Here is a 144,179-nt window from a genome sequence, read left to right on the forward strand (position 1 = left end):
ACCCAAGCTAGGATCCGCCATGTGGAGGACATGGGGTAGGTGGGTTGCAAGGGAGGAGAGGAGGAGGCTGCACACGTGTGCACGTCTATAGGGATGCTCGGTCCCTTTCTAAGAAGACCCCTAGGAACGTGCATTTTAATAAAAAAAAATATTAACCATTTCTTCCACCCAAGGATGGAAGAGGATTTACTCATTCCCTAATAATTTTTGCAGCATTCTGTACAATAATCAGGAAAAGTTTATAAAGAAAAATACCCTTTTGAACACACACACACAAATTCTAAGAAAGGCTTGGACCTGGAAATAGGAGGGAAAATTACAAACAAGGAGCCATCGTGGGAGCTTCTTATTAATGCTCAACTTCTCTGGTGCCTTTTTTGGACTTCGGGAAGAGTTATTTTGGATGTATCTTACACAAGTCAGTATGGATTGTCTCAGAGCAACAATCCTGTAAGGTAGAGACCATTAGGATCACATTCCAGATAGAGAAACCAAGGTGCAGAGAGTTGAAGTCACTTGCCTGAGGTAGCAGAGCTAGTAAGTGATGGAACCTTCACCCGAACCTCGGGTCCCTAAAGTCCAAAGCTCTGTGCACTTGGTTGTCCCTTGGAGTTTCACTGAATGACCATGGAAGATGGGTGATTCAGGTATATTGAACCAGAGCTGTTTTATTCCCCCAAAATTGTTTCTTCTGGAGCCTGGGTGTTTTTGCAGTGGTAACCAGTGCACAGCCCCATCCTGCCCCAGCTCTCACAGCCAGGCAGAGGAACAAGGGAAACAGAAAGTTAAATGAACTCCCCAAAGGGCACTCCCTGGGAGTCAATGGGTATTTGCTTTATTCTAGTTGTTTGATTTAGAACAAAACAAAACAACAAATGTTCCCTGCCTCTGGGTCCAAGGACTTAGCTGGGGATTTAACAACAGCAGTTCCCATGAATAATGAAAACAGTTTCTGGGTTGTCTGCAAACAACCAGGACATTAAAGGGACACACCAAAACGAAACTCAGGTGTTTGCTTCTTCTTGCCAGTGTGGCAAGTCTCAGCAGCCTCTTGGGCATCACCCGGGCACTGGGCATCACCTGGAGATGCAGGACCCCAGCTGGAGCAGAATTTGTGCTTTGATAAGGCCCCCCAGCGACCTAAGAGTGGGAGCGGACTCTCTAAGGAATGCTGGAAAAGAGGAGGACTTTCCTCCCAGCCAGGACCAGGGCCAATATAAGGTGAGTGAGTCATTCCGGGTCCAAAATTTAAGAGCGCCCAATAAGGCAGTCATCAGCATAATCGGTATTTAATGCAATATTTTAAAAATAAATTTTGAGGGTTTGTTTGTTCTTTTGTTTTGCTTTGTTTTGTTTTTTAAGGTACTTGGAGATCTGCGGTCTTCTCCTTTCTGGTTCCTTGATGGGGAGAGGGCAGGAGAAACTACTGGAGGAGGTCTGGGAGCTTTGGTGTTCCCTTTTCTCTCAATAGTCTAAATGTTCAGCAAGTGAAATTGCATGGAGTTGTTTCCATTTCGATCTGCATCCCTCTATTTCTATTATTGGATTTTCAACAACTGTGATTGTACACAAGGCATGTTGCTTTATAACCTGAACGTTTCAGCTCCAAGTTCAGTTCAGCCGCCGAACATACCTCATGCTAATGGTGATGTTAATGATCAAAGCAGGTAGCATTTATCGAGGGCTTGCTAGATGCTAAGTGTGTTACAGGCATTAACTTCTTTAATTTTTACAAGAACCGTATGAGGGAGGTACTGTTTTAATCTCCCATTTTAGTAATGAGGAGATGGAAGTGTACCCAGAAGTGGGATAACTTGTCTAAGGGTAGAAGGAGGTAGACGTCAGATCCAGACAACTTGCCGCCAGAGTCTACCCTCCTTACAATCTGCAGTAGAATAGTGTAAAATGAATTTACATGATATTCGAAGTTCTGAAGCAAATTTATGCACACTTTTTTCTTCAATGGGTATTAGGTTGCCAAGTTTTTTAATTCCGAAAATCTGCCCCTTTTACATTTTTTATGTTAAAATGCTCTTTAAAACAATGAAATGAGAGTTGATCCATGATGGTAGCTGCCTTTGAGAAATATCCATGAAATTTCCGCTGCAGTTTTCTTTTTAACTGGGCCAGGAGGGGAGGGGAGAGGAGGCTGCCAGTTCTAGGGAAAACACGCATCCCAGGATCCTTGCTGCTGGGCGGGGAACACCTGGGAGCGCAGGTGGGTGACTTTGGTCCCCCCCTGTCCCTGTCTTCACTTCTGATCTGCGAGCTGTGCGGCAGTCCCTGCATGGGCCTCTCGGGCTGCGGTCCGTGTGGGACTCATTAGCAGTGGGTGTGTGTCTCACCACAGTGGCTCATTCACAGGCCTGTCAGCCGTGCTAGGGAGCGGGCCGCCCCTCTGGCTGTCCTGGGAGGCCGCTGCTCTGGGCTGTCCGGGACAAAGCAGGGCTGTACCCTCTCACGGCCCCACAGCATCTGCTGTTCTCCCAGGAGATGCTCTAAGATCAAAGAAGAAAGCAGGCTTTTGGGTATGGCCTATTGTCACCCTGGATCCTGCCTCTCAAGGAAGACCGGAGGCGGCAACAGCTGCTCGGTGACCTTCGTGACGGTGGAGTGAGTAGGCACTGGATTTAACAAGCCTGGCTTCTCCATCTGCCAGCCTAAGGCTGGTGCCAGAGACACCGCCTAGCCCAGACAAGGCCGGGGGATGGTGACAGAGAGATCCCAGCAACATGCACTGGCTCTTGGGGACACAGCGTTCGGTCCGGCGGTGTGGTTTTATTTCTGTCTTGCCTGGGTTTTAGCCCTCCGTTCCCGGGTGCGCATTTGCCGTTCCTGCACTCGCACTCGGGTCCATCTCCATCCCATTCAGGGGTTGCTTTTCATTCCGGCTTGGTCGCTGCTTCCAGAACCGTGGCTCAGCAGCTTGGCATGGACCGTTGAGCCTATCTTAGGAGTTTCTGAGAGTTTGTTCTGGTCCATCTGAGAGAAATAGCGTGGACTGGGCCCCGCTGCCAGATCGTGGAGGCTGGGGACACGTGCTTGGGGCACTATTTCCATCTTCTGTCTTTGTCTCATCTCCTCCTCATTAAATCTTTTAGGTCTGTGGAGTTGACTACCAATTGATGCCTGACCTAGTTCCAGAGAACCACGGCATCACCCCCTTGCTCATCATAATAAAGAGATTATAACAGTTCACTGTGATTCAAAGTGGGCTCTGTTATTTTAGAGTCATTTCTACCTTCTTGGACTAAGTGTATGGGCATGTAGATGTGTGTGTGTGTGTGTGTGTGTTGTGGCAGTTGCCTAAATGAAGGCTGACATTTTCTGTTGCTATATTGGGACTCTGCTTTTGGACAACAGTCCTGTGGTCTTGCATGGAATAGTTAATGGGTTTGCTGGTTTCCCTGAATTGATCCTCTTTCATTTTCTCCTTGGAGCACTTTCTCCGGAGCAGGGTTCTCACGTCTTCTGCTCTCGGTGTCAGCTCTGTTTGCCTCTTTTCTGCCAAAGGCACCACGGAGTTACTCAAAGGACCTTTTGAACTGTTTGTTCAATGAATGAAGAGCTCAGTTGGGACAGTTACTGAGACAGTGCATGCTTCCAACTGGTCCCCGCTGCCGCATGGCTGGGCCATGACTCAGGCATCTGGCTTTTGCCTCTGCTGATCTCAGAAGCCACGTGGGAGGTTGGTTTTGTTGGCGTGTCCCAGAGTCCGTGACCTTTTCATCATCATTTTACTTTGCATTTTGAAAGATACTCCCCCCAAACAAGCTGTATTTATAAAGTAATAACCAATCTGTGTTCTCACTTTTAATTAATCATATGTACATAATTGCCAATCAGAGCTTCTAATCAGTATGAGTTAATCAGTGTTAACATTTATTTATTTTACTAAGCACCTTCTATGTGACTGACCTATGCCAGGTGCTGGGAACAGAAAACTGAACAAGATTCAGGCTTGGCAGGGGCTTCCAGTAGGTACTATTCTTGTTAACTTATCATTTTAGTTTGGTTAAAATATATGAGCCCCTCTGGGTGTTTGGAGTGGTACGGAGTGCCTCGCAAATATCATCTTGACTAACCTGTGAGTTAAGTTTCACAGATGCCACTTTTCAGATGGGGAAACTGATCCTTGTAGAGTTGAGTCCCTTGCTCAAAGACATGCATTTAATATATATGTATGTTTAAGTAGGCTTCCCCCCAATGTGGAGCCCCATGCAGGGCTTAAACTCATGACCCTGAGATTAAGACCTGACCTGAGATCAACAGTCAGACACTTAACCAACTGAGCCACCCAGGTGCCCCAACATACATTTAATTAAAAAAAATCAGAGGTAGGATTTGAACTCAGGATTGTGAGACCCCAAAACCTTCCCATAGAGATTATAGTCACAACTCCTTGCTTCCTTTCACCTCTTTCCTTCTGGACGGGTGTTAGCTTTTGTGAGCAGGAGAGCGCCCTACGTCCTTCCCATGCTTTCTGGTTTCTGGCTTAGTGCCCCCCCTCTCCTGCCCCCAATTTTGCTGAGATATCATTCACATATAGTGTAATGACTTGATATACATGTATTTTGTGAAATCATCACCGCCATCCGTTTGGTTAACATCCATCACCTCCCGTAGTTTCACATTTTTTCTCTTGTGATGAGAATCTCTGGTAAGGTTTACTCTCTAAGCACCTTTTAAGTATACAATACATTACTGGTTGAAGTCTCTGTTTATAGCTTAGTTTGAAGCCTATGAAATGCGGAGTACAAAGGAGTGTGTGCCCCCTAGAATAATGGAACTTTGAGCTTTCTAAGACATTCAGCTGACTCACTTCCTGATTGTTTCAGTTGGAGAACTGAGGCTCTGAGGGGCTGGTAGATTTGGTCCTGGCATAAGAGCCTGGGCTTGAGCTCAGCACCCCTGACATGCAGGCCAGTTGTGTTCTTTACAGCCCTTTCTTTGGTTCCTGGCTAATTTATTGTGGGCTAGGTGGCAAATCTCAAGGGATGTTCCGTGTAACTGTATCCAGGCTTGAGGTAAGAGCAGCCAGAATTAGGTGATGATGTAAGCTCATTAGGGCAAGGGTCTAGCTCATCACTGGGCTTCGAATCCCCAGCACGCCCCCAGGTACACTGCAGGTGGTCAGTGGGTATGCCTTGGATGAAGGAACTGGGAGAGATGAAGGGGCCTCCAGGGTAACCATCTCATGTGACCCATTTGGTAGCTGCTGACCTTCCTTCTTGGATTCTCCTGCACCAGAGGAGATTTTAGAATCAAATTGATGGTATCCGTATTTCAGTTGGCACTTCAATGATTCAGTCACTTTGTATGGTAAACTGTTTTCCTCTTCCAATTTTGGAATAAATTAACTGCTTCTTTTGCATCTTGAAGCAGCGTAGTTTTCTAGTGTTTGCTTTTTTTGTTTCGTTTTGGGGGTTTTTTGATTTTCGACGTGGGGAGTGGTTTGGCTGTAGAGGAACTCAGTTACCACAGCACGGGTTCACATGGCAGGTGGCTGGGTCAGGGATTTAGCCTGCAAAAGAGATGCTTCTGGTTGCATGATGAGAATTTATAAAAGTAAAAATTTGTGTCCAGGGCTGATAATTCTTTTTTTAAAAAATTATGTAAGCAATGAGGAAGAAGTAAGGAGAAAAATCACCCACGGTTCATTCACTCTGACTCACTGTCCTTATTTTCCCCCCTCCCTTCCAGTACTTAACTTGGGAATATTTTTATGTTATTGTCACTGGAATAAAGATTTTCTTTCCTAATGAACGACATTGAAATGGTCCAACATATTTTTCCACATTGCTTTACAATTTCCGTAATTGTGACTTCGTGAAAGAACTGCTGTCCCATGCAGGGCGTGTCCTGTCTTACACACTTTCCTATTACAACAGGGCACTTTTGATTTTACAGGAATAGCGGGATATGATTTTTGCAGGGAATATGGGTGAAAAGCAGAGTGGGATTGTAAGATTGGCCATAGCTCGAAGGCCCTGTGCTTCTATCATAAAGTTATTCCGTAAGAGTCCGTTCCCCCCAGCTCTAGCACCCTATTTCCCTAATGAAAAAAGGACGCTTGAGATATGCACATAGAGAAACCTGGAATTAATCAATATCATGACTTTTTTTTTTTTTTGGAATTTAAATAATTAGGATGAATTTAGGAAGCAAGCTTCTTCCCTAATTGGGAGAAGCGTTTTCCTCATTTCTGAAACTAGGTGGCGTTGAACCGGAAGGCAGAGCAACAAAAACCATACAAATGTGACACTTTAAGGAAAGCGAACCTAGTCTTTCAAGTTTCTTCCGGGGGTGGGGGAGGGGGACCAGGAAAGGCAGAAAACTGTTGAAGGGAATCTCTGTGCTCACTTGCAGGTCAAATCTGTTAGGATTAGTCCTTTAATGAGGTCACCGTGTTTGAGGGGTGACCTCAGCAGAAAGGTGCTGGTAATGAGCCGACTTGGAAGAGGAGGCTGAGAGAGCTTTCATTAACTCTGCTTGCATCATAATTTGGCAAGGTCACTGGAGAGAATCTTCTTGAGGCCACTAAAAATAGACAGTCTCATAGATCCAACTGGGTTGTCATCTCTCTTTGTCTGCTCTTTAGTCACATCTTATTTGGGGAGATCTCTTCATTCTCCATACCCACCTACCTCCTTTGTAACTCTACATTTGCTTTAGATCAGCTGCCAGACCCCATGTGCCGGGGAGGACAGGGGAGGCAGGAAGTTTCGGGACCTCCTGCTCACCTGGCTGCTTTACCACTTATATCCATCCTCCTTCCTTCCCTCCTTCTCTCCCTCCCTCCCTCCCCCACCCTCCTTCCCCCCTTCCTTCCTCCCTTCTTCCTTCTCCCTCCCTCCCTTCCTCTGTTTTACCCTAACATGGCCCTCAATCCCATACATTTCTCTCTGCAAGGAGACTGCACTTAGAAATATTCTACATGTCGCAACTAAATAAGTGAGAGGAAGGATAAATGAATGAAGGGTCGGATTTCCAAGAAGGCAGAGTTCCAGTGAGAGATCAGTGGGGCTGGGAAGGCTTCTGCCTCCCTTGACAACATATTCCACTACTGCTCTACTATCCTCTTCCCACACTCTGGTACCCCAGCCCCTTGTATGTCATCCCTTCACTTCACCTGTGTGTTCTGTCACTGTCTAGTCGTCTGTCTGTAGTTGTATACATCTATCTGTCCATATCTTAACATGCACATCGGTTCACATGAGGTTCCATAAGAATTCAAAGGAGCCGTTTAGCTCTTAGATTGACTAGTTCTATTTTTTCCCGTCTTGATTCCATGGATTTCATTTAGCTTTTTGTAAATAAAATCTGACCCCAAGCCCTAATATGTATAAAGTGGATAAAACATAGCCGTGGACTGAGAAGAAACTAGGAAGACAGTGGGGATCCCCAAACCTCCCCATCCTGGCCTCACCTACCGCAGCTCCTGCCGTAGCCTCTGGGGTCCCTGGGAAGACTCGGTCTTGGGATCTGTGATGTCCCTCCCTCGTTAAGACTGGGTCTCTGTGGCTAAGGTTTGTTGTAAATGCAGACGATTGTACAGTAAGTGCTCTAGGAGCTGTAACCAATGTGAAGACAGACTTTCTGCTTTTCGCCAGCTCACGGGGATTGGGGTGGCAGACAAATGGCTGGGAAAGCGATTCCCTAGAACAACAAGGTGTCGGAGGCCTTGAGGCCTGAGGGACTGATGATGATCTTAGGCTGCCGTGTTGCCTCTCATCCTATCAAACTCTGAGCATCCACTCTGAGCTGGCCCGCGTGCACTGACTGAGGAAAAAGTCATGATCCATCTCTGTTTTATTAACCTTTTTAAATTTTCTGTGTCCTGTATCACTAATTGTTGGCTGTTGATTCTTCTGTTCATTTTCTAACGCTACCACTGGATGAACGCTCAGCAGGGAAAGCAACCCTGTCTGTCTCCTACTCTAGTCACTTGACCCATATCTGGCACACAGTAGATGTGCAAGAAACATTGATTGACAGGATGAGTGGTTGATAGAGATGACGCCATGATGAACTGAGAGAGAGAGAGAGGGAGTGTGTGTATGTGTATGTGTGTGTGTGTGTGTGTGATGTCGGAAAAAGAAGGTGAGTTATTGGGAGGAAATAACTTGGCCAGGGCCTTAAAGGACAAGGAACATTCATGAAGAAGAGAAGGAGAATGTGCATTCTGTGCAAAGACAAAAGTAGGAGCAAAAAGTTGGGAGGCGTGAGGCAATATGGCAAGTTGAGCCAAAGTCATTCTGGGAAGGAGCTGCTCCGGGTGAGCCTGAAGGCCTGCTGGCCCCCTCCTGAAGGTCCAGCCCTGGGGGAAACGAGGGTGATGATAAGGGACAGAAGTCAGAGTGCAGTCGGATGTACCTGGGTTTTCACCCTGACAAGTGGGGTAACGGGGGTGTTACCCATCCTCTGTGTCTCAGGTTTCTCCACTTTCCAATAGAGGTGATGGATGTGACCATTTGAGCAGAGGACCCAGAACAAAGCAAGTCTTGGTTATTATCAAAAGCAGAGGAGGCCAGACCCAGGAGCCCTTCAGTGTTTTGAAATCTGGGGCAGGCCAAGCAGACCCGTGGTTCAGAGAAAGCACGCAGCAGCGTGTGGAGGATGGGCTGGTCTCCATGTCCTCCTGGGAGGAAGATGTTTCTTGCCGCCCCCCCCCCCACCTCCTTCCCTCACCTGCCGGAGACTCAGGATCCTCGCTGTGCTGGTGCTGCTGGAAGCTGCCAACTCTTCTAGTTCTACGATGCGTACACTAAGGGTGTGGGTCAGCTGCCGGGGGCAGGGGCAGGGTGTCTGGTGCGGAACCGTGGGCTGAAGAGCTGTCTGGCATCGGTCTCTGGAATGGCTGCGATGGAGCTGAACACCAGTTTTGTCTTTGTGGGCTCTGAATTCTTGTGTCTGGTTGCACGTCCTTGTCCCATTGTGTGACACAGCCCTGAGAGGGATATGACTTCTCTGCCCGAGCTCCTGCGTATGAACCTTCATTCAGATCACGATTTCGTGCCGTCATTTCTCCTTTTCTCACTTTTACTACGGAAGGCGGTGCTTCATGTTTCCGTAGTGTCTACATCTTGGCAGGCAGCCCCTTAAACTTCCTTTGGAATAAAACTGGGTATTTGTGAAATGAGTGCAGTGAATGATAGGGAGAGGTCCAGAGGAGAGTCTGTGCCCTGTGGGTTTTCAACCTAGTTTCTTTTCCATGAAGACCTAGATTCCTGGAGAGCTACTAGACTCTGCTCCCGCCTCCGTCACCAGGTCTGGACTGACCTTAGTCACTTTCTTTGAATTTCATTTCTGCCTTTGGGAGAGGACCATAGTCCTTCCTCACAGTTTTGACCACACCTGCCCAGCACGAGGTATGGGGGAGGATGCTGCAGAGACATGGACGGCCAGGGGCAGGGTCTACTGGGCTCTCCTCTTCACCCACTTTCCACTCGGGGCCTCAGCATCTCCATCTGTAAAATAATCATTGAGTCATTCATGGTTGTCTTCAAAATATTGAGGAACCACCCACACAGTTATTTACTTAATATTTTCTTTTGACTCTGTTTTTCTTAAATATTTTTGAAGCAAACTATCATTGATGATAGACTAGCACTGCTTGTGATAAATGGAGAGTAGCCCCCAAAGTTGATATAACTGAAAGAAACAGTATAATTGAATCTTCTCTGAACCTGAGATTACCTTTTTTAAAAAGAGAGATTTGTTCAGAAATTACTATAAACGGAGACTCTCTTTGTGGAGATCTGGATTGAAAGAGAATTGCCTACATCCTGACTCATAGTCATTTAATGCCAAAAATAATTGTAGTAATTTGTGGGAATCCTATCATGTCAGGCACTGCACTCATTTCTTTATTATTTCTTTACATCAAGTCCTTATAGCTGAAAACTGATAAATTGTTGATCATGGTGATGCTGACTAATAATATTTAGTGAAAAGTAAATTTGTACCAGCAACAACAGCATAATTTGTGCACATTATCTCATGGGTCCAAAGAATGTCTATTTTATAGATAAGAGTCCTGTGATAAAACTGATTCCCAAGTGGGAATGCGCCTGCCGGACCTGAATTCCACCCCGCAGCAGAGGCTATGCTTACTTCCGTCTGTCTAACTCCCTTCCTTGGCTCTCCCTCCCTCTGTTTGCTTGCTGATGTAACCACTTGGCTTGGCCCCTGGGCAGGGTGTTCTGTCTTTCTTCGAGGTGACCAGATCATCTGGTCAAGGATTATGAAACCTAGCTGTATTGCTTATAGCCATCCCAACAGCCAAAGGAAGACCCCTCGTATCCTGACGGTCTTCTGCACATGAAGTGTCCTCATAGAGATGGTCTTCATCGTGGCACCAGGTTGGGCCCATAAAAGACCATTAGAGAGGGAATAGTTCCTAGAGATCCCTCTAGTTCAGGGATCCCCTGGGTGTGCTCTGAGTTCTGTAGGAGGATGGCAGGCTGCTTCCAGTGAGGGAACTGATTATTCCAATTATAGAATTCTGTGGACTCAGAAAAGGAAAGAAACTTAGTGACCATCAAATCCAACCCAGTAGCTGATGTCAAACTTCATTTTATAAGTTGCCAGGTAAGAAACGTGTTTAAAGTATTTCCAGAGATGAGCAACCAAGAAGTGAATTATATGTGTGTGTGTGTGTGTAGCTTTACACATTTACAGTATCAGACAATTACAGATATCAAAGCCAAGAAGGTATTAAAAAAAAAAAAAAAAAACCTGCTTCAAAATCCAGCCTGGTTTTCTTGGATGAAGTCATAAGATAGACATTTTTTTTTAAAGATTTTATTTATTTATTTGACAGACAGAGATCACAAGTAGGCAGAGAGGCAGGCAGAGAGAGAGAGGAAGGGAAGCAGGCTCCCTGCTAAGCAGAGAGCCTGATGTGGGGCTCGATCCCAGGACCCTGGGATCATGATCTGAGCTAAAGGCAGAGGCTTTAACCCATGGAGCCACCCAGATGCCCTAAGATAGACAATTAATAAGTGAACATTTCAATGGAAGATGTCCCAGAGCCTCTGATTTGAGTACTATTAATAGGACATTTGCCTGTAACTTCCCTACCATGGACCCAAACCCAGTCTGGAAAGATGACCCAACTCTACACAGCTGTTGATAATGCTATTTTTGTCTTTATTCTTGGTTCTTATCAATGGAATTAGTAAAAGTAGACTTTATTTGTAATTATTTGAGTAGTAAAAAAAAAAAAAAGATGAAAACAAAAGAAGGGAAGACATGAAACCTTGAGGGTGCATGTGCATCTAGGAGTCTGGAAGGTGAGTTCAGGGGGAACAGCCTAGATAAAGCTTTCTACGGGGATGCTGAATTCTTGATATTGGCAGGTGAATTTTCCCCAGATCTTCAGGAATGTCCAAATTTGTGCATGCAAGTGAAGAATCTTATTCCACCAATAAAGAGCAGCAGGCTATAACTGAGACATTTTAATGGCCTGCTTCCCCTGCCGCCCCGAATGAATCTGCTGAACTTAATGAGGTACAGTGAGGAAGCAGAGTGCCTGCGAGACTCGCTCGCTGGCTCGTGTCAGCCCCTCTGTAGCCAAATTCGCATTTGTGCCTGAAGAAAATTCTAAGTCATCACCCACTGTGGGCCTTCCGAAACGCCCGTACATAGGTAAGACCTCGGGATCTGGGACACAGTTCTTCATTTCCCAGCTCAACTGTTGCAAAGCTAACTGGGCGCCCTTAGTGTGCACCTTGTAGCAATAGATATGCAATGGGCAAGAAAACACACAGGCGTTTTCCTTTGTGATGCTTAGGAACGTTATCAGTGTGTCCACTTTCTATCTTAAGGATCAGGGTCTCCGAAGAGGAAAATAACAAAATGGTATTCTTTTTCCCTAGCTTAATTGTACATTGCAAAAGGGCAATCTGGCTTGATTTGGAGAAAACTTGTTTTTGTTTCTTGCCAAGCAAAATGGCCCCAGAGAGAATGCTCTCCTATTATATTGTAACTCATTCACATGGCTGTGGACAGTGGGGCTTGCTTTCTTCCTTTGAGAGGTAATAGCAGATTGTGACTCCGTCCATCACTCAGCAAAAACTGCTGTGTGTGTGTGTGTGTGTGTGTGTGTGTGTGTGTGGTGTGTGGTGTGTGTGTGTGTGTGAATACTTCTTTGACTCTATGATTATGGCATTTTGCAAATGCGTTGATTTCTTGGCTGTATGGAAGTTCCCCAATGTTGATAAACCATGAGTTATTAATTCTTAGACCTTCAGTTACATACTGTTCATCATTTCTTTGGAGGGGTCTCGTCTGTGGTTGGCCTCTCTCTCTCGCTCTCTCTCTCCCTGGATAATTCAGTAGTCTGGTGAAGTGATATAGTCACTGGTCACTTAAAAAAAAAATCACTCGAGGGGCACCTGGGTGGCTCAGTGGGTTAAGCCTCTGCCTTCAGCTCAGGTCATGATCCCAGGGTCTTGGGATCGAGCCCCGCATCGGGCTCTCTGCTCGGCAGGGAGCCTGCTTTCCCCCCTCTCTCTGCCTGCCTCTCTGCCTACTTGTGACCTCTCTCTGCCAAATAAATAAAATCCTTTAAAAAAAAAAAAAAATCACTCGACTACTTCTCTAAATTAGTGCCCTAATTTACGTCTGCAGAGAGCAGCTGAGTATGGCTCTTAGATGAATTGCTTTGGTTTAAACTCTTATGTTCAAATCCTGGCTTCAGCGCTTTATAGCTCTGTGAATGAGGGCAAATTTACTCCACCTTTCTTATCAATTTCCTAGTTATGAAATAAAGAAAATAATCGTACCTGATGTATAAGATTGTTTCATATATGTATATATATATATTCATATATTTCGTGTGTGTGTGTGTGTGTGTGTGTGTGTGTATATATATATACACATATATATATATATATATACTTAGCCCAGGACCTAGCACATGACAAACTCTCAGTAAACGTTAGAAATCATCTTTGCCGGCTTGGATTAACTTATGTCTACAGAACACCTGGCTCCCGGGGGTATAAAAGAGCTGAAATAGTTCGCATCGTGTGTACATGACTATAACCGTGCCCTTAAATCCTCAAAGATGATTAAATGCTTCACTTGGCATCTGAAGTATTTGGGAAATATTGATCACATTTTTCAAACTCAGTTCTTACACAAACACATGGATTTACCGTCAGTCAGTCAGGAAGAACCTATTGGTTACCCAGTCTTGTTAATAGCCAATTGTTTGCAAAATGATAACCTATTTTTAGGTATAGATTTTAACGGCTTTAGAAAACTAACGAAAACAGCTCAAGGCTGCGTCATTTGGGCCAAGTGAGGACATCATTATAGTCCTTAAAAAAAAATGACAAATTATACGTGTACTTTGACACCAAGTAGATAAAAAAAGGTAGATTTTCATTTTAAAAATTTTAAAAAATACAGTTTTATGGTGGTTCTCCATTTAACCAGTACCATTCATCTATTTGTCCAATAAGCCAGGCTCTGTAGAGGGTTGGCCTGGTACTGACTCAGGCCAGACAAAAATGAGTGTAAGATATTACATCTCATCTTTCTGTCTTCGAGAAGTTCAACGTTTCCTTGGATGCAACACTGGAGGGGGCAGACAGACGTAATAAAAAGGAGCTCCCCCTGGGGGAAGAAATTGAGAGGAACAGAGGTGCATGGCCTGCTGGGATCAGGGAATTGCAAGCCTGACCTGGGCAGGAGGTGAGGCTGGGAGCAGACCAGGGAGAAAAGCAGAAGCTGTGTTAACCAGCATAGACCTCCCCTGCCCCAACAAGGAATCATTTAGAGTTTTCATATTGTCAGGGTTTTTTGTTTTTTTTTTTTTTTTTTAACGTAAAGATTGTTGTCCTTCTAGGAAGTGTTTCCATCAAGAAAAGAGTTTCTGTTTTGTCGTGTGCATTGCTGTCAAAGGCTGAGTTATTTGTTCATTCACAACCAGGAGACAGATAAGCAAAATAAAATAAACTGCAGGAAGAGACATAAAGGTTCTGGGCATTTGTGAATGCAGGCACTCTGCTTGCTTTGTCTATCCCAGCGATTCTTTCTAGAACTTTACCTGCTGGCCGTAATGGACATCCCTGAAACCTTCCCGGAGCTGGGTTGTGTTTATTTTTGCTCGTTTGACACCTCTTCTTCCCCTCAAAAGGTTAAAATGTAAAATTGCTGGCATTCTAGGGCAAAATAAAATATACTCTCTTGAAGAAAGCCTCTTTATTTTCCTTCTATTGTCAGTGTTCTCAGGTTCTATAACAGTATATAAACAGACCCCATGTATATTTGTGACTTTTATGGTAGATGTGCTTAGATTTCCCCCTTATTCTGATGTTTTATTCCTTTTTTATTCAGGAGAGAAACCACCAAGGCATAGCGGGAAGGCAGAGCCTTAGGATCTGGGGAAACCTAAGTTTGAATTCTTATTTTACTATTAGTGAGCTTTGGTGCGTTGGGTAAGCTTTGGTTCCTTCTCTTCTAGGAGGTAGGAACCAAGTAAAACGAGCCCCCGCTGGGCTGTTGGCAAGACTAATGAAAAGGAAATTGCATGTAGAAGCACCAAGGCCATGTATATGGGGGGTATGTAGTAGGTGGCCAATAAAACCGGAGCTTCCAATGTCACGACTGTTGCTATGTTAACGGAGAGAAATCGAAAGGACCGATGACATCATTTGGGCAAGAAATAGGGATAAAATGTAGAGTAGCAGGAGGCTTGCTCATATGCTAGATGACAGTTTGTTTATTCATTTCCCAACGATATTACAAAGGCTGTGAATATTTATTTAGTTCTGCTCCCAATAGTCCTTCTAATAGGGAATTATTTGGGTACAACGAAAGACATTTGTAAATGCGGCTGATAAGACTGGCATTGGACAAGGAGTGTTTTGTTGGACACAAGAATTCTATTGTCCCCGGCTTCAGTTGTCAAGTGCCCGGAGAACCCAGAATTTATGGTGGTAGCACAATGGTCCTTTCAGGGCCCAGCGAAAGAGCTGTGAGATCCCGCTCCCCGGCTTTTCAGGGCTTCTAATCTTTTTATCGGGCCCGGACAATGCCGGATTCAGCCGCTGCCTGAGCCTCCTAACTGTCCATTGGCCGCCAGGTATTGTGCGGTAATTACCATGGTGACAATGGACTCTCTCTACGCCCGTCCATCGGCGCTTTGGAAAAACGGTGAAGGTTGTCACTTTGTATTAGGGGCCTCCAAAGGCATGGCTTACTTAGAAAAACTGCTAAAGAGAAATAAAGATAATCGTGTTAAGAGTTTGATTTAAAGGGCCACTGTGTCAAATCCATTTGGAGCCGAGGACGTCTTTTCGGATGTTTTCTTGGACTTACGGTCAGACGTGGGGCGTCATCCCTGTGCAGGCGGTGCAAAGTCGGCCCGCGGAGATTTTGCAGGAAGGCATGAGCTGTGGGCAGCTGACAGCCCTTCACATTCAGCGGGAGCAGAAGTCCAAGCGGAGCCCGTGAACTTTGAGGGATCCCCGAATTTCTTTGAGGCATAGCTTCTTCATCTGAAAAAGACTGGTATGGGAAATGCTTACAGATTAATACTCAGTATGTGTGATATATGATATATACCGAATACATCAATACAAGCTCTGTATAGATGCTTGTCCTTCTCCCAGAGGGCGTTGTGCATCGCAAATATACCATAGCAAGTAAAACTAAATTTTAAATCAGGCACGATTTGTATCTTCGTTATCACAGCTACTGATTATTGAGTGCCGACCCCAAGGGGGGGTAGTGCGTTTATTATCACTGTTCTTCACAGTCATCCTGCAAAGTAGTTGTTCTTATCCCCATCTTCTAGTGAGGAAACGGAGACTCGGAGAATTCGTGCTTGCCCAAATTCAGACTAGCTCGGAAGATGCAAAGCACGGATTTTAAATCGAATGTTTCCTCACGTTCGATAGCTTACTGCTCCCCACCCACCCCCAGTTTCTTTCCAAAAAAAATTCAAAATCTATAAACCTGTGTTACAAGATGTGTTTCACCATATGGTTTTGAAACTTGGGCAATAACAGGAGAGAGAAACACCCTTGATGACTACAATGTCAGGAACACGTGACACGTACCATAGGAAGAAGCCCCTGTTCCAGGGTGCCCGGAGTCAGCGACCAGCTGCTGCCCCTTCTCCCGGCCACAGAGCAAGAAAGAGACACAGCAACATCACCAAAACGACTTGGTTTTTCCAGTACAACGGAAAAGCATATGGCCTTTGCTTGACTTCTTTGCCAAAACATGGCAATCTCAGAAACCTGGTATTTCACTCGTTTATTTAAGAGTGATCTATTTAGTCATAGTTTGTTTCTGTCAGCTCCCTACCAAAGTACTGGAAATTCCCTGTTGTATTGTTTAAGCAAAACGTAAAATATTTCTGGAGCACTTGGGTAGCTCCGTTGGTTAAGCAACTGCCTTCGGCTCAGGTCATGATCCTGGAGCTCCCCCTGCACTGGGCTCCCTGCTCAGCGGGGCAGACTTCTCCCTCTGACCTGTCGCGCTCATGCGCTCTCTCTCTCTCTCTCCCTCTCTCATTCTGTCTCTCATATAAATAAATAAAATATATTTTTTTAAAAAAGTAAAATATTTCTGGGCTTATGTACTAGAGAGATAGGCATGATTTACCCCAGGAAGCAGGTCTCACTGTGAGCTCTTAAATCTGGCAGGAGAAGAGTGGCTTGCTGGTGATCCAGTCCGGTCAGGCTGCTTCTTTGCTCTAGGCACTGGGCACTTACTGCTTAGCCGGCTTCTTCATCTGTAAAATGGAGCTGTCGCTGTGTCCTTGGGCTTCCCTGCTCCCCAGTGACAGCTCTTTCCCTTTTCACCTGCCACCCCCCCACCCCCCACCCTGTGCTCTACCTACCCCAGCATTGCACGCACAGGAAGTGTCCCAGGATCCTGTTGATGGCGTCAGTGAGGTGGGGACTGTTCTCATCGAATGCACGTAAACTTTCAGCCCTTACCCTCCCCCAACTCGAGAACCACATGTGGTTGTTGTTGTCCTTGTACTCGGAACGATGATCCTAGCCCATGCTTGGCCTGGCTGAGTCCACATTCTTGAAGAGGACCTGTCCATGTACATCGACTAGCCAAGGCACTTGATTTGGAGCAGAGATCCTCAGAGAAGGGACAGCAGTGTGACTCGGGAGCCAAAGGGAAGCCTGTGGACTTGTGTGTACTAAGCACTCAGAGCTCAACAAGAGGTCCCTGCCACAATCATGCCCCCATCCTTCCCTGGCTTTTCTCCTTGCTCTTCACAGGCTCATTGAGGATTTCTCCATCCTGCTTGATACCTTGGGCTTCACAGTGTTCTTTCCCGTGATTTCTTGATCTCACTGCAGTTATCGATGGCATGATGCATCTGTACCCCTGGGAGGCTCAGTGCTCTGGGTGACTGAGTGCAGCACTAGACAGAGCCGGTAGAAGGCAGTGACCTGTACCGGGAGCGGGCCAGTCATGGCACACAGGCCTTGAGAAAGGAAGGGGAGACTCTGAGAGTAGGTAGGGGTAGATGCCATGGGGCTAGGTTGGATTTCCATGGCTCAGAAGGGAACACAGGATTCCAGGTCTTGGGGAGCCATGAGAGAAGAGGGAAGATGAACATTCCAAGCAGGAACTCCAGTGCAGAAAGAGAAGACGGGCAGCATACCCGCACAGGGCTCTCAGACCCAACAAGCTCTCTTCCCATCCACTCTGCTGAAAGCAAAGAAACAGCTAAGATTCCTTATGTCATTGTTTTCTTTTCTAAGAAGCACGGTGCAGTTGTATACCAACATTTTCCACAGAACCTACCTCGAATGTTTGCAGTCATCGGAATTCATAGACAATTCACCCAGCTCTTTTTGCTTTCCTTCCAAAGCTCTTAATTGTCTGTGCGGGCTTTTGGTGAAAGGAGTTTTATAGGGGATATTTTGCGGGACGTAAACAATTCGAGGCAAAGTGGGAGTTCAATTAATTTGTATGGATTTGAGAACTTTGAAAAACACACTGGCTACAACAGCTACGGCTGTGTCATTAACTGACTGGATACCGGGGAATGCAAAGAGAAGGAGCACAGGCCTGCACTGCTGAATTTAGGTCTCACCTTGGCTGTTATTGGCTGCACACCTTGGGCAGAAGTCTTAGCCTTTGAATAGTGGGGTGAGATACCCAGGTGGGCTCATGACAACCAGAGTGGTGATAGACATTGGTGAGGCCTGTGGCAGATGTCTGTTCCATTTACGGCATACTAGTTATCCCCTGCTGAGTAACATACTGTCCCCAATTTAGCAGGTTATCACAATTCACTATTACCTTTTATAGTTGAGTTTAGTGAAATCATCTGGGTGGTTTTAACGTGGGGTCTCTCACGCCGTGTAGTCAGATGGCTGATCGCAGGAAGGTTTGACTGAGTTGGATGTCCAAGATGGCATCTTTGCTCACCATCTGGCACCTCAGCTTGGGTGCCTGGAAGAGAGAGGTATGGTGGGGCATCTCTCTTTCTATCCATGCAGCTTCTCCACATGGCTGCATGGAGCTGTCTCACAGCATGCTGGTCTAGAGTGTTCAGACTTGACATGACAGCTGACTTCTCCCAGATAAAGCTTTCCAAGAGCACAAGACAGGCTACAAGGTTTCTTACGACTCAGCTTCTGAAATCATAGAGTGTCCCTTTGCTTTGTTTCATTGGTGTCCCAAGGACAGCTCAGATCCACATAGAAAGAGTCCCAGGGCGTGGATATCTGGGGGGTATGGTTCATTTGGGAGGGGGTCATTTTTGGAGACTAATTCAACATGTAATGTGGTTGCAAAGTAGGGTTCTTCATCAATTATGTGTTCTATGACTTGTCCATGTGGATTTTTCTCTGACTCCAAGTTCATCTGGGAATAGCCCCATAGCTATTCTGCCCTCAACATCCTGGGAATAGCACATAGTAGGACATTTTCTTGTTTTTACTAGTCACCAAATCAAGATGTTATGGGCACATTTGAGATTTATAATTTATTTCAGTCCTTCACCAAGAAGGGTTTTTGCTTCCTGCTGTGGTTGGTGTTGTTTGTAGAAGGCATGGTGTGTGAGGAGGAGCTGTCGGACGGAACCAAGATGAGATGAGGAAAAATGTATTTGGAAACAAAAAGGAAGCATAATAAATAAAGTCAAATAAGAAGCTATTTCAGTTCTTTGTTTTAAATATTTTATTTATTTGAGAGAGAGAGAGAAAGCAAGCAGGGAAAGGAACAGAGAGAGGGGGAGGGGGGAGGGGAAAGAATTCCAAGCAGACACCCCATGAGTGCAGAGCCTGACACGGGGCTCGATCTCACAACCCTGAGGTCATGACTTGAGCTGAAACCAAGAGTCGGACGCTTAACTGACTGAGTGACTCAGGTGCCCCAGAAGCTATTTCATTTCTTAATGCATGCTGGGTTGATCCTAGAAGGTAGAAGCCCTGGAGATGAAGGACATTCAAGAAATCCTTTACGCCGTTGTGTTAGAGCTGTGCCAACCACCACGTTCCCTGGTTCAGTGCCTCAGTTTTTGAAGGCGACAGCTGTTCAGACCCTCCGTATTCCTCTCTTCATTCACTGAACAGATCTACATTGAACAGCTGCTCTGGGCTAGGAAATGTGTTAGACACTTCGGGAGATATGAAGATGAATCAGACCAGGATCCAGGCAGAACACAGCCCCCACGCAGAAATCCAGAGTGTGCTGTGGTGCGGGAGGGGGCGGAGAGAAATGTAGTCTTGATGAAGAATTGAGGCTCTGTCAGCCCAGGGCTCAGCTCTGCTGGTGTAGGGATGACATCTCCTATCACCGCCACTGCCCCTGTCACTCTTTGCCCTTGAGACTGTCATCCCACGAGGCTCTGGCAGCCGCAGAACAGTGTTCTTCCTTGCGAAGGGAAGGTACCTACTTTGGACTTAGAATGAGCGTTTTCTCAGAAACTGGCTCCAAGAGTTGACATCCCCCCTACGGGTTTGAATGTGACATCCGTAGCATGGTGCAAGAAGTTGGATGGATGGCTGCTTTATCTTTTTGTCAAAATACCAAAAACACATATAGTGAGTCACATCACCTTTTGGTAGCTCTAAACCCATGGCAAGTTTTTCCCACTTTTCACACAAGTGTGATAAATTTGTTTACATCTCTTTCTCCACGCCTGGAAACTATTCTCCTCTAAGGGAGATGTCTATCTACACAACTGTGTGTCCCCAGTATCTAGGAGTGTGTCATTTCATTGATTCATGTCACCTCTAGGTTAATAACGATCCTTTTTCTTTTTTGCAGAAATCCCTGTATTTTCGGCTCAGCGACCCCGGGGCGCTCGTTCCAGTTGTCATTTGTTGAGTGACCAATCAGATGGGTGGAGTGTGTTATAGAAATTGGCAGCAGGTGTCCAATGGGTGAAGAAGGTAAGGTGGAGCTACTTGACTATACTAGGACTGTGGTCTTGGAAGTGACCGCTAGCTGGCCCCTCCCTCCAACCTGCCTTTGTTTAAATCTGCACCAAATGGAAAGCGGCGTCTGAGAAGGAAGTTGGCCTACTTACTTAGGCTTTGAGGAATGTGATTATTCACTGTTGTTCCTGGGTTCTCTTTACTCAACACCTGTTACGTACTAGTACAAGGATGATCATTTTTGTTGTTGTTTGGGTTTTGTGGGGGAGGGATGACTCTACAAAACTCAGAGGAGAAAGAAGGAACGGAAAGGCATTCTTTAGCAAAGACTCAGCTGGGAGGACTAAGATAATTGACATGTTGCCTTTTCCTCCTTTTCTTCTTTTGAAGAGAATTCTATAAATAAGAACAAGGTGACTTATATCCCATGGCCAGGAGGCTGAACCTTTCAGACCTCAAAAGGCAGACTGCAAGATCATAAGCCAAAAGGCTGATTTCAGCTGTGAGGCCCAGCTCTGCCACTCACTGTCCCTGTGCCCTTCGATTAATGAGCTCTTTTCTGGGCCACAGGGTAGTTGGACCTAGGGTCATTAACAGTTCTAAAGTTTTAGGATTTTATGACTCCATTGATCTCCTCTATCTTCTCAGTGGTAACTAGAGCTATTTTTATAGGACACCCAAATATCCAGATAGAAATGCAAGAATTAATTTTAGGGGCATGACTCCCTACATTTTAGGGTTCTAGATCCACCTGTCCATAGATCTATGGCTCCTCTCCATGTGGTAGTCCACCAGGAGCCGTAAATGCAGAGGCCAAATACAACTCATGGTTTTCTCCTCTCAACCCTCACTTTGTCCTGTGTGTCGAATTTCAGGGTAGCATCAAAACTCAGGCGGATCAGAAACATGGGAGGGGTACCATATGCCTCTCAATCAGTCCCTTACTGCCAACGACAGTTTATTTCTGTTGATTCCTACTGGTGCTACTCTGATGATCTCTGAAATTATTTTTTTTTATTTATCTCTTCCCCACTCACTGCCGTCCTCCAAACATTAGCCTGATCTTCTTTCTCCAATTGCTGCCTGACAGGTCATTTTATCTCTGGGGTTACTTTTTCTCCAGCATGATACACCTTCCATACAAATACTAAACAGTGTCCCTAAGTCCAGGCAGTATGTTACTTTCCCCCTTAATCTTTTCAGTGTCAGAGAACTGATTCCTTAGTAAGTGTCTAGGACCCCTTCAGGGATAAGGCCACTGTTTTGCTGTCTAGACTCTTCTCTCAGCCATTCTCTCTGCAAACCCAGCCCTGCCTAGACACATCCATTGCAGGATCTACTGTAAGGCACACCTGTCACTTCCCCAATGCCCCATGATTGCACTCTCTCTTCACAAGCCAACTCTTGCTCACTTATATCTTAGCTTGGACCTCACTATCTCTAAGGAATTCTCTCCAATCCCTGAAAACCGAGCTATGGGTGTTTCCTAGACAACACTAGGGTAGTCAGAGGTTACGTGATCTACTGTGATTTTGACAGAGGGTTGTAACTGTTTATTTAATTACTTATCTTCACGGCTAGACCTAGAGGTCCTTGAGGGCAGGGCTTATTTTGGGGAGCACTGTGTTCCTGGTTGCAACCACTGTATCCGGCCCAAAGTAGGTTCTCAAAACATACTTATCAAACATATCAATAGCAACTTTTAAGTATATTTTGAATAGAATATGAGGAAGGGGAGCTCATGTTACAACAGAGAAAAGTCATAATAATGGCAGCTAACAGGTATCGAGTGCTTAGTACACACCAGGGAAATAAGATATTGAAAGGCATTGCCTCCCACAATCCTTGCAAAAACCTAATGTAGTGGGTACTCTAAATGTCTGAGATTTGCTAAATGAGAAAACTGAGTCTTGGAAAAGATAAGTAACTGGTCTATGGCCATATTGGCATAATTTTTATCCTCGGAAATTTTTATCTTTGAGAAGTCTGATTTTAGCTGAAGCTGATGGATTTTACCATTCCCCTCTTTTCTCTTACCCCTGAATGAATCTGCTCTGTTAGGGACCAAAAAAACAGACCAACAAGTCAGTTCCTGTCCAGGAGGAGGGACTTTTTCCCTGCCTCCCACGCACGCTTCTGTGACACAAGTGGTCGTCCCCTGTGACTAGACTCGTAAATCTTCGGTGATTTTCCAGGTGTTGTACTCTCCCATGTGAATGTGAATCTGTTTGAGAACACAATTTCAATTTGGGGAGCTCCCCGAACTCTTCCTTCGGTGCTCTGGTCCATGCTTGTTACAGGAATAAACCAATGAATGAAAACGCTCTTCAGGGAGAGAGCGGCACGTCCCTACAGAGACACCCATAAGATCTGGAGTGTCTGACTGGTTCCTCTCAAATTAGCATATTTTGCCCTCATTTGCTCTGGAGCCTGGCTCAGCAGATGAGACGCAGCCCTCCTGTAGACACGTCTGAGAGTGACAATCATCTCATTGCTGCCAAGCCAAATGGGTCTCTTCATTTCATTAGCCCTGTGAATTCTTCAGTAGAACACGCGACTGACATTTCCTATTTTTCTAGATAATAGGGAGAGTTAGAATGAGGTATCAATGAAGCAGAGTCAGACGCTAAATAGAAAGTACTTGGATTTATCTTCTAGGAAACATGTTCGTTTTGTTTTTTGGGTTTTTTTTTTTTTTTCCTACTTAGAAATTAAGAACACCTACTTAGAAGAGTTCTGCATGGCTTTTTCCAAGGAGGGGAAGGTAAATTATTCTAATGCTTCTAACACCCTTGAAACACACACACAGCATGGTACAGAGAGAATGGCCGTGTGATCTTTCAGGCAAAGATTCTTGTTTTACAGAGAGGTGTTTTTTTGTGTTTTTTTGTTTGTTCGTTTGTTTTTTTCCCTTGAAGAAAGGGAAGACTTGTTCATGATTATACTGTAAAGTTTTGGAAGAACAAAACAAAATTAACCAACAACTTAGGTTGCAGACTCAGATTCTTGATTCCCCCTTCAGTTCACAATAGCGACGTTTCTTTCGTCTTCTTCTTCTTCTTCTTCTTCTTCTTCTTTTTAAAGAATTTATTTATTTATCTGACAGAAAGCGAGAGATTGTGTGCACAATCAGGGGGAGTGGCAGAGGGAGAGAGAGAAGCAGGCTCCCCGCCGAACACAGAGCCTGACATGGGGCTCGATTCCAGAAGGCTCGATCTCAGGACCCTGGTATCAGGACCCCAGCCAAAGGCAAATGCTTACCCCACGGAAACACCCCCGTGCTCCAAGGGCAGCGTTTTTGGAAAGTACCTTGGTGTGCGGTGCACACAGCGAGAGTCAGAAGGGCACTTCCCTTTTCCTCGAGGAGCTGACAGTTGAGTTGCTCTGTGTAAAGTGCTCAAAATCCAAACAGGAAGGAAAAAAAGAGTGATGGGATAGAGAAGAGGGATAAAGAAAGAGAGAGGCTTTTAGCAAATGGTAGGGAAGTTGTTTGGGCTCGCAAGATCAGCTCTCAGGCTGACCTGCGAGAGGAGATCCACTCGAGCTCTGTCCCTGGCACACATTTCCCTTGGGTCCATCCGCAGCGCAGGGGAGGACGCGCCTGGGTTAGCCACGGGCTAGGGCTTCTCAGCCCTGCTGCCTCACCGGGCTTTTAGAGTAGGGCACTGGGGCACAGATAGGGATGTCTTCAAGTGAAAAACATTTGCCCTTATAGTCATGAAAACCTTCCACACGTGGAGATTCTGCTGAGTGATCATCCGCAGGGGCCAGTGGTCACAAGTCACCCAATTATCTTTCATTTGCATAAAAGCCACTTTGAGGGGGAGGGGGTGCAGCTCACCTGTGCTGAAGTCTCCGCCGAGCTCTGCTTTGTCGCTGACAGTCTGAAATGCTGGCAGCCTGCCTTCCAACCCCTGGCCTGCTGGGTCTGTCTGTGAATGCACATTTCCTATTTCGGGATGTAGGCCACTGTGGAGAAAGAGGCCAAGTATCTGTCTTTAGCTGGTGTCACTTGGATTAAAAAAAAAAAAATAGACGCTCAGTCCACTCGCTGACTTCTCTGCAGATCGTCGGTGTGTATAATGTGACTGTCAGTCCTGCCGTCGATGAAGAATTACAGGAAGCCAGGCAGCACAAGGGCCCTATCTTTGCCTGAATCTGTATCGAAGACACACACGGCAGCCACGGTGGTGGCTCTTCCATCTCACTTTATTTAACTAATGATGAACAACACAGAGAGGCCACTCCCGATAAGAACGGTGAGAGAGGAGACTCAACGCGCATGCCCGCGCTTTCCATCCATGATCCGGCTGGACGCCACCAGGCCTTTGAGTGGTGCGTGCAGTCATCATGGTTCTCTCATAGATGCGGACCCTGAGGTTCGGGGAGAGTAGAGTCAGCTTGCTGAGGGACACGTGACCAGCAATGGGTAGAGCCAGGGTCTCTCTTCCTGAGCACTGACTCTCCTGGGTCTTCTGCAGTTTGCCTTCCAGTCTTAACGAAGTTGGAGGGCAATTCCAACAGAATTCTTTTGGTACGGCCATGTCCTCCATCTGCACTTGGGTTATAAAGGAGTCCTAGCAGCTTCGGGCTGATGCACTAGTACACAGCTCAGCGTGTAACCCTGAGCGAGAGGTAACGCGTCGGGAGAGGCGGAGAGAGCTCTGGGTCTGTTCACTTCTCAGCCATCTCTCGAGAACTGTTCTTGTTTTAGCCATTGGACGAGGTACTGGAGCTAACACCGTGGGCCAAGTGCACCCCTGTCTGGGGTTACGGCAGTGGAACTGAAGTCGTGCCTTTGAAGGCCCTCCCTTGTGATGGAGCCACGCTGGCTGACAAACAACCATGGTGCATAGCTCCTTCTAGACAGGTCTAGGCTTCCAAAGGAGCACAGGGGTGGGGGGTTGACTCTGATAGAGAAGCTTCAGTGGGGAGATGACCTGTGGGTTTAGACATGAAGTATGAGTAGGAGTTTACCGGAAAAGATCGGGAAGCATGTTGCCGTCCAGAAGTTCGAAAGAGAAAGAGATAGCAGTACAGGAGTTCTCCAGCCAGTGTTTGTCATGACTAGGTGGTTTGTTTGTTTTCTTATTTATTATCTGTAAGTCGATAAGACAGTTAAATAGATGAAGAGGGTATGAAATTCAGAATGTGATAAAAGGTCTACAGAGAATTCCGTCTCCTTCAGTGCCTATCATCTCATCCATGAATTTCCTGCCACGGAGGCAACTACTATTTTTGGATTCCTACGTGACTGTCCAGAGATTTTGTGGATAGTTACAACCACACGTATCCGCAGAGTCACTTTCACCACATCTGTACATGGGTGTCTAACTATAGACACTGTTTTGCACACTGTCCTAGAAAAAGAAAACTTCATTAAGTGTTTCCCTTTATTCGTTTTACTCACTCTCCTTGGATTTTAAACTTTTTTAAAATTAAGAAAAATTACAAACCTGCAGAAAGTTGTAAAAATAATACAATGACTTCTTATAAACCCTTCATCTGAAATGACTGATTTTTTAAAAATCATTTTGCCGGGACGCCTGGGTGGCTCAGTTGGTTAAGCGGCTGCCTTCGGCTCCGGTCATGATCCCAGCGTCCTGGGATCGAGTCCCGCATCGGGCTCCTTGCTCAGCGGGGAGCCTGCTTCTCCCTCTGCCTCTGCCTGTCTCTCTGTCTGCCTGTGCTCACTCTCTCTGACAAATAAATAAATAAAATCTTTAAAATCATTTTGCCATGTTCCATGAAATGATTGTACAGATTTAATCCATAATTAAGGTACAGCCTGGATGTCAGTTACCCAGAGAGCTCTGGAGCCCTTACTTCCTGAGACAACCCAGGTATACCCTGAAATCTAGAACACATCCACTCCATGTCAGTCGCTCTGATGTGCCATGAGCAGCAAATCCCCCTGCAGGATGGAGATGTCAGGAAGGGCCCTTCTTCGGGCCGCTTGATACCCACCTTGTGCTCAGCTTTGGGAAAGGTTTTGCCCCGTCTTGTCAAGTGCTCCCTCGGCAAGAGGTGAGTGTCTCTCGGGCTGGGGAGCATGCGCTCCCCACCTGCCTTCTGGACCCAGTGGTCCAGGGTGGGAACACACAGCCCTGGTAAAATCTGATCACTTCATTTCCGACAGCCGGCCATTTAGATAGTGACTCTTCTGTTCTGTTTGTCAGCTTCAGCAGGGCCACCCCAAAGCCTGGTGTAGGATTCCCTCCTTTCAAAGATCAAAGCTCCTGAGCACGGCTCAAGTTATCTCTGCGTTTCCTCTGTGCATTCCACGGCAAGGGAGGGTTTGTATTCTACGTGAGAGGGACTTTGAATGCTGTGACGGGCAGGAAGTAACCCAAGAAGACAGTGTGGGATGGCTTTGCAGTCAAGGGCTCTGGGCCTAGGAGGATAGTTTTCAAGTATTCATTCATGCACTCATCAAATAATGACTGAAAGCCTTCATGGCACTCTTTCATGCTTTGTGGCAAGACCTGTGCATGCTCTTTGCAGACTGTGATGGTCATCTATGGGGTGGCGGACATACAGACATACCGCAGCTGAAGAAAGCCAGCAAACCTGAAAGGGATGGGGTAGAATCTCTAAGGAATGGCTCCCTGCCCATCCACCCATGCATTCATACATTAAACACGTATCTATTGACTGTTTGCTCTGTCCTAATTCCAACATGTGCCCCTGTGAATAAGACCATTGTTGTTCCTATTTTAATGGAACTCATATGCCGGGGGTGGGGGTGGGGGGGTGTCCTCTTGACCTCCCTCTAAGTCTGCTTGTTCCCTTATGTTCCATCAGGAAGGTTCAGCTGCTCCCACTGTTTCAGGACAAAAAAATCAGGCCACTGCCTGTCAGCCCTTCCTGGCCTCATGTGATTCCTAAGCCAGAGAATCACCATTTCCTCCGGAGGCTACTAACCCAAATTACCCTGTGCCCTGTGGGGGACTCAGAGCTCAAGGAAGTTTGAGAGAGCAGAGGAGGAAAGGTAACAAGCCATACTAAAATCTGCCACCAATTAATTGTGTCTGCTGAGGATCTAGACGGCTGTAGCCTGACACCTGGCAGATGCCTCTATTTGGAAGCTTTAGAAAAATTGTGGAGGGGCCAGTGAGTTCATCTTTTCAAGAGGCTCTGAATTTTAGACTCTAAGTACTATTCCAAATGCTGTTAGGTTGCCGCAGCAACAGTTCTTATACATTTTTTTTAAAAGAAAATAAATTGTAAAAAATCCAGCCATAGACTTGCAAGGAAGGACAAGGTGAGAAGGTGCCTCTCTAAATGAATGTCTAGAAAGTTTCCCCAAGAACTGCGTTCCTGTCCTTAACAGGTGCTGTTTGGGACCTCCCAGCACTCCCCAGTTTCACTTCAGAATCTCCACTTGAAAAGTGGACCCAGGAGGGTTGTTACTCATTGCCCCTAACCCGTTTACATCAGGCTTTGGGCAAAGAAAGCAAAAGCCTTGATCGCTAGTGTGGTTTCATGGGCCTCAAGGGTTGGAGCGGAACCCGCAAAGGCAGCGAGCAGCCCGGGCTCACCGGGGACCGGCAGGAGCGGCGGGCGCTCCAGCTCCTGGGAGCTCATCCAGCTCTACGCCTGCTTCCCCAGTCTTCTCCTCCAAGCTGCTGCAGGATTTCTCCAAAACCCAAATCGTATCAAGTTGCTTAAGTCTAAAACCTTAAGCTTCAGAAGACCATTGGTCCCTTGCAGGATAACTTAAGCTTCAGAAAAGCATGGTTCCTCGCAGGATAAATTACAGGGTGCTTTGCTTGTAAGACTGCCAGGATCCAGCCTCCACTCCCTGTCGCCTCCTGAAGCCCCCGTGTCATCCCCCGTTTACCCTCCTTCCAGTCCACAGCTGACTGCTGGCAGCCCAGCGCCTCACTGGGATGCTTCCCTCCCGATTCCTTTGCACGAGTTTTCCTTCTCTGTCCCCATTTCTCTGGTTGTGCAGAGAAGAATCATCTTTGGATGGCGTTCCCTGGCCCCGTGAAACAGGTCACTTTTTTCCCCTGAGTGCCTTGGCCCCTTGGGGGTCTCAACATGCCTTCCATGGGCCCCTTCACCTTCAAGATCTCCTTTGACCATTAAAAAAAAAAAATACATTTTATGATCGCTTTGGTATAAAGATGAATATAATCTTTTACCCTAAAAGGCCAATTAATTTCCGTTCTGACTTTAAAAGAAATCACAACTGGTATAGGAGGATGTGGAGCAAAGGGAACCCTTGGTGGGATGTAAATGGAGGTCCCTCAGAAAATCAACAGCAGAAATAGGCTACGATCTGGTAATTCCACTCCTGGGTATTTACCCAAAGGGGACAAAAATGCTACCTCGAAAAGATAGATGTGCCCCCACGTTCATTGCAGCATTATTTACAATAGCCAGGACACGGAAGCAGCCTGAATGTCCATAGACAGATGAGTGCATAAAGACAATGTGTTCTGTATATAGACACACCCACACAATGGAATATTACTCAGCCATAAAAAGGGAAATCTTGCCATTTGCACCAATATGGATGCATCTTGAGGGCATTATGCGAAAAGAAATATGTCAGAGAAAGACAAATACCATATGATCTCACTTATACATAGAATCATAAGGGAAAAAGAAACTAGTAAAACCAAATTCATAGGTACAGAGAACAGATTGGTGGGGGTGGCAGGGGGTGGGATGTGGGCAAAATAGATGGAAGGCAATCCAAAGGTAGAAAGTTCCCTTGGTATAAAATAAATAAGCCCAGGGTATGTAATGTACAGCACAGTGACTATAGTCAGTAATATTGTATTGCATATTTGAAAGTTACTAAGAAAGCAGATCTTAAAAACTCTCATCCCAAGAAAAAAAATACAGCTGTGTGTAGTGACACATGTTAAGCAGATTTATTGTGGTGATCATTTTGCTATATATTAAAATATCAATTATTATATTGTACACCTGGAACTAATATAATGTTATATGTCAATTATACCTCAATTAAAAAAAAATAAGCAGACACAAAAACATTCCTGTGAGCCCCTAAAGTGTTAGGGGCCCCAGGCATGGTGCCTAATGGAGAAGTCCGTGTGGCATTCCTTTGTGACCTCGTTGCTATTTGTCTGTCTACAAGTCTGCAGGATCTTTGAGGCTAGAATTTGGATGTTTAATGCCGGGTCTTCTATCACAGTGTGTGGGGTATGTGTGCCTGCTTGCTGAATAGGCCGTCGCAGGAAGGAGACGTGGTCTCCGTCCTCCTGGACCCTGTGCTGCTCAGTTTTGACTGGTGTTCCCGGATAAGACAGGGCCTACTGTCTCAAGTCCATTTTCTTTGTTTCTTTCTTTCTTTTTTTTTTTTTTATTTGACAGACAGAGATCACACGTAGGCAGAGAGGCAGGCAGAGAGAGAGGAGGAAGCAGGGTCCCCGATGAGCAGAGAGCCCGATGCGGGCCTCGATCCCAGGACCCTGGGATCATGACCTGAGCCGAAGGCAGAGGCTTTAACCCACTGAGCCACCCAGGCGCCCCTCAAGTCCATTTTCAAAAGGGACAACGTCTTCTCTCCCCACCATCTGTACAGCCCTTCCTTGTGCTTTGCCCACATTGATCCCGGTGCATGGACATTCTCCATCTTGCTCTCTGGGAGAATAAACGGAGGCTCGGAGAGCTTAAGCAGAGTCTAGGAAACAAAGTTGTCTCCTGCTCAGGGTCACACACAGTGTGTGGTGCGAGCCACGATGCTAAGTCCCTTTTTCCCCTAGGACGCCTGCCGTTGCTCTCTCACACTACAGCTCTGCCAATCCAAACTACCACCCCTTCCTTTTCCACACCAGGACCTGTAAGAAAGAGTGGCTCTCAGCGTAGGTAGAACTGCTTCAGAATCCACCCCGCTGTGCCCTCCCCCATGTTCTCTTCCCTGGAGGACCGGCAGTCCCAGCTAGTGACATACTCTTGGTAGAGAACCTGCAGCTCTCAGCCCTTCTGGATTCGCCTCACGTGGCCATTCCAGCCAAGCTCGTGGCCCCTCCTGGGGAAGCCCACACCTGATGACTGGATCAATAGGGGTTTGGCCATCGTGGTTCTGCTCGAGATCATTGCAAAGGGCCGTCCTAGCCCAGAGCACCACGCAGGGTTACCGGAGGCTGTGGCCAGCACCTCCCCCACCACATCTCACCTTCTCCCTCTGCCCACTCCTGCTTCCCTTCCCTCGCGTTATTCTCAAGGGCAGCCCGTAATGAGCATCTCCACGTGAAACTCCATCTCAGAGAACTTAACTTGCCAGAAACTCTATGGAACATTTTGCAGCAAGCCCTCTTATTGTCTGCATGAATACACCAGATTCATTTGTACCTTCATTGTTTTCACTGAAAGTGTATTCACCGGATGCTTAGCACCATGCTCAGCACCAAGATACTGTAGGAAGCAAGACAGAAAAGGACCTCTCGTGACATGGAACTCAAATTACTTCGACTCTGAAGACAGATTCTAATCCTGTTTCTGCACTGAAATCGTGCTTCTGCCAGAGCTTTCTGGCTGCCCCTGAGCTTAGGTGGAGGACGAGAGACGTTTCCCATTGAGCCCTGCTCCTTGCTTTGCAGGATAAATCCTGCTTGCAAGAGTGTGTGAATGGCCTTCTCTTTATCCACGATCAGACTCCTCCGCTCCCTTCGCTTGGCCCTTTCAGAGGGCCCAGAGTGAGGTCTAGGTGAGGGGCAGGAGCTGGAACATGAGAACTGGGGCTGCGGTGGCTGCCCAGGGTATTGAGAGGGAGGACAGAGGTGCACATGAGAAGGCCTGCAGGAATCAGGGTCAGGACCAGAAGCTGAATTGAAAAGATGGAGGGAGGCAGGGCTGGGTTTAATTTGTAGCAGAGTGGACTAAGGTCTTGGACAGTGACCACCATTACCCTTCATCTTTCCTTAAAAATAGTTCATGACCTCCGTCTTCATCAGAACAAAACGCAGACCCTAACTGCGCTATCAGGGCTGCCCCTACATGATCCCTCCCTGCCTCTGGTCCCTTGCCTGGTCCACTCAGCTGCGCTGCATATTGCTGTCCCTTGAATTGGCCCAGCCCTTTCCAGCCTGCAGGGCTTGGCCCTTTGTGTCCGCTGAGTCCGAGTCTCTTCACGTGCCTGGCCCCTTGTCATCATTCAGGACCCAGATTAAATCTACTACTCACCCCCTCCCACTCCCACCTGCCGGAGGCTGTTCCCCATGCCGGCACCTCACCTGCCACCCACACCCACTCATTCCACATTTCATCGTTCTGTCTTATCCTTCAAAACAGCCATCACCATCTGTGAATGCTTTTTTCTTTCGTGGGTTTTCTTTTTTTACCATCCTTTTTCTCAATGAGACTCTCAGCCCCAGCGTTTCACAGACGTCGTCTGCCGGGTCCACCCCATGTCCTCAACACCAAGCGGGGCCGGTCACACTAGTCGCCGTTCTGGCAATATTTCTTAAGTGAAGGACAAAGTTCCGAATGTTTCCTTGATGGGTTAAGAGGAATATAACGGTCAGGGTGTCTGCTTTCAACTGAGGGGTGGAGCGTGGGCTCCTCCACGCTGCTGAGTTGAACAGAATTTTCAGACACATCTCTCTACCTCTCATTCTCTCTCTGTGTCCCTCCTGGGCCATCCGTCGGATTTGAGTGACATCCGTTCCTGGAGCACTCCACTCTTGGGAGGCCAACAGCTGCATAATGGCTTCCGTGCGTGTGCATCTGTGCATTAACACAGGCCTTTCGGGCCTGCTCCGGCTTGCCTGACCCATCTCCCATCAGGAGAGAATGTGCATCCGTAATACTCTGGAAAATTAGGGCTGACATGTAGTTTGGTACCCAAAGTGGTTTCACTCAAGCAAACACAGAGAATAATAGCCAGACACTTAAATGCTTGAGCAGGTATCAATCAGAGGAACATTCCAATAATCCATGTTTATAAAGCTCGTTAGTATGAATTTTTGAAATAGCACTTACTCCGCGTCCTTCTTGACAAATGGTATTTGTCGCCATTGAGATAGTTTATTTCAATCACGCGCCGGTGTTGGAGGGAGAAGCTTTCTGACAATAGCAAAGCAGAAGACGTTCTTCCTGTGCTACTATCACTATTCCCGTTGCTAAACTCGACTGGACAGTTCATTAAGATGAAAAATTAACAGCACATGCTTTGGGGAGAATAATCACGGAACATGACAGCTTGCGGAGGCTTCGGCATTCGGGGAAGCACGGAGATGACAAACACGCTGGTCTTCAGAAGAAGTGACGATTGGCCAATCAGTCAGAAGCCACGCGTTTACCAAGCACCTCCACCTGTGCAGAGGAGCTGGGGAAAAGAAAACGCAGGAATCATGGCCTTTGAACTCCACGAATATACCATCTATTTGGAAAGGCTGGAGAGATTCCAGCTGTCAATCTGGGAGCCCCAGAGGGATATACATCAAACGCCTGACACTTTGGTGCTGATTACAAGTCCAGGAGTAATGCAGTGTGGGCCTCTGAGATTTCAAAGAGCTTGAAGAAGTGCAAGATGTTGATTAGCAAACTATGTTCTAAATAGAGCAGCTGCTCGTGGCTAGGAGTTTGTGTCTAGGGGGTGATGAAGATGTTCTAGACCTAGGCTGTGGTGGACTGATGCTCAACTTTGCAGACATACTAAAAGAAATCCTAAATCGTTCACTTTCAAATCGTCGACTTTATGATATCTGAATTTTATCTCAAGCAAACTGTTATTTTTTTAAGGAGCCTGCAAATTCTGCACAGCTAAATTACAGTAAATTTGTTACATGCTCAGAGAATTGGGCTTAGTTCAAATAGATGAAGGGGGTGAGGCCGATTAACATCAGTAGGAAGGAAGGATGTACCCATTTTACAGACGAGGAAATGAAGAGTCAGACTAGTTCATGACTTGACCGTGAAGCCACACGGCTGGCAAGTAATGGGGCTGGGACCTCACCTCCCAGACTTTCCTGCTCCAGAGCTCAGATGCTTCTCACCCCACTTTGCTGGGGCCCAGAAAAACAGATTCTAGAATAAAGTCGTAACACGAGTGGCAGCAAAGATAAGACAGATTTGCCTCAGGAAAAGGATCCTCCCCATTTTCTCTCTCATCAGTTCTTACAGCATCCCTATGAGGGATGATCAGGAATGGGTGTGCCTGCAGCTGCGGAGGTGGGGTACATCTCAGGAGAAAAGGGGGCGCTGAGAGCAAGGAGACCACGCCTGCTTTCCCAGGCTGTGTGAGGAGCACGGCACCTCCCCCGGCTTCCAGGCATTCAAAGTGCCCCTGCCTCCGCTCAGGTCTCTGTCTCTCCCTGGACGTGTACATGCCTCCCTTTTCTCCAATGCAAGCCAAATGTCTAAGTGAGACCATAGGAGTGTGGGATCCACGGATGTTTAGTGACAAGGCTTGGAATTAGGTATCGTGTCTGTTAAGTAGAGACATAAATGCTGTTTCTTTTCTCCTCTGTGGAAGGAGCAGATGCACTTTTCTATTGTAAAGCACATGTCTAGATTAAAGCCACTTAAGTCATTATCTCCCCTGCAGTTAATAAGAGAGCTTTTGATGTCATTCTCAGCTTACTAGTGTAAATAATGGGTCAAATTCTCATCCTGTTGGACAGGATGGAAATCTGACTCAAGATTTGTAAATACTGCTGCATTTAATTCATTTTCACGGGGACATTTGCTTCCCCAGCAGACAGTGGAATAACAGCATCCTGGGAAACAGCCTGTGCAGGAATCAGGGTGCATTAACCTAAGCAGTGAGATCAAAACAAAAGCTCTGTTTGCCATCTCCCGCCAGAGACCAAATCCCGGCAGTCCCCGCTGTTTGGCTGCATTCAGGAAGCATAAATAAAATTAGATCCTCACGCGGTAAGGAGGAACAGGGATTTACAAAAGGGAAGTCTTAAGCAGCTGACATCCTCTTTTCCCATTTCATTGACTTTTTTTTTTTTCCTTAGCTCTAAAGGAGTTTGAAGAACAATAAAATAATGATAGTAATAATAACAACAATCATACTAATTAAAGATTAAGACTTCCTGCAATATATCCTTGCCTATTTCAGAGTGTCTGCTCTTTGCCCTCATTGAAGGTTGACTCCGAAGTGGGAATGCTTGGGTTCTGATCTTGTTTCTGCCTGTTACTTGCCAGGAAAGTGACAGTTCTTGTGCTCATTTGGCTTATTTGTCAACAAAGGGGTGATTATAATACCACCCAACGATCAGTGTCTACCCCATAGGGATTTTGTGACAATAAAAGAGGGTATAACCGCTAATGCACTGAGACCAACACATGTTACCCCAAAAGGCTCCCCAGACAGGACTCTGGGTGGTGGTGATGGTAGTGTGTGAGTCTATACAATTCCAAATAACCAGGTGTTTCCAAGTGTGGGGCCATGTAGACAAAGGTTCTCAGCGATTGATGGAATCCAGATGATAGCTGGTTTTTCTGTCCAGCGCATGCCTGCAGTCTTATGGGGGAGAGCAGACTTCCCCCTGAGCTGGCCCTGGGACCAGCTAGTTAAGGCGGCAACAGGCAGGCCTTCCCTCGGGCTTGCTGGCCCCCATAGGCAGGGTCCTTGTTTCTCCTTGCAGAAGGGCCACAGCTGTGCAAATATCCCCACGAAATATGGTGTGTGAGGCAGGAGCAGAGTTTTGGAAAGAGACAGCCAGCCCGGTTGGGATTTTAGTTCTGCTTCTACCTGTGCCCTTGAATGGAACAGCTACTCTCTCACGCTCATGATTTTGTTGTTGTTGTTTTAACGCGACAGGAGACTGTGACTCTCTTGACTATCTCACCCGGTTGAGCAAGGCCTTGCATTTTTAAGTTGTGACATTGCACTGGTCCCCCTCCTTCCCCAGCACATGAGGGCACAAGCCACGGAGTCACGCTGTGTGCATCGTTTCTGCTGCCCATGAGCTGGCTGCTGTGACTCCGGCCAGGTGATGTGACCCCAAGACGCTTCGGCCTGCTCATCTGGTAAATGGGTGGATTAGTTAGCTATTGCTGTTGTAACAAACTACCACAAACTCGGTGGCTGAAAACAATACAACTCTATTATCTGAGAGTTTTGGAGATCAGAAGTCCAGAAAGTGTCCTATGGGCTGAAACCAGGTAAACAAGGCTAGTTCCCTTCTGGAGGTCCTAGGGGAGAATCTTCTTTTTTTTTTTTTTTTTTAAAGATTTTTTATTTATTTATTTGTCAGAGAGAGAGTACACACAAGCAGGCAGAGAGGCAGGCAGAGGCAGTGAGAGAAGCAGGCTCCCTGCTGAGCAAGGAGCCCGATGTGGGACTCAATCCCAGGACCCTGGGATCATGACCTGAGCCGAAGGCAGCGGCTTAACCAACTGAGCCACCCAGGCGTCCCCCTAGGGGAGAATCTTATTTCTCATCTTTTTTCCGAGTCTCAGGGCTTCCTGCATCCATCCCTTCACTAGTGGCTTCTTCCACTCTCTTTGAAGCCCATCACACCACCCTCTGCTTCTCTCACCACATCTCCTTCTCTGTTCCTCCTGCCTCCGTCTTAGAAGGATCCTGTGATTACATGAAGCCAAGGTTACTCTGCCCATCTCAAGGCCCTTAATTTGACCACAGAGGCCTCTTTGCCATACAAGTTGGACCCACGAATACTGAGAATTAGTATGCGGACATCTTTGGGGAAAGGACATTATTCCTACTCATGGGCCTGTTGAAAAAATCAAATGAGATAATGCATGTAAAATGTCTAGCGCAGGTTCCTAACTCAACAAATGTTTATGCTCCTCATCAGACGTAGCGATATTGCCATAGGCTTACTCACCTCCAGGAGCCAGCCAGGGATGACCGCAGTTGGAAGTGCCACAGTTCTTCTCTCTGGTGGGAGCCGTATCCCTGTTTGGCAATGGCTGGAGGCTTCCACTCACGAGTCCGGAAAGGAAGCCCGTCTGCCGAGATGGGTTTGTTGGCAGAGCACGTCCTGCAGCAGCGCTGGCTTGGCCAAGGCGAGCCTCCTTTCTAAGCGTCAGCTTCCTTATTTGTAAACTGAGGTGAGGACGAAAGGCTTGACTTTGGGGTTTTTCCATTGAAGATCTATGAACGACAATAATTGAGCACAGGGGAATCCAAGAAAAAATAAAGGGCAAGTTGGTTGATGTTAAGCTAAGTTTACTGGCTTTTCAGGGAAAACAGCCCATTGCAAAATAGCAGCCTTGGAGACAACTGTCACCCTCTCCAGCCGTGAGCTTTGATGAAGGTTCCTAACTGTGGATGCTCCCGGCCAAGGCTAGGCTCTGCCATGACATTTCGGGGAGCCTGGCACCGGCCACATCCTGTAATGAATGTAGCAGCAGACAAGTGAGGGTCTGAGCTCAGGCTTCCAGGATTCAGGGGATGCTGAATTCTTCTATGTAAAAGTCACGTTGTTCACGGATCAGGGATTGAAGAGGAAAAACGTGGAAAAGGGAAGACGCCTACTGTGTGCCGGCGCGTCTTCGTGTCATTTAATCCCACCACTTTGCCTTGTGCAGGGGAGCATTTTATCTCCATTTTTCAAATGAGAAAACAGAGCCCGAGAAAGATTGAATAATTTGCCTGATGCCTCACAGCTGGTAAGTGGCACGAGGAAAGGGAAATTGAATTAATACTTCAAATCTAAAACGGAGCTTCTAGGCTGTCACAGCAGGCCCTGCCTCCGCCTGAACGAGCAGGTCTGCTCTCCACGGGATGGGCCAAGTTGCAGGCCACAGGGGCAGCCCCAGAGCCCGCCCCCGCCCCCCAACGGGCCGAAAGCTAAGGCCATGGGATACTGTGAGCCAGCGTTTTCTCTTTCACCCAAAATTTTTACAAAAAGCATCACCATCTGCCCAGCCTTCTCCTTTGTGGCCCTGTCTTCCCATCTCAAATTCAAATTTTTCCTAGTTACTTTGGGCAGAGGTGAGTGATGGATGTTCGCAGAGTGAGACCTAAGCATCCCAGTGGTCCCTCTTCCCTTCAGAGTTAACCTTCCGCGGGGTGCCAGACCCGACCTGTGGCTCTGACTGTCTTCACCCGGGATGCCTCTGGAGCTGTTTTTGGGAGGCCGGGGAGGGGGGGTGTTGCCTCTATTTTGAATCATTTTAGAAATGGCAAGAGTATGTCTGGGGAGACTATTGGAAGCTTGTCCAATACACCCAGAGACAAGATGGGTGTGAGGAGATGATGCCGCCAAACGTGGGTTTGTGGCTCGAATGAGTTGGAGCTGAAGTTCTCTTGGAACTCAGAAGCTTCTCCATCAGGAGTTTTGGATGCATGGGTTCAGGTGTTTGCAATAGAATCAAATCTCATTAATTGCAAACCACAGTTCCTCAGAGGGGGGAGCATAGGTAACTTACAAGCAGGTGCAGTAATAGATCCAACGCCTCCGTGAGTCCCAGGCAGAAGGAAGCCAAGCCTTGCATCAAGTACACATTGCATTTCTAACCTGGGGCAAGCCACTGTGAAAGTCAAGAGGCTCTGGGAGCAGAGGAAAAACAAAACAAAACTCCATAGCATTTTTTTTTTTTTTTCTCCAAGAGAAAGGTTGTACTCGTGGGGCAGGACACCTTTGAATTAAATTATTAAAAGTTAAACCTCTGAGACCGGATGGTCAGCAGGTCTCACGAGTTGTTTGACCTTGAGGGAGTGACTTCTCACAGCCTTGGTGTCTTCATCTCTAACCCCACTGGGCTGTGTGCCGATTAGCTAAATAAAGCAAGCAGAGCAGAGTGCTCGGCTCGGTGCTGAGCATGGAATAAACAGACAGTACCTGGGAGCTACCCCCATCACGGGCTGCTGTTAATCAGCTATGTCCTTCTGAAGGCAAAGCATCCGACCGGAGGCTGAATTGGGGTTGATTTTGGAGCTGTCCACTCCCCGTTGGAAACTGTGTCCCCACCAGGGAATATTTTTTTTTCCTTTCCTGGGGTAGGGTTTTCAGCCTAAGCCCTCCTTTCAAGACTGCAGCCTTCAGGTGCACTAGCATCTCCGAGCATTAAAGAGTATGACTTATTCCTTCATTCCCCATCAATAAAATGAGGGTAATAATAACCCTTACCTCTGTGGGCTGATGTGTAAAATGAGCTAATGTTTGTGAAAGCCCTTTGTAAATTATAAAGGGCGATAAAGTATGAATTATTATTGTGATTGCTCTATTCCAGGCAATTCATAAACAATGCAGAAAATTAAGGATGCGTACTACTGGCATTCAGAAAGCATTTATGCCTTTTTAAGTATATAGCTATAAACTATCAGCAGATGGGTTTGACAATACGGTCTTCAATTCGATTTAAATATTGGTAACCGCCCACTGAGAGTGACTTTCTAGCACGGACAGTGCAGAGGTGCGAGCACCATGGTGGGGCACCATGGTTAGCTGTAACAGCTCTGGTCCCACTAGGCTCAGGTACCAGCAGCAGATGCCCTTTGTGACTTTGCCCTGAGTTACCAAAGGTCTTCTGACCCTCACTTCCCTCTTGCGTAAAATAGAGATACTAATACCTGCCTCACTGTGTTGTGCTGAACAGTCAGTAAGATACTGACCACGAAGCCTTGGATGTATTACCTAGCGCAGGGGACCTGGAAACTTCCTAATTGTAGTCCCCTTGCCCCTCTGATGGATAGATGTTCTCTCTTGCCCCTTAGGCCCCTCATTGAAATGCTAATCAGGGTTAGAGCCCCTGCCCTCGGCTGGGCTCCTGGCAGGCTCGGTGAGATCACTGCCTCCTCACTCAGCTCAGCAGCCCACCACCCAGTGCCTTACTGGCCTGCTGATCTTCAGGCCTCCAAGGTCAACTCTGACAGGGCCAGATCTCTGGAGATTCCAGTGCCTGCTCTTGATAACCATCTGTGCAGTAGGGGGTGCATGGGGCCGGGGAAGACCGTGTCTTAAAGCCAGTGTGAACACCCAGGCCATGTCCGTCCAATGCTACGGGGCCTGTCTGGCCTCCAAGGACCTTATGTTACCTGCCGACTCCACTCGGACAGTCAGGTGCAGCCCTGTCCACGTTTCAGCGACAACCAGAGAAATGTAAGATTGACCTTGACACTATTCAGTTCTAGAGGCCAAGGTTTTGAAGCTGATAATAATAACAGGTAGTATTTATTGACTACTCACTATTCGCCACGCACGGTGTCCAGCTCATCACAAGAAATGTATGGAATCCTCACAAGGCGAGGAGAAGTGTGCTGTACTAGTACCCCCAGTTTTTCAGATGAGGCCACAAGAGGAAGAAGAGCCAAGGTTAGCTTTCAACCCAGGGTTCTTGGTGGCGCCAGTGGGACCAGCTTGCTGGGACAAGTGTCCTGGAAGCAGGGTGTCAGGGAGGAACAGAGAAATCACCCAGTTCAGAATGCACTCTGCCCTTCCCCACCCATGTTAGTGTCCTGGGGCTGCCGGAGGAACGGACGGCCACAAACGGGGTGGCTTAAACAACAGAAATGTATTGAATCACAATTCTGGAGGCCAGATGTCCAAAATCAAGGTGTGGGCAGAGTCGACCTGTTCCGAGGACTGCGAGGGAGAATCTGTGTCCTGCATTCCTCCTAGCTTCGGATATCCTCTGACACTCCTTGGCTTATAAATGGTGCCCCCGCCCCATGTCCAAATTCCCCTGTTTGTAAGGACACCAATGAGACTAAAGTAGAGCCCACCCTAATGACTTCATCTTAACTTCATCATTTGCAAAAACCGTACTTCTAAAAAAGGGCACTTTCACGGGGACTGGGGTTAGGACTTCAGCATCTTTTGGGCAGATATCATTCGATGATAATCCTATCCCAGCTCTGCTTCCCACGTGCCCAGTATCACACTACCTGCTGAAGATAAGGTGATGGGCGGCACACACATGATCCCCATTGTCATGGAGCATTGGTGATGTTCTCCTGCAGAATTTCTACCACGAGCCCCTCTGGTACTGCGGCAAAACCTCTTACCGGCAATTCCAAATGGCTCATCTGAGGGGACAAGAGAAGGTAGCTTCATCACTCTGAGTAAATCTAAAGACAGCGTAATTAGAGACCAAAAGTCATCTTTGATTAACTTTATTTGCATGTGCATATCTCTAATTCATCCACTGCTTTGCAAAGTGACATGGGATTTCTTGAAATCTAAAACTGTTTATTCTTTTTTTTCCTAGTTTACTGGTGGGTGTCATCCTAGGCCTCCCAGACCAAGTGCAGCAAGCAGGGTGATTTTACCAGGGTGCGCCACGTCTTAGATGGAAGAACGATTCGCCTGTTCTCTGTTTAATTAAGCCTCACTTAATGGGCAAACGTTTTCTTTAACAAGCTTGCTGTCACCTCTTCCGTTATTTAAGGCAGTTCACTTCACATCAGGGGGAAAAAAGAGAGAGAAAGGAAAAAATTTCTCATTTGCTCGAACTCGATTGGTCTAAGGAAAAATGTGGCTGTCGAGAAGGTGCCTAATTGCCACTGTGATCGTGCACTTATTCTCTATTTAGTCTCAGGCTTCTTATTGAAACGCTAATCAGGGTTAGGTCTCACCTCTTGATGAATGATTTTGTAAAAACTTGATATTCCTCCGCTTAGCTGGGAACGTCTGCGTGCAAGTGTAATGCCACTCCGACTGAATGGGGAGATAACTAATGCCCTTAATTTTGCAAAGATGGCTCTGATTTGGTACATACAGTGCAGATCAGGGGAAATCAGAATGAAATTAATTTCCTTCTTTGCATAGACACCACCTCGGTTATCTCAGGAGTGACTTTGCCTTCGCCGTTGTCGCTGGGGATTTGGAGAACGCTTGGCACGTGTGCGTGGGCTTATTTCCTATAGCTGGGGTCAAATCTAGCTTATGCCATTATAACTGATGTCAGAACGTGAGGGCTTAAGTTCTCTGATTTTGTTTCATTCGTCAAGCAGGAGACATTACACGAGACCATGGTAGGGAGTATCGTTCTTGCTCACGTTCTCACGTTATAGGTACCTAGTGTTTTTTCCTCTTTTTACTCCCTGCCCCTCCCCCACCCTCTTGATTCCCTGCCCCTCCCCCACCCACCGGCCCTTGAAAGTGGGACACAGGTTGTTGTTCGGAGGTTCTTCCCCACCTCCTGCCCCCCCGCCCACAGCAGTCACGCCCTCATTCTGAATCTGAGTCTTGGGCTGCTTCCCGGTTCTAAGGCTTCACACATCCTGATGGAAAACGAATAACTGAAGCAGATAGCCACTCATTTGGGCAGCTGCAGACACGTGGCTATTTCTACACCGAGTGGCAACTGAGTCGCTACTGACTTTCCGACTTCGCATGCAGCCAGCCGGACAGGTGTGAATCCAAGCACTGGCCGGAGAGTGAATGTTATTATTCATTATTACATAAGTGCTGTTTGTTACGTGTGTACACGCGGTCTACACAAGAAAGCCTGCCTACATGTCCTGCCCCACCATTTCCTCTTTCTTGAGCGGCTTCTGCACTTTTACTGTCTCCAATTCCTGTTGTTACATGAACACAGACTCCGATTTCTTGTCTTCGAGGCTGGCCGCTGTCGCTCCCGCTGGCCGCTGTCGCTCCCGCAGGCCCGATTGCTGTTCTTACACTAGCACATCTCATCGGTTCTTACACATCCCTTCACGGCCTCATTCAGGTTTATCAAGTACGTCTTGTCTTCCCTGAGCGTCCACGTCCCTGGACTCTGTTTTATGTGAGTCTCCACTGAGCTCTTTCAGCAACTCATACCCACATCAAAGCCCCTTTCCTGACATGTTTACTATTTTCTGGGCTGCCTCCCAGCCTGCCACCCACCGTGACACTCCGGGAGTCGTGAGCCCCGTGGCAGCGTCTTCCTGCCATTGCCTCTTCTTGGCTCAGTATCGGGTTCCCACCTCATGCTCTGGGCGGGTTTGGTGGCTGCATTTTTACCACTTTTTTTGCGTGCATGTGAACAAACATCCATGAGAGCGACATTCTTGAAAGCTGCCTCCGTGGTACGTGCTCCTAATATAAATGATCCTGACCCCAAGATTCGGGTATTGGTTGTTTTCTGAGAACTAGTGTCAACTCAGGATGAAAGAGAACATTATTCCTAATTCCTCGATCAATTAGTACTGCAGATAATCCTCTCATCCCTAGGCCTTTTACATGGTAGGTCATCCGTCAATATCCAAGGGCGTATTCCATCTTCTCGGGGGAAATCAAAGATCCTTCCTTGGTTCTCTCTGACCTCAGTTATACTGATGTTAAGAGTTTCCAAACTGTCAACATTTCCCCAGATGTGATCTCTTCTGCCCAGTGATGTTGTTTTCCTGAGGACGAGGCAAGAGCATTCTGAGTTCGCAGAGAAGATATTTGGAGAAGATTCTGGGATTTTAGAAAAAAATGACTTGAGGCTTGGAGATTGGCTTGCCTTATCTAGTTTTTAATTTTTACAAATGGCTTTCCACTTTATCAGACAAACATGCGACTTCCAGTTAAATGTGGGATTTCAGATTTTTAAAAAAAAAATAATCATTTTAGTATAAGTGTGTCCCTCCAAATTCTATGGAACATAATTTTACTGAGAACGAGGGCTGTTTATCTGAGATGCAAATTTAATTGGGTGCCCTGTATTTTTATTCGTTAGCTCTGGCACCTCTGGGGCCCACAAAAGTAAATGACGTGGCCATTATGATTTAATAGACTTGACATTGTGGGAATGATAGGGTTTGAAACACACAGACTTTCTGAGTCTCAAATGAGTATTCAGTCCTAAGTCATATGATTAGGAGTGGAAATTGTTCTACTTTAGTGCAAAGGGCTTTTTGCAAGCTTGAGATGATTATTCCTAGAAATCCATCTCATCTCAGCAAAGCAAGCATTGGTTCAACATGGGGTACAACTCAAGAGAAACGAGCCATATGAAGACAGCTTTCAGGGAACTTGCAAAGTCTTCTTGTCACTTCATCGCACCACAAGCCTGACTGTAAATGCCAGGTGAGTTCCCAGGAAGGCTAGGTCCTCTCTTTTAAAAATGCAGGGATTTTTTTGTTGTATAGGATATCGAGAAAGTGACCAAGGAACTGTTCTGAGGAGAATCAAAGCCACACGATGGTATAAAGGCACACAATTTAAAGTATCCACTAGCTAGCATTCATGATGTCCACTTATCTTCAATATAAACTTTCAATTCCCCATAGAACTAAGGAACTGATAGAATGTTCTTTAGCCAGGTATAAGTGAAATAATTTTCACTATTCTACTATAATCTGAATTTCTACTTTTTCTTGTGATTTTCTTTTCTAAGATGGCTTCACTGGGGGGAAAAAAAATCACATCTTTATTACATTTTGCAGGAAAAAAATGTCTTTTTATGCACACATTTCAATATCTGCACCAAGTTTGTGATTTGTAATTATTTGAAGAAGGCTTTGCTTCTCTTAAATATTCTTAATGAAATGTCTTGTTGTTGTTGTTGTTTGGGTTGTTTTTGGTCTTTTTTTTTCTTATGACTTTAGAAACATTTTTTTTTTCCCGGCTTTTGATTTGGGTCCTATTGGTGTTTCACTTTGAATTTTCCCAAAGCGATGCCTCTATCCCCTCCTCCTGCCAAAAAACCTCTACTTTGCTTACTTTATGGTGGCATCACTTTTTAGTTTGAAAAGTCATTCCGTTTTTTGTGTGGGAACACAGTCACCATGACATAACCCTGCATATCACTTAAACCTTTGCTTCTCAGCAGTAAGATCTTCATGTTGACCCAGGCCCTGAAGGTTGGGCATCTGTTGGAGCCCATGTATAAAGTAGGAAAAGACTGACATATAAGAAAAGGATATAGATTATGTATCAACCAAAGGTTGGCTCAGTTCCCTCCGAACAGGACAAAGCAGGATTTGGCGGTGCCTTACCAAGAGTCAGCCCTAAGTTCTGTTGGAATATCTCCACTGTGGAGTGAGGAAAGGAAGGGAGGTGCGGCATAAGCATGTGTGAGTGTGTTGGAGGCTGTGTAGCTAGAACAGCTCCAAAGCAGTAGAAACTATTAAGTTCGTGCAAAGAAAGTCTGTCTGGAGAAGGAGCAGAGTCACTGACAGAGATAACATAGATATAGGCAGGAGGCAAGATCATTTACTGTCTCCTCTGTCCAGATAGAAATGGGACCTCAAGGAGGAGGTAAACATGCTAGAGGCAGGGGCAGACCACAGGGAGAAAAATCTGGCATGGTTTTGGTGGAACCTCAGAACCCTTGGCAGTCCAGTTGGGATTCTCAGCAAAGTCATGGGGACAATGAGATGGAGAATGTCATACAAAATGAGATATAAAGCTGGCTTCAGAGGAGGGTTGGGGTGGAAGGTATGGTACTTTCCTCCCATTTCTACTGTGCAGAAATCTACCCATCTTCTATCCAGATCTAGATTCCTTCTCCTTTCTGAAGTGGCCATGCCATTCTGAGTATATCTTGACACCTCTTCATGTTTATAGTTATCTTTGATTTTAACGAGCTAACTTAATCTGGATCTGTTAGTTATTTTCTGAGTGTGTCCATTTGTCAGATCAACTAGCTTTCAAATTTGGAATCTCTCTCTGACCCCTTCCTTGTGAGTGCTGGCTAGGCTTGATTAGATTGCTGGATTTTAGATCCAAAAATGTCTACGTGTGGTATAGATGGAGGATTGGAACTAAGACCTTGGGGGTGCACAGGGCCCATGACTGGGATACCCAATATCATGGTTGTGTTAAGAAGCAGGAACAGGTTCTGATCCAGGAGACCAAGCCATATTTCTGTGGCTTCATGGGCTGTCATCCTTGAGATGCAAGGGTGGGCATTTCCATCATGGATGTCTTGCCAAAAAGGCAGTAAGTCCTTGATGGCAAAGTTCATGACGGAGCAACTGTTTTATTGTTCCTTGTTCATCTGCTCCTTGGTTAAGTGAGGCAGCTGTGATCTAAAGGCCTTTCCCTTACTGAGTGATTCTAGAGAGTGCTTTCTATTATTACCAATGGTACCACGGATTGCGAATTTGCCCTTCCAGTAAAATCCTTTTGGGAAGAGGCACTTAGCTGATCCACATAAGATGACTGAGAGCAATGGCAAAACTTATCCCTGGCTGCACATGCTTCTCCTTATGGAGACAAGCCGGCCTGGGGAAACGTCCAGTTGGACTGAATCACACTGGTACTCTCTAAACCGATTAAAGTTTTATATTACTTTGCTTGTTTATGTAATTCTATAAACATATGAATGAACAAAAACAAGCTAGTGTCACCTCCTTTCCTGTTGGAAACAGGACTGAAAACAGGATTGAGTCTCCTTCACAGTGTGGGTACTGAATTGACCAGCGGCGTGTGTCGTGGTTGGGTGACAGCTGCTCTTCCTATCACAGAGCAATTCTGGGCCTCACTTTCATGCCCTTGGATGAAATATTGACATGTAGGACTTGCCTCTGCCACCATGTAACTCCTCCTTCCCTGAGCGACATACCCACTCTTTCTAACAACCATTAGCTCATGAGATCTCACAGAGCTACCTCATGTTGAGCTGGCTCCTTTGTTAGAAGATATTTATTGTCTGGCTGCCTTCCCACGGTTCCCTGCACCATTTGCCTTTTATTAATCATTAGCACCTCCTTTGGAGGCTGAGGCAGTGAAGGATGCAGAGCAAAATTTTGTTCTCATGTGGAAAACATTATGAAAATCATGCTTCATTCATTCAAGGACTATTTGGAAGAGTGTGGCAAGGCTGGGGAGCATCAGGGGTGGGGGCAAATCCTCTGATGTTTCCTCTGAGGATTTGCTGGTGATGGTCCTCCCTTGGGTGAAACACCCACCTCCTAAAACTCCCAGTACTTAATGTGTTTCTTGTGGGCAAAGAACATGTTTCACTAAATTCATAGCATCTAAGTACTGCAGAAAATCCTAGGCTCCACAAATATTTTTTAAATGGTTGCTATGTGGAATAAAAATCTAGCTGAGTTCTGACTATCCACACTCTCCCACCAAAAAAAAAAAAAAAAAAAAAAGACCTCCATAGGAAAATTATAGAGAAGTTCAACATAAAGGCAGATAGGCAGGACCTTCCAAATGGACCATATATGGCTTCAAGCCCCCTTTTTGGGACTAACTGGTCATAGGAACTAAAGTGAGTGTTCTGAAAGTGAAGTGCCCCCGGCCATCGTTTCCTTATCTGGACAATGGACACGATGACACAAAATTCCTGAGGATGCTGGGGGGGAACAGATCATAAAGAAAGCATGGGAAGCACTTAGCACAGTGCCTGCCACGCACTAGGTGTTCAGGCATGCCCTCCCCCAACAAGCAGAGGGGGAGAGGAGAATGGGTGCTTTGCCAGGATGGCCTCCTGGAACTTCTCCAGCCAGGAAAGCCCATGCCATCTCATGTGACCCGTTCCTGGCAGCTCTGACCACACTTCCCATGCTTGTTCCATTCCCATCCCCTATTCCGGATCACTGAAAGACCCCATATCTGCAGAGGGCCTTCTGGCCTGGATCCCTATAGGGTCTGGGACTTTAATCTATTTTCACAGCTTTTCTTGTTGGAATCGGCCGTCCCTCCTCTTGCCACCACACACACCGTCCCTCAGCCGAGGAGCTACACCCGGGATCCACATCCTCACAAGTCAGCATCACAGAATCCTTTTGGGTCCAGAAGCCAAGAGAGAGGGTACCCAGGCGCAAGAAAGGAACCCATTTGCAGCATCTGACAGAGTTTGTATCCCCGTCAGAGAAAAGGAATGTCATCGCATTTCCTTCCTGGAACGTTAAGAGGTCATTTGCGTTTATCTACAACTACATTACTAAAGTCTAAAAGCCAAGCTTGAAAAATGACCCAGAGAAATGGAAGCTGCCGCTCCTGTCGGCGTTTCATCGTCTCCCTCCTCACCTGGGCAGTGGATGTTATGTTTTTACAAAGAGCTTCCCTACCTATTATCTCTTTCCACCCTTCCATTAACTTGGGAGCCAGGGAGGTCAGGCATCTTTCTACTATTTTTGTCATAAGAGAAAACAGACTCAGGGAGGTGAAGTGAGTTGTCCGTTGTCCGTGGCCCCACGGTTCCCTGGGCTGCCCACCCCTCCCCAACCCAGGAGATCGTGGGCGCTGAAGCAGGACTTTCCTAACCCGCCGATGGGCTGAGACAGTGAGTCTGTTAGGTATCAAGGTCTCAGACGTGGTTTCTTTTCTTCCTTTGTGTTTTTGAACGCAGCCGAACTGCTTTTCAAGGGCACATGTTGCTTAATCCGGCTGGGCTTCTGTTTGCTGGGGGATACGGGGCCAGGACGTTCAGCTGGTTCTGCCTGTTGCAGCCCCTTTCCTCTTAATTTTTGGGGGCGTTCTGCTGGTTGTCTTTGGAGAGCCATCCATCCTCTCCAGCCCTTGATTTCACCGATAGGAAAACAGAATTCTAGACCACCGGACATTGCACAGTGAGTTTGTAGCTGACCTTGGAATGCCCAGTGCAGTGTTCTTCGTATACCTTCGTTCGCTCAACAGACCAGGTGAAGATGTTGTAGAGACTAAGACCCACACAGACTAATAGAACTCTTTTCTACGACAGAAATGACCACTGGACACTTGAAATGGGACTAGTATATTGAGGTAGTAAATTTTTAATTTTATTTCACTTAAATTAATTTGAATTTTAAAAAAAACCACATGTGTCTACATCGCCACTATACTGGATAGTGTAGCTCTAGACCGGTGGTTCTCACCTTAAATGTACACCACAACCACCTGAGGAATTTCAAAAATGGCGATTCCTGGTTTTCAATTATTTTGTTTGGTGCTAAATAAGGCCTGGTAATGGGATTTTTAAGACTTCCCAGCTACATCTACTATGCAGTCAAGTTCTAGGGACACTAGTCTAAATGTTAAGCTTCATAAAGGACTGAAGCCCTGCCAGCTATATGCATAATTATACTCCGTGCTGAGGAGTCAGGTATGTTCCCAAATCTTAGAGAACTTCATATATCTTGGGGAAGAGGAAGGCATAATCAAGAACAAAAAAGTGCCCTTATTAAATTGCTTAAAAGGCCAATATGGTCCAAAGGAGTGGAAATGGTCACTTCTACCTGGGCAAGGGAGAAGAAGAGGCAGTCTCTATGGTCATGATTTTGGTAATGAATTATAAATAAGATACATATTTTTTTTTCCAGAAATGCATTTGTAGTAGTAGATGTTTCTGCCAGGCAAGTCAAAACTCACGTCTGTAATTCACAATAGGATTAACCTGGGATTATGGAAAATCTAATTAAGTGAACCATATTATCTGAGACCCACAAAAGACACTTAACGTTGCCTTTGAAAGTCCTGTCTGCCTGAAAGTGTTCAGCATATGCTTCAGAAAATGCTCTGCACATGTACAAGGCACTTGACTGGTTTGCTGTATCCCATTACTTTTCTTTTATGCTCAACTTTTTAAAAAATCCCATTACTTTTGATAAATGACGTTGATACATCTGAAAAGAAAGAATGGGGCTTCAAAGATTGGATTATTTGAAACTACAATGAGATCATTATGAGGCTATTGTTGGTGCCTGCTTTCTAAAAATAAGGGGAGGTGAGAAAATCTGTGGCATATGTAGAGATACCCCCCCAAAATAAATAAATAAATAAATAAATGTGGCAGTTTAGTCTACTCTTAGCATGATAGCATGGTTTGGGGAGGTCCGTTAGAAAGAGACCTCCAGAAGCCCACCCACACTCTGGTAAGAGTCAAGCTTCCAGTAATTGAAAGCAGCTTAACTTTCTGCATTCCTCACTTCTGTTCGGAGGCTGATTACCCTGATCGGATGCATGTGGACCGCCGTGGACTGGGGTCACAGGCTGGACGTCGCAGAATTCTGAAGTCTCGGTAGTGGTGATTTGAGGCACTCTCTCCCCTTGTTTTAGTAATTCTTTCAGAAAAACCACATCAAGCCCTTGTCAGTTATTAAGACCACCTTGGGATAATTCCTCCTCTTCTTGTTTATACTTAAAAAAAAAAAAAAAAAACAACATTCTTTGTGGAAAGTGGTTCCCTGCAGATTCCGGCGATAATATGCAGATGGCTTTCCTTCTTCCCGTTCTCCACTGACAGTCCTTAAAGAGAGCTCCCAGGTCCTTATTTATGAATGCCTTTTCCCTTATAGAATATGGACGGTTGTTTCCATAGAAGTAGTTGGCAGGGGAGGACGCTTTTACTCCAGGTTTGGGGAGCAAGAGGGCAGGGCAGATGCTGTATAAATTATCTTCCACTCCATACTTTCTCTTTCATGTTTCCTCTACAGAGTGAGGGCTTTAGGTTTTGTGCACCTTGTTTTTGTTATTTTTTTTCTATTTTGCACAAGTTCCTTGTCATTTCTGTATCTCTTTCCCTTTTTGTCCACTGAAGAAAGAACAAGAGTGGAAGGTCTAAGGGAGGGTTTCATGCCGTTCTGAGACTCTAGCCATGACTAAGGCAGCCGAATGCCCAAACCGGAAACAGAGATGGTAACACAGATAATACCTACTCTTGGAAGAACTCAGAAACTTAGCTCTACCCGGACACTTTTCACGGGAGCCTCAGTCCATTGGCTTCACAAGCTTTAACCCACTTAAAACCAAAGGCAAGTGCTTTATCCCCAAACCAGCCCCTCTCCTCCTGAGGCCAGAAGCAGCAGCGCCATCTTCAGACTACGGCCTCATGCTCTGCCCTTCTTGGGCCTTCCCTAGGCCCTCCACATCTGCATGGTTTCCAGAAGGGCCTCTTTTCATCTACGAGAGGCTTATATTTCCTATTTAGAGCCATGTTATCTCTCTCCCTGAGTGACTGTAATGAATCCAGGAAGTCTCTGTTGACCACATCCCCTTCTCTCCAGATATGCTAGAATCCTCTACTGTGCTGTCCTAAATGGTAGCCAGTAGCCATGTAAGGCTATCGAGCTTTTGAAATGTGGCTAGTCCAAACAGAGATGTGCTGTAAGTTTAAAATATGCACTGGGTTTTGAGGTCTTAGGACCAAAAACAAAAAACAAAAACAAACAAAAAAAGCGCGCCCGTGTGTGTGTGTGTGTGTGTGTGTGTGTGTGTGTGTGTGTAATATCTCCATAATCCATATATTTATTACATATTAAACTGATACCCTATGGGGCATACTGAATTAAATAAAAAATATTGTTAAAATAAATGTACCCATTCTTTAAAACTTTTAAAAATGTGGCATCTAGATTTGGCTCGGGTCATGATCTCAGGGTCCTGGGATCAAGCCCCGCATCAGGCTCTCCGCTCAGCAGGGAGCCTGCTTCCCCCCACTCTCTGCCTGCCTCTCTGCCTACTTGTGATTTCTGTCTGTCAAATATATAAATAAAATATTTTTTAAAAGGTGGCATCTAGATAAAAGTATACATGTAACTCCCATTATATTTCTTTTTTTTTTTAATATTTTATTTATTTGACAGAAATCACAGGTAGGCAGAGAGGCAGGCAGAGAGAGAGAGGGGGAAGCAGGCTCCCCGCCAAGCAGAGAGCCTGATGCGGGGCTCGATCTCAGGGCCCTGAGATCATGACCTGAGCCGAAGGCAGAGGCTTAACCCACTAAGCCACCCAGGGGCCCCTCCCATTATATTTCTATTGGAAAATACTGGTCTGCTTTATCTCATTTCCCTCATTTACATGTGTCGTATTTAACAATTCCTATTCTAAGTATTATTTTTTTTTTAGAGATTTTATTTATTTATTTGGCAGACAGAGATCACAATTAGGCAGAGAGGCAGGCAGAGAGAGAGAGAGGAGGAAGCAGGCTTCCCGCTGAGCAGAGCCCAGTGCGGGGCTCAATCCCAGGACCCTGGGATCATGACCTGAGCCGAAGGCAGAGGCTTTAACCCACTGAGCCACCCAGGCGCCCCAGTATTATTTTGTTTAACTCCTCTTGACGGACAGCCTCTCAGAGCCTTCTGTTAGGCTTGCACGTTATTGCATGTGGTATGTGTATGGTATGTCATACCATTGTATCCAGGGCTTATAGTACATATTTATGCATTCTTGTTGAAGGAACAAAACTCCTCATTTATCCTCTTGATCACCTGCAGTGTGCCAGACCATGTCAAGTTCATACAAGGTTCTCTCCATGCATCATCTTCTTTCATTTTAACTCTCCCTCCTGTTTTCACATTTTCAACATGGCGGCATAGAAATTCTTGGAGGCCGAGTCATACACCTAAGGAATAAGCCCTAGCTCTTGAGCTCTAACGCTCTAACCCCTCTGACTGTTGAGCCCAGGCTGTTAACAATTGTGTCAGAACTGCCAGTTCTCATGCCACTTTCTCCCGTATACCTCCGACAATTTGGATTCCATCAATCTCTAGATCAGAGTTTTTAGTGAATTCCCATTGCCCATTGGGTGGGTTCTGATTCCTAAAGTTGGGATCAAAGCCTGCACACCAGGGGTCCGCATTGCCTAGTCCCAGAGAACACCACTGCCATTATATCTGATGGAAGTGCAGCCCGCTGGTGTGCGTGGAGCAGTCCTGCCAGCTAGGAGCCAGACTTTTTAAATTAGGTGCAGCCTCCATCTAGGGAAGGTTGCTCTGTCTCAGCACAGCACAGGCTCACAGGCTCCGGTAGACACGGAAGACCTTGATAGGCTTGATAGGCTATTGTTAGCCTCCCATTTTATGGGAAGGTGAAAGTCTCAGGAAGAAGAATTTTTTTCTAAGGTTACATAACTGTTCAAGACAGAATCTTTGCTAGAACACAGGTGTCTTGACTTTTGTTGTGAAAGTCTCCCTATGGCTCTGGTGTTTCTTGGATATTTAGAAATGAAGAAGGCATTTTCTATGTATGAACAAACGATCTCCACAGCTAGAGTACTTCATTCTTTATCAGAAGAACCACCAAGGGGCGCCTGGGTGGCTCAGTGGGTTAAGCCGCTGCCTTCGGCTCAGGTCATGATCTCAGGGTCCTGGGATCGAGTCCCGCATCGGACTCTCTGCTCAGCAGAGAGCCTGCTCCCCTCTCCCTCTCTCTGCCTGCCTCTCTGCCTACTTGTGATCTCTCTCTGTCAAATAAATAAATAAAATCTTTAAAAAAAAAAAAAAAAAAAAGAAGAACCACCAAACATTTTCCTATTGATTATTGTAGTTTACTAGGTTTGCTGTCTTGAGGGTAAAAGAAAGCATTCAAGTTGGCTCACTTATTGGAGACCTAGTGTCATTTGATGTATGGAAACTGAGAAGCCGGAGATCTGTCTGGTGGGTCCCATGGAGACAGCAGGTGGAGGGCAGTCCTTCATTGCCAAGATTTTCAGAGAACCAGGCCATGTGTCGTGCTGTTTACCTGGCTTGGGGACAGAGGCTATGTCTGTTTCTGTTGGGCTACTAACTGGCTTGCTCATAACCTTGATTTCGCCGAATTTTGGCCATGGAGGAGGACGACTCCATCCCCCAGGCAGCCCATCACCTTCCCGTTTCAGTTCCCCCGCTCACGGAAACACGGCTCCTGTTTTCTTTCATTCAAGTTCCCAAGTGGATCTTAGGCACTCAGCTTGTCCTTATGAGCCAGATGACACAGTTTAAAACAGTCACTGATCAATTTAAGGTTTGGTTATTGCTGAACTAGACGCAGTTCAATCAGCCGTGGTTCAAGATGAGAACGGGAGCTTCACGTGGTGGAGATTGCAGAGATGATAGGTGTTTACTTGGAGGAGGCAGGAGTGGGCAAGGACCAGAGGACTGGAATGATACGGTACACATTCATCTGCAGAGATGCGCTCCCCAATTCCTCGGTGCTGTGTACGTAAGTCCTGCTTGCACCGATCCCATTATCCCATCATTCATCTGCTTAGAAGACTGTCTTACCGTTGTTGGAGTACAGTCTCCGTACAGATCAGAGATACACAGCAGTCTGTGTATCCCTGGGGTCCAACCCATGTCTGGCACTGTGAAAAGTTATTGCTGAATGAAGGAACTGCAAATGAAGAAAGCTTTATAGATATTTACTGCTCTGAGACAAAGGGAAATTTACATACAGGCCTCTGATACCACAAATGAAGTTACATCATGTTGAGCATCTGTTTATCATTGCCATTTGTGCCCTAATTTTCCCTCAGGTATTTTAGCTCATGCAAAAAAAAAAAAAATTGAAAATAAAATCTTTCTCTTTTCATGCATTCGTATAGTGTTTATTCACAGTCTGAGATGACACAGCTGACATTATCTCCTGTATGTGTTGATATATTTTATTCATCTTAATGATTAACATTTTAAAATATTACAGTGAGAAAAAGACTGTCTTAAGGATTGAGTAGAGCACAAAAAAATAAGTTCTTCATTGCACACGTTGTATTTAATCATCTTATTAATGGAAGTTTACTTAATTATTTGAAGAGATAAGTAAATAATCATGGAATGATTCTACATGTTTGGGGTCTGGGAACTGAAGTTGGATTCCAGTGACACTTTGTGGCCGTGAGAGCCTGAAAACATAGAGGCTGATAGTACCTACTGGAAAAATAAACGAAATTCATATCTAACAAAGATTATTTTCAATATCGAATACAATTTTGCAGCTGAGATGATCCTCGAAGATGGATCATGCCCTCTCCTTATATCGAAGATGAGGGGAACATAGGCTCCCAGAGTTTGGGAGTCAGGTAAAGCAAAGGCATGGGTTCTGTTGTCACATAAACTTGAATTTGAATAGCAGCCTTGCTAGTGATTTAGGATGTACCCTTGGGTGATTTACTCAACCATTCTGAGCCTCACTTTACTTGTAGATAAAATCTGGGTGATATTTAGATACAAGTTATGGTAAAGATACAATTAAATAATAGGTACCAAGCCCTGAGTATACTGCCCAGCACTAGAAAGATCAAGCACTGGGTCAAGGATAATCTCTACCATCAGTACCTAAGGTCATGTAGCCTGTAAGTGACAGGACCAGGATTTGGACACGGGTCTGCCCAACAGGAGGCAGTGAATGATCTTTTCACTTTCAAAGCTGACACTCACGTGGTTCTCTATTTCTCTAGAAGAAGGGAATCAGACTTACATTGCAGCAGTTTTAAAATTTCCACTCACCCTAGAGAACGTTATGGTCACTGATAAGGGGTCCTATTTGCTACATACTTTGACATTTGAATTTAGTATCAGAGCTGGAACAACAATGACCCTTTTGCAGTCTTGCCTTGTGTGTTTTGCACCTGAGCAGAAGTGATTATTACCCCAAGCTTATGCTTTGCTCCAAGTGTAGAAATCAGGGAAGAAGAAATATGATTCAAAGTTCTTATAATACTTCTTCTCCCCATTCTCTGTGATTTCCACAGACATGGCATAATTCCTGTGATTTGATTTGAAACTAGAGACCAGCTCAGTGCTGAGTGATGAGATCTGAACGGGGAATAAAATATGCTTGAATTAATTTGCATAATAGAATCCGATTGGTTACAAAGCTGTGTTTGTTGATGTGGAGAGCAGAGCCCCCGAGCTCCCCCACAAGGGGACACTGCACATGCAGAATGTGGAGTTTCGAGTTCTGGTGCGGGCCTCGATAATATTCTTAATGTAATGATAACCTGTCTTTAACTGTAAATTAGCTCCCTGGAAATGAAAAGAACAGGCCAGCCTGTCTGATCCTTCCAGCTCTGTGGGGAGGAGAAAGCTGAAAAACCAAAGCCACTTGCTTTCTGCTAAGCGCTTTCCTCTTTCTTTCTCTACCCGATAACAATTTCCAGCAGGAGTCCAAATATACTTAAACACCCGTATATGTCATTTTCTTTTACGGAGACAAAAGCAGGCACAGCAAGAGGGTTTTATGCTCAAGGCGCAATAGCTTATGACGGGCTATCTGCTCTCAAGATAGAGGGGCGAGCCTTCCACTTAGAGCTGGTGGTTTTGCAAATCCATTTTCCTGTCATGTTATTACTCCTGTGACTTTCAACAACATTTATTTTTCCTTCCAAGCAATATGCTCCCACTGTAAAATAAAGTCCGCCTATATGTTTTAGTGGAACCCCAACGCTTAGACAGCCTGGCATACCGCTAGAAAGTGCTTTAATGGAAGGATTGTTTGAGAGTTGCCTCGGGGGTTTTTATTGAAACCAATTAGAGCATTGATATATTTCTCTAATTATGACCAATGTCAAGGTCTTCTTAGGAGGGCTGCCTCCTATTAATTTTCATGAGCGTTCCCTGCAAACTCTTTACCGTTGAATACATCAATCAGAACTCTAGATTTTAGAAACATTTCTTTAAAAAAAAAAAAAGAATCTTTCTGAACACATTTTTGAAACATATACATTTAGAAATTCTGAAGCAGGGCGTTTAAAAATAAAAAGCGAAGATTAACTTTTGTGTCATGTGTTGTTTAAAGGCCTGGTTGTACTGTGCTGTTGATGGACTGATGTAATCACTTCCTGTTCATCTTTACTTTGGTCTCTGCTATAAAATGTTTTATCCTCTTTCTGGTTTGGTTTTTAGTATTTTAGTCACCACCAGTGCCACTAAAACTTAAATCGCTATCATTTTAAGACTGTTACGTGTGTATCAGGATGTGTGTCTATATCAGCTCTACAGTCTTCTCTTAGAAAGGCAACATGGCACAGCACTCTAGGGGAGGAGGATGGAGATCTTGGAGCCAAATATCTAGGGTTCATATCCCAGATCTTCCACTTGCTGGTTCTGTAACCTTGGATGAGTTATTTAATCTTGCTATGCCTCAGACTGCTGACCTATAAAATGGGAACAGCAATAATACTATTTGTGTAGGGTTATTGTGAAAATTGGATGACTCACCTCATGGAAAGCATTTAGAAGAGTATTAGGCAGATCATAACCATGGATGAATATTAACTATTATTACTATTTTTACCAGTCGTATTATTATATACCAAGTTCTAATGTTGGTTTACTTCAGGTGCCTTCTAGGTCACAACACCCATATCGTAGTAACCACATCATTTCCTTATGAACTCAGGCAGAAACAAATGGCAGGAGTTGGTATTGTTCACTGATTAAGAACACAGACACCAGAGCCAGATGGCAGGGGTTCAAATTCCAGCTCTGCAATTTCCCAGAAGCATAGCCTTGCACAAATTGCTTCATTTATCTGGGCCCCAGCTTCCTCAACCTTTAGACTAAGAATATTGATAGTACCTATTCATGTTTGTTATAGAAATAAATAGCTGAATTACTATTTGTAAAGTTTTTAGAAGAGTAGTTAGAAAAAGCTTTTGCTAAGTGGATTTTCATTCTGAAAGTAATTTTTTAAAATTATGTCTTAAAATTCATCTTACACATACCTGAGGCTAATCATTAAAGTAACATTACATATTACACGTAGTTGTATAAATACTTTCAAAGAATGGGTCCAATGAGTTACTTCTAAAAGCAAGTTGGTTTTGCTATTTCCAAGAAAAGAGAATAGATAATTTCATTTTTTCAATAATGGTTTCATTGTTTTTTGGGTCATGTGGAAACTCTTAAATTAATTAGTATCAAGCCAGAATTTTTTTTTTATCAAGGGAAAAAAGTTGTCATCTAGTTTTAACACTTCTGGTGTCAGAAATAATTGTGCTTTACAGCAAAATGGCAGCCAGAAGAAAGAGGTGCAGAAATATGAACTTTAATTAAACCCTTTCTTTCAAATACACTTCACAGTTTATATGCAAGAATAATTTATCACCGTGTGAATGAACACTTAATAGTTGGCATGGTGTAAAATGGGCAGGGATCTTGTCACACCATATGGTCTTTGCTGTTTCTTCTTCTTGAGATACTTTGGTGGCAGTATCAAGTTTGCACTTGAAGTATGGGGTTCAAATAATACATTCAACTTTTACTGATGGCTTGCTTTCAGACGCTCAGCATTGGACCTATAATCATGTGACATATAATCCCAATCACAAAGATGCATCCGGTTTAGTAAAGAGATGGTGTATGAATCAGAAGAAATCCCCAGCAGCTTCTCACTGGAGTTCCAACCATGAATATGAAGCTGGGAGCCCTTTGTAGAGCATGTCACCCAGTGGCTTCATTTTGGAGAGAATGTACCAATACAGGAATGACAAGGCCCCATGACAAGCTATTGGCAGATTCTTGACCATATATCTCGCTTCCTAACTTAAGCCAAGGGATCTTTCTGTTGCTTCACATTGACTCATTTTAGGATCTGACTCCTCCTGGGGTCACCCTCTGTGTTTTTTTTCACACAATCAGTTTGGATAGCAGGAAACAGCATTTCATGTATTATTAGCATCCCCGAGTCTGAGGATGAAGCCGTTCAATGACGATGCCATCTGTTTAATATCTCTCTCTCTTCTACACAGTCTTTTCCATACCCCGAGATGTCTGTCTACACCAAATATTCCTTGAAAAGAGACTAACATCAAAGAGTGTACTGGGGGCAGTGATGGACACCGGAACTTATCTGCACATCTGTGGCCTCCCTAGACACGTTTTGCCATATGACAAAGGAAGCAGAAAGGCTTGGGTTGGTGAAGTCAAAGGCCATCGGAAGGAAAAATGTTCTGCTCCAACAGATTAAAATTTCACCAAGTCTAGACTACTGAGACCAGATGGCTCTGGCATCCCCATGTAATTCTTACTTTACAGTTCCTCTCTGAGAGAAAGTGCCTTTTCTGGGTATCTCCATCTGTAAGGCCAAAGCACCTCCTCCTACTGAGTGAGACCTGAGGGCTTGAATTGTGGCACTCTAGGAAGAGAGGAAGAAACCCAGACTGTGCCCATGCAGCCTTATATGCGTGAAGCAATTCTTGTCATCCCCATGGCTCAGATGAGAGCACCCCTGGAGGCTCAGAACGCCTGACTGGTGGGCCTAACATCACCTATATTATAAGATATAGAAGTGGTGTTCCAACCCAGGTCTCTCTGATCTCCAGATCTAGGTACATTCCACTACGCCACGACTCATGCTCCTTCCTTTATGTTCACCTCCCCCCACCACCACTACATTCATACCAGATAGCTAGGAATTAAATGATTTTGTTTTCTGCAATGCTCAAGAAGCTCACCAGTTTCATTTAGACTCACCAGTGCTGAATTGAAGTGTCATCCTCAGTATCAGGATGCTATGCTCTGTGCCCAGCACTCTTCTGAGCTGCCTCCCGTCGGTAGTGGGCATGGTAATGGGGATTGCCGGGTTCTGGGAGCTAGACCTCCAGCTGGAGTCTGGGTGGCACACCGAGAGAAAAGGATAATAGTTCAGAAGAAATTGCAGGGTGCTAAGAGAGGGGAACAGGCAAGGGAAGTTCCATAGGGGATAATTAAGTTTCCAGCAGCAGCAAGACTAAGTTTAGTGAAGAAGTCCAGGAACCCAAGGCAGAAATTAAAGACCAGAGTAACTGTAGGTTAGAAACCTACAAGGCGCATGGAAGGCCCATCCTTATACTGACGAGTAGCTGAGCCATGGCTGGGAGCCAGGAACAAGACCTTTGGATCAGTTGGTGGGGTATGCTCTTCTATTTTGCATTTCATGGTTGGAAAAAGCTTGTAAAGTTTCTGTCTTTAGACTGCCAGGTTAAGGAGCTATCTTCAGGTTCTTGGATGGGCCTTTGATCAAACAAGAGCCAATGGGATTACTCATTAAGTCACAGCATAGCATTCACGGATCCACCATGAGGACTTGATCTGTTATTTCACTGACAAGTGTTTTCGTGAGCATGAGTGTTTTCTTGGGATATGTCCCAGACTCCTCTCTCTGGCAGGGTCCATTGCTGTTTTTCTCCTCCTTACACCATCCAGTCATGCTGACCAGTGTGGGGGACATGCTGTGCATTATGAGGACCTCTGGGCTTTGGAGCAAGCTGTTCCCTCTGCATGGTCATCCCATCCACTCCCTTCTGATCACAGTAACTCTGACTTTAGGCTGCAGCACAGCCGTCCCACGTTCAGGGGGTCTCCCATAACTGTCCCCACTCTCTTCCCTGTCCTCCTTTAATCCCCATCAGTTAGATGTTCTTCTCCTGGACGCCCATAATGCCCTAAGTTCCTCTAGGGATGGAAACGTACTCTAGTACAAGTATGATCAATAACGATAACCGATAAATATGGAGAGCTTGCTGCGTACAAGACACTGTGCTAAGGGATTTAGAGGCATTAATCATTTAATCCCTGTGTCGACATTTCAGTGAGCCCGATTAGCATCCCCATTTCGTAAAGGAGCAAGCTGAGCTCAAGGAGCTGCCGTCTTACCCCAAACCCCTAGTAAGGGAGTCAGTCAGTGGTAAAACGGACACTGAGACCTTAGAGCTGGATTCCACAGCACACACAGCGCACACGTTCATCCTCGTATAGACCTCGAGGGTCATCTTTGTGTAAGAGTTTATCCCACCAGTGACACAGTAAGTTGCGAGAGCAGGGACAATTTCTTGCTCAGCCGGCCCTCCCGCTCCCCGAGCTGTGGTCCATTCTTTGATGGAGCGGGGTTGAAATGAATTGGGGACGTAGCCTGAGGCTAATCTGACCTTTCTCTCTTCCCGCAGAAGCCGACTGGGGAAGTGGGCAGCCCTGACGTGATGTACTCAGCGAGCAGAGACATTCCATTTCAAGAGAGGTCTGCGTGACGCATCCGGGAGGCCGCCATCGGCCAGGCCCGCCACAGGGTTGCTGAGAGGGGCGACAGCCGCATTCTCCTGTGCCTACCACGTAACCAAAAATGAAGGAGCACTACTGTTTACAAGCCGCCCTGGTGTGCCTGGGCGTGCTGTGCCACAGCCAGGCCCTCACCACCGAGCGGCGGGGCCACCTGCGACCCTCGTTCCACGGGCACCACGAGAAGGGCAAGGAGGGGCAGGTGCTGCAGCGCTCCAAGCGAGGCTGGGTCTGGAACCAGTTCTTCGTGATCGAGGAGTACACCGGGCCTGACCCCGTACTCGTGGGCAGGGTAAGGTTGCTGCTCTGCAGTGCTTGTTTCTCCCTCTCACCAGTCCAGCAGGAGGGTCTGGCCAAAAACGAAAATTCCTGGGGGGAGGGGACACTAATGGCCTTCCATAAGAACCATGAAATCATTGTTCAAACATCTTTCAGCCTTCCCCCCCCATTCATAGACTTATCCATATTAAGAACACTTCTGTTTTCCACTTAATATACCATTAAACTCCATTTTTAATGACTGTGCAATAGTCCACTGAGTTGAAACCATGATTTATTTACCTATTCTCCAACGGAGGGCATTTGGCTGACCACACCCTACCTCCAAGGTGGACGCCCCTTCCTTGTGCTCTCAGAACCCGGCCTGCTCTTTGTGAGAGCTTTCCCTTCTGAAATACACGGGTCAGTTTGCCTGTCTCCCTCCCTGGACCCGACCGGTGTCATTCTGTGTCCTGAGGTCCTGGTACTAAACCCAGTTTTGGGGAGGCCTTGGTCAATATTTGATGAAACGGATGTGTCTTAAGAATGGGTGGGATTTTATGCGCTTTAGCTCAGGGATGGCAACACCCAGTTAGGATGATCTGAGTGTCCTCCCAGTACTTAAGACTGCATTCTCTGTGTACCCCCTCCAAAAAGGTGCAAAGGGTAGGCAGTCTGAAATACATTAAGAAATATATTGCCCTTTATCATTTATTTTTAAAATGTGCAGCCATCTTTCAGAGTATAATGGTGTTAAGGACAAGGAGATAGGTGTTCATCTGCATAAGAATGAAAGCCCGCTGTGCTCTGGGGAAGAGAGAGGCCAATGGTAACCCGGATAAAAGGATAAAATATTCTGGTCTTGAAAGAGTTCAGAGACTAGTGGAAAAGACGCACCTATCTAAGCGATAAACACACACACACACACACACACACACACACACACACATGTGCGTGTGCAGACAACAGGATAATGAAGAAATTCAACAGAAATTATTACACATTTACATGGGAATGTTTGGGAAGGATGGAGGAAGGTTTCAAAGAGAACATGGTAATGACCTGTGACTTGAAAGAAGACTCGGAGTTATCCCATGAAGAGGGCAGAGGCCAAAGGGTAGATCTGAGGTGAGCTAATTTCTAAGCCTCCTATATTCCGAGGAGTTATTTCAGTTGTTCTTTAACATGAGAACAGCAACGCATATTTATGTAATTGACATATTTGGAAGAGGTTCATATTAGCATCTCAATAGCATTGTTCCGGGTTTTCAACGCCAGACATACCAAAAGAATTTCATTCATGTATACCCGAAAATGGAAAGATTATACCCAAAATAGAAGTCGTCTGGGGAAAATGGGAACCCAGCGAAATAATTGGCATGTGAATTCCCTACATGAGGAGATGGGCTCTGTGCCCAGAGAGGAAGACGAGACTTCAGTCATGGCGGGGGCCGTTGCAGCCTGAACAACATGGGGAGCTGTGCGTGAATTGTTCTGAGGATATGGAACCTCCCCGCCTTGGGGACTATCTCAGTGGGGAACAGTGTGTGTGTGTTAGGGTGCGGGACTGAGAAGAGACAGGACCTGGAGAACCCTTTCCTTACCTCTGTGGAGCAAGTGATTGACATGCCCACTAAAAGGGGAACATAGGGCAAAACATGGAGAAAAGTAAGCAGTGAATGATCTTTATACATAGGCACATGGGATTGAGTGCGAGATGTCAGATTGGATGGGGGAAGAAGACAAAAGGGGCTGGATCCTGTGGATCTTCCTTTTGAGACACTGTGGATATATAGTTCCTTGAGAACAGAGGGAGTAGACTGGATGACCTTTGATTTGACGACATTCAAGGTTGAGTGCTTTACGCTGCTCTGAAAATGTAGATTTTGGCGGGCAACGGACTTTCCGATTTCTTGCAGGAAACACAGTCTGTGTCATGCTGTGCTCTGCAGAGGGGGAAGCCATCAGTCTTTGGCATTAGGAATTGGCTATGTATACCTCGGCAACTGGATCCCCTGATAGGATTGAATGGTTTCCCAAACTGCTTTTTGTGTGGAACCTAATAAATATCATTGTCAGTTGTAGAGGTCATCTTTGTTGGAGAGAGAAAAAGGAGAAATTTATATCCAACTTACAAATCTGAAAACAAAGTAGAGGAAAAATAATGAGCACTATGGTTTTACATTTTTTTTTCTTTCAGTTATTTGGTTGATCATGAACTAGAATCTGTAATTCTCAAGAAACTTGGCCAAACTCACATGTAATCCATGAAAGCCCCTGGAAACCTCCCTTCTAGACACTCCTATTAAAATAAGCATTGATTTCTTTGTCTCTCATTCACAAGACCAAGCCCCTAACTTATGCCAGGTCTGAGGCAGAGAAAAGGAACAAATAACAGACTGTGGGGGTTGGGGAGGAAGCCAGGGGAAACAGCGTCAGGGATCCTGCCCTCACTGTGGAAATTGTATGAAGATTGGGGCAATTCTGTTCATCCTTTGGAGGTCACTCAATAGCTTCATATTTTACTCACAATTATTCACGAGAAATGTATTAACCATCATTTCATGACAATACGTAGCTGGTTATGAATAACAAGTTCTGAAAGAAAGTTTTTTTTTTTTTCTTTTAATTTTCCTGAGACACACTGTGAACTAAAATCAAAATGGTCTTCCTGATTTGTGCCTACAGGTACCTCCCCCCTCTCCCCCCACCCCCGCCCCCGAACTGAAGTATTTGGTGTTTCACTGAGCCACTGGCTGCAAATCAATTAGATACTTTTTGCGAAACTGAAATAACACAAGCATTTTTAAAAACAGTGTATTGAACCTTGTTTTGTGATTCTGAACAAGCTCTCTGGGCCTTGGTTTCATAACAATAATATTAAAATGGCATTAATAATAATATTAAAATAACATTTACTTATATCAGTATTAAAATGTCATTGATAATAAGAACTATTATTATTATTAGAACATTATTATCATCATCATCATCATCATCATCATCAGTGCCTTTTGAATAAAGCTTTCTGGTTTATACTGGGGTTTCTTACATAGTAGGTAGAACCATGGGTTTTTTAGCCCCTCGGCTACACTTGAAGCCCACAGAAATGGTAAAAGCAATGTTTATCTCTTCCGACAAATGGCATAATGAGGGCAGAGGAACTCAGATTAAGATAGAAGCTTCAGACATTGAAGTGATATTAAGAGAAGGTGAGGAATTAATTGCTGCAGGAAAACCAGACGTGGTCTTTGGGTGAGATCCACACAGAACAGAATCAAGCAAGGCACCGGATGGGTGGTCAGGACAACAGGATCCTGCCCCTGTCCGGCCAAGTGTGGATTTAGGCAAGTACCATAATGTCTCTGGGCTTTGTCAAAGGAGGGAGAAAGAACCTAAACATATTTAAGGTTCTCTCTATTATCTAAGAAGTTGCATACCTATGAATCTATCCTACCCACACGATGCCTGTGATCAGAATGGGAGCTTCCTCCCAGCAGCCACGTCCCCAGACCCTCATACCTCATGCTCCTCACAGAGGGTCTTCTGGAAAGGTCTGATCAAGGAATTGCTTGTAGCAACAGAAGCCTGGAAGCAACCTCCGTGTCCTTTGGGAGAGGACAGCTAAAACGAGGTGATGACATCCATCCAGTGGGTGAGGTCGATCTGCATGTATCTGTGTGAAAGACCACCTGAATTTACTTTTATAGGAAAACACCAGAGGTGGAGAGTGACGTGTGCACTATAGCACTTTATTGCATAAAAATAAACCGGGACATTTATGTATCTCACTGTACAGATATTCTAGCATATGCGTAAAATATATCTTAGAGGATTCACAGGAAACTGGTAACAACTGTTGTGTGTGAGCAGAGAAATTGAGGGAGTGGGGATCAGAACTGAGAAGACTTACTTATGGCATAAATGTTTGTGTTTTTAAATTTTTTATGTTATGTACATATTTCTTTCAAAATAAGTCTATTAATATAGATGCATATGTATATATATTTTGTTTGGGTGATATTCGTGTGAATGTGTGCGTCTATTTTGTATGTGTGTATATTTGTGAGGAAAGCATGAATCTTAGAATTTAAAAAACTCAGGGTTCAAGTTCGAACGCTGGGTTCACTGCACCCAGCTGTGTGAACTTGGTCAAGGCAATTATCTTCTCTCAGATTCCATTGCTTCATCTGTAGAAGTGGGTGACAGCATCTCCTTCTCACAGTGTATGTGTGTGTGTGCACGTCTGTGTGAGTGTGTGTGGAAGGTACTACAGCAAACAGTGTGCAAGTGAGACTCTGTCTCCCCATGGCCTCCCTCATGGAATTAAAAATCTCAATTTCTCTTTTCCTAGCTTCATTCCGATATTGACTCTGGTGATGGGAACATTAAATACATTCTCTCAGGTGAAGGAGCCGGAACCATTTTTGTGATTGATGACAAATCAGGGAACATTCATGCCACCAAGACATTGGACCGAGAGGAGAGAGCGCAGTACACGCTCATGGCACAGGCGGTGGACAGGGACACCAACCGGCCGCTGGAGCCACCATCGGAGTTCATTGTCAAGGTCCAAGACATTAATGACAACCCTCCTGAGTTCCTGCATGAGACCTACCATGCGAATGTGCCCGAGAGGTCCAACGTGGGTGCGTACAGCAGGGCAGACCTGCTCCATCTACAAGCCTGGGTTCCTGTGGGTGGCGGGGGCTGATGCCTGCTCTCCTATATCCGGAAAGCCGAATTTATAGTGCCTCTTCTATGGCATAATGACAAAAAAAAATGTTATCTGTGTAGTTGAAGTTTCAAATATTTAAAACGACCTGAGATTTTAAAATCTAAACTTCTAAAACAGAAAGTGTGTCGCAGTGGCAAGAACATGATGGCATCCAGGGAATCCTGGCTCTGGCCCTCATTGGCTGTGTGACTCCGATCCAGTTCTATCTCTCTTTCTGTAAAATGTCCCTTTTTGTAAAATGGAAAGACAATTTCTATTCTTGCCGGGTTCGAGGCAATGTAGTTCAATCACTAGCTCACACTGATGTCTGTTGAAGTCACGATCATGTTAATATTTGTTGCATGTAGACATCATGCTAATTAATGATTTCCATGGTGTTCTTGCATTTCATTTTTGCTATGATTCATCTTTACAGTGAGGTAGGTCTTATTTGACATACCTTGCATATAGGAAACCCAACCTAGAAGTAGGTTAACTAATTTACCCAAGGTTATCTGAGCTATTAAGTGACTCCAGAATACACAGTGAGTCATGACAGGCTGTCGCGATCTGTTAGAATAATTTACAAGTAGATGCGTATTTTCATCAGGCCTAAAGACACGCTGCATTGTTAAAGGATATTTCTCTGATGGATTTCTTCAGGTGGCCACCTTCTCCTGGCAGTAACTTTTGTTTGGCTTCTATAATGCATGCAGTTGTATTCTGTTGAGAAACATGCCTCATACTGAGAAGGGTTTATGTTTCAGACAGTGATCAGGGCTGTTCTGATCAGGGAATGAGTCTGGTTATATGTATCAGAGACTTTAAAGCCTGAATGGACTTAAGAATCATCTGGGCCAAACTGCCCATTTTACAGATGATAAAACCAAGCAGCAAGAATAGGCACCAACCTGCTCAAAATAGTTAAGAGGCAGAAGTGACCCCAAACCCCTAAGTTCTTTCCACTTTGCATGTAGAACTTGGGATTTAAAAAAAAAAAAAAAAAAAGTCTCTTTTTTTTCCTCCTCTGGATAAAGTCAGGCTCTTCTCACATTTTATGAAGGTCAGGCTTCATTTTTTGTTTCTCTTCCCTAGCCATGACCAGTCCTTTAGTCTCTCGGTATTTGCCTAGGGATTTTAATGAGAAAAAAGCAGACATGAACCAAATCATTAAATAAGAGACAGTAGCATCAGCAACTGAGCCAGAAGGAAGGCCTGTCATTCAAGCAAACACTCCAGAGGAATATACATTGTCCTCACCTCCGGGAGCCCGCTGATGCTTCGGGCTAACACCCAGACCTTCTGTCACGGCTTGTAAGAGTAGAGTCTGCTGTCAGCGCTGTGGAGGTGGCCCTCGCCAGCCAGAGGAACCTAGACAACCGGTCACGTCTTTCTCAGTTTTCATTTGATCATCTATAAAGAGAGGATAATGTAAACTGCGTTAAGGGTTAAGTAAAATAGATGGAAAATACAAGGAGTCGTAATGGATTTAGTGGAGTTCCAGAAGCAAATGAAGCATAGAGATTTAATAATTTCCTTAGCTCAACCACGATAGTAGAGAATAGAGCCTACTCTCCTTTAGAAACCCCTGCTACCTCAAAGAGTGCCTGATTGTATGGAAAGAGTTCAGAAAAGTCGTTTGCATGAAATAATGAATTACAGAAAAGTAATTAAGAAAAAGCAAGACCGACTTATACGCCATATACAAATTGCTGACAATCGTAAATTAAAGGGTTGACAGAGGCTGTGTGAATGGGATCCCAAGCCCCCCACCCAGAACCTAGCCCCTGTGCCAAAAATGTCAGAGAAACCGTGGGTTTGGTTGGTTGCTGGATGGGCGTTAGACTCCTGACTCTGGTAATAATAATCCACTTTGCAAAATAGATGGTAACATTTCATACTTCTCACACCCAGTTTCTCAAAATGCAGTAGATGTAAAAATGAGGAGCTGAGGTAGGCTGGCAGAACACATGGAATGTGCCGGAAACAGTGCCTGGAGCAGAAGCATTAAATGCCTTTTCTCTTCCTCTGGCCCCGCACCCGTTCTGCAGTCGGCACTTTGTGCCCTCAAGCCCTTGTGACCATCAGGGAAGAGAGGCTCTGCTAGGAGAAACGGAATTCCATCTTCCCTACTTCCCTGGTTCCTTCGGACCCACCGATGTCTATGGGTGGTTTCTGTTAAATGACTACCAGACCCGTTAGAGGTGGGGAGTTGCAATTTCCATGTCACCAGGGAACGACATTCTGTACAATATTTATAGCCATAAATTAATTAAAATGTAGTATTAGGAGCTATTTTATTACATGCAAAGCAACAATAAAATGATGTATTTATTGCTCTGCTACAGATGGAAGACTGCTCTCTGTCCTTTTATGAAAAGCAATTCATCATTAATTATCCTTCATTATACTCTTTGGGAGGATTTTTATTTAATTATTTGATATACTGAACATTTCAATTGCATGGGTCTTAGAATGTTTTTGCAGTAATGTTATTATTTTAACTACTAAGCATAGCACAATGTACTTGGAATTTAGAAAGCTCACTTTGAAGCTATGGGAGGTTTTTGTTTGTTTGTTTTTAAAGGAAGGCAAGTGGGAAGGAAGAAAAGGAGGAAAAGAAAAAGATTATTTTACATCTCAACCCTGGAAAAGCGAGCATGTTAAATAGTTGCGGGGCTTTTCTTCGTTTTTAATTTTAAAATGGAACTTCGTAAATTAGAATATAATTCACCAAGCTGAGAGAATGTTGCTAATGAATTTATTTCATTTTTAAGGGACATCGGTCATCCAGGTGACCGCTTCAGATGCCGATGATCCTACCTATGGAAACAGCGCCAAGTTAGTATACAGCATCCTGGAAGGACAGCCCTACTTTTCAGTAGAAGCACAGACAGGTAGCGTGCAATGTCGTTGTGATCCGTGACACACTGTGAGTGAGCAGTCCGGCCCAACTTCCTAAACCAGGAGAATCTCAGTCTCCTCACCTATGAGAAAGGCCACCTCACAGGATTGTTGAGAGGCATAGACGCTATGTGTGCACGTGCCTGGGTGTGGTTAGTTTCCAATGAACCTTATTTACTATTGTTTTGGCCTCTGTGTCTCCAGGCCACAATAATAAATATAATCTTAAAATACAACATTTACATTAAAATCGTATCTTAAAAGTCAATTTAAATTTAAGAGCTTCTCTTAAAATACTTAAATTTTATCTTAATTATCAACTAAGGATCCCAAGGAGGACACCATAGAACTTGAGGGCTGATTTGAAAACTGGCAGTTCTCAAAGCTTGCTTCGAAGCCCACCACACAGGGCGGTGGGATTGGGTGTTAATAATGTTCAAGTGTGTTTGGGACGTAGCACATTCCCTCCACTGTGCTTACAGATTCCCAGCAGGCCTTATCCAGGAAGGAGGCTCTGCAGGGTTCTTACAGGAAACAAATGGCAAACCAAAAGAGTGAAAAAATGCAATCACCAAAACCAAATGGTTTCACTTCATTTATTCCAAACTTTATTCCAGGGTCCTTTTATTAGAATAAACGCTGAAATCCTGTGAAAATTCTAGTCTACGGTAATCCCCTAAACTGCTTTCTTCTGCTTTTTCTACAATACGCCCCATATATTTGAAAGATATTTACAAATAATCCACATTTGTTGGTATACTTAAATTTATATGAAATAGATATTAATATGTATACACAGAGCCTGTCAATCAGATATTTTGCCCATTTACTGAATATAATTTCCAATGACCTATGTAATTATTTATCTGTTGCCACTTGGCTTCAGAACACAACCGACGGAGCTTCTTGCTACAATTCCATCCAAGGCATTTGCTCTTTATCCTTTCCAGATTAACCAAGGATAAATGTGGGATTTCATCCAGATTTTTGAAATGTTAAACACTAGTGGAGGAATTCCCACTCGCAACTTTCATTTTTCTCAAGGACTCATAGTTAGAAATCACCCATTTGAACCTACCAAAGCATCTAACAGATCAGGAAAACAAGACTCAGTGTGTTCAAGGGTGTTGCTGAGAAATACAGACATCAGGGCTGAGAGACGGACAAGGGTGCTCTCTTTCTATTTCCACTGTAAATGTTACTGCATCTGCAGAGAGGAAAAGCTTGCACATGTTCCCAAGAGATTTAAGTGAGCATGTTTTCATACAGATCGTGTGCTGATATCCAGAGATCACGTAGAATTCATTCGCTTAGCACCGTTGTCCGTGATGGGTGACAGTACACTCTAAATATTTGTATAAGCAGTGTGTGTATTTTTAAGTCATTTCGCTCACTCTTCTAAAATTTAATAATTACATCTTAACATATTGCATGGAATACACGCTACCTACTTTTAACCTAATATGAATTATATTAGGTTAAAGCCTAAGAATTGTATGCTGGGAACAGACGTTCAAAAGATTCTGCTAGCATTTCAAAAGTGTGGGTCTAGTCATGGGTCTAGTCATGGATATCCATGCAACGGGCCCTCAAATATTTCAGCCTTTAGGATTTTGAAGTGTTGTGCCTTTTTTTGTTTTAGTGTTGTTATCAATGAATATGTGTGATGTTTCCTGCTCGCCTGTCCAGGTATCATCAGAACAGCCCTTCCCAACATGGACAGGGAAGCCAAGGAGGAGTACCACGTGGTGATCCAGGCCAAGGACATGGGTGGACACATGGGTGGACTCTCAGGGACAACCAAAGTGACGATCACACTGACTGATGTCAATGACAACCCACCAAAGTTTCCACAGAGTAAGTAGGTGGGCGTGGCTTGCACATTTTAATGGGGCCACAGACAGCCCTTCTCTGACCCCTTCCTGCTTTACTCAGCTTTCAAGAAGAAATCTGTAAGAATGGAGTCTCTTTATCATTCATGCAAAAAATGGAAACAAAAGCACTACAATAGCAACATAAAAAAGTGAAGGTGCAGTAGACGTAGTCAGAGGAAAAGGAGACCTAAAGAGTTCTGTGACCCTGGAAACAGAAAATCTATTTTGCTGGCTTTTTCACTAGGTACTGGCTATGCAATCTAGTAATTCATTAACCTCTCTCTGTCTCAGTGGTCTCATTTCTCATCTGGAGGTAATGATAAAACTGAATAAGTTATCTTGCTTTAAAACTGACTGCCCCAAACTTTTGGGTTTAAAACAATAATAATTATTTTTGTCATGAGTCTGCAATTTGGGCAAAACTTGGAGGAGACCCCTTGTCTTTGTTTCTATAGCATCAGGTGAGGATGGCTTGCTGAGGCTGGAGAATCCATTTCCAAGGATGCTCACTTACATGGCTGATGAATTGGTGTTGGTTTCTCTCCATGGGTAGCTCAGCAAGGATTGGCTCAGATAGGTTCTGAAAGTGAGAGCCCCAAGGATATCAAGCAGAAACTGTATTGCCTCTTGGGACCTAACTTTAGAAATCACATGCCATCATCTCCACTGTAATCATAAGACTGCCCAAATTTAAGGAGAGTTCTTGTAGACCCCATTGTCCAATGGAAAGACAGTCAAAGTCATGTTGAAGGAAAAGCATGTGGGATGGGAGATATGGCTTTGGCCATTTTTGGAGAATACAGTCTTCCACAGGTCTTAATTAATAGAAGGTTGTTAGAACTAAATAGGCTAGTTAAAATCTTATGGTATCTGGCATAAGTTCTTATAAGTTGTTATTATTATCTGGGGGATTGTGGTCATTCTATAAAATTGATGATTGCTAAGGGAAATAAAAGAAGAAACGATTTTGTATGATTATTAATTATCATAATTACAACAACTACCATCATTTAATGAAGAGTTACTACTATGAAGTATCTCTATAAGAGCCTACATTTTACAGATAAAACTGGATTCTGTGAACAGTATAATAATTTGCCCAAAAAACATAGCAAAGCCACCCCCAAAACAAAATATATCCAGTTAAAAATAGGCAGAAAACAGGAACAGAAGACATACAGATGGCCAATAGACACATGAAAAGATGCTCAACATCACCCACCATCTAGGAAACACAAATCAAAACCACAATGAAGTATCACCTTACATCTGTCAGAACACCTAAAATCAAAAACACAAGAAACAGCAGGTACTGGTGAGGGTATGGACAAAGGGGAACCCTCTTCCACTGTTGGTGGGAATGCAAACTGGTAAAACCACTGTGGAAAACAGTATGGAGGTTCCTCAAAAAACTAAAAATAGAACTACGCTATGGTCCAGTAACTGCACTCAGGACATTTACCCCCCAAAATATAAAATGACTAACTCAAAGGGATACAAGCATCCCTATGTTTATAGCACCGTTATTGGTCACTACAGTAGCCGAATTATGGAAGCAGCCTGAGTGTCCATCAGTAGATGAATGGATTAGAAAAATGTGGCACTCATATATACAATGGAATATTATTTAACTACAAAAAGAATGAATCTTGCCATTTGCACCAACATGGAAGGATCTACAGAGTGTAATGCTAAGTGACATAAGTCAGAGAAATACAAATACTGTATCATCTCACTCATGTGGAATTTAAGAAACAAAACAAACTAGTAAAAGAAAATAAAGAGAGAAACCAAGAAACAGACTCTTAAGTCTAGAGAACAAATCGATGGTTACCAGAGGGGAGGCGGGGGAGGGGATGGCTGAAATAGGCGATGGAGATTAAAGACTACACTTATCCTGATGAGCACTGAGTGATGTTTGGAATTGTTGAAACACTACATTGTACACTTAAAACTAATATAACACTGCATGTTGACTATACTGGAATTAAGATTAAAGATGTAATCAAATTAAAAACAAAAACAAAAACCAAGAAAGTAGCAAAGCCAGAACTTGAACATAAATCTGTTTATGTATATATAGATAGAGACAAAAGTACAATGTGTTGTAATGTTGCTGATGCAGCTAGTACTTGGGGGAATCATCACTAGATTAGGAGAGTATCTGGTAGAGCTTGGGAGTTTATTGTCAGAGAGATGGCACTTTTTACAAACCAGGGAACAGGCAGGGAAACAACTATGGTCCCAGGAAAGGCACCGTGGTCATTCAGAGGAATCCAAAGATGAGGGTCTGTGCAAGGGAGATACTGAGATAGAATTACAAGGCAATAAACAGTTCTCATAGGGTCCCAGACGAGATGAAGAAAGACTGCTTTACCTGGTTAGGCACAAGGTTCAGCACCCCCCAATAAGCTTAAATCTCATATGGCATTCTAACAGACTACATGCTCCATTATCTACACTACAAAATTGTTTGGTTGGCGGAAGGAAAAAGCAACAGGATTATTAGCAGGCAGCCATGAATGCCCTTGTTCACATGCGACGATGTAGGAAAGTTCCATCACTTTGGTACAGATACTAATTTTGTTGGCATGAATTCGAATGAGTTTTGCAGAAAACCGGATCAGAACAGGTTTCTGTAAACCTTCCTGTGAATTGGTAGTTATCTTCTGAGATTTATCAACGAAGACTACACTTTCCACTTGTCTTTGACTATCAGATTATGGTGTAATTAAGTAGCATATGGGTCAACCTGAAAGCATCAAAAACCACATTATATAGATCAATATAGACAAGAGTACTGGAACTGATAAAATCCATGGAAGGAAACCTAAAACTTATTTAAGTAATTTGTCCAAAACCACTCAACTTGGAAGTGGCAGGTTTGGAAAGGTTTGCAACCCTTGTTTCTCTGTCTTGTTTCACACAGAATATTTTTAAAATGTGAAAATGCAGATAAGATCATCTCAAATCCGGATTCTCTACTGAAAACCTTCCAGTGGCTTCCACCAAGTTTAAACAAAACCTGAAGTCTTTCCCATCTCCTGCTATGACCTTTTTACATAGATGAACCCTAGCTTACCTATGCACCCTCTCCTTTTACAGAAAGCTCCAGCAGCACTCGATCTTGCTTCTGTAGGTCTTCAGTACATGCCCACTTCAGGGTTTTTGCCATTTGTTTTTTGCTTTGTCTATAATTTTTATCCCCAGAGATTCACATGATTGATTGCGAACTCCCTTCAAGGGAGTTCAGATGCCTTCTTCTGAGGGATGTCTTCTCTGACCAACTAATTCTAAATCAATCTCAATTCTCTTTCTTTCTTCTTCTCACACAGACACAAGTGTACACACTCAAACACACACATCATTCATATACACACTCACACGCATACATGCATAGGCATACCAGACACTCACACACACCCAGACATGCGTTCACACATGCACCATCCCCCTCACAAACCATCATACACTCACACACGGTCACACACTGTCTCATTACCCTCTACCGCTTACACTACTTTATTTTTCTCCCTGGCAATGACATCATAGTAGGTATACATTTGCTTCCTTTCCTCTTCCGTGTGCCTCAGTAAGGGAAGAAACTTGATGATTTCATTCACCAGTGAGTCTCCAGGGGCTAGAGCTGCACCTGGCACGCATCGGGTTCCCAGTAAATATTAAATAAATATATATGGACAGCCCACATGGTGGGAGACTTTCCCGATAAAGCAGTGTTTATTGATCAAATGGTGAAGGAGGTGATGTAAAAGGAAAGTCAACTAGAGAGTTAGAAGAGTCATAGCTTTGAAGGATAAAATTTGCTTTTGATTTTTAAAAAAATATGGAGCTGTGACTTTTTTTTTTTTAAGAGAAGAGTGTGTTTCTGGGTACCTGGAAGTGCCTTGAAATTAACGTGTGGACCATCCTGAAGACATGAAAAGAAGTCTTTGCTCTTTTTCCTCCATCACTTCTTGATGGGAAATGTAGCTGGGTATTGTTTTCCTTTTTCACATGTGGCTGGTGACCCCACCACATCACCCTGGACCCCGACCCTGTTTCATCCTCCTTTGTAGAACACATTTCTTTGACAAGCAGCCCATGTGGGATCTTCCTTCCCATCCATTCACTTCTTTCATGTTTTCAATCAATAGAGAGTTCAATTTCAAACCCTTTGAGAAATTTATTGGGATTCAATGAAATCTAAAGTCGTACCAGCTGCCAAATAAAAGAGAAAATAAAAATAGATGTCTTCTTCTTCTAGGCGTATACCAGATGTCTGTGTCAGAAGCGGCTGTCCCCGGGGAGGAAGTAGGAAGAGTAAAGGCAAAAGACCCAGACATTGGAGAAAATGGCTTAGTCACATACAATATTGTTGATGGAGACGGTATGGACTTGTTTGAGATCACGACGGACTATGAGACACAGGAGGGTGTGGTCAAACTGAAAAAGGTGAGTTAGAGTGAGGACGCAGGTGTGTGAGCGGGCCAGCCTAGCCCTGCCGAGGCAACGTTGCAGGGAACGCAGAGTGGAGGCTGAGAAACGAGGATATGGACAACTGGGGGCTGACGTGATACTGCAATTCAGCTCCCAGTTCTGGGCCATAACAGAACTATATCCCCTTCTGTTACTGCAGAGGGAGCTAACAAAGGGGCTGTGGCTGCTGCCAACTGCCTGGGAGTTTTTCTGTGGTTTGGCACCGTTTTCACACAGAAGGGTAGATAGCTAGATAAATCTAGATTTTGGACAAACAGCCCTGGGCACATAAGGGGCTCCTCCTTTGACTCTGCCAAACTAACTCTGTTCATACTGGCTGCTCAGAGGCGTCTCCCATCTGAAGCATCCAAGGGCCACGGCCTTGCTGGGCCCTCTGTGAAACTCGAGCCAATCCTCTGCTTGATTTTCTCTCAAAATTGAGCCTGAGAAACAGCAGCGATGGACCTTCCGCCACAGTCAGCTGAATGGTCCCTAAAAATGTGTCTTGGAATTAACTCACAGGAAAGAGGAGTTTATTGTTTGTCCTCGTTTTATTTAAAAAATCTAAAATTTACTCAGCACTCAATATAGGCTAAATGAAGTCTGTGCATCTTACAAACATTTATTCTTCAGAAAAATCATATAAAGTAGTTAGTATTGTCCCCATGGGCAATAGTACCTCAATTTAATTATGAGGAGCCTGGGACTCAAACAGATTAAATAATTTGATCCTATCATAGTCACACAGCTAGCAGGTCATGGACATGAAATTCAGACCTAGGGCATTCCGGAACAACGTCCTATTCGAGACATTTTGGAAACAGCTGGCCCAGAAAAGGATTATAAAGAAGCCAGATAAGATTCAGTTTCAAGTGAAGAAATAGTTACGATATTTTCTAAAATGGTTTTTCCCCCCTGATTTACCACTTGAGAAATCAACACCTCTCTATCATCAAAGTGTATGGAGCATTAAATCTGAATTAGATGATGGGATTACCTTGGTTTTAATCAAGCATTCATTTTCAACTTGGTTTTGTAGCATGAATATTAAGCTCCTTGGTGTGATGGGAAAGATTGGACTGTAACACTGATAAAAAATTAATTTAGAGAATCAATAAAGAGGCCAGTAGCTGGAGAGCAGGCAGGAGTAGGGTCGGGGAAATTCCTGGGGGAATCTTTTAGTTAGGGAATCGGGGAGAGATGTGCTCTCAAAAGCTGACTTTTTGCAATACTTGCAAACACTCTTGGGTTTGGGGGATATTCTATGGGACACAAAACAAAGAGAAGACAGAAGGTGAGTTGAGGTAAACTTTGGATACTTGGAAAAGTCAACGTTAGTGACAAAGAATTAGTGGCCGTGGCAGCCTAATCATCGACCACAGAGGGCTGGGGTAATCCCTCCCTCTGGTTTTCCTCTAGAAAAGTAGCTGAGTGACTTGTGTATTAGCACAGAGCTGTCAACTTCCCTTGTTAATTAATATTACTATCCCTTCTGCTTGACACTGATATATGAGCACTGACATCAGCAATTCCTGCCTCCCACCCTTTGCTGTTCAAATAATTGGGTGGTTGGTTATGCTAAGGTTGTCACCTGTTTTCAATGTATTCAGGGTATAAACACGTACTGTGTCTCTAAGATCCTGAAACATTTAAATCACCCCATGGAACTCACACATCACAAATGAGCTCTCTGCATATGATTAATTTGCACATTTTCCCCCAATTCAGTGTGTTTATTCCAGGCAAAGGAATAATTTTCTATAAAGCACTGAAGTCTAGGTTTAGGGCACAGTATGATGTTATTTCATTGGTAAAAGAATATTTGCTGGAACTTGCAGCACAAAGTTCCAAATGTCCACCAGGAAAGAAAAGAATTTTGAGGGGTGAATGTAACTGTATAAAATGATGAAGCCTATGGAAGTCATTATACATGATTTAATAATATAAGAGAGTATAAAAAGAGATCATGGATGTGTTTTTCTCTTAAAATATTCTTTAATATGGTATTTTAACTCATTTCTTAATTCATTCACTTGTTTTTCTACCAAGGGTTATTGAGATCTTATTCTTTTAAGCAAGTCCCTTGTGAGAGGCTGGACAACTAAAGTTGAAGAGACAGAGTCCTGGCTATAGGGAGGTCACAATTTAAGAGGACAGTTAAGTGAAAAGACAGTTGAAATAGAGTAGGTTTTCTCAGCCTGGGCATATTAACATTTCAGAACCAACGCTTCTTTGTTGTCCAGGGCTGTTCCGGGCATTGTAGGAGGGTAAGCGGCATCCCAGGCCTCTCCTTGCTAGATGTAAGCACACAGACTAGTGCACCCCACCTGTTATGATGATTTAAAAATAGCTCTAGACATTGCCTCATATCCCTGGCGTGAGGTAGAGCAAAATCGCTCCCCAGTTGAGAACCAACTGTAATAAAGTGTGATAAAATCTATGAATATGGGTCATGAATGACTTTTTATGCAAGTAAGAATTTACTCCTAGAGAAGTAGGAGTTTACCAGATAGATAAGGAAAGGAAGAGCGCCCCTCCGCCAATAAAAAAGAGAGCTCCTGAGGGTTTAGTACTGTTAAAAAACAGGATACATTTAAGAAACTTGAATAAGTTCAGTCTTGAAAGTTTGGGCTGGATACTGTGGGACAAGTTGAAACACTGTTGTTGGAATCCAGGAGAGAAATTACAAAGAAATGAAGAGGGCAGAACAGGTTAGGGTGAAGAATTTAAGAGATATTTAGGAGGTAGAGTCATTCATGTATCAAATAGCTTAGGAAGCAATAAATATTTCTTGAGTATTGACTCTGTGTCAGACACAGTAAGTGTCAGGGGTGTAATGGTGCATAAGAGAAAACCTGCCCTCAGGATATCCAGACAGTGTCTATGTGGTTAGCTGAAGAACCAGTGCGAAATAAAAATGAAACATGTTGGTGGCTTGGTGGACTTGGGGAGGAAAATCCAATCTGTTCCTTGCAACGCCCTTGATCAAGCAGGTTGCTATTTATGGCACAGAGATCCTGTCGCGGTTTCTGAGCTGTTTCCTTTCTACCAAATAAACTCCTTGTAAAGCAGTGTGAGAGCAACGTTTTAAATATCCCCTATTTTAATAAAACTATTTTGATGTCTGAGTATTATTTTTTTTTATATTCTTTATCCACATATATATACATACTGGTATATAAAATTTGACACAGTTGCAATCATAGAGTGATCTGATTTGTTAACTTAATGTCACATCATAAACATTTTACATGCTGTTATATAATATACATAATCATTTTTAATGACTACATAACAGCCCATCCTATTGATGGACCATTATTTCCTTAATAAAATCTCACAGTTGGATTTGGTGTTTTGTGTGTATGTTTCCCCTGATTAGATATAACACTTTATTATATCTGACAAACACCATGCATTTTTGAATATTGTTTGTGTTGGTTTTCTGTTGAATTAATCCCTCAAGGAGAATTCTCAGAGGTGGGATTAGTAAACTAGGGGGTATTAAGATTTTTATGGTTTATGTAGCGTGTTGCCTCATTTAGCTTTATTTCAACTACTCATAACATGGATATAAATGTTCATAGGGGAAACTACCTTAAATCGTTTTTTGGAAAGAGTCAAGGTATAAATTGTAGGTCAATGCGGGAAGGTCATTCATCCAACAGCCCAGTCCCGCATTCACTCAAACCAATCAGTGCACATGCTCACTTGTTACAGTCAATCCTGGGAAATGGGAAAGCAAAGTTCAACCAGACTCAGCAGAGTCCTTTGGGATTCTCCCTCCCCTCCCCTGCCACCCCGCCACCTTCCTAGTAGGGGTGAGAATAAGGGACTGCAAAAGGGCAGCTCAGGGAAATTGACTCCACAAGGCAGTGAGGATTGGGCTGACCACTTGAAGACTTAGTCATATCCCACCAAACTAGGAAAGGGCATTGCAGACAAATGTTTGCAAGGATCCGAGGAGTTTTGCTTGGAATCTGAAAAGTATCAGTTGGACGGCAGCGTGACTACCGTAGCCTCAACATCAACAGTGCTGTCCGTTGGGAACTGTCCTAGCCATATGCCTAAATCAAGTTCAAAAAGTTCTGCTCTGAGGGGTGCCTGGGTGGCTCAGTGGGTTAGGCCTCTGCCTTCGGCTCAGGTCATGATCTCAGGGTCCTGGGATGGAGCCCCACATCGGGCTCTCTGCTCAGCGGGGAGCCTGCTTCCCCCTCTCTCTCTGCCTGCCTCCCTGTCTACTTGTGATCTCTCTCTCTGTGTCAAATGAATGAACAAAGTCTTTAAAAAAAAAAAAAAAAAAAAAAAGTTCTGCTCTGAGAGCATCACCAGGCTACCTGAGATTAGAAAGTCTCTCCTTACCTGCTCTCAGAACTGTCATATACCAGTTGTTTATGTTGCCTAATAATTGGAGAAATGTTTGAGATATTGCAGCGGTCTCGTACCCGCAGCCCATAAATAACATTCCTTTCTGCTGCTCAGTAACCCAGAGAAGGGTCAAGGAGTTGCTGAGTCCCAGAAGGGTGGATTGGCCAGGCCGTGTCCGATTTTCCTTCAAGAAGAAGAGTGTTCCCTGAGTCTGGGGTGTTGGGGCTGGAAGATGATGGAAAAACTGTGAATGTGTTTCTCCTTCCTGAAATTGGAATCATCCTTAGTTTTGAGCTTTGTAGAATTAGGTCAGGACTAAACCCCATGATTAGAAGCCCGTTCACAGGAAGTGTGTACCAGGCAGTTGACAACAGCATGGCAGGCAGATGCTAACCTTAAAAGACCCAACTCTTTCCAAACATTTGGTAGTTCAGCATCCTCCTAAGTGCTAATTAGAAAGTTCTGTTTCCTAGGCATCCAGGCTTGTTTCCCTGCCAGAGTTGTACTTTTCACCTTTGGCTGATTGACTCACTGTGCATCCTCTCATCCAGAAACACAGAGTGTTTACCATCAATTTCTCAATAACTACAGTCACTCAAATATGACTTCTCAATTTTTCTTGAATCTGTGTGAAATCTATACTGTTGATTTTTTTTTCTTGAAGTGGGTTTCTTTTAAACATATATGCATTCTTTTTTTTTTAAGATTTTTATTTATTTATTTGACACAGAGAGAGAGATCACAGGTAGGCAGAGAGGCAGGCAGAGAAAGAGGGGGAAGCAGGCTCCCCTCTGAGCAGAGAGCCCGATGCGGGGCTCGATCCCAGGACCATGGGATCATGACCTGAGCCGAAGGCAGAGGCTTAACCCACTGAGCCACCCAGGTGCCCCATATATGCATTCTTTTAACAGGGAAGCATTATTCTCACTGTCCTATATCACTTGCCATAAATGGAAGGTAACCTAGAAATGAATGCAATCAAACAAAATGATGTCATTACATTCTAGCTAGACAGTTGTATCACAGTCTCTCAAAGGGATATTAGGAAGCATAACATATATGTTAAAAAGTAGCATTATACTGAGGTATACTGATGTATCCTTGAGCCGTTTGGTAACAGAAGAATTAGAAAAGAAATACTAGTGTCGATACGTAATTTAATAAGTAAGTTAATGTCATTCAACAAATCCATCCACCAAAATTACTCATAAACTACCTGAAGTCCTCTTAAGGGCCCCTGTTGGTCAGGGTCCCAGACTTTGGGAAATGCTACATGGTCAGAAAATTAAAAATTAGTCTCTCAGTATGATTAGGCCAGCTGTGTGTGTGTGTGCGTGTGTGTGTAAGAGAACAGTCATCTAACAAGACATACTTGTGTTGAAATTTAGTGGGTTATTTTTATTACCAAGATTCTTAGTACTTGACAGAATGGGCTACATCATTTGCTTTCGTAGTGTTTTAATTCCTCTCCTTAGATGATTTTAGTGAGTGATTTGGACAGCCTTCATGTTGTTATTATAGAATGAAGTTCATTTTCGATGATGTGGTCTTTCTGTGTCTGTGGTGCTCCTGGAATTACCCATAGAGCGCAGTCCACATTTCAGCAATTGATTTGTCTGATTTTCTGACCAAATGGCTCAGGTAATTGGATATTGAATAGACACTGATTTCCTCCCTTTGTGGAGCTATTCACTCTGCCCTGTAACACAATCCGGTCTTTCTCCTCCGTGATGTTTTTCAAGGAACCGGTTGTCAGTCTTCTCTTCTTCTTTCTTGCCAGCCTGTAGATTTTGAAACCAAAAGAGCGTACAGCTTGAAGGTAGAGGCAGCCAATGTGCACATTGACCCAAAGTTCATCAGCAACGGGCCTTTCAAGGACACAGTGACGGTGAAGATTGCAGTGGAAGACGCTGACGAGCCCCCCATGTTCTTGGCCCCAAGTTACATCCATGAAGTCCAAGAAAATGCAGCCGCTGGCACGGTGGTTGGGAGAGTACATGCCAAAGACCCCGATGCTGCCAACAGCCCAATAAGGTACAGATACTTATTTAAAAGCCTGGATGAAGAATTTTTGAGGCAAGAGGTTTTAGGAAAGCCCTGAGGGAAGCACATCCTTCAGTTTCAAAAAGGGTCCAAGATGATCTGGTTCAAGGCAGTGTAAACAAGATTAAGATGTAGAAGACGGGAGTTTGACTCTGTCTCCGCCACTCACTTTTTGGCTGGGCTTGTTCAAACTACCTAATTTCTGTCTCAGCAGGTTTGCCAATGTGTACTAGGTGAGACAGCTCTCAGTGGGGCCTATCTCAGGGAGCTGTGCTGAAGCAGGAATAAGGATTATGAAGTGATTGTTGTAATTATAATTTATTGAACACTCTTCTGTGCTCTAGTTACTCTATTACGTGTGTTAGACGTGGGACCTAATGTATCCTGTCAATTCATAGGAATTATTGTCGCTTCAATAGAGGGGATATGGGGTCTCCTTGGTGCAAAGTGACTTGGCCAGTGACACAGCCCGTGAATAGGGAGCTAGGAGAGCAAGCTCGGTCTGTCTAAAGACTACCAAGAACTTTAAAGAGATAACAATGGGCCACACAAATTTAGGCTGCATTTATTATTAAGAATCTATCTTTGTAACTTAAAAAAGCTAGCTAGAAAAGTGATTCAGAACCCTGCCTCCCCCCACCCCTGGCCCAATGTGTGTTAATGACCGAGGAGGCTGATGAGGAAGAGGACGGAGATGAGAAGGGAGGAAGAAAGCCAGAGAAGGCTGGTCACACATCAGAGATGCGGAAGGGACAGGAGTGCACAGCTGCCTGGAACCTGCCCTGGGCTTGGATTCCAGCAGGTTTTTATTTGTGAATAGCCCTTCCACTGATTTCTTTTTCTTTTCTCTTTCTTTCTTTCTTTCTTTCTTTCTTTAAGATTTAGTTATTTATTAGAGAGAGAGAGAGAGAGCCAGAGAGATGGGAGGAAGGGTATCAGAGATGGACGAACAGACTCTGCACTGAGTGGGGAGCCCGATGCAGGCTTGATCCCACAGCCCCGAGACTGTGACCTGAGCCAAAATCAAGAGTCAGACACTGAACTGCCTGAGCCACCCAGGCGCCCCACACATTCTTTTCTCCCTGGACTTCTTCCTCTGCCTCTTCCTGGTCTCCCTGCCTCCAGTGTCTCACCCACTTTTCTGTTGTCCTACAGCCAGACTGAGCATTTTTAAGCACACCCCCAAACATCATAGCGGACTTCGGACTTCAGTTATCAGTGATCAGAGCGTTCTCCCTTGCAGCTCCCTCCAGAATAATCCCAACCCTCTTATTTAGTGTCAGGCTCTTCTTGGAGCCTCTCCACCCAGATTCCTGCTGTGCCCTGCTCATCTCTTCGCTTTTCAGTCTACTTTGGCATCAGACTCTGAGTGGCAGCTAAACTGGACCACTTCCTATTCTTTGAAGCAGAACCTGCTCTCTCCTGATTCCTGACTTTTGCATGTTCTTCCTCCCCATGGGGAGCTCTGCTCCCCTTTCCTTCAGACCTGCTACATGGGACCCATGTCTCCCGCCTCCACTTGGGTGTCACCTTCCCTCGAAACCCTTCTGGGGCACCCTACTGATGGCTCAGATGCAGTTTCCACCTCACAGAGCTCAGCACACAAAATCACAGTGACTCTTTAGGTCATGCATTGTCCTTGGCACACTCAAAGAGCGTCAGGGACTGTCTGGTTCCAGGGTTGATAAGCTAGAGCCCACAGCAAAAATCCAGCTGCCAGCTGCATTTTGAGGAATCTCTATTCAGTTTTTCATAATGGCTCTATCTTGAAGAGATATCTGCACTCCCATGTTCTTTGCTGCATTATTGCCAATAGCCAAGACATGGAAATAGCTTCAGTATCCATCAATGGATGAATGGATAAAGAAAATGTGATGTATATGGGTGTGTGTACATGTATATATAGATTATAAATATATATATGCCTAATATATATTTATATATATACATATATGTATCTGTATACATATATATGTGTGTATATGTGTGTGTGTATACATGTATAGATAGATTATAAATTAGGCTTAAAAAGACAAGGGGATCCTATCATTTGTGATAATTTAGATGAATTTGGCGGATATTCTGCTAAAAAAAAAAAAAAAGTCAGACCCAGAAAGACATACATAGCATGATACTACTTATATGTGGAATCTAAAAAAAATGTGAAACTTTGAGAAACAGAGAGCAGAATGGTGCTTTCCAGGGTAGTTGCCACTAGGGGGTGGGGAGATGGGTAGATACTGGTCATAGGGTACAACTTCCAGTTATAAAATGAATAAGTTTCAGAGATCCAATGTATAGCCTGTTAACTATATTTAAAAATGTATATTTGCAGTTTGCAAAGAGAATCCATCTTAAGTGTTCTCAACACACACGCAGAAAATGGTAACGTGAGGTGATGAATATATTAATTAGCTTGCCCATGGTAATCTTTACACAAAGTATACTTCTATCAAAACATGGTATTGTATACATTATATATAGACCTTTTATTATTTGTCAATCATACCTCAGTAAAGCTAGAGGAAAAAAGTAAACAAATCTGGCATGAAAAAAAAAAATTGCCGTGAACAATGGAGTTTTTCTGTTGACACCGAAGAAAATGCGGAAAGGCCTGGAGGAAGACTGAAAGGAAAATGTTGTTAATTGCCTTTAAATCCTTGAATGTTCTCTTTTGGGAGAAATGAAGAGAATTGCTCTTAATGGGCATCTTCTCAGTCCAAGACAATGTGTTGCATTAAGTTATTGAAACCAATCCTTAGACATCCTTTGGTACTATGACTGCTTTGGATGCAGTAGATGGACATACTGAGTCTCAAAGGGGTGAAATGCATCCTTCAAAGTCACATAGCCAGTTGAGTATTGAAGACTGGACTTCGGTCCAGATCCGCCTTCAGTCCATTTTGAGCCTCTTACTCTAGCCCAACAGTCACCAATGAAAAATTTCCCAAGAAGGTTTGAGTATGATGTTCTCTCTATGCAGGAGGAAACATTATATAATGACTGAGGATCAGTGTAACACCTTTAAACTACTCAAAAATGTCCACGCTATAGGTTTTAAATGAGTTAACTTAGAATATCTAGGTACATTAGCAACGCTTTGAGAGAGTGATGACGTAAAAACACTTGAAACAACTGCTCATTTCCTCTGTGCCTCATGCCTCCGGAATCCACATCTGCGATTGGTTATTTGGGTCATGTTTTCAGTGGTAGCTGTTCTGTGCATGTAGGCAATTTCCGTGTCTATAATTATCCAAAGATGCTCAGTACCGCCCTTGAACCCCCCCTTACCCACTCAGTCCTTGTTCCCCAAACAAATTATAGAACATTCAAATCTTTTATGAAGTTTGCCTCCTGTCCTGCTGTCTGCTCTACCTAAATTTTCTGATTGTTTATCTTTGCTGGGACAAGAACCCGTGTCCTTGGACATGTGGTTAGGACACTGTAGTGTCAACCACACTCTTACCTACATAGAAATTTTGCAGATCTTTCTTCTCAGACTCCATAGCATGAGATGCACTTTTGCTCACTGTTGGCTGTTGGAGATATCCTCTCTTCTTAACTACCTTGGCAGTAATCTGTTCATGCCTGAGACAGCAGCACCCTGGGGTTTTCACCAGTCTTTGATCCTTGGCCAGGCAGTGGGGGCTCCCTGAGATGCATCCTTTTGACTTGGACCTTTCTCTCTGCCTGTCCCCTCATGTACAGCATTCCTACCCATGCATGACTGGAATTGAGTTAACGCTCCAGATTCTCCACCTCAGGGCTGATCTTCCTCCGTATTTCTACTCTGTACCTAGTCTGCTGTCTGCTGTGAAATTTCACATGCTTGCTTTTCTCCTTCACTGGCTCACTCATTTTTAAAAAAAAAAAATATTTTTGAGTTCATATTTATTGTGACACCCTTAAAAACATTAAAAAAAGTAATAAGTAGGGGCGCCTGGGTGGCTCAGTGGGTTAAAGCCTCTGCCTTCGGCTCAGGTCATGATCCCAGGGTCCTGGGATCGAGCCCCGCGCCGGGCTCTCTGCTCAGCAGTAAGCCTGCTTTCCCCTCTCTCTCTCTGCCTGCCTCTCTGCCTACTTGTGGTCTCTGTCTGTCAAATAAATAAATAAAATCTAAAAAAAATTTAAAAAAAATAAGTAAACCTGACTCCACATTGATTCTGTGAAACCTGACGTAGAGCTGACTTGTTAGTCTCCTAGCATGGCAGCATATCCCTGGTGGAATTCTGCCCTCTCCTTCTTGCTAAGCTGCCTTTGTTTTTGCGTTTCTCAATGCCGCCTTCTCTGACACTCAGGTGAGGAACTCTCTAGGACTCTCCTAGCCTCCTGCCGGTGCTCTCTTCATCACACAGTCTTCTGTCCCCGCTCTCACTCCTATACCAGCTCCTGGACCATCACCTCATTCAGTGCCTAACCACGTCCCTGTCTGTCCTCTGCTCTCTGTCTTGCTTAGACCACCTTGCCCACCCCTTATTAATCATCCCCATGGCAGATTCCATTTATTTGTTCCTCTGATCAAAAGCCTTCTGTGAGTTTTCACTGGCTGTAGGATGAAGGTCATACTCTGTAGACTGACATTTGAGAACTTCCGTGATCTGTCCACAGCAAGTGACAGCAGCAACAAGAAAAAGAAGAGCAGCCATGATCTGTTGTGCTGTCTATAGTATGCAAGGTGCTAGGTTATGTATCTTATCCTGTACCATCATTTCATGTAATTCTGTAATTCTTTCAGATAAGCTAAACTCTAGGTACTGTTAATATTCCCCTTTTAGTTTCAAAGAACTTAAGTGGCTTTTCCAGCATCATTGAGCTTATATGTACTGGAGCATGAACTTTTATCTAGGACTTTACAAAACCAAAATTCATGCCCTTTGCTTCTAGAAAACAGCTTTCATTGTTAATTATCCTTCTCCCTGTGAGTGTGTCTTGTCATGCCAACTAGATAGTAAACTTCTTGGTTGGGGGGGCAGGGAATTCTGTTATTTTTGCCTCCTTTTCACAGAGGGGTATCTGCTAAAGGCTATGTTACTCAGCCTCTCTGACATTTATGAGGGGTAAATGGCTTATCTTCAGTTTCCTGACTGGGGCAGGGGATTCATCATCCCATTCCCATAGGGAGCTTTGGTGTCTAATGACATCATAGACGAGCTCTTGTCTTTTATAATGTGAAGTCCAGCTCTATGTGGGAGATTTCTGTGGAAACAACATGATCTAGAATTGGAATATCTGGATTCTAGCACTGGCTCCCCCAGAAACTATAGATAAACGGCCATTTGCAAATCCCATCATTTGTAAATTGAAGGGATTAAAATGTCTGACGTCCATGGTCTTTGCCACCTATAATGTATCTTGGCTTTTATGACCCTTGATGAAGGCCTTCAGACATAGGTATTCTGTAAACTTTAGGAAAGCACAGCTAAGCCCTCCAAGAGCAGGAAACCACCCAGTAAACTTAGGAAGCCCAGTATAACTCCCAGAGTTAACTTAACCACATCCGCTCTTCATTTTGGAGACAGCTATGGCAGAGTGAAAAGGAAAGGGACTTTGGAATTCAACAGACTTATTAAAGCCAGTACTCCAGTTCTTAAAATTCCAGGTATCCTGGGCAATATATGTTAGCTTACTACACCTCAATGTAGGCCATTCTTCTCGTCCCATTCCCTCCTCCCTTTGCCATAAACATAATCCAGTAATATTCTGGGAATTATTTTGTCTCTTGTTAGAAAAAAGCAAATTTTCTAGTGGATAGGAGTAGCTAAAACTTCCCAGCTATGCTATTAGGCACAGCCCATTATGAAAGTGCGGGGAGAACGTTCTACAAATGAATGACCAAGTCCGCTTTTCAAGTTCACCATGGAATTCAGAATGATGCTCCCTGGGAACCCCTAAAACCAAATAAATTAAACTAAATAAATTCATTCATCAAAACAGAGTTAGTATTTTTCTTTAAATCAAGAGAAAACTGATTTTTTAGGACCATAAATGATCCTTGATGATAAATTTAGATAAACTTAAAACTGTTTAATATTTAATATTGTAAAAATCTAATAAAGGTCTGATACATTTGTGACTTTTTCAGTAGTTTGGGAGCAAGGCAGTCCCACTTCCCAAATGCAGTTTCATAAATATTCAGATGGTGGGTGATTGTAGTAAATATGAAGAAATATGCAACATGTCATTATGCTTCTCAATCAAATATATGCTAAACAGCTCTTTCATTCATTGTACTGAATAAAGAATTCCAATGTGGCAAAATGATTTCTATAAAAGATTCATGTATGAAGTTAAAAAAGTAAATTTGATTAAAAAGGAAACCTAGCTCAAGCATTTCATTGAAAAAGTTGTTTTAAATATAGCATGGAGAAAATATTCAAATATTAAGCTGCTCGGAATGTCTCTGTCTAATTGCCTCATTTACATTCTGCTTAGGTATTCCATCGATCGTCATACTGACCTCGACAGGTTTTTCACTATCAATCCAGAGGACGGTTTTATTAAAACCACAAAACCTTTGGACAGAGAGGAAACCGCCTGGCTCAACATATCCGTTTTTGCAGCAGAAATCCGTAAGTATTCTCCTAAGGGTTTTGATTCTACTTTACCAAATTTTATTCCATCAGACTCTCTATATATTCTGGAAAATGGCAGACAGCTGAGATCGAATATATTTTTCAGTCTCAAGCATATTTTTTCAAACTTTAAAATTTATTCCTGGTTATCTATCAAAGACGGCATATAAACACATTGAGATATTTTCTTTCTTTCTTTTTCTTCTTCTTCTTTTTTTTTTTTTTTTTTTTGGTAGAACTGGGTATAGTCTTGGCATGTGAGATGTGAGTTGATAGCACTCAGTAGCCTGGAGCTCATAGCCATCACCAAAGGATTCCCCACTTTATGCCCTCACTCAGGATTGTTTAAACCCAGAGCAGCAGAACCCTTAGAGCCAAGATTTGTAGATGCTTATTTACCTAAAGACCAGCCGTTCTCAAGCTGGCTCACACACTGGAATGTCGTGAAGGGCTTGTATTTACTGTCCGAATTCTCTTCTTTCAGACAACAGGCATCAGGAAGCCAAAGTCCCCGTGGCCATTAGGGTCCTTGACGTCAACGATAACGCTCCCAAGTTTGCCAGCGCTTCTGAAGGCTTCATCTGTGAGAGCGATCAGACCAAGCCACTTTCTAACCAGGTAATAATGCTTTCTTTCCCCTCCCCTGGCTATAAACGAGGCACTTGGAAACGGGTTATTCTCGAGAGCTTCTCCTGGAGATACCTCCCACTGCCCAAGAGGGCTTCAGAGCCCTACTTCAGCTCTGTAGCTATGTTCTCTTGTTAAACCCAGGTTTCTTGCCAGCCAGGAATTTTTGAATAAATGATGTGGCAATGTCAGCATGATTTATTTATGGCCACCTTTCTCTTTCAGCCAATTGTTACAATTAGTGCAGATGACAAGGATGACACAGCCAACGGACCAAGATTTATCTTCAGTCTACCCCCTGAAATCATTCACAATCCAAATTTCACTGTCAGAGACAACAGAGGTTCGTACCAAGGTTCCTATGCATTCGGAGAAGTAGAAACGGAGAATGAATGGCTTTTATGTTGCAGAGTACAAGTGTTTTCCCTAATCTTAATAATGCCTCTCTGTTGAAGAACAAACAAGAAGTAATAATGCCACCTTTATTTTTGAGACGTGTGGGCTCATTTGGTGCATATGAATCAGTGAGTAATTTTATTTTACTCTTTCTGTTGGCTTTTGATATTCATGAAGCAGTGGGAAAACCAACTGGGGAAGCTTACAGGGTCAATATGCAAACAACTTCATTTATCTTTTTTTAAGAGGTTGATAAACCATTGGGGGAAGCATGGCTCTATGAATATTGATATCAAGTAAAGCATTAAAAGAGATTAGTTCAACTTTGTAAGGCGATGTACTCTTTGAGCTGGCTGTCCTTTCCAAGCATGGTTTTAATGCAGTGTGGTTGGGTACAGAGCTTGAAACCTAAAGGTGATTGCAGAATTAGATCACTGAAGGGCACGAACAAAGCATCGTTTGGCAACCGTAAACATGGCAAAGTTTAATATCGTTCCTGCTTCTCATTTCATTGGCGAGGTTCTAGACTCACAAATTATTTGAAGTAGTTGTTCTTGTTGTATAGGACCCTTGTTGTTGCGTCCCTTGACAAAGTTGGTAGCGAGCCAGGATCAAAAAACAACTTTCTCGACTTGGGGCCAGGCTATTTTGGTCTGCAGCTGTTCCTGTAAGCCAGTGACAATGCAGGTCTATGGAAATGGGAAGACGGATGCCATCATTTGACAGAGGAGTAAAAGGTGGTCCTCCTGAGCACATACACTTTCATTTAGCCACACACTCGCTGTGCACTAGGTTATGGATTGATTGCTTTCCCAGTGACTGAGAGTGGGCTTAGAGGAGCTTAAGTTAACCTCCTAAGTATTATCACTTTTCCCATCACTGTTATCACTATCATAAATCCCAGCAGCTGTGCTCCAGACACCATACCCAGACCCTTCCGACACTCTCTAATCGCATTCTCTCAACACACCGTAGGTCAAGGTGATTTTTATCCTTCCCACATGAAGATGAGGAAAAGGAAGCCCAGAACCATCAAGTAACGTGCAGAGTCAATCAGCCACCCAAGAGTTAGACCTAGAGGTTACAGCCCAAACCACTGGCTCTCCTGGGTGGATTATTAAAGTAAAGGAATTCCCCATGCTGCTTGGAGTTGAGGAGGAGGATCTAACATATGTTATTATTACTTCTGGACCTCATTTGAGCATTTACTTATGGCTTTTTAAAATCAAGCACATATCAAGGGCCACCTGGGGGGCTCAGTCGGTTAAGCCTCTACCTTCAGCTCTGGTTGTGATCCCAGGGTCCTGCGATGGAGCCCTGCATCAGGCTCCCCGCTCAGTGGGGAGTCTGCTTCTCCCTCTCTCTCTCTGTCTCCCTCTCCCGTTCCCCTGCTTGTGCTCTCCCTCTCTCAAATAAAGAAAATCTTAAAAAGAAAATAAATGAAGCACATAGCCAACGAGACTGTGGGATAAACTGTCCTGTGTGCCATGATAGACTTTTCTCTCCTGATGCCTTGCTCTCTGCAGCGGTCGTGCTCTTGAGAGCCTGGGTGGGAAGGTAGTTATACAAGAGACCTGCGTTTTCACGGAACCCTATAAAACAAACTGTCCTTCACTTGTAAATGATTCCTGTCGTTTTGCAATAGAAAAGTAAAAAGTAAAGTACTTGGAGTGCTTTAATTTTCTATTTTGTCTAGGGTTTTTCTTTTACTTGTTGGCTTTGGTTGATGGGCACCTGTGAGTGCCTTAAGCACCTTTAAGAGGTAACTCTACCCAGCACTGAGATAGATGAGTAGTTCTCAACTGCAAGCTCACATTCCTCTCGGCTACAAGTGTATGATATAGGAATTTCCTTTCATAAAGGTACGTTTCTCCAAAACAGGGAGACCCTGACCTGTAGTGGCTATGTAATAAGTGTTTCCGGAGCCGAACTGAAGAAGGTAGCATACACGATGTTTTCATAATAATTTCTACGATATGCGTACACTTCAATGTATGGGAATCCCTGCCTCCATTCTTGGAGTTTTCTTAGTCCCCAAACTCTTTTGGGATCCCATGCTAGGTTGATGGATTACTACACTGACATAAGCCTAGGCTTTGTCAGTTTTATGATGAAGACACTTCTTATAAGATATCTCAGCATACATTTAGTTTTGTCAACAACGAGGTGATTGACTCATTTGTCTGGAAAACACTGCTGTTCTCACGTGCGTCTTATGCCATCCCCTCTTTTATGATCTGTCGGCTCGGATATTTGCGGTCAGCAGGTCAGAAACACCTGACGCAGCAGGTGTTTCTGGGTTTTTCTCACTGTGCCAGCTTCGCCTCCATCTCATGCCGTGTCTTCTTTGTTTTCATGTGTGCAATAATATTTAGCTGCTGTTAACCCTCTGACAACATTATACGAAGACATATTGTTCTCTAGAGAGTTATAAGTATGTTACTTTGTCACACTTCGGGAATGGTATTTTCAAAGAGATTCTATTACCATGGATGAGCCAGCCCAGTACCCACTCCGTCTCCCCTGCCTTTCCTTGTAAGAGTCTAATCCTGTGCAGAGCCACCACTTTTTGCAGGGAATTGCTACTTTTTAAGAAAAATGACTTTATTAACTATGGCAAACAGTTAATGAAAACTCCCATGTTTAGAGCTATTACAAAACCTTAAAGCAAATACAGTCCTATAATTATCATTTAATAGAGTCTCTTTCTGCTAGCTCCTAGAAGTAATTACATATTGAAGTAATCCAAAAGGAGTAATCACATTCCACATCCTATTAATAGCCTACTGAGTTACCAAATTTCTCAGCTGAGACTGTTTTCCATAGAAAACATGAGATAATGGTTTATATCACGCTGAGTAAAAGCATCAGGTTTCTTTCTCCTTGAGTGTTTACTTCCATTATGCCATGTAAATAATCAGGATTGTGTTTGCCTAAACTCGGCATAAGCATTACAGATCTTTAGAAATATGAGAAGGGAAGCCATCTTAATACACCCGAGCCTTCTATTTCGTTTTCTTTTACTCTATTCTGGAGCCCAGTTTAGCAGATGACTCAGGAGGCAGCCGGTGAGTAGAACACTAGATGACTCTTCAACATTTAAGTCCATCTTGGGCTGTTAATATCAAGAATGGTGCTGTTTGGGCACTATTTGGGCACCAGAGCTGACCTGCCCCAGTTTTGAGATGCATCTACTTTGAAAATAGCCTTATGGCATCTCTAAAAACACAAGAAATGTGTAATGGTTGAGAAAAGGGCAAAGAAAAAAAAATACTAAGAAAAACCCTTCCCATCTATCTGGCTCTTCATTAATTTATAAAAACTTTGTCATGACCATTGTTTTACTTCATTCCCCAAATAGCCTCACAAGGTTCAGCATGAATTTTTTTTTTTTTTTTTTTTTTTTTTTTTTTTTGACAGACAGAGATCACAAGTAGGCAGAGAGGCAGGCAGAGAGAGAGGAGGAAGCGGGCTCCCTGGGGAGCAGAGAGCCCGATGCGGGGCTCGTTCCCAGGACCCTAGGATCATGACCTGAGCCGAAGGCAGAGGCTTTAACCCTCTGAGCCACCCAGGCGCCCCCAGCATGAATATTTTTATCCCCATTTTCTGGATAAAGAAGGAGTATGAGACATTAGGACCTTCAGAGACTTGCCCAAAGTCACACTGCCCATCAGTGAAATAACAAACAAACCTGGGTTCTTGGAGGGTACCATCGGCTGTATACATTATACTATGAATATAAAGCTCATGTCTTTTCTAATTAATGCTTAAAAAAATAAACTTTGTTTACCCTGTAGTCAAATAATAACTATCTTCAGGAGAGGAAAAACCTGAAATTCAATGTATCAATCTAAGTTTCCAAGGGAAAGTGAATAGGGGACACATTGTACTTGGGGTTCAATTTTAATCACAGCCATAATAATTGTAGTAACATATATTTGCCAAGAATTTTATGATTTTCTTCTACTACCTACTTAATGCAGATTCCTTGTAGGAAAGTTAGAAAATACAAAGAAGCAGAAATGTTAATACCAATTATAAAATACTTGATAATATGCTATTCAGAAATAATCACTGCTAGTTTTTATTTCTTTCCAGGCTTTTTCTTGGCATATATGTATATGATCTCTAAAAAAGGCCATCATAAAATTCATGTCCACTTTTTTTCCCACCCAATATGTGATACATGTTTACAAGCATCAATACCCTTATGTCAACATCTTCTAAATATCTTCCTAACTTCCACTGTAAAGGTGCCTGATCTCAACTGACCATTGTGAAAGTACATTGTTTTCACACACCTTTGCCAAATATCTAATTAGTATTTTCGGATAAATTTCTAGAGTGGAATTATTGGATCAAAAGCCTTTGATACTTAATTGACAAACTGCCCATCAGAAATATGTATACTACCAGAAATATTTATAATACCATGAGTAAAATAGGTGGGGGTCTCATTTCCTCACATTCAAGCCGACTCTAGATATTACTACTATTTTTATATCATTGACAACTTGCTAAGTTGAAATATAGTCACATTTTAAAATGTCAATGCCTTTCATTATTAGTAAACCTGGGATTTTTTAAAATAAGTATGGATCATTTATTTTCTGTTCTTTTTCTTTTATAAATTGGCTATTCATGTTCTTTGCCCATTTTTTGAATTTTGAATTATTGCCCAAATTTTGAATTTTGAATTTTTGAGTTGTATATTCACCAATTTGCAATTGATTTGTAAAGTCTCTTCATCTTCTAATGTTATTAACCTTGGACCTGTCATACCTACTGCATAGACTTTCTCAGTATTTCCATGCCCTTTCAGTTCTGGTTGGCTGTGTTTGTAATTATAGATGATGCACTTTTGGTACTAGGTTTTCCCTGTTTAATATTATCTTTAGCAAGGCTTTCCTCATCCAAAATTGATGTCAGTATTCACCTATATTTTCTTTCTTACACATCTCCCATTTCAACCATTCGTCCATGTGAAATAAATACATAGCCCCCATTTGTGGACCATTACCTAAATATCATTTAAGAAATAATCAGTCATTCCCACCTGCTTCATAACACTATCTTTATTATCATCTACCTTACATAGTACACTTGGCCCTTGAACAACACAGGTTTGAATGCATGGGTCCACTTTATACATGGATTTTTTTAAGGTAAATATAGTACACTACTATAAATGTATTTTCTCTTCCTTATGATTTTCTTAATAATATTTTCTTTTCTCCACCTTACTTTATTGTAGAAAAACAGTATGTAATACATGTTATATACAATATATGTGTTAATTGACTGTTAATGTTATCAGTGAGGCTTCTGATCAACAGTACGCTATTAGTAGTTAAGTTCTGGGAAGGTGAAAAGTTATAAGCAGATTTTCGACTGCATGGGGGCGGTTGGTACCCTATTCCCCATGTTGTTCAAGGGTCAATCATAATAGATTTTTTTGGAATTTTAATTCTTACAATTCTATTTACTCTAGTGCTGGTATCTAATTTTCTTTACTATTTCATATACATGTATGTTGAAACCTGATGGATGCTTTCTCCATATTATTTTCATTTTCTTACTCTTATTACTCTTAAATTTTGGCTTTTTTCTCCTCCAGATAATTTTTAGAATTGTTTTTCAGGTGCCTGAGAAATACCTTTGTGAATTTTATTGAGTTTACCTTAAATTTATGGATTAATTTAAGAACAAAAAATTTTTAAATATTCTTTCCACCGAGAAGCATGATCTGACTTTCTACTGAATCAGTTCTCTTTTTATTGCCATCAGGAAGGTTTTGTAGTTTTCTTCTGTGTATTTCTTATTAAGCTGATGGCTAGTTACTTTATATTTTGGATGCTGTTGTGAAGTCAATTTTTAAGCTATATTTTCTAAGTGAGTATTTTTAGGATAAACTATAGCTATTTTAATTAATTTATTATTGGACATTGTTCTAAAGTGATGTAACTTCTCAACTGATTTTCCTGGATTTTCTTTTTTTTTTTTTTTTTTAAGATTTTATTTATTTATTTGACAGACAGAGATCACAAGTAGGCAGAGAGGCAAGCAGAGACAGAGAGGGGGAAAAGCAGGCTCCCCGCTGAGCAGAGACCCTGATGTGGGACTCGATCCCAGAACCCTGGGATCATGACCTGAGCTGAAGGCAGCAGCTTAACCCACTGAGCCACCCAGGCGCCCCGATTTTCCTGGATTTTCTAAGGAGACAACTACATAAAAACGAAATCATGAGAATTTGTTCTGTCTTTTTTAACATTTGGTGCTTTTTGTTTTTGTTTTTGGTCTATTTGTGTAGATTTGCACGTTAAAATATGTTAAGTAACAGCAATAATAATAGCCATTCTTGCTTTACCTGTTACTTAGGAGTTTCTAGAGTTTCACCATTAAACATAATATTGGTAGTAATATTAAAATTAAGAGTTGTGTTGTGGGGGGTGTGTGTGTATGTGTGTGTTAGGAAATTTCCTTTCCATTATTATTTTAATAAAAGAACTGATGTTCAGGGGCACCTGGGTGGCTCAGTCAGTTAAGTGTCCAACTTTTAATCTCACTCAGGTCTTGATCTCAGGGTCATGAGTTCAAGCCCCACGTTGGGCTCCACACTGGGCATGGAGCCTACTTTTAAACAAAACAAAACAAAACAATGGATATTCAATTTTTATCACAATTTTTGGATTCTAACCAGAGGAGGGAGTATGATTTTGTCCTTTAACCCACTGAGCCACCCAGGCGCCCCTGATTTTGTCCTTTGACCTAATGATTTGTTAAAGTAATTAAATTGAAATATCCTAATATTGAAACCTCATATTTTTAATTTCCAAATCTCTTCTTCCAAACAGTGATCATTTGATAAAATATAGAGGAAGAGCATGGGTCAGCGATTAATGCTTGGCTTACTCTTTATCACTAGAAGGGGAACAATCCTAACATGAATATTTGACACATAATTAATCCTGTTACTGTTTCATTTTTTAAAAATTGTCAATTATTACATCAATCCTAACTCATATACTGAACTGCTGTTTTGAGAGAGGACAGTACCAAATTACTGGAAGGTGGAAACAGTTAGAACACATCCCAGGTTCTGAGAACCCCCGTGTTGCACACTCTCCAATAGGCCATCTCAACTCAAGTTTGAGGCCTATCAGATCATGGGGTTATTTAGCTCCAGAAACATTGCTTAATCATTTGAGCAACAGAGGACAGTTTTAGGAGCTTACGATAAGTTCTTACTTTAAAACCAACAAAAATACCCTTAGGATTTTCAAGTCAACAAATTGGTGGAGGAGCCCTTTAAACATTATGAAGCAACTTCCCTATTTTGGTTGAACTTCTTCACCAACCCCTTGATGTTTCTTCCATCTTTTGTGCCATTATGACTTCCATTAAAAACCAGGTAATTTCATAGATCCCCGGTTACAGTCTCTTCTTTCCATCTTCCACAGTCATGGGAAAATGAGCTGTTTTCGTATACTTTGATCTGCCAGGAATGAACTCCTCCTGCTTATTCCTCCTCTTTAAGATCTCCCCATAAATGCTGTCACTAAAGCGAAGCTTGGCAGGGTATCCCCAGCCCATCTTGAGTGCTTCCTCTTCCGAGGAAGGACAGCGCATTAGTTTTTCTTCGTTTTCCTTATCTTGCATTCTAAACACTCATTCCCTGTTTGTCTCCCACAAGAACATGAGCTCTGTGGGGGCAGTGTCCCAGCACTGAAAATAGTGGCTTGACCAAATGTAAGGATTAAAATGAAAGAACGACTGGGGAAATTGGTGACCGTGCTTCAGAAATTTCAGGGATCCATTATTATTAGAGGATAAATGACTATATTATGACATAAGCTTCAGGCTTAAAAAGACACCACCTTATAATCCCAGAATGTTCTGAGGAGTCAATAGCCCATAACCCACCTCTTTTTTCCATTCATTATTTATTATCTCACTAAAGTAAATTGGACATCTAAGGCTTGGATTCAGGAAGAGATGACCTTGAAAGGTGCTCATTTTGCACATATATTATCAAAGATGAGCCAAGTTGCAGATCAAATCAGCTCTAATACCTGATGCATTCAGAATTAACGTCAAAGTGCTCAAAAAAATGCAAAAACCAGACCAAAACAACAACAAAAAGTGTGCATGAAAAGCAGATTTGGCTGAGTAAATTGGGACATCCAAGACACATTCACCCCATTAGACCAACTGGCACGTAGCTTTTTTCCTCCCCAACCCGCCTTTTTTTTCCCCAAGCTTAGAGCATTTTTTTTTTTTATGAGCAGCATCAGATAGCATCCAAATATGCTTCTGTTTTTTTTTACTTTTATTATTTAAAGATAGCCAAATAGATTTCTATGGAACTTTTTTTTTCTTCCTCTTAATTGCTTCAATGTGGAAGATGCTCTATTGGCAGATCAAAATGGCAGATGTCTTTTAATGTGCTGCCATTTTCTCTGTGTAAATAATTATGTTCCTTTTCTGCCTGAATTTCATTGCAGCAGTTTGTCCATTACAACACAGCTTATCTGGGAGCTCACTCCCTCCCCAACCCAACAACAACAAAAAAAGATAGGTCATTTTGGTGGAACAGACATATTCTTTCAGGGTTTCCTCTGGTCACTGATTTAACTAACTCCTGGGATTTCTCAATGCACAAAAAGACCCTAAATGTTTATATCCCACTGAATTCCTTGGTAGTTTTCCTTGTCTTAGACCAAGAAATACTTAGGCAATATGTTTCTTTTTCCCTCCCCATCACTGAGGAGAGAATTATCCTCATACAAAAATGGAGGAAGTGTTAATTTCAAGGGAAGTGGCTAATTATGACAAAGAAAAATCTATTAATACTGACCAACAGTGCACCCTTAGATATCTCATACATTCATACACATAGTTATTTCTACGATGTTATTTATTACAGTTCAGGTTTTGCTGATCCCTCAGTATCAAAGGTGTTAATTCAAGGATCGTGATGATCTCCTTTCAGTGTGCAGCTCCTTAATTCAGTTGCAAGACATTATAGCCATGAGAGTCTTGGGTCAGACAATTTTCTTCATTAATATGTATACACAAGTTATTAAGGTCATCTTTGAGCATAAGTAATACCAAATATAAATGCTACAAACTTGGCAAGTCTTATTTGAAATTTCTATTATTTCAGCCACTGAGATTGAAGATGGCAAAGATGGCATCAACAATTTCAATTAAGTTTTAAATAATCACAAATCTAAATGAGTGTAAAAAAAATCTAAATCACTAGGAGCACCTGACTGGCTCAGTGGTTGGAGCATGTGACTTTTGATCTTGGGGTCGTGACTTCAAGTCCCACACTTGGGGTAGAGTTTACTTAAAAAAATTAAATCTAAATAATTAAAATTTCCAGTGATGTCTTTTGTAATTGTGTAGCATATATACTTCTAAAAGTATTAAAGCTTAAAACGCCATTGAGACTTCTGACACACATATTATGTATATACGTATATACAGATATAAATATATATCCACTTATATCTCACATGCATGGATATATTTTTTTACATTATCCTGATAGAGCTATTGCCACATTTCTAGGGAAAATGGAGAGGGCCCAGAGGAAAGTTATCAAATAATGATTATTCTGCTAGCAACTGCATAACTGTCTTCAAGTATGTGGGAAATATTTAAGTGGTAGATAGACCTACTTTGTCTCAGGTGTGATCAGTAAGGGTACAGTAGATAGATCTGGGTCAGAAATGAACAAAATAAGAGCAAGGTTTAGCTTTAATTCTCCAGATGTTTAACAGTCTCCATCTGATCAGGTTGAAAAATGACAGAAGGACAAAGGAAACAGAGTGGCCAAATCAGGGCATCTTAAGAGCTTTAGTGAAGTTACTGAGGGGACGGATTCCCTCACCTTAGGTCAAACCTTTCTCCTGACACCATGGTGAGACCACAATGTACTAAGCCTTTGCTGTAGTGGTTTCTCTTTTTCAAATTTTTAACATGCAGGGTCTATGCTATATGATGCCCATTTTGCAAAATCTTGTATCAGCAAAAAAAAAAACAAAAAACAGTATTTCCAGTGTTTTGCAAAGTCTTGTATCAGAGAAAAACAACAACAACAAACCACTGCTTTCAGCATGGGGAAGATGGCACCCAGTGTGGTCTATCAATCGAGGACTAGTTACCCATCATAATTTCCTTGTTTAATGTCAGTTGTATGTGTACCTCCAATGGGCTACATCATCATCATAATCCTATGTTTGCATCCCCACACTGGTACCATGGAGACCATCATTATCAGGTACCTTTACATTTTGGTGTAATGACAAAGTATGCAGGTAAAAACAGCATGTGGTTAGAGAGTCCAGGTTATAGACATGGAAATTTGAAATCTGAATTTATTTTCCATTAATAGAGACACTACAATTTGTGCATGACATATACTAGTAATGAATGACCCCATTTGCAAGGTTTTGCCTAAGTGGGGGGAAAATGAAACTGGTCGCGTATCTGTGGCCAAGGATGGGAACACTGGGCGTCAGGATGAAATAGCGAAGTGCTTGAAAAACGTTTTCTTACCATGGGAAATACCGTGCCCAGGACTAAAAAGCGTGAACTGTGTTCTTACCTCTGGATGATGAGCCCTTCTGTGGAGGCAGTTGCATTCCAAGCTGCAGTGACATTTCCAGGAATTCACTTTCCTCTCTCTGCCAATAGGTTTCTCTTCCTCATTAGTTTATTGCTCAAAGAGGATCGCTTCCAGGAAAGAATTAATATTTACTGAGCATCTCCAACAGTCTGTCGCTGTGCTGAGTACCTTTATGAATGGAATCATTTTAACATTTAAAACGATTAGTTTCCTGGGTGAGAATGGAGAAACAGGACATTTACTTAATAAGACTAAAATCAGGCAATTAATATGTAGACGACTCAAGATTCAAACCCAGGCCTGTTTGAACCCAAATACTGAGAGATTTGCTCTTTGGATGTTTTATAAAGGAGAAGGATCTGTGAAATCTCTTGATGGACATTTAAACATGGAGAACAAATGCCTTATTCTCCTCATCGTGGGAGCCATGGTGCCAGTTTGACACTCCCCTGAAAATGTGTCCACCTGCAACCTGTTTTTACCCATGGGCCACCCTAAACCTGAGGAATGTGTATGTCCAAAGTGAGGGGACCCTCTCAAAAACAGATAGGCAGTGGTTGCTAATTTGGATGACAGAAAGTCTGTAGTCAAATTTAGGATGCACAACTGATTTCCAGAATAGTGGTTTTTGTTATTACAGCTAGTTAGTTTGTTTTTCAATTTGTTTTTCTAGATGCGTCTTCAATGAATATTGAAGTGGTGGCTTTTTTGGTTAGTACATCAGTGATCTGAATGGACCACAAAAAAGACCAACACAGGATGCAGCACTGACTCCTCTAAAATGCCCATCCCCCCCCCCCCAAAAAAAAGCTCAGTCTCCCCTTGGTACTGAGCCATTTGGATCTAGAGGGGAAATACTTTACTCATTCAAACAGTATCGACCACCGAAGTGCCAAGTCGAGCTGGTTAGTCACGTTTCTAGCCTACACATCTGTCTGCCATTCTCTAGTTCACCAGCTCTGGAGGATGTCAGTACTGGGTGTAAAGTTTCTGGTAGAAGGATTTCTGTGAGCCCTGGGAGAACCATGACTTCTATTATGTTATCTGATTCCTGCGAGGCACGCTTGATATCAACCGGTGTCCTCATTTTAAAGATGAACAAGTGAGGCTCCAGACAGGAGAAATGACTCATTTTAAAGCGTGCAGTTAGTGTATGCCCAAGAAGAGACACTCAGTCCATTTCTTTCCCACCTTTTAAATTCATCTTAAAATCCATATGTGAAACATGTTTGGTTAGAGGAACTTTTTAAAAAATTCTCAAGATTCTACAAGTCTGTTGCTCAGAGACTGTAAATGGTTCGTTCATCTGTGTACTCCGATGAGCTCTTGTATAATAGTTTGAATGTGTCTGAGGGGACTCGCTTGTTTGGAATATGAGACAACCTGCATTCACAGCTTGTGTCCTGCTCAGATCCATGTTTCGGTTACTGTCATGTGTAAGCCGGCGTGCTGTGATCTGCGGGTCCAGTTTTTCGTGGATGGCACCCTGAAGAATAGATTTGAATTTGTGCCTTCTACGTGTTTACAGAAACAAAATGGTCAGTTTACATGTCCTCCAACCCAACACCCTGGGTGACAGGGTGTGACCCAATAGATAAACTAAATAAATGATCTGTTGGGGATCATATCAGAGAAGTGTATTTGACCAAGCAATTTAAGTAATTTGCTCATCCTCTTTGATTTTTTTTTAAAGAATTTATTTATTTGACAGACAGAGATCACAAGTAGGCAGAGAGGCAGGCAGAGAGAGAGGAGGAACCAGGCTCCTTGCTGAGTAGAGAGCCTGTGCGGGACTCGATCCCAGGACCCTGGGATCATGACCTGAGCTGAAGGCAGAGGCTTTAACCCACTGAGCCACCCAGGCGCCCTCCTCTTTGATTTTTAATTTTCACTTTTATTCATAGTGGCATTAGTGACATCTCGTATCATTAAAATGGGAAAGATAATGTCACTTTTAATTTATGAAAGTCTTATCTGAACTCAAAAAAATGTATGAGATGGGAAAAATAACATATTTTGAAATAATTTATTATGGATATGTAATTTTTTTTGTAATCCTTAGGCATAAAACAATGGTATAGGCTGGAACAGGAGAGAACAGTCAGGAAACTGAAGTTTCAGTTAATAGTCTCTTTGGCCATTTTATTTATCTTTTTTCATGACTTTCCATAGTACATATAATTTTTTCCAGTGACAAGAACAATATATGCCAGTCATACAATATTCAGAAATACTGAAATGAGGTCTAGGCATTCAGCCTTGTTTTGTTTGAGGTGTTGGCAATGAAGGGCAGGGAATCTGTCATTATACAGCGTGTCAAAGACCAGTGCATACATACACCTTACCTTCTGCAATAATTAGAGTATCTGCTCATCCCTAAATCAGACTGAATCTACCTTTTATTTTTTTTAAAGATTTTATTTATTTATTTGACAGACAGATCACAAGTACGCAGAGAGGCAGGCAGAGAGAGAAGGGAGGAAGCAGGTCCCCCGCTGAGCAGAGAGCCCGATGCGGGGCTCCATCCCAGGACGCTGGGATCATGACCTGAGCCGAAGGCAGAGGCTTTAACCCACTGAGCCACCCAGGCGCCCCTGAATCTACCTTTTATATTTAATATATTTTATCTGACAGAAAACGCATTATATTTCCCTTCGCCTAAAATATATCAATTTAATTTAGAGATTGTAAGACATTTCTTCCTATGAAAAGAGCTAATTCAGGGTACTGTCAGTCCATTCAAAACCTGATAGCTATTGGGCGATCATGTTGGTCATAACATTCATATTGCTGTAAGTTACTGATTGTAATCACAAACAGAGGCAAACCATACTGAGGATCTCTGGGTGTGTGTGTGTGTGTGTGTGTGTGTGTGTGTGTGTGTGCGTGTGTGTGTATAATTGGATAGTACATACTCAAAACTTCACCTGTTACGTAATTTTCCCCCAGAGCAAACAGCCTGGGAAAAAATACTGTTGGTTAGTACGGATCTTCAGAAAACATGCTGAGGAAGTAGTCGGGGGGCTTAGGTGACAAAAGATTGAGAAATATGTGGAAAGCAACATCTGAAATTTTGGTTAAATCTTTCCCAGAATACAATTAGGCCATTGGTTCAAAAAATATTTATTGAAGGTCTATTGCGTGTCCAACACTAGAGAGATTGAGATGAATCCTCTAGCCTCCGAAGTTCACACTCCAGGTGAGGTCAAAGTGGGTATTTCAACAGATGATGGGAGAGGTCTAGAAAGGCCTCCCTGGTGTGATAGCTTTTGGATAATATAAAAATATATTAATTTTGAGGCTTGAGGAATTTACCTGTCATGCCATGAGGAAGAGCTTCCTGGCGCCATAGGGCAGTGGCTAGAAAGGCATGTGCGAAGTGTGGTATGCTTGGGAAGCAGAAGAAAGTTCTCCATGTCAGGCTGAACTGGGACATGTGGAACAGATGGGACATGACCCTGAAGGCAAAGACAACTCTTCAGATGAAGGAAAAATCTAGTGATTCCCTGTGTAGAGGTGGTTCGCGTTGTGTGGACCACAAAGAGAACTTGGAATTATTCTGGGCAGGAAGCACGACATGTTTAACCAGGTGGTGGATGGTGCTTGAATTTCAAAGAAACTATAAATCTGCTACCGGTTTTATAAAATATTTTCTCTTTAAAGATAAATATTTTCCTTTCGGGCTTGCAAGTGGGTTTACAGTTTGGACAAGGTTTGAGTGTGGACTGGAAATCTCTTAAACACACACATACACACCACAAACACAGAAACTGGTCAAAGATTTGTCATGAAGTAGGAAAGCACAACCATGAATAAGATTTTTTTTGTTTGTTTTATTCTCACTGCCACTTATATATTTAATTATCTGCCATACTCACATAGGGTATGTGGTCCAAGCCCACACTTCATTGTGGTATCTGATGAAGGCGACACCCAAACAGAAAACAGTGTGGTGAGCTTCCCAGTGGGGAAGTGGGGGCCTTTGTATCTACGAAATAAAAAAGAAATAAAAAAGAGCCAATTTGTAAACTTGGTTCCAAAATACGGAGACACTATTCTGCAATGCCAGATGACTGTGGCTTCCACAGATACATAGATTAAAGATTCTTGTTGTTGACCTTGGTGACCAGAAAGAGCACCGCCTCCTCTCCCAAGCCGAATGCACGGATATTCATGCCGTGATTCTGGGGCACCGCTCTGAGAGGAAATGTCTCTACTCTCCCAACAGACAACACCGCAGGGGTGTATGCCCGGCGCGGAGGCTTCAGTCGGCAGAAGCAGGATCTGTACCTCTTGCCCATCGTGATCAGCGATGGTGGAATCCCGCCCATGAGTAGCACCAACACCCTCACCATCAAGGTGTGCGGGTGTGACGTGCACGGTACGCTGCTCTCCTGCAATGCTGAGGCTTACACCCTGAACGCCGGCCTGAGCACGGGGGCGCTGATTGCCATCCTTGCCTGCATCGTCATTCTCCTGGGTAAGGGGGCTCCGCTGGCACCTGCAGGAAGGGTTTGGCGATCGGATGCCCATCCCTGAAACATGTATTTCTGGGGTGCGGGCTGGTTACCAGGACTGTGCCGTCTCCCGTGGCTACAGCTGGGGACAAGGCAGAGGTGGGGCCTGCTCTGGTGCACTTTATGGTACGGGAGCGACAGGGAAGAGACGGGGCGAGCATTCTGAGCAGAGTCGGGGGACGCTTATGATGAGCACATTGCTGACATCACGGGACTGCAGAGCAGCAGCCGTCTGGGAGTGCTGCAGGGAACATCTGACAAGGTTTTGCAGAAGAGGAAATTAGGCAGAGGGTGGGTATATGAGCAACAGTTTGCCTTAGAAGAGGAAAGAGAAGAGTTAGGAACAGAAGGAATAATCATGAGGCCAAAGACACGGCATGAAGGACTCAAGGAACTGGATTAAGGTTGGCCTGGCCAGGCTGGAACTTGACTCCTCCTCTGATTAGCAAATGCAATGTCTGGTTGCAAGCCTCAGCTTATGGGGACCCCTAGGAGGCTTTTCCTACACTTACATCTCATCTCTGTAAGAACGGCAGTGGCTCATGCTGGTAACACTTACTACTGCTGGGCTTCAGGAAGAGATGACGTAGGAGAAAAATCAGCTTTCAAACCCAAGGATTTCTGACATCAACTTCATGCTTGTCCCATGATGTTTGGTTCTCCATTGAATGAGTTGGGAGGGCCTAGCTGCAAAGGGAAGAACCAGTGAGTTTAGGTCAACCAAGAGTTCTTGAGAATTCTCTGGGTACCGAGGCACTGTGTCCAACCCTGGGGGAGAAAGGGAGCTCTCATTCTTGCATGCCCCAGTGATGGTGGGCCCAGAGGGTCTCTCAGACCCCTTGCCAGGTTCAGGCACAAACGTTTTCTTTAGTCTAGACACAGTCAAGTGTGGGAAAGTGTTCTCATGGAATATTGTAGAAGCCTCTTGTGGGGAGATGGAGGATGAAGAATTAAGCAGTGTCTCGGCCTTCCTTTTAAGTGTGGTTCTGCCCACTCATTCTAGGTTGCCTGAGTGTCCTGGCATCGCCTCTCTCAAGGGGGAGATAGAGCCGCTTCCTCTGGGGTTCAGCAGATGCTACCTTCCTGTGTTTAAATAAATAGAGAAGATTTGTCTCCTGGGGGTCATTATAAACTTCCCTTCTTCTCTACAGTGGTTTGAAGAGAATCCAACCACAGTTATGATAAGATTTCTTATTAAAGTAGAGTAGGATCACTGCTCCTCCCTCCTCCCCCAAGCCCCCAGCCCTCTGGGCAGGGAGGAGCATCCCTTCCCAGGGAAAAGTAGGACTTGAGGTCTCGGAACACCCTAATTCATAAGTTTGGAGAAACAGCTGTCTTCCCTTGGAAAAAGAAACCGACAAAAGCCATTTGTAAGAGGCTGCAAACCAGTCTATTTAGAATCTTCCTAATTCTTAGAAGGATGGCTTCCAAATAATGTCAGATTCATTTGTAAAAAGCTCAAAATAGTTCCAACTTGCCAGCTTGTTTGGATATCGTATATTCCTGGCAGCGTTTTGCAGAGGAAGAGCCAGGTGCAGGGAGGTTTTAGACATTTTTGGGGATTCCAGGTAACACTCTCATTTCATAGACTTGCAGACTGGTACCTGTTTTGAGCATGTGCATATCATGTCTTATGGTAAGCAGAGTCCTCCTTGGCAACGGTGGGGGGAAATCAAGGAATACTGGGTTTAACCTGTGCTCACTTTCTTGTGCTTTCCTTGTAGTCATCGTAGTGTTGTTTGTGACCCTGAGAAGGCAAAAGAAAGAACCACTCATCGTCTTTGAGGAAGAAGATGTCCGTGAGAACATCATTACCTATGATGACGAAGGAGGTGGGGAAGAAGACACAGAAGCCTTTGACATTGCCACCCTCCAGAATCCAGACGGGATCAATGGATTTATCCCTCGCAAAGACATAAAACCTGAGTATCAGTACATGCCTAGACCTGGGCTCCGGCCAGCACCCAACAGCGTGGACGTCGATGACTTCATCAACACAAGAATCCAGGAGGCAGATAACGACCCGACTGCCCCTCCTTACGATTCCATCCAAATCTATGGTTACGAAGGCAGGGGCTCGGTGGCTGGGTCCCTGAGCTCCTTAGAATCTGCCACCACAGATTCAGACTTGGACTATGACTACCTACAGAACTGGGGACCTCGTTTTAAGAAACTAGCAGACTTGTATGGTTCCAAAGACACTTTTGATGACGACTCTTAACAATAACGATACAAATTTGGCCTTAAGAACTGTGTCTGGCGTCCTGAAGAATCTAGAAGATATGTAAACAGGTATTTTTTTAAATCAAGGAAAGGCTCATTTAAAACAAGCAAAGTTTTACAGAGAGGATACGTTTAATAAAACTGCAAGGACATCAAAGTGGTAAATACTGTGAAGTACCTTTTCTCGCAAAAAGGCAAATATTGAAGTTGTTTATCAGCTTCTCTAAAGAAAACCACTTGGCGTACAAAATATTTAAGTGAAGGAGAAGTCTAACGTGAACTTACAATGAAGGGAAATTGTTTATGTGTTATGAACATCTAAGTCTTTCTTTCTTCTTTTTTTTTTTTTTTTTACATGTCAAAGAAGCTTCCACAAAATTAGAAAGGACAACAGTTCTGAGCTGTAATTTCGCCTTAAACTATGGACACTCTATATGTAGTGCATTTTTAAACTTGAAATATATAATATTCAGCCAGCTTAAACCCATACAATGTATGTACAATACAATGTACAATTCTGTCTCTTGAGCATCAATCTTGTTACTGCTGATTCTTGTAAATCTTTTTGCTTCTACTTTCATCTTAAACTAATACGTGCCAGATATAACTGTCTTGTTTCAGTGAGAGGCTCCCTATTTCTATGCCATTTTTAATGTATCTATTTGTACAATTTTAAAGTTCTTATTTTAGTATACATACAAATATCAGTATTCTGACATGTAAGAAATGTTACGGCATCACACTTATATTTTATGAACATTGTACTGTTGCTTTAATATGAGCTTCAATATAAGAAGCAACCTTTGAAATAAAAACAGATTCTTTTTTAATTCTGGGTTTCATTCTTAACATTGAAAAATTTAAGTATTTCTAATGACCCATTTATATTTCTAATTTAAGATAATTGTGATCTTTTCATAACCCTATTTATGAGTTGTTGTAGTCTGCTGCTTTTATGGTTTATTTAAAATCAAATCTGTTTTGCAAATTTTTTTTTTTTTCAGATGAGATTCTGTAATACCGTGTAAAGCTTTCTTGTACATTCTCACTGTTAGCTTCCTGGCTTTCCTCCGCATACATCTTCTGAAAAAGAAGGATGCTAAAGATCTAGGTCAGTCTCTGATTTTGCAATACTTGGTATATAATAGGTGTTTATCTTGCATATCAGTAATTCAGTGGCTATAAGAGATGAATCCATGAGAGACCGAACTCATCGGAACTTGAAACTTCCAAGATACGGGTTTTATGCCCCACACTGAGCATTTGGTAGTTGAGGGAGTGAAGAGTCAAAAATATAAATCCAGTCAGACATCTGATGTTATTCTATTTTTCCCTACTTTGATTTTGCCAGGCTATGAAAATGACTCTGACACTTGAAACTGCTTATTTTTTTCTCCTATGAATGTAACTTGTCATAAAATAATGTGGCATTTTAAATTTTGATAAAAAAAAAAAAAGAGCAATTCATTTCCAAATCTTTATTTTAAAATATGCTTTGGGCAATCAGCTCAGAACGAAGGCAGGGACCATGGTGGATTCTGAAGGTCAGTTCCAGTATGCCTACTATCTCTGGAAGTCCCATCTCGCTGCCTGGGAATGGGACTTCCTCGAAAGACATTTCACCTGTTTAGCTGGGCCAAAGGTCAAAATGTAGCAATACTCGGGGAAAGATCACACAAAGTCATGCTACAAGTGTTTCTCCTCTTTCCCCTAGACACAGGGCACATGCTTTCTCCTGGATTGCAGACAATTTTTAGATTTATCTCTCTCTTTTTTTTAAACTTTATTGTGAAAGTTTGTTTCAAGCATTTCCTAATATCCTGCTACATCCTATTTTTTATGACTCAGTGAAAATGCATAAAAAGAGAAATGTTTTTATGAAGTGCTCACTTTCATTTTCCTTTGCATTTAAATCAAATTGTCTGAACCCTTCAGTGGAATAAATTCTGTGGACAATGTCACTTTGGAATCTTTCATTTCAATGAAGGATTGCACATTCTCAATACTTTCGTAATTGCAGGTTTTGTTCATTTTTTTATATAGTTTTTGTAACCCAAAGAATATTTTGCTAGATTTGCACAGATCTCCAATTGAATTTGAAATAAAGAAATAATTCAGAAGGAATATGAATAGCACTTAAACAAGAATACAGCTGTAAGTAACCCCGTCACCATGGATGATCCTTTTTGTCTAGGAATGTATTTAGATTAGATTTGACAACTACGTTTTTACATTTTTATGTTTACGTTAAAAAAAAAAAAAAAGGTTGTCTAATTTTCAACAGTTAAAAAACTTGTTTTCCTTTTTTTTTTCCCTTTTTATCTCTCTTTTTTACTTTAAGCCTCTATTGTTTGTAGAACCCTCTTAGAAGCTTGGAAATAAAATGTCTTTCCCGACTAGTGGAGTCCTCTTTCATTTGGAACATATTGCCTTAAAAGTAATCTTCATTTAAGTGGTTCTTCCTTATTTCGATATAGAGTAATTACTGCTTTATGACATCGATTCAGCTAAAGAAGGAACACTGCTCTGTTCTTCTTGTCCTTGAGTAGTGGCTTTTGTTTACATTCATCATTCATTCATTCGTTCACTCACCCATCCATGCATTCATGCAAACATCCATATCTTATTTGGTAGACCGTGCTAGTGAGTTCGGGATGCCCAAAGAATTTTGCTACTTTCCTTGATACCTTTTGGTCTTCCCAACCCTGCTCCAAAGTATCTATCCTGTTGTCTTGTAATCACCTATCAATCTCTGCACCCACCCATCTTCCCAGACAGTGCAACGGGACAACTTCTCTCCCTGAAGGCTGAGGGAACAAAATACATAAGAGACAGAATGGGAGAGGGTAAGATGCTGAGGAGGGTAGGCCAGTTGCAGCAGGTTTTGGACAGATCTTGCACTTAGCCAAATTGTATCTCATAGGCCAGTGTCCTGGGGATGGTGGAGAGGATAAGAGACAGATGATCTACATGGCTTGGAGAAACTTACTAATGATATACATTCACCGTGTCCAGAGAGTATCACTCTGCACAGCAGGTGGGATCTGGTCCAAAATATTTTCAGTTGTTCCCAGGTAATTGTGAGTATAATTCACCTCTTTTTGAGAGCCTCTGTAGGATAATGGTGGCAAATAGAAAGTAGGAGGTGAATTGGGATCTCTCAGCACAGGAGTGGCCAAATCTATGTGGTAGGCAGTATGGGGGGCAGATTAGGAACATCTATACCTACAGGTAGTCCAAGAGGGTTTTTATGAAAGCTAAGATATAATGAGGGCTTAAAATAACTCAGTAAATAGGGGATGGAAAGGAGGTGAGGCTTCTGCACTTCTGCACTGTCATTAGCCTGATCTAGACCATCCTCACCTCTGACCCAGAAGGACTAAGAAAAAAATCCATAGCCATTCTCTCTGACTTCCAGCTTCTTCTCCACAAAGAAGGCAGAAGGATACTAACATGCAAGTCAGATCACATGAGTCCATAACCAAAACCTCTTCACTGGCTTCCCACAGTCTTTCAATAAATTCTAATTCCCGTACTCGGTTGCTTTACATAACCAGGACCAGCAAACCTGCCCAGCTTTATCTCCTCCAATTTTCCTTCCAGTGCACTGTGCTCCAACCACACTGGCTATCCATCAGTTCCTCGTACAGCCAAAACGGGCCCCCCTTCCAACCAAAGTAGGCCACACTTTGTTGGTTTCCTTTGTATCAACCGCAACTCTTTCAACTTAGTTACCACCTTTTCCTGTGTTTGTGGGTCTGACTGTCACCGCAGAGTGTAAGCTCCAAAGGGGGCAGGGATCATGCTTTCTTACCACATGCCAAGTTCTTTGCATGGCGCCTGAAACACTGTAGGTATGCAAGCAATATTTCCTGAATGGATGACGGCACATCAATAAGGCAGATGATGCAGATGTGAGGGTTGACTGGAGAATGCCAGTATGATTTTAAGTTTCTTTATCTGAGAAATGGAGTGAATGGTGATCTTGGTGTCTGTGGGAATGAATCCAAGAGGAGAAGTGAGTTTGTGGGAAAAAAGTTGAATTAAGTTTGGGCTGGAGGTGCTTGTGTGACAGATAGGACTGTCAAGTACGTCATCAGAAATTAGAATTTGGGGGCGCCTGGGTGGCTCAGTGGGTTAAGCCTCTGCCTTCGGCCCGGGTCATGATCTCAGGGTCCTGGGATCGAGCCCCGCATCGGGCTCTCTGCTCAGCGGGGAGCCTGCTTCCCCCTCTCTCTCTGCCTGCCTCTCTGCCTACTTGTCATCTTTCTCTCTCAAATAAAGAAATAAAATTAAATTAAAAAAAAAGGAAGTCCCCTATCAATTAAAAAAAAATAAATAAATTAGAATTTGCTGCTAGCTCCCTACACAGGTGGGTTGGGCATAGAGTAGAAGTCATCAGAGGGCCCTGAAAGTCTCTGGAGTGACCATGTTTCTAACTGGGGTTCACTATTCTCTGCCGACTGAAAGGCGTATTTCGATGGTGAAGTAAGTCGTTCCCTCTGGGGCGGGCAAGTAATGCTCACTTTAGTTTTAATAATACGGATAGTTAGTAAGCATAAACCTTATCCATGTATGTCAAATGCTTTTAATTAATTAATTAATTAATGCACCCTTCTTATTTAAATTAATTTAAATTAATTAATTAATTGATTTGATAATTCTTTTCTTCAATTAGTGAGACTTTTTTTGAGCTCTTGCTGTGTGGGAGAGCACGTACTAGATGTGAAAAACTGGTCTCATTCCTGTGAGACGGCAAAGTATGGGCTATATTGGCAGAGATGGTGAATGAGAGGCTAAGTGTCTCTCCCAAGCATCACAGGAAGTGGTTGTCAAACTGGATGGGAATGGGTCCCATTTCCTCCACCTCAGTCCAGCGGTTTATCCTTTAAACTTAGGTTAAAGAGCCAACAATGATGTTATTCTTCATCATCAGTGATGGGGCTAAGGCGGTGGTGGTAAAGATGGGATGCACACTTCCTCCCTCCATGGGTTTGGCTTCTTACTTTGAACAGCTGTTGGCTACAGAGCTAGACAACAGGATCTAGTCAGACTTCTCATTGCCTAACCCGCCTTCTGGATCCAAACCAATAGATGGGACAAGACCACGCATTGTTTCACCTGGGTTCTGCATGTTTCTACAATGCGAATGTTGAAAATCAAATATGTTTGATTTTCAACATATATATATATATATATACACACATATATATATAAAATGATAAGGCATTTTATAGCAGTTTGTATTATGCGTCACACAAAAATTTGATAATTTATTTTATGGAATTAAAATTGCGTGTTTTTTGGTTTTTTGTTTTTTTAAATCAACGTCAGGAGTCTCCATCAGGTCCCAATGGCCTAGGAGTGAGAATTGAATTTTTAATCTTGCAGACTAACTCAACTAATCAGTTTTTTAATGATCACAGGCTACCATCTCCAAAGGGACTTCTTTCTTTATTTCAGGTGTCCATACATTTTAAACATGATTTTATAGTTCTTTGTCACTTTAATCAACTAACTAATTAACACTACTTGGTTAACTGTCACAGGCTCACAGAGGCAATGCTCCCCTCACATTGCTCAGAGCTCGAATCTTCAGCTCAACAGTGAAAGCAACATACCTCTTGTTGGGTGTGGCATTCAATACAGGCCTGTGCATAAAATGGCTCCAACGCTGACTAGCTGTGTGACTTGAGACAGGCATCTTGGCCTCTCTGAACTTCATTTTCCACAAATATGCAATGCAAATAATTTCCACATTGCCAAGTCGTGGCAAAGGATCAATGAGCTCCTGTTTCTAGAACCACTACCAGTTCCTAGAACAAGGGAAAAATAATAGAAGGAAGTGATTTTAATTTTAGTGTCCACATTTCTTTTCCCGGTTTCAGATTTCAGGATGAAGTAAGGGAAGAATTGACCAGCTCCTACTTCCCACTTCCTCTTAAAAATCAATTTACTCTCTTGTCTCTCCCCTGAGCCAACAATAGAACATAACTTAGCACATGGTAGTTCAGTTGAGGCAGAGAACGAGCAAGTTTCCTACCACCAAACAAATTTTTTTTAAATGACTAATTATCAGATCAATGAATTCACTTCTGTTTGATTGCAATACGTAGCATAAAACTGGCAAAGCAACAAGTAAAATAGCTTTTAAATATTTTATTAGAAGACAATAAGTAAATTCACATGATTATGAATTGTATTTAATTGGATAGAAATTATGTATCATATGGTATTTGAAATTTGGATGAGCTTATCAAGAGCTGCAAAAACTGACATTTCTAATACAAGGAATTTCATATTTGATATATTTTTGCTCATTTGTTAAAACAACGGTGCTCCTTTTTTATAGACATAACTCTCTGAAAATATTTAGATTCAAAGACATATTATTTCATTAGAATACTTTTCTTTCATAACAACTCTGATGAGTTTAATTTAACCACAATTTTTACTTCATTTAGCACTCAGAAAATTGGAAATTACTTGATGCTATAGTAAAATTCTCCTTTTTTGAGGTTTTTTTTTTTTTTTTTTCCAAACACTAACTGGCATATGGAAAAAATAATAGTGGTTGGAAGTACAATTTTCAAATAACTTTCTGTTATGAATTAGTAATGAGATGGTCAGTTTGATAATGCTGACCTAGCAAACTAGATTAGCCTTCCTGTGGGGCACCCACTTTTCTCTCCTACATTTTGGATTTTCAGCACAGAAAAGGCACTAAGTAATATTAGGAGCAGAAATATAGTGAAGGATGGATAAAGGGAAATAAATTCTTCCTCTCATATTCTAGGTTTTATAGATTCTAAACTTCTAGAAATAGATAAGAGAATTTGTCTGGGTATCTCTCCTTGCTCCCCATGGTCATGTTTTGATAGTATCATTATAATGATTTGGAGTTAGATTTTATGTGACTTAATATTCCTCCCAGGATAATCACCCAACACACAACTCAGATCCATCGGTGGCCCATACTGAATGGACAGAAGTGCTGCCAGGTGATGTAACTGACCTGCTAGCTCTGAAAAAATTTGCTCAGTTTCTGTGGGTCTCATTTTCTTTATACGATAGGGATATGTAATCTCTGTCTGGCATGGCTCCAAGAATTCCAGAAAAGGATGACCGAGATGTATAAATTGCTGCACAAATGAATGATTTTATTATTGCTGTATTTGCTGTATTTGGACTTTTTCCTACTGTCAACTGGCCCTTTCCAGCATCTGTAAATCCTTCCGGAGTTAACCTCAGATCCAGAAGCAAATTTAAGGGCCTCTGGATTCTCTTCGGAAGAATGGATCTGTTGGCCCAGAGTAGGCTTTAAAATGGGGACTGCGTCTTGGTGCGCAGGGAATATGGCCCCAGGGGTTCTCCGCACCAGCAGGGAAATAATGACTCCTAGGCCCAGGTCATGAGGGCTCTCGATCCCAGCAGTCCACTTCCGGTGTGGAATGTGCATTTCTGCATTTCTGATGGTCGGAAGAAATAGTTTTAAAGCGACATTGAATGGCAATACATTTTAAAGGGAGAAAGGTGTTCCCTTTTAAACTACTAACCAGATAATCTGCGCATAATTCTCCCTCTGTCTGGAATCCACTTCCCCCTAAGGTGGCTCATTCCAGCCTCCTATCCCCTGTCCGCCTTATTGCCCGTCTGTCATTCTCCACAGAATGACGAAGACTTCCTACTTTGACCAAACTTTAATCAGGCTCCTCTGAGTCCTCTGTCCCTATAGACCTGAACTTGGCCATTATTCTGTCTTTGTACAATCTATTTCGAACGAGAATCCTGCTAAATCATTGTAGTAAAAATTCCCTACCTTTAGTATCTGACTACTCTCATTCTTAATCACCCTAGTCTAACTTCAGCAAGAATCCTGTTGATGAGGTCTATCAAGAATCCACCTTACTACTAGAGGGTATCATGCTTAGCGAAATAAGTCAAGACAACTTGAGAAAGACAACTATCATATGATCTCTTTGATATGAGGAAGTGGAGATGCAATGCAGGGGGGTTGGGGCGAGGTAAGAAAAGAAAAAATGAAAAGATGGGATTGGGAGGGAGACAAACCATAAAAGACTCAATCTCAAAAAACAGACTGAGGGTTGCTGGGGGGAGAGGGTACGGGAGAGGGTGGTGGGGAAATGGACATTGGGGAGGGTATGTGCTGTGATGAGTGCTGTGAAATGTGTAAACCTGGCGATTCACAGACCCGTACCCCTGGGGCTAAAAATACATTATATGTTTATTAAAATAAAAATAAATAAATAAATAAATAAATAAAGAATCCACCTTACTGGGGCGCCTGGGTGGCTCAGTGGGTTAGAGCCTCTGCCTTCGGCTCAGGTCATGATCCCAGGGTCCTGGGATCGAGCCCCACCTCAGGCTCTCTGCTCAGTGGGGAGTCTGCTTCCTCCTCTCTCTCTGCCTGACTCTCTGCCTGCTTGTGATCTCTGTCAAATAAATAAATAAAATCTTAAAAAAAAAAATCCCCCCTTACTTAGATGTTTCCTCTTAGTAATTTTCTATCCACTGATTCCCCGTCGGTTTCTGTGATGTAAATCCCCACTTGCCCCTGTCTAAACTGGATTTGAGTCCCTGCTCTCTCCCCTACTAGAAAACCCCACTGTAGTAGCCCTACTTGAATAAAGTGTGCCTTCCCATCTTTAATAAATGTCATGGATAATTTTTTCTTTAATAAGAGCACATATTATTTTCTGATATTTTTATCTTCTCAATGCATTGTTTACTTTCAGTAAATGTATTAACTCTCTAGAATGTAAGATTCACGGGGAGCAAAGACTTTATCGTTTTTACTGTGTATCCTGGGGGCTAGAACAGAACCTGTTATGTTGTAAATATTCAATAAATAATTGTTGGCCTCTTAGGGGTGTTGGTTAAATTTTTATTCCTTGATCTAATGGAGCAAGAGCAAGTTTGAAGTTGTGTGTCTAATCATTGTAGATTCCCTTTTTGGAAAGGGAAATAAAATCTCAAGATTAAAGTTTTCAGCAGCAAATCTGTAGTTAGAATTTAATAAAATGGTTTTCTTTCCATGTATTTATTGAGCAGTTACCTTCTGTACTATGGAGAGTTTTCTACTCATAGCAATAACACAATGTTTCCTTTTAAAATTGTGATACTGCAGCTTATAATGAGAAATATTATGTTTAATCTTCTTCCCCTTTCTAGCAGCACTCCTAAAACCCTTTGGATTTCTTAAGTGATGAAAACAACCAAGGTGGCTTGTTCAGTTAATGAGATGACTTTTGGACCCCACTTAAGGATGAAGGCTAATTGTCAAGAGAACCAGCCATTGGATTAGAGGGTTGGAACTTTAAGGACCCCTACCCAGACCTCTAAGAAGGGGAGAAGGGCTGGAAATGGAATCAATCACCAATAGTTAATGGCATAATCATGCCTTTATAATGAAGTCTCCATAAAAAACAAAAGGACAGGATTCAGGGAACTTCCAGGTTGGTGAACACATGGGGATTTGGGCAGAGTGGCCATTCAGGGAGAACATGGCATGAATTCCTGAGCCTTTTCCCCAGACCTTGCCTTATGCATCTCTTACATTTGGCTGTTCCTGAGTTATACCCTTTTATAATAAACCAGTAATCTAGTAAGTAAAATATGTTTTATGCATTCTGTGAGCTGCTCTAGCATGGTCATGGAGCCACAGAGGAGGGTTGCTGGAACTTCTGATCTATAGCCAGTCAATCAGAAACACAGGGGACAACCTGGGTTTGTGGCTGACATCTGGAGTTGGTGGCATGGAGTTGGGACAGTCTCACTGATCTGAGGCCTTAATGTGTGGAATCTGACACTGTCTCCAGGTCAAAATAGTGTCAGCATTGAGTAAGACATTCAGCTGCTGTCTGTAGGTTGCTCGTTGATGGGGTAATCTTCCTGTCCCCCATGTTAGAATTGTCTACAGAAATATTTAAAAGTACATCCATTTAGTTAAAACAAAACAATACAACAACAAGCTACTTAAGATAAATATAGGTTACATAAATAGCACATCTGTTAGTCAGGTATGCTAAATGGGCAGAGGGTGGGTGGTGAAGGGCAATGTTGAATTCACTAGTAGCCTGGGAGTTTGGACAACAAAGATGTTGTCCCGTCAACCCATTTTATGAATGAGAGCACTGAGGTTCTGGAAGATAAGTTAACTTGCTTCAAGAATCAGAGCACCTAGAAGAGAATCTGGAAAGAAAAGGAACTTCTCGGACTTGTGACCTAACTCTCAGTTGTAGGAAAACAACTCCAAAGTGATACCAGCCATCAGGTCATTTCTTACTGAAGGGAAGAAATGCCCAGATACAAGAATGATCTTTCTTGTATACCCACCATTGCTGCACGTAGATGTCACTTCCTCGGAAAGCTTTTCAGTGATCAGCTTATATAAGATGATGAGTCTTTGTTACTGAGACCCTTTTTGGCTCTTTATTTCATTTTTTCCCTTTCGTTACACTTACCACTACTCAACATAATGAATGCTTGTGTATGCGTTTATTGTTTGTGCCCACGGCCCAACTCTCGTGAAAGTCCAATTGAGGGCAGTGGCTTTGTTCTGTCCAGCTCTGTACACCCGGAATCCAGAACAGTGCCTGGCATATACTTATTGATATGTTAAATAATTGTTGAATGAGCCAATAAATAATGATAAGCATTATCAACACTAGGCTTTTAATTTGAAGTTTTGGGTGAGCTTTTTCATTCAGTTCCTTCTTTCAGTCCTATTTATTAATAGCAATGATGCCAATCAAATGAGGATCAGAAAGGATATAACCACATCACTCCTTTAATACGGGACTACAGATACTGCTGGGTAGTAGTTGATCGGCAATTGTTAACCCCGTTAACCCCATATGAGGGTTGCCCTCTAGATCTTCTAGCATCTGAAAAGCGGTAGCACCAAAAGCTATGCATCCCCAGTGCCAACAAAGAGACTCTAAATGAAGGGACTATAGCCCTATGTGAGTTGTACAAAGGGATCTTCAGGCTGGTTTTGTTCAGGTCACCAACGTCTAAATGAAAGAAAGTGTCAAAATCCCATTCTAATGACCCACAAGGACTTGGAAAGCTTTGCCGTGAAGTGAGTTTCTAGTTAATGAGGTGGGTTTTTATTATAACTATGATGGATTATTAGACCCAGACTAGTTAGGAGAAAGGAAGCTACAATAGTTGTTAGTCATTCCGCTAAATATCTAACATCTGCTCTTACCTGTAATTGTGTGTAACACGCACATGATTCTCACTCTCAGAGATCAAATGGGCAATTTATTGGCAGCCTATTCTGTGCTAGAAATTGGAGCCATTTAGTATTCAGAGTGATTCTCTTTCAATTGTTCAACATTATGGATAAAACTCCAAATAGACAATATACTTTAGCTACCAGTGATTATGTGGGATTTTTTTTTTTCTTAATTTCCAGCAAGATGACTGAAGTCCTAAAGACCCAAGTATCTCCTAGCCATTCTGTGTTTGTTTACTTATTAGAAACAAGTAGAAGCAGGGCACTCATGTGGGGTATTACTACCAACCATGGTGAGCACGTGTCCTGGTTCTTCCCAAGACAGTCCTAGTGTTTGTAGTTGTACAGTAATTTTGAACAGTGCTCCCTTTCATTTTCCAAAGTGACCCACTATGGATAATCATTTTTATGGTCCTCTTACCAATAACTTTGTCCCAGTGTGTTGAAGTGTGATAGGTTTCCAAAGGCCTGGAGTGATTCTTCCCACAAATGCAGAAAAGTGATTAGCTACTCTAGGAAGGAAAGAAAAGAAAAGGAACATAAGCCTTGATCTTATTCATCTTATAGAAATATTCCAGCCTACCAACTTCTCTTTGTAGGTTTAAATTTTAAGGCTGATTTTTAAAAAAATAAACTTAACCCTCTTCCCTGGGATATAAAAATACCAGGGGGAAAAATATTGGATTCATATTGTTTATACAGTTTTATGCTTCCTGTATTTAACACAGAAGGAGTATTCAGTATCAACAAAAGGGTTCTCAAAAAATTACCTAAATTTCTACACAATATTACATTATATGGATGAATCACCACTTATTTGTACACTATATTAGCAATACTTATTAAACACCTTATTACAACCTGAGCACTCATCAGGGTCCAGAGGAAACAATAATAGCAAAATAGACCAAGTCCCTGCCTTCACATGGATTAAGTTCTACTGGGGATGATCAGGTGATAATTAAATCCTGACACAGGCATATAACTTGATAGGAAACTTGATAGGACTTGCTTTCTCCAAGTAATAAATGTTCTTCTGGCTTTACAGTTTTTATTATTCTTGATAACGTCTTGCCCTTATCCAAGACCAATTGATTCAGAGTAGAATGGTAGTTACACATCTGTATATATTTTTTAAAGCAGCACCTTATCTAGCAGTATCCGAGCCAGACGTAAAAGGAAAAAATAGTAATGCTGACTGTGTTTTAAAAGTTGATATTTTTTTCATCATGCATTTTTTGCATTAATTTTTATTTTCTCAACAAATTTGGGTTCAACTTTATTTATCTTGGTAATTGAGTTTTTGGTGCTCCCTAAATTTTGCACCAATGGCCAGTGTCTCAGGGGCCATTCCTCACCCGCTGGGATTCTAATGTCTTCGTGATAAAGGCTGAGCAATCTGCTCTAGTGACTGGTCTAGGCCAACACATCTCAAATTTACATGTTCATATGAATCAATTTGTAAAGTGATTCAGTAGGGCCGCAGTGAAGCTGGAGGTGATGTGTCTGTAACAAGCTCCTAGGTGATGCTGTTGTTTCTGGTGTATAGACCACATCCTAGTGATAAGGTTCTCAGCTATTCCGAAGGGTGTAAGACAAAACATACGTCATATGCACACAGAACCAGAGTGAATGCTATCCCACTGAAGGCAATCCCCTTCCACATGGAGTAAAGGTAAAGTGGATAAGGGACCTCTCTGCGGTGAGTCATTTCATAACCCCCAGGGCTCCCCATTAAGTAAATTGAGATGTGAAAAGCCGCAGCTCTATGTCCAACACTCCTCTGGCCATTACTATTGATCAGGGTATGATATCATTCCTGCCAGAAGGTGACCCAAATGCAGTTGCTTGGAAATACCATTGGCTGCCTGCCTTACTTTATATCCTCTTAAAATATTTCCTTCAGGTCCCCAGTCAAGCCCGCCACTTTGGGATGAAAAAGTTCCTCTCAGGTAGCTGTCTACAGGCAGGACATCCCATCTAGAGGAAATACCATCTTAACTTGGTTGCTTTGGTGTGATTCCTTTAGCCCAGGGTGGGTCGAGCTGCAACCACCAGTTCTGACTGGGAAAGGGTATATATAGGTTTATATCTGAGACCACAACGTTAGTCCTGCAAGAAGTATTATTTTCCTTTTTTCTTTTAAATCTGTCTAATCTCTGCGAGGTATGTTCATTCTCCCAAAGTGGAGTAACAGAACCCCAGCCATGGTTACCCATGAATTTCCCTTTCAGGGTTGCACTGGAATCCAGAAGCCTTTTGTAAAATGGGGCAATGATCTTTGATTTCCCCCTCTATGTAGTTTCAACAAACATCTTGCTTGTGCAAACCATACTGGTCTGAGGAGTTGGGAGTCCTGACTCTCTAGAATATAGAACACATCTAATGTCTAGGGTCTCATTTCTTTACTCACCCCATCTCCCCTGACATATATCCAATTCCTTGGGGTCATGCCAAAGGATAACCTGTGGGTCAGCGTGGTCAGATGGACATCACACCTTTTCATCTTAGTTGAGAGTGGAGGCGAAACGTTGAATGTCTCCCTGTCAGCTGTTATTATTCCTACATTGGGTTCCATCTTTTATACAATAGTATGAAATAATATTTGGCTTTAGGCTATGTCTGCTTTCTCCTGGGCATATCTCCTTGAGGCCAGTAGCACAAAACATTTTGGAAGCCTCTTTAAAATACCATAGAGTGGGACAGAAAATATAAGGAGAATCAAGTCTGAATAATATTTAGCAAAAATATTCTACTGTATCATTCTGGTGATGGGAGGGGGCAGAAAATAAGCAGGATAAATCAGTAAATCAGTAAATCCATATATATATATATGTATATATGTACATATATACACATATATACATATACACATATATACATATATACATGTATATACATATATATATACACACATGTGTGTGTGTATGTGTGTGTATAGTTATAGTTACGGCTAAGGCTATATAGCGTTATACAGTGATAAGTGGTAAAGAGAAAAAAAATAAACTAGGGTCAGTGGAAAGAAATTTTCAGGTGGAAGAGAAGATGCTAAAATTTTATATAGTCTGGCTGGGAAAAGCCTCGATGAGAAGGTGATATTTGAGGAAAACCCCGATGGGCTGAGCCACTAATCACACAGATATCTGGTATAAAAGTATTTCAATAGTGGGAACAGCAAGAACAAAGGCAACTGAACCAGAAAAGCAAAAGATAGAGAAGGGAAAATATTTATGTGAAATAGGGCAAGTAAAGGTATCATAGATTCAATATCCAAACAACTCACATAAATCAATAAGATACTAATAGATACCTGAGTAAAGTTCATGAACAAACCACAAAAGAAGGAAATGTATCTAACGAAACATAAAAATCATGTATATATCTCCCATGAGTAATCAAATAATTATACCCCAATCTAAAGTAGCATTTAAACTTAGCTCTATTTCAGTGAAAACAGATAAAAACAGAAAATGTTGAAATTATAATAATAATACTGGCAAGAATTCACAGAAATAAATACCTCAATGTTTGACAAGGAAAGTGTAAATTGTTACACCTCTTTGGAAAATTAATTTGGCCAATTTCTTCATGAGCCAAATTGTCATAAGCAGGGATTCTACCTCTGGAAATCTACCCAGAAATGCCACCCAAATATGGAAAAATAGATGTTTGTATACATTCACAAGAGTGGACAGTGGTATCAGAAGCAAATTAAATGTCCAGCATCATGCTATGAGCTCAGTAATTGTGGGACGTTCTCTCAATGAGGTAATACGTAACTATTAAACCTGTTGATTCAAAAGTGACTCAGTAACATGGTGACATGACAGATGGTCTTGACATGTTAAATGGCAGGGGGTAGAGTCAGTTTATAGCATTATACATGTATATTGATTAGAGTTAAAGCTTTAAACCATCTTCACATATATATGTGTTCCTGTGTTTGTGTTTTATTCCTCCTCCATGTGGAAGAAATGATGGCTTGTCTACAGTCAGAGTTGTTCAGAAAAACTGAACCAACAGGCTCTAGATACACAGAGAGAGAGAGAGAGAGAGAGAGAGAGAAGAGAGATTTCTTGGCTTGCATATCTAGGCTTGGCAAGTCTAAAGTCTACAGGGCAGACAGGCAGGCTGGACACCCAGGGAACAATTTCAGTTTGAATCCAAAGGCAGTCTGCTTGCAGAATTCCCTCTTCTTCTAGAAACATCAGTCTTTTTCTAGTTAGTTCCTGAACTGATTGGACTAGGCCCACCACATAGTGGAGGGCAATGTGCCTTGCTGAATGTTTACTGATTTCAGTGTGAATCTCAGCATGCCTGGGTGGTTCAGTTGGTTAAGTGGTCAACTCTTGATTTCAATTCAGGTCATGATCTCATTTTTGACCCTCATCAGAATCTCTGGTTAGTGGGGACTCTGCTTGAGGACTCTCTCCCTCTCTCCCTGCTTGCTCTTTCTCTCTCTCTCCCTCCCACCCTCTCTAAAATAAATAGATAGTGTTTGTTTGTTTTAATGTGAATCTCATCTAAAAAATACCTTCTCAGTCATGTCTAGAATAATGTCTGATTAAATATCTGGGTACAGTGGGTGACCTCGCCTAGTTGACACATGAAATTAATCATCATAGCCTGTAATAGCTCAAGGGGTACATAATGCAATACGTCCATAATGCTAGAAAACAAAATGATAGTTCCAGCAGAATCCCACAGAAGACTGGACTGGCTTGGAGAAGATGGCAATCCCTGAGCCCATCCCAGTGGGCAGAGATCAGGATATTCTGGTTGGAGAAGCCCACGTCACACAGTGGGTGGCACAAGTGGCAGCCCCAGTTTCACTGTATAAGATGACTTTCTTGGGGAAAAATGATACAAGAAGAAGGAGGACAAGACAGTGTTGTTGAGGAGCCAGGAGTCCTGACTCAAGTTTACTGCAAACGTCCAAGCCAACCACACAGATCTTGCATGATGGCTTTACGGTCTTCTCTTTGTAGCCCTTTTATTTCCCAAATACAGACCTTTATTTGTTCAAAAGAATAAAGGGGGAGATAATGGATTTCTGTCTGCCTTGGTCATACCACAACTGTAGAATTGTTTCTCGACATGAAAACCCCAGTTATCAAAAACAAAACGAAACAAAACAAAACATAACACATTGACATCTGTCTAAGTGGTAAAAGATTTTCAAATCACTTCAAAAGGATAAGGGCAAAAGATTAAGAGTCCTGTTAGATTAGAAAATAGACCTGTCTGGACATGTTTAGGACAGATAATAATCCCAAAGATTATCCTGTGGGGTGGGGTTGGGCTTCCTCTAGGTGGGTTGATGGGTGGAAATAATAATAAAAATATATATATTCTCAGTGTACGGAAAGACTAAGGACTATGGAATGTATGTCTTTGGGAAACAATAAGCTCCTCATTTTTGGTAGGGTTTAGAGAGATAATACACGATCGCAGGTGAGAATATTGCTCATGCATATTGTCCAGGATTAGGATAGAATCTAAGGGTCTATTTTTTTTTTTTTTCAAGTTCTAAATACTCTTACCAAGCGCAGGAAAGTTAGGGTTGGGTGGGGCTATTATGGGGATAGTGCAGGGGGTATTATAGGGCTTAAATACCTATATTTTTCATTATAACAATGTGTATTTTTATATAGCCCCCCTTTTTTAAAGAAAATCCAGCTTTTTTCCTCCTCTGCAAAAAAAACCCAAAAAGACAAAAAACAAACAAACAACAACAACAAAAAAAACCCTGTGGAATTTTAATATCAAAATATTTAATATTTTGCCTTTTTGTTTTTCTTGCAGCATATATTCTAGTATCCAATCTCACATTTTCAGAAGATATTGCTCATTTTGACAAATTGCCAAGAAAGGGGACATTTGAAAGCTAATTTTGAATTGTTTTTCCATAAGACTTGGACCCATAACTATTCAATGACTTCATCTCCCCATGATTTATAGGCAGAAGGGAGTCAGTAGTGTTGTCCAACTAAATGATGGTCTCTCATGGATTTAATTCTCACATATTCTTTCAAAATGTGTACCTTTAAGTCTTGACATTTGTTAAATGCTAAAATCATATTACTCATTTACAATGAGAACTTTTTGAGAAAAATAAGAAATTGAAGGCAGCAGACACAAAAATCTATTTATAATACATATGAAGAAATGTTAAAAACCAATTTGGTAAGAAGGGACCTACCAGCTTCAGTTCCTGCTTTTCTAGGTCCAAATAGCCAAGTATTGACAATTTCAATATAGAAAGAATTAGGAGGAAGAAGTGGAGGAGGAGACAATAATGAAAAAGAAAAAGATGAGAAGAAAAACTGTAAAATTCAATGTTAATTAAATAACAAACAAAAGGATACATGTTTTCAAATATACAGATTGAAAATATGAGCATCAATAATGAGGAAGATCTCAATTGTAATGAAAATATCCACATGTAAAAAAAGAACCTCAACCTGTCCTTCACACCTTATACAAAAATTAACTCAAAATGGTTAAAACATCCGAATGTTAAGGCTTTAAAAAAGGTCAAGAAGGAGATATAGGAGAAAATACTTGGACCTTGGGTTAGACAAAGATTTTTTAGCCTGATCCATATAGGAAAAAACTGGACAAATTTTACTTCATCAAAATTATGAACTTCTGCTCCTAATGAAAGGACAAGTTGCAGCCTGGCTAAAAAAATAGTACACTCACATATTTTGTTAAAGGACTTGTATCCAGAAAACTTAAACACCTCTTTTATTTTTGCTGGTTTTTTTTTTTTAAAGATTTTATTTATTTGTTTGACAGACAGAGATCACAAGTAGGCAGAGAGGCAGAGAGAGAGAGAGGAGGAAGCAGACTCCCCACTGAGCAGAGAGCCTGATGCGGGACTCAATCCCAGGACCCTGGGATCATGACTTGAGCCAAAAGCAGAGGCTTTAACCCAGTGAGCCACCCAGGCACCCCACCTAAACACCTCTCAAAATGCAATGATTATAAAACAACCAGACTTTTAAAAATGCATGGAAGATCTGAATGGATACTTCACTACAGAAGGTATGTAGGGGCACCTGGGTGGCTCAGTGGGTTAAAGCCTCTGCCTTTGGCTCAGGTCATGGTCTCAGGGTCCTGGGATAGAGCCCCACATCAGGCTCTCTGCTCAGCGGTGGCTTCCCACCACCCCCCTGCCTGCCTCTCTGCCTACTTGTGATCTCTGTCTGTCAAATAAATAAATAAAATCTTTAAAAAAAAAAAGTGTGTAGATGAAAAATAAACACATGCAAAGATGCTGAACAAAATTCATTGTTGGAGAAATACAAACTAAAGCCACAATGAAAACCACTACTACACACCTATTTGAATAGGTGACATAAAACACACACAGACAACAAAAATACCAAACAAGTGTTGGGGAGAATGTGGACCCACTGGAATTCTCATACAGTGCTGGTTATGTACAAAATAGTACAACCGATTTGGGAAAACCTTCAAGCAATTTCTTAGACACACCGACTCTGAAGCATTTAAACTAGTGAAATAAAACCTAAGTTCACATGAAACCCTATATGCAAATGTCCATAGTGGCTTTATTCATAATCACTAAAAACTGGAAAGAGCTTAAAATGTTCATAAACTGGGGAATTAAAAATAAACTGTGGTACCTCCAATAACAAGAAGGAACTATTGCTACACTTAGCAACATGGATGAATTTTGAAAGCATTGATGCTCAGTGAAAGAATCTGGCCTCAAAGGGCTACCTTCTGCATGTTGCCATTTATATAACACTCTTGCTAAGGCAAAACTACAGGGAAGTAAGCCGACCAGTGTTTGCCAAGAGTTGGGGGCTGGGGAAGAACCTGACGACAGAGGGAGATAGGGGAATTTTCTTCTATGTCTTAATTACAGTGGTGGTCACAAGATTGTATTTGTCAAGACGATTAGAACGATGTGCTTAAAAGCATGAATTTTACTGCACCTAACTTACAGCTCAATAAAATAAATGGGGGAAGAAGAATTAGGCTACGACACTTGTTGGCCTTAGTAAACAAGAGTGTCTCTACCCTGTGCGACCCCAGAAAGTGGAGACCCAGTCACTTGGCATACCTATGTGTACCTACCATGGGGCAGGCTTCCTGTCAAGGCCAGACAGCTTCTCAAGCTGCCAACACAGATTCCTCAACTCCCATTAATCCCATTGAGAACAAGTCAATGACTTTAATTTAGATTCCTGATTGAACTACAAAGTGCACTCCATCTGCTTTGTAGACCACGCAACAGGCAGGCCAACACTTCCCAGAAAGGAATCCGCTCCAATGCTCATATTGGGAAAATGAGCAACGGAAGATGCTGGCATCCGACCTCTGGTGAATTAGGGAGGGCTCCTTCACGCCAAGTGAGAGAGGCAACATTTTCTTGATGTATCCATTCGTCACTTGTAGACCCATCTGGCATTGGTGGGGGTGCAAAAAGGTGACTGTATCTATGCATACGGCTGATAAATGTCATTTCCATCATCACTTTGTACAGTTCCTCTCCAGACTGCCAGGCTTGCCCCAAGCAGTCCTTGTCCAAGGATTGCTCCTGGTGTGGGCAGAAAGGGCTGTTTTCGAACTGGTAGCTGTGCGCTCACATCTTACTTTCCACTTTCCTTAAATTAAAAAAAATAATAATAATACATTGTGTTGGGGTTGGAGACTTTGCTTTTTGACCAAAGCAGAACTTAGAGAGTCTTATGAATACTAAAGAATTCCAGGAAGAAAGGATTCAGGGAACTCTCAAGTCCAGAAAGCTATGTGACAAAATCGACTACCAAACTGGGTCTCCCAGGTACATGGATTTTGTCTTTGCTCACTTGGTTTCTTTACCTTGACCATCCTCAGAGGCAGAGTCTGCCTGGCCAAGCTGGTCATTTGCAGCTTTTGAGGTCTAAACTAAGGAGGAGGGTGGGAGATAGAACACAAATGAGTCTCTTAGGATGGGACCAGGAGAAACATTGTTCAGGGAGAGGCAGAGAGAAGCAGGGGAGAAGTTACACGGTGTAAAGAAAATGGACAGAGATTTATTGCCTGATCCACATTCAAGATACGTCAGAAAAAAAAAAAAAAAAAAAACTGAGTTGGCTTGCAATTAATTTGGGTTCCTCAACTTTTGTTTCTTTCAATTCTTTTTCTTGTTCTGCTCTAAATTTTTACCAGATCTCTGAGCTCCAGTCACAGCTATGATGGGCTTTTTGCCTTAGACCTGATCAATACCTTGCTTTGCCCCTGTTCTGTACTCTTTCAAGTAATTGGCCATTGAAATATTGGCTTTACCTTAGAAATGTTCCTTGCTTCTTCTTCCTACAACTGTCATCACTGTCTTATGTGAAGAAACTTTTGAAACAGCCTCCTCAACCATCTCTCTACCTACCTAGTCTACCTCATTAATCCTTTTCCCACAAGAGTGCTCAAAAAGATCTTTCTAAGAATGCACATCTGATTAGGATTGCCAGTTGCTTAAAAGTCAACACAGCTTACAGAATGAGATAGAAACCAACCTCTAGCAAGGTAGTGGTGACCTTCCATGATTTAAATCCAACCTCTCCCATCCTCATCTCCCACTAAGCACCAAGAAACACTGATCTACCAGAAGTCCTCAAACCAGACCAGGCTCCATTTATGGCTTCTCGATGTCTTTGGACATGCAGATGCCATTGCCTGGAATGTTCTCCCTGTCTACCCAATCCTCCAATTTCTGCTACTGCTTCCTTTTCACTTCAAGGCCTCATCTCCTTTCTGGAATCTCTCCTCTCTACTTCTTTGTCATCCTAAGTTTCTGACCAGCCTCTCTCCCTCAGCAGAAATACAAGAGGACATTGGACTAAATTAATATTAGAAAAATATTTCTCCTAAAAGGAACATTATTACATGGAATACATTAGCTTCTCTTTGTCTCAAAGCCCTTGTTCCAGGATAACATCTTAGTGCTAAGAAAAGGTCATTTAAAAGTTCTACTTGAGTTTATTTTTCCTTATCAGCTCTCCCCCAAAACATTAGGTCCCCAACTCTACCTTAGTGAGTTACGTAGCCACCTTATAATAAATGTCACAGCACAAATTATGACCTACTTTTTTAGACAGATGTATTAATTACAATTCATAAATCATAAGATATGAACTTTAAGTGTACAACTCAATGTTTTTTAATTTATTGACAGGGCTTTGTGATGATGAGCACAATCTAATGTTAGAACATTTTCAGGCCCCTTGAAAGGAGCACCGTATCCATCGGCAGTCACAACCCATTGCCCCAAGCCCCAGTGCAGCTCCCGCCACCCATCAATTGTCTGCCTCCATGCATTGTCCTATTCTGAACACTTCATATAAATTGATTCATACAATATATGGTCTTATGTGACTATTTCTTACATGTCTCATATTTTTTCATTGGAAATAGGACATTTAGATAATGTATTGTAGCAATATATTGTTTCTTGCATGTCTTGCAATTTTTTGGTTGAAAATTAGACATTTTAAATAATATGTTGTAGCAACTCTGGTAACTAATCTCTCCCAGGGGGTTATTGTGGTTGCTCATTTGCTTGGTCATGAATTTGTTTTGTGACTTGGCTGAATAATTCCGTAAAATCTTTTCCCCAGTAGTGTACAGTCTTTGATGTCCTGCTCAGACTCCCCCAGCCGCCCCCTCCACCCTGCCTTTTTTAAATCTTTAGACGGGCTGCTAGTATTTGCCCTAGGTCAGCATGAACCATGTATTGGTCAAAAGTTATGCATAAGCCCCCTGAGCCAATTGTATTTTTACCCTTTACCGCTGTACGTGTGTATGGTTTGGAGGTTGCTATCAGAGTTTAAGGAATTTATGGCATTTTGTCCCATGTTCAACTACGTACTGGTGGATGGGAGGTTCTCTCTCTGATTTCTCCTGAGAATGTACATCTGTGAGCATGCACAGTCTTCCAGACTGACAAGGTTGAGCACGGTTTCATTTATAAGCCTGGTGACTTGGGAGTTGCCTCTGCATCAAAGTACCTGGCGTTTGGTCAGAGGTTGTGTTTAAGCCGTGCATGCCAGAGAGGCTTCTCTGCTCTGTGTGGATGGGTCAGTGTGTGGTTTGAAAAATTCTTTCAAGTTCTTTCCTGCTTGCTCCTGAGTGGGTTTAGCCTAGCACAGGTGCAGAGCCTTCCCGACTTCCAGAATCGACTATGATCTGGGCAGTCACCACAGCAAGGTGGTTATCACCAGGCTAAAACTAGGCAGAGATCAGGGAAAAAATTCTCAAACACAAAGCCAAATCTCGACAGGCTGGGAAAGAGAAAGGCAAATATAAGGAAGACCTTATTGAGAAAATGCAGGAGTGAATGTAACCTATTATTCAAGTACAGAGTAACTGCTGACCTTTAGCCTGGTGTGTGTTCCTTTGAAACTTTTCAAGATGTCTGCCCAGCATCAAGATGTCTGCTCCTTCCTGTTTTGCTATTGACAATGGAGCTTTGTAAATCCATTTTTGCTGCTTTGATTAATAATTTTATGAATAACAAATGAACATGTTTCCTTAAAAAAAAAAAAAGAATTAACTATGATCTTCCATTCTGTCAGTTTCCTTGGTTCCTTCTATTAAGCATCTGTCAGCTCCGCCAATTAAAATTGTTCTTTTGCTGAGGAATGAGCCCACTGAACTACTTATCCCACCATTTTAGAAGTTCTGGAACCTCCTGTCTAGGACTGCACTGAAGTCGAGGTGATGGGGAGTAGCTACTGGACGGTGGTGTGGACAGGAAGCAGTCTTAACCCATCCATGTGAAACAGAGCTTCCCCCCAGTATTAAAGGATAGGTAGATGAAGGAGCCTTCCCCCTCTCAGTCACTATTCATTGGGATAGAGCACAGAGGCTTTATGACATGGGCTGGGGATAAAAACCACAAGCAGCCTGCCCCTCCCAGGTGGGCTGGTAATTCCAGACTGTAAGTGTGGGGAGGCAGAGACTCTGTCTTCTTGGGGCGGCTGTCCAGAGTAGACAGCTCAGGAGAGAGTTTCTGTTATATGGTGGTAGAGAGAAAGGAAGCAGGTCCTAGCTCAAATACCACAGACTTTTGTTTTTTGTATTGAAATCTAATTAATTTTCTTAAATACATATTTCTTCATTTGAGTATGCCTTTGAGAAATTTTCTACACACTTTAAATGATTGTTTTTGGTTTTTTGTTTTGTTTTGTTTTGTTTTTTGTTTTTTATAATTTCCACCAACTAAATTATTCTTTTGCTGGGGAATGAGTCCCATTGAACTACTTACTCGGCCATTTCAGAAGTCATGGAATTATTTTCTTCCTGTAGTAAGTACATAATATACCTAATTGGGGAATGAGTGAATGCTCTTGTCCATACATGATCTCTATTTGCTTACCTTATCACTTTGATTTTATCTATATAAACTTCTATCTTTTAAGCCAGGATTCCAAATTTACCCCTCTCCCAACACACTCAGTTTCCATATATCATTCTGTTCTTCTTATGAAAATAAATATAGTTGAGAGTGTTTATCGAGTTTCCTTAAATCCTTGGCTTTACTTCTCTGTAACAGATTTTTAAGTGCTTAGCATATGGAAGGAGCTTGATAAATGTTAGTTTCCTCCCTTCCTCTTCTCTCCTTCCTTCCTTCCTTCCTTCCCTCCTTCCTTCCTTCCTTCCCTCCCTCCCTCCCTCCCTCTTTCCTGCACATGTCCTCTTCTGTATTTTAGGTTTAGGTGCTAACCAAACCTATCTTCTCTCTCTTGCTGACTATTTGATCTTGGAGGGTAAGGACACCTATTTTTCTTTCTCTGGATTTCCCATAGACATGGCACTACACTTTTCAAGTGGCGGGCACTCAATATATGCCTGTTTATTGATTAGTTATACAAAGTGGAGTGCCCATGCTGGAGCTCTTCCAGAGGGATTGAAGAAAGAGAGAAAGTGGTAAGAAAGAGACCCCCATGAGATCACATATGTTTTAGCAGTAGATCCAACTGTGGAGGGGGCTACTGGGCAATCTCATGTGGTTACCTGGACTAAATGTCATGCTCGATAATCAGAGGTACATGAGAGGTAGAGGCCGTGGAAGACCTGGGCAACAATACGTATATCATCATAAAATCTGGGGAGAATGAATGCACTGTCATTGCTAAATAAGGACTGCAGGAGTTGATGAAAATCTTGCCACAAGACTTTCTGGGGTAGCAGAAAGGCTTGCAGTGTAAGGTGCAAAGACCTTTCAAAAAGAGCTGGTATTTGCACTTGTGGAACCCAAACCATGGGGTTTGCCAAGAGAGAGGGGCAGATAGGAGTAGCAGCTGCATCAGAGCAGAGTTTGGATTGAACAAATTGGGACTGTCTCTTGAGCACAATGCAAGGTTCAGAATCACCAGACAAGCTACGGAAATACGTATGTTTATTGTATGTTAAAATAGCCAGACTCTCTGTGCTCTGTGGGTGGGCTGGATGGAAACGACCCTGGCCAGGAAAGGAGTAAGTTGGCCTTGGTGTCTGATGTTGCATGCGTGTGTGTGGGCTGAGAAGACTCAAGCGCATGTAAAATTTATGGAGACCCGAGTCTGATAATAAAGGAAAACAAATGGAGACATCTGGGTTGTGTGCCTCTATGCACAAAACATGGCCCTGGCAAAGAGGAATCTAAGCCTTTTGATGAAAAACTTTTCTTACAAATTTACTGCAAATATTATACATTAAAAAAAAATAGTGCTTGTCCATTCAAAGTACTTAGAATATTCAGTAAAGTAGAAACAAAAGAGAGAAAACAACCCACACAGAATCTGGCTGTCAACATTTCTGCTCCCTTCCCTTTCCCTCACCCTACTTCTTTTTGCTTTTAGACTATTTCATATGCAAGTTTTACCTGCTTATGATCATATTCGATGCACATTTCTACACCTGGCATCTTTCTTTTCACAATACATCAGAAGCATCATTTTAATGGCTGCATAACAGTTCATCACATGAATGTGTTATCACTTAATAATTTCTTTCATTATCCATTTAGTTTAATATTGTTATACCAATAGGATGGGAAACTATGGTTTGATAAACATATTTCTGCAAATACATTTGTGCATATTTATTTTCCCCTATGTCTTAGGTTATTTCATTTGGATGGATTTCCAGAAGTGGAAATGCTAGATCATAATAACCCTGTATGAACATTTTTAAGACTCTTGATCCATTAATGCCAAATTGCTTTGCAAGACTTCCGTATCAATTTATATTTCCATGCAGTATATGGGAGTTCTTAGAAAGATAAATATTAAGACACAGAGAGAGTATGCCAGAGTTTCTAGATAAGAATTAATGGAATGAGCTGCTGGGTATCACCCAAGAGATGAGAAAGAATAAAATCACATCAACGATGTACAAATAGAGAATATTCCTGGCATACACTTGAGTAATAAAGGGTGCTTCTTCTCAGATAATCACCTTTATTCAAGACCCAGCCTCTATGATACCACTTTCACGACACCTCCCCACATTACTCTAGTCAAAATGGTTTCCCTTTTCTCATGGATATTCCTTCAGAACTTTTTTTCTGATCCCTCTTATTGAAGTTTAACTCTGCCCGCAGCACCTACTCAAGTTCAGGTTCATCAGAGTATACATACAATGTTTGCTGAATTTAATCTGTATGTTCAAAGGCCTGGAAATATGAAAAGAAAGGAAACAGGAAGAAGGATGAGCTGGAAATGCATATGTGGGAACAGGACGAAGTTAGTGAATTAGTTTATTTTGCAAGGTTATCTTTCTCTATGGTCATGATGAGAAGACTCCTGGAGTCAAGATTTTCTGAAGCCATAGGGCCACCTGGGTGGCTCAGTCCATTAAGCCTTCAGCTCAGGTCAGAATCTCAGGGTCCTGGGATTGAGCCCCGCATTGGCCTCCCTGCACAGTGGGGAGTCTGTTTCTTCCTCTCCCTCTGCCACTCACCCTGCACATGCTCTCTCTCTCTGTCTCTCTCTCAAATAACTGAAATTTTAAAACTTCTTAAAAATAAAAATAAGGTTTTCTGAAGCCATTAGGGAGGAGAGACTAAGTGAACTAGTGAAGGCTCAGGTCATCTCATGTGTGGAGGCATAAGACTGAGTGAGTAACTCATACCTTGAGAAAGGTGCTGGTGTCTGTGCGCTGTGTTAGGGTCTCATGGTAGTCATAATCAGACCACACTCCTGTAGGTGGTGCTGGCAATGGGAGTGGGGCAGTGTTTCTTGAGGGGAATAGGTACTCTAGCTCTCAACTGCCTGGGAAGAAGTCATCCCTCCCGAGAAGGAAAAAACCAGAATGAGAACATCTTATTTCTGTAGAGGCAATCAGTGTGTTCAGTGCCCTGAAGAGGAAAAAAAAAAAGTAGGCTGTACTTCGTTCCACTAAGATAAAGTCTTCAGTACAACATTCACCTACATTTCCAGCTGTGTCTGGGCAGTCCTATATGGATCTCAGGGAAGACGCTTACTCCAGGACCAGAGGAAAGGAAGCTAGAAGAGCACAAAGAGGGGACAAGCATAGAGTCACCATCAAAACACAGCATTGTCCAGGCAAATGGTGACTTCTTCAGGGTCACTTCCAGAGAGTGAGCTAAGGTCAGCACAATGAGGAGCTGCAGAAAAGGCCATGGGACCTGCTCTTGAGCAAACATGAAGCACTACCTTGGGGACTCATCAGGAAGACCGCATGACTGCAGTAGAAATGACCAGTTTCCAAACATCAGGTGTGGAAGGAGCTGTGATTACTGTAACTCATGTTACACAGCAATATAATAAAGACAAGAAGGGCTACTCTGGGGGTGCCTGGGTGGCTCAGTGGGTTAAAACCTCTGCCTTTCGCTCAGGTCATGATCTCGGGGTCCTGGGATCGAGCCCTGCATCAGGCTCTCTGCTCCAGCAGGGAGCCTGCTTACCCCCTCTCTCTCTCTGCCTGCCTCTCTGAATACTTGTGATCTCTGTCTGTCAAATAAATAAAATAAAATCTTAAAAAAAAAAAAAAAGAAGAGCTGCTCTGCTTGGGCTCCTCCCCTCCCCCCACTGCAAGACTTCCACATATGTAGACTTAGTAATTTCTCACAATTACCTTATATATCCACTAGATATTAATACATTTTTCATGTAAATAGATGACTCATATATAGTTTCTATTAAACATAGGTATTAAATTCTGGGTCAGGAAAGTCAGAATCTGGCCACCTATAAAGAAAATTTCAAAGAAAAGAAGAATAAGAATGCTTAAAGGGAGAGAAATTGATCTCTCTGTAACAAGTAAAAAAAATAAGATATGAAACTTATGAACTTAATTAATCAAGATGCTAGAGATATAGAGGTGTTGGAGAACTATGTGCATTTACAAAATAAAGCAAAGGCGTTTTATTACAATACCCCTTGGGTCAGGATGATATGGTTATAGGTGATTGGATTGTTTTGTGTAATGTTGATTTGACACATTCACTGTTAGTGTTTAAAATTAAAGCAGGTGATCTTGGAATGGAAAGACAAAGACCAGCTTGGAAAACGAAGACTTCTCAAGATGTCAAGAGAGCTTTTCGAGTTATCTTTTAGGCATGGGGGAGGAGATATGGATATGCTCCACTCAGAGGAAGGAATGATAAAACTTCAAAAATATGGGCCTTATTAAAAAAATTGATGGACAACAGCATATGCTGTTGAGAAGAAAAGCTTACATGTGTAATATATATCTTTTTTTTAATAAACATATAATGTATTTTTAGCCCCAGGGGTACAAGTCTGTGAATAGCCTGTAATATATATCTTTTTAAAATAAAAACATTATCAGGATGCAATTGATTGCCTTTAAAGTATATGAGAAGTATACAGCTAATCTGAGAAGTTGCTATCATTATCAATGTGAGTTAAGACCTCTTTTCTCTGATCAAAGGTCTCTTATGTTTCTAAGTCACTTAATCACAATAATTTCTGCTAGACAGATTCAGTGTCTGCTCTGGAAATCCCAACTTTAGCATTTTTACTTTTCATGGGTGTTTGGGAAGCATAGACCACAAATCCATGCAGGAGAAAAGTTTGTCCTTTCAAAGTGTTCTTCATGAATATTCGTTTCGGTAATGTATCAGTTGTGGAAGTAAGTCCCATCTGCAAATGTACACTAAAGTAGAATTACCTTGGTCTCCTTCAACTTCAATATTTGATAGCCCCGTGAATCAAACAGAAAATAAATAGCCCCACTGGTGAGCTTTGATTGACATAGCCCATCTATTTTGGGCAAAGTTCTGTGCTCAGCATGGGGATGGCAGAATCAATAGAACTCGAAAGCCTCAAACCCATCTTGGAGATGTTTGAATGCCCGAATGGAAATGTTGACCTTTTCTTGTTGGAAATTCACTCCCCCACTTAATGAAGCTGTAGCTGCAAAGGAAAGTGCATGGTTAGCTGGAGTCAGAAAATAATTTCATACGGATTGGATGTGGATCATTTCTGACATCAAATTCCATGCCCAGAACCTGTTACTCCAGACCCTCATTAGAGGGCATAACCTTGAATCGCCTGGTGTCTAGCTCCTCTCTGAAGCACAGCCCAGAGAAATGAGATTTCAGGAAGACTCACTAAGGGACAAGGGGACAAGTCACCCATCCATTCTCCACGGGACTCAAAGGTGGATCAAACAAGATGTTGAAAACCTATCACCTGGGAGGTTGCAAAGGAAATAAAAGAAAAATCGTTTGAAATTCTGGCTTCTCTCTACTTTCTGGGACGGGAAAAGTGACATATTCCTGAACACATCTATCTTAGAAATGGAGGTTGAGGACACAGCTGACCCTGGGATCAGGGTGAGTTCCAGAGATTTTTCAGTGGAAGCCCTGACAGCTGGGGGATAAACAGATTGCCTCGATTTCCCCAGTATGAAGTGTGTGGTCCTTTGAAAAAGTTCCTAACTGTGAGGATACCAGAGCTGGTAGGAGCTTCTCTCTCTTTTGATATGAGTTTGTCACTCAGTGGGAATGGTTGGCCCCTCCAATCCCTCTGCATTGAATCTCAACAGAAAGATAAGAACTTTTTCCCAGAGTTCAGAATACCAAACAAAGGCCAGGGTCAGAAATGGTAAGGAAACCGTATCTAGTTGAAAAAAAAAAAAAAAAGAGTATCATTTTAATGAGTTGAGCCATATTTGGAGGAAGAAGCATGAGCTCCTTGTCGCCAGAAGTGTTCAGACACATGAGCTCAGAAAGACTTCTTTACAATGTATCAAGATGTGTCAGGAAGCAAGAACGTGGGAAATAGTGCTTAGATTCCGCTATGGACACTTCAGTCTTCCAACTCTGAAACTTAACGTCACCAGCCATAAATCGAGGATTTAGAAATGCCCCTCCCTCAGAGAGTTCATAAGAATTGAATGTGGGGTTGGATGTGCAGTGCCTAACAGGGCCACATCTATGGCAGGACCTTAATTAAAGTTCATTCTCTTCTCATCAACTATCCAGGTCTAACCAAAGCTTCACAGTTCCTGCAGTTGTGATTAAAATTTTAAATGTATAACGTCCTCCAAGGTGTCCACCTGAAATATCTCAGGAAAGAAACGTTTTAATAGGTACACATGCTTACAATGGTGATACGCTGACATTTAAAAGAAGTAATACTTGAACTGAGCATAGAAAAAGGACGGTACCCTCAACGTGACTGCCTTGCATAATCACTAGACCCTGTTCCAGTTCTCAAGGCAAGATTATGCACGTGAGCTCAGCAGGGCACCACCGGTTTTGTTTGCAGGTAAAATCGAAGCCCACTGCCAGTCATTGATTTGCTATTGCTCTGTTTGATGAATGTCACAGTCAGGAAGGAGAAATAAAAGTCTTCTAACACATATAGACCTCTGGTAGGCAAGAAACTCGGTCCTCAGGGAGCACTATCCAAATTAAGTCCTGAGTAGAGACACAAAATAATCACCTTTTCCTTTGATTCCTAAGGGGTATTGGGAATATTACAAAATTTCACTGTAAAGAGTCCAAGCCATTTGCTGGACATATCTTCACTCTACAAGTTAATGCAAATATTTCATATAATCTTAAATAAAACATCAAAAAGAAATGCCCTGCAACACAGTGAAATTACTATGATATATATTTGGTCATATACATGCCAAGTAGTGGTTTAAAGAATTAGGAGATGCTAGCTCTTTTGGATATAAAGATATATTATACAGCGGCAAAAATTAATACAGCGTGGTGCTTGTACAAAATCATACCAATGGATCAGTGAGACAGAAGGGAAAACGTGTATGTGTACTTACCCATATGACTTCAACTTATCATTGTGTAATTGGAGGGAAGGGACAATTTTATAAATGATGTTGATAAAACTAGCAATTCTTTGAGGGGTATAAATGTCAATAAATCTTTTGCATTGACATGTGATTACAGAGTCCTGATGGGTAAAGGGTTTAATATATAAAATAATTCCCAAGCATTGAAAAGTAAAGTGAAATTAATACTTTATGAGGTCTTCCTGGGGGAAAATACTTGTAAATTTTGAACTGGTAAGTCTTAAAGGAAAAATCCAACAGTTTTATCCCCCATAAAATGAAAATTTTCTCTATGGTAGAATAAAACAAAACAATATAAAAAGTCAGATTCAGAAAAAGGTGCTTAAAATCATCAGTGAAAGTGATGATATCTAAAATACTTATAGAATTTGTATTTTAATAAAATGATCCCAGATTACAATAGATATGTTAGAGAAAAATTCTCAAGGGAGAAAGAACAAACTGTAAGCAGAAATGAGGATACAAATGTAATGTTTTTATCTGCTATATATAACAACAACAAAAAAAAACAGTAAAAAAAATAGAGTATTTTGGTGTTTTAAATTTGTGGTCATCTGGTAAATTGTCATGCTATGGGGGATGGGGAAAATCAATGAAATATTTTGGAAAGTAGTACACAAACCATCAAGAGTCATAAAAAATTCAAGTCCTTTGAAGGATTTAACTGAAGAATAGTAAGAAAGTTTTTTTGATGGCAAACCATACATCTGTTAAGGAGTTAATGTCCGCAATATTTACACAACTCCTACAACTCAATAACAAAAAAAACAAACAATCCAGTTGAAAAATCTATCATCAAGACCATTTAAGACAGATAGCGTAAGACGTCATCCTCACGGAGAGAAAGGTGGGCTATCCGTTATCAAACTTCTTTTTTTAAAAAAAATATGATTTATTTCTCCATTGATTTAGGTATTTTTCATTTCCTTCTTTTTTTATAGTTTCTAGTGTACAGATCTTGCACCTTTTTTTAAAACTTCTAGCTCAGTATTTCCTGTTTTCTAGTGTTATTGTAAATTTTTAAATATTTCCATTTGTTTTTGCTAACATGTAAAAATACATTTGATATCTTTGCATCCTATGACCTTATTAAGCCCACATATTATTTATTTATTTTTTATTTCATTTTTTTTCCAGTGATCAAGCTTCTATTTTTAGTGCCGCGTGATGATGGGCTTAGTACATACATGTCATCATTTCACTTTTGCCCCAGGTCGCAAGAAATGTGTGTCACCATCACCACTTGCAGATCAGGAAACTAACTAGGGTTTCGGCTGTTTCTTCTTACCTTGATTCTCATTCCCTCTGGCTCTTGACCGTCTTATCCTGCAGCCTTTAGCAGAGTAGGGGCCCCAACAGGAGTTCATTAGTGTCTTTTTTTTCTTCTTCCTTTATTCAAAAGCAAGATTAAGAGATGCTTGATTGTTTGGTTTAAACTATCTGCTGCTCCAATTTAGTTTTTCAAGTGCCTGTTCTCTTTGAGCAAAATCACTTTCTAAAATTACTCTCTGCTTTCTAATAGCACACTCAGCATATACAAGAGATCATGTTCTTGGTTTTTTGTTTGTTTGTTTGTTTCTTTTTTCGTGGGGGTGGAGGTATAAGTATCCTGTGTACCTGTCTGCTGCAAAAATTACTCCCTGGACCTGCCCACCCACTTGCCTGTCTCTTCCAGTAAACCACAAAGCTTTCGGACAGATGCTGAATTGTTTCGGTAATTGTGACTCTAGCACCTCCGGCAGTGCCTAATCTGTAAATAAATAATTATTGAACGATGAAGGAATGAAGAGACATTGCTTATAGTTCCCGTTCTCTGACAATAAAGTTAAAGGTCAACGTTTTCTCCCTCTGACACACATGTAATCTCAAACAGACAAAAGGTCTGAAAAATAGCTAGGAGAGACCTGTAAGAAATCCTGTGGTCAAGACCTTTGTTTTTACAGATGTCTAAGAATGATGGTGAGAAGCATCTTAAGTCACAGGGTTCCCTGGAGCGACAGCTAGATAGCTAGATAAATACTCTCTTTCTATATATTTATATCAACACACACATGCATCTGCCAGCATGAAGACACACACGTGCTTTTATGTATCCTTGTACCATGTGCATATAGAGATGTGTACATGTACACACACACACACACACACACACACACACACATTTTTAAGCTGCTTCACATTTAAAGAAGGCTCGCTGGATGCTAACGTCCTCTCCCCATCTTCTCGGTCACTCACTCTGCCCATCCTGATACACACACTTTGTTAACATCTGAGGGTCACCGTTTTAGAGATTCATCGAGGATACTAGGGCAGATGCCACGGAGACCACGCAGAAGCTGCATATGACAAAGCCCTAGGCTAAGGCAGCATGGCCAGAAGGGTTCTGATATAAGGCGGGGAGGTGGGGCATTCCGAGGTGAAATCAAGTTCTTGTGCCTTCACTTTGGGGAGCTGAACGTGCCTCGGGTTTGTCAGTGATAGCTCTGTCCCCAGCTTGTGGTGGACTCTTCAGTGAGAGACCAGAGGGGCCTTCCTTGAGGAGGACACATACCATGGAGAATATTGTTTCCAGCTCTTGAAAACTTGAAGCTGCAATTCATCAAAAAGTTCTGTAATTTGAGGTGTTCCTTCACTGAGCAGATCGCCCCCCTCCCAAGTAAGCAGACCCAACGGCTGGTGACACGAAACAGTCCTTCCTCTGATAAATGAAATCATGCATTCCAGAACAAATCCCCAGGCACCTTCTGCCTCAATTATCTGTGGATTCTTCCTCCCGTCTCTGGTCTCCCCTTTAACACCATCTGTCTTGTCTCTTATTTGTCTTTGAGTAGACAGAATGATCTTTTGCTCTCTTCCTGACCTTTGCAGCCCAACATACTGCCCCAGAGGAAACTCTGAGCTTTCTGTTTCACAAAGGACTTCCCCGATGCTTTTGACCTTGGCCTCACTCCTCTAAAGCAGGACTTTCTGACAGCCTTGGCCAGGCTCTTATCTCTCCAGTCCAAGCAAGGGTGTCAGAATGTCCCAGGGAATCATTAATCAAGGGCCCCATCCTGACACCAGCTCGTTAGAAGCTCTCCGGTGCCTTGAGTGCATCTGGAGGTCTAGGCAGACCGCACTGGGCTGCTTTTATCCACAGACCCGTCCTAGAACAGCAAGCTGATTGATGGCAAAATGGAGAATTAAACATTTATGTGTGGAAGACCAGAAAGGCACAGGAAGAAAGAAATGTAAGTGCACATGCCTGCTGGAGGAACACCACCCATATCAACACTTGGTTGCCCTGAACAACGTCCATCTCTCTCATTACTATATTCCTGTAAGGAAAACTCACCTCCATATAACATCTGTCCCAGGTTGACAAATCCTATTAGGTTGTTGAGTTGTTTCTCCAATGAAACGATTTAAAAAGGCCTTTTTCCCCCCCCTCTTCCTTTAAGATTCGTTCAAGTGCTATCTTCTCCAGTGTGTTTCCTCACCTCTTCTCCCTAGGAGGGAGAATCTCTTCTCCCAGAAATAGTTGAGAATCAGCCACCTTGCTTCAAATAATACTCTGTGGGTTGGGAGAGGGAGGAGGATGCCCACTTTGAATGTGTGTCATGATCAAGAGGGGGCACACTTATTCTAGGTGGGGCTGGAAGTGGGAGAGGCAAAATTCATCTCAACAGAAGCAAGAACTTTGTAACAATGCTGGTAAACAGATCAAATGCACATGGTGTTTTTCCAAGTAAAGGGTCCATCAATTTTATAAATTTGATAGAGAGGTGAGCTATTTTATAGGAAGCAAATGTATGATGCTGATGTGCAGAGAAGTAGAAAGGGTTCACATTTTTAGCAAGAGTGGCTTTCAGAGCTCAGTAATTTTCCACAATGGACATGGTGAGCTGGTGACATACCCTTGGACTACAAAGGTCGAAAGGGATTTTTTGTTGATGTAACCTGATTTTTATGTATTTAAAATGTCAGAAGGGGCTTAGTTCTCTTAGAATAAAGACCCCATAGGCTTAGTTTCACTGTGTGAATAGCAGAATACGTTTAGGGATCCCAGGTGAGAACATGAAGTAAATGGTACTGGTAAATGGTAAATGGTATTGGTCATGCACAACCCACGCTTCCTTCTATCTTCACAACAACTTGAGAAGAAGGTGCTATTCTTACGAAGTATTTTCTATTTTCAGGAAGCATCATATTTTAAAGCAAAGAATCTTCTGAAACATGCCTTCTTTTTATCTGTTCTAAAATATTTCCAGCGAGTATCCTTGTCTTGATGTATGAAGTTTGGTTCATTGTAGCCAAAACCTCAGTGGCTCCATCGTCTGTGATCTTATCTCCATTTATCCTTTGCCTTTTAAGATAAGCTTTGCCATTCTTCACAGATACATTGATGCACACACACAGACACACACAGACACACACACTATAGGACTAACCATATTGCACCATAACTGTTGACTTCTGGGGCTTTTCACTTCTGGAGAGAATGAGCAAAGTCTTGATCATTCTTGAATTCCTAGATCTTAGCATGGTTCTTGGAAAAGGATGTATTTAAACTGCTGAATGAATGAATTCATAAATGAATTTTAACTTTTCTCTTTGGATCTTCTGGGCAATAATTAGCTTCAGTGATAGGCATAAATAATACTGGGTAAAGTATAACGGGATTGCAAGGCCCATCATTCCATACTAGGATAAGATGATCCTTTGATTTTTGTTTTTGAATCTTCTTTTAAGGAAGCAATTTCAGATTAATGGAATGCCTTTCTGCCAACTGGTACACATCATAAAATAAACCAGAATAATTTATAATAGTTTTATCTCAGCTCTAACCTGTCATTTGAAACACAATCAAATATGAGTGCATTTCTTGATGATAAAGAGTGTGGCTTAAGGGGGGAAACCGGGTTTCTGTAACTCAGGCTCTCTCCAGGATAAGGTAGTATCACGCTTCTCGGAAACTACATCAACAGCATTATCATGGGGGGGTCCCCTGGAGACACACCTACTCACACATGCATTATGAAGGGTCTACTCTATCTTGCTGTCTGATGGGTTGGTGGTTAGTCTTCAGTCTTAGTGAAAACAACTCTTTGGTGTGTGATCTCATATACAAATGGCTATTTAGTCTGGGCTTTCCTCTACCCCAACCCATCAAACAATATCCCTTAGAGATTTCTCATTGGGTTTTAATGTATTATCAGAGGAGAAGTTATCACATGGCAAAGGAATTTTCCTCTGCATGCTGCCGTTTGTCATAATACATAGTCCTTCCCTTTCTATACATCAAGCTACTCAGGGTGACTATATTATATTGATGTTTGTCTCTCTTAGAGAGTTCTGAGACAGATGATGCATTTGGAAGGTTTTTTTTTTTTTTTTTTCTCTTTTTTGAAAAGCTTCGTGAATTTAGATGTGGACAACAGGAACGGCTAGGGATTTGGTTTGTTCTCTTCTCCTGCTGGAATTTCTAATCAAAGAGACTACACTGCACATCTCTGTTTCAGAATGTCAAATATGGTCCCATTCATGTAGGGTTAATTCAAAAAAGATGGTGTGCTCTGCAATCTTGATCAGTTCTCGTATTTGATCTTGACTCTATCTCCAACTCAAACAGTGACAGTACATAATATGTTTGATAAATAGTAAATGATTTTATCACTGTGGTCAGGTCAATTTGAGGCTTGGGGACATGACCATAAGTCTCAACCTTTTCATACTCCACCTGGCTTACATAATAACCCCTCTTGGATTACTCTTGTTGGATCCCATTATCTGCTCTTAAAACAGAGGGGAGCTCTTTAAGAACTCACATTTCTTACTGCAGTGCAAAAGGTGCTTTCTGCTATGTGGTCATTTCTTACCTCTTCAGACTCAACTATGACTTCCCCTTCCCTAGTTAGTATACCATCTCAGAGAGGTATCTAACTTCTCTGAGTCTTCTTACCTGTAAGATGACAATGATCATGGTACCTGCCTAAGGACTTTTGGAACACTATTTGAATTCATGCACACACAGTGCTTATGAGCATTTCAAGCCTATCTATGGTGAGGAGAGCCTGACTCAAAACCAAGGAGAGTCCAGGCAGGAAGAAATTATACCAGAGATGATGAGATCCCAGGTTGGAGAAATAGCAGCAAAGAAGATACCTAGTGTGTATTGACAATTTAAGCATATCAAGTATAAGACCAATCATTTTAACCTGAGTTGACACTTGGACCTTGGGAGAACCCACAGATGCAGGTACCCCTATTCTGAAAATGAGGAGATAATGTGCCAGAGAAGTAAAAATTAAAAAAAAAAACAACAACCTCTTTTTAAAAAAAAAGATTTATTTGTTTATTTTAGAGAGAGAGAGAGAAAGAGATTGTGTGTGAATGGGGAGAGGGGTAGAGGGAGAGGAAGGAGACTCCCTGCTGAGTGGGGAGCCTGCTGTGGGGCTCAATCTCAGGACCCTGAGATTATGACTTGAGCTAAAAACCAAGAGTTGGATGCTTAGCCAACTGAGCCACCCAGGGGTCCCTCAAAAAAAAAAAAAAAATCTCTTTTGATTGGAAGACCCAGGATTTGATCCTGGTTTATGTGAAGGGAAGTACCAGTCTATTTTTGAAATAGAAAAGAAAGAAAAAGAATTTTTTTTGCATTGAGTTTTCACTGTGTTCATAGCTTATAAAACATTGCCAAACGTTTTGCTTAACGTGCTTCCAAATCATAGAGTAAAATCACAAAGAACCATATTTAAAAACAGGGGTATTATGATTGAAAGAGATAAAGAGCTGAAGACTAGGGGAAATAGTTCATTCATGCAATGAATTACCATGAAACCACTGGAAAAAAAAAATGATGAGGCCTATTTGACGTTGGAAAATGCACTGTGCTTGATGAATTACGTGAGCAGTTTAGAAAGCATCGTGCATGGTGTGACGCCATGTTTATGAAGGAGCACGTATTGCTTCTACAATCAGCAAACATAACCATACTATTTAAATCTGAAAATCAAAATAAACTCATTTCCCCACAGTAGCCAAAAAAACCCCAAACTCCTCATATATTAGTTTCTAAGGACTGTCTACTCTAGCAGCCTGCAAAGTCCTTGAGGGCAGTCTCTCTCCTTTTGCCCAGCACCTAGCACAGGGACTGGTGTAGAGGATGTTCTCAAAATAAATAAATAAATAAATAAATAAATAAATAAATAAAAATAAATCTCGTGTTTGTGTTAATAATTGATGTGGGCATATTTAATGTAATGTGTAATAGAAGTCTCTCCATTTAAACCCATCTGTCCTCAGTTGTCCCAGCTGTAAAGTTGCAACTAAGAGTTTTTTTTATTCACTGGTCTGTAGTCTGTGGGAAACTTTTTGCTCATCTGGCAATCTTTTAATTTTGAAGTTCCTTCTTTGAAAGAACAAACTACAGAAATTACCCACAGTCCTGAGTTCCCATCTACCCTCCGTGGCAGAGAATAAAAAGCCTTACAGTTGCTATGCCGACACAGAGGACACCTCTGGATGTCCCAGCACTCCAGGGCAAGGAGTGCTACAGTCTGCCCTGGCTTCCAGCTGGTGATCAGAGGTTCCTGCAGTCCCTCCCCCCAAAGTCATCAGCTTTCAGTGCTCACAGCTGTCTTGCCCAACTGCATCTTGTCCCACTTGTCTGCTAAGCCTGTTTTCCTTAACCGCTCATTTTGAACCATCTACCCTTTACTTCCAAAGAGGATGTGAAGGGACTTTATTTTCACTAGTCCTTCTCATCTGTTTTATTCTCTCATTCACAAGCCAGAAAAAAAGTTCCTTGAAACATATGAGCAAAAGCGGGGGCACCAAAGCCAAAGGAATAGAGTGGAACTCCAATCTGAGGGCAGAAGTGTAGCAAGAGATCACAACACAATGTTGCAAAATTAAGAAGAAAATTGTTAGTAAGATCACACACACACACACACACACACACACACACACGCCATCAAATGATGGGAAGGATGACAAAGGTTTGGAAATACTGTGGGGGTTAAGCCAAGAGAAATCACTTAATGTACACATGTATCAGAGGAGGTCTTTTATGGGATGCTGTCAGGAACAGACTTGATAACTTAAGGATTCAGAATAAACAAAAAGAGCTGAGAGCAGGCAAAGCCATT

The 144,179-nt window shown here is 42.6% G+C and overlaps 1 protein-coding gene across 1 annotated transcript; it reads left to right on the top strand.

Moving 5' to 3' along the window:
* Nucleotides 1-59,929: 59,929 nt before the first annotated feature.
* Nucleotides 59,930-107,867, top strand: CDH11 (cadherin 11; the record flags this gene model as incomplete). Its single annotated transcript, XM_080829584.1, has 11 exons — nucleotides 59,930-60,157; nucleotides 64,478-64,772; nucleotides 67,618-67,737; nucleotides 69,434-69,601; nucleotides 73,883-74,070; nucleotides 80,243-80,496; nucleotides 86,938-87,074; nucleotides 87,562-87,695; nucleotides 87,930-88,047; nucleotides 102,965-103,216; nucleotides 104,978-107,867. The coding sequence occupies 11 exons, from the start codon at nucleotides 59,930-59,932 to the stop codon at nucleotides 105,472-105,474; spliced, it is 2,391 nt and encodes a 796-aa protein (XP_080685710.1). The 3' UTR covers nucleotides 105,475-107,867.
* Nucleotides 107,868-144,179: the final 36,312 nt, after the last annotated feature.

The sequence above is a fragment of the Martes martes genome, assembly GCF_963455335.1.
Source record: "Martes martes genome assembly, chromosome: 17".
Lineage (NCBI taxonomy): Eukaryota > Metazoa > Chordata > Mammalia > Carnivora > Mustelidae > Martes > Martes martes.